Source organism: Aptenodytes patagonicus, chromosome 14 (assembly GCF_965638725.1).
Source record: "Aptenodytes patagonicus chromosome 14, bAptPat1.pri.cur, whole genome shotgun sequence".
In the NCBI taxonomy this organism is placed as follows: domain Eukaryota; kingdom Metazoa; phylum Chordata; class Aves; order Sphenisciformes; family Spheniscidae; genus Aptenodytes; species Aptenodytes patagonicus.
Genome location: NC_134962.1, coordinates 15,592,773 through 15,734,869, shown reverse-complemented (window position 1 = coordinate 15,734,869; position 142,097 = coordinate 15,592,773). Strand labels below are relative to the sequence as shown.

Genomic DNA, 142,097 nt, shown 5'->3' with positions numbered 1-142,097 from the left:
TCTCGTCCTATCGCTTGTTACTTGGGAGAAGAGACCGACCCCCACCTCGCTACAACCTCCTGTCAGGTAGTTGTAGAGAGCGATGAGGTCTCCCCTCAGCCTCCTTTTCTCCAGGCTAAACAACCCCAGTGCGCTCAGTTGCTCCTCAGAAGACTTGTTCTCCAGACCCTTCACAAGCTTTGTTGCCCACATCAGCCAGTGCAGTCCCTGGAGGAGGCATAACCCTACCCCAGCACGGTGTAAGTAACACGTACATGAGGACGTCGGCACAGGGAACACAAATTTGCAGCCCCTCAGCTCCTGAATGTCTTCTTGTCCTCCCATTTCCACAGAGAAGCTAATGAACTTCCAATTCATCCACTGCACACAAGCCTGTTCACCTGCTCATACCACCACTGCCTTTCATCCTGGAAAAGCTCTGTCAACACCTGTTGTACCTGTGTATTTTACTGTGTTTTCACCTGTGCTCGTCAGGTTGTACTGCTTGAACTACTCTGCCACAGACAAAACCTAAGAGATCCTCTGCTCCTTAACCCAGCTCTGCCTAGCACCAAGCTGAGCCATCCCTGGAGGATGACCAGGGAGTGCTGGCAACCAAGAGAGCTCAGAAATGCTCAGGACCACCTAAGATCTGATCTTCCCTGCTTTACAACCACTCCTCCAGTGGCTGAACCATCAGTGAAGCATAAAAGCTTTCATGTGGTCTGCAGCTGAGGCTCATTTGCCTTCCTTGGTGTCATGGTTCAGCCTTGCTAGGAGGTTGAGGGGATCCAGACCAGGACACACCAGTGGGGACCAACCAACCACAACATCACATAAACTGCGTGTCATGCCCTGATCTGCTGAGGATCAGCAGGAGGAGACAGAGCAAGACACATGCAACAGGGCACATTACAAGCAAAAAAATATTTCAAAGCCCTAAAATTGCTTTTCTGTGTTCCACAAAATGGCAGGTGTTTCCAATCAGTTTCTTACAGGGTAAACACTGCACTTGGTTTGTAATTTGTTTGGTAAACCTCGTATTTTCAGCTATAATTACCCCATCAAGGCAGCTAAATGAAGATGACATTTAAAGTGACCTTCAGCTTACAGCTGCAATAACCATCCCACAGGAGAGGTGGAGCAGGGAGGGGAGGCAGCGCAGCATTCCCCAGGCAAGAGGTACCTGTGAACATGCCAGCCAGATGTTCCTCCAAAATCAGCCAATGCAGGCAGAGTGGTGCCTTAGTGAAGACAGTGTGCACAAAACCGCAAAGTCCTGCCCCGACTGAACCCCTCTCTGTACAGCACTCCCCTGTTTTTCTGCTCCAATCTTCCAGATGCTCAGTTTACCCCTCCTCCCCATAATTCTCACCTTTAATCCCAATCCACTATAGAATCATAGAATCACTGAGGTTGGAAAAGACCTCTAAGATCATCGAGTCCAACCGTCAACCCAACACCACCATGCCCACTAAACCATGTCCCTAAGTGCCTCATCTACACGTCTTTTAAATACTTCCAGGGGTGGGGACTCAACCACTTCCCTGGGCAGCCTGTTCCAATGTTTCACCACTCTTTCAGTAAAGAAATTTTTCCTCACGTCCAATCTAAACCTCCCCTGGTGCAACTTGAGGCCATTTCCTCTCGTCCTGTCGCTTGTTACTTGGGAGAAGAGACCGACCCCACCTCGCTACAACCTCCTTTCAGGGGGTTGTAGAGAGCGATGAGGTCTCCCCTCAGCCTCCTTTTCTCCAGGCTAAACAACCCCAGTGCCCGCAGCCGCTCCTCATCAGACTTGTTCTCCAGACCCCTCACCAGCCTCGTTGCCCTTCTCTGGACACGCTCCAGCACCTCGACGTCCTTCTTGTAGTGAGGGGCCCAAAACTGAACATAGTATTCGAGGTGCAGCCTCACCAGGGCCGAGTACAGGGGCACGATCGCTTCCCTACTCAAGTATTTTTCCATCCAGCCTCTCACCTGCTCTCTACTTGTCCCAGCCCTCCTGATATCTCCTCCTACAGCTCTCTCCCACCCCTCTCATGCTTTCCCCTTCCACCTCTCCCCAGCCTCAGCCTCTAACTCCTCCACATCCTTCCCTTGCTTGCTGCTTCTTGCCCTCACTTAGCTTTCCCAGATAATTGCTTTTAACACCTCCCATGCCACCATGCCTTCCCCTCTAGGGAGGTAGGACAGGGCACGTGGCAGGGCACATGGGGAGAAATAGGCAGGAATCTGCCTGTCTACCAGCCTGCCTCCTGCACTAAGCTCCCATCAGAGTTTACAAAGCAAGCTTAGCACAAACAGACAAAAGGAAAGTATCAGTACTGAGGGTGGCATAAAATCCGACCATGTCAGCATTCAGCTTGTTAATTATCCTCTGGATTGCCTCCCCTCCAAATTCACTGCTGGACAACGTCAAGCCATTGCTGAATCTAAATAAATACGAGAATCAGAGGGAGACTGGGAAGTCAATACTGTAAACTAACTGCTTCTGCAAATGGATTTTCATTACCATAGGGGCAGACACCAGCATCCAGAAAGCACCACAACAAGGGTAATTATTTGCTGGCAGTGCTCTGTATTCACAGAAGGTACTTTGCCTTGTTTGCAGCAGTAAAGGGCAGCTGAGCTATCGATCAGGTCAGACGCCTGTCGCTCCTGGAGGCATCGGGGGTTTTAACAAGCCACACAAAGACCATATTGGAATTGTCACAAGTTCACGCTTGGTTTGTAAGGCAATTTGAAGCAGATTTATTGACCCCCTTCCCTCCTCTGCCATCTGCAGGGTACAGAGGGAAGAAAAGCTGTCCAGCAAAAAGTCTTGCCAGGACCTGCCAGAAGAGGCCCCGGGGCAGGAGTCTCTGAAAGAAGGGAGAGTTGAATACTGACACCAGCAAGGATTTTAGCTGGAAAAGCATCAGTGCGCTTCAACTGGGAGTACAGGTCACTGCAAAGTGCTGTTACTAAAAGCACTTATGTCCTTCTCCAGCAGACAAGTGTATATTCTCAGAGGCTCCTAAACCCACGCTGGTCTCACCTGACCATTTCAGGTTAGCATGATCCAACTAAGAGCACAGTGAAGTCCCTCCAGGTTCTTTCCCATGCACTGGAGCACTTGGTTTCCTCCTCTAATGCAAGGAAAGGAGGTGCAATAAGAAAGAGGTGGGGATGGGGAGAACTACAATAGGAAAGCACAGGGCCAAGTGCTAACCAGCAAAATAAGATTCCTGCCTGCCCACAGTAGACAGCAGCAGGAGGAAGACTTAGCAGAGTAGGTCCCACAATCTGATTCCGCTCCCACATTGGCCAGTCACAGCATCCTCATTTTTCAGCACTAAGGGCTGAAGTTTCATCCAGTTTCCACTGCAAGTTAATTCCAATAAGCTTTGAAGGCCTTAAAGTTCCCCAACCACAGGGACTTAAGGTCATACAAGAATTGGAACCCAGACAGCTCACACCTGAGCAGGGCCTCGGCTACCCAAGCAGCCCTTCAGGGAGGTCACAAACTGTTTTTTAAGCATAGTATTATTTTACAGCAGGCAACAGTGCAGCTTTTGCAAAAGGGATGAGAGCATCCAAGTGTGTCAAGAAACATGGAAGTGAAAAGGGGAAATTAAGCTCCTTGCAAGCAACTAGAGAGCTTTTGCCTTTCAGCACTTGCTGAGAACTTCAGTTTCCCAATCTATTGCCTTTGTGACAAAGCTGCTTGGGAAACCCTCCTTAAGCAGTTACCCTTGCCAGTTAAAGGTCTAGTAACACGTTGGCTAATGCCTCCTAACAACTCATGAAAAATGACAGCCTTTTGGAGTGATGCCCAAGGTAGCCGTCACCAATTGCCAGAACATTCCCTGACCTAGAAGTCAGATATTTGAACAATGAACAGCAGGGACTGAATAAAGAAAGGCAGAAGTACATGAACATGAGAATTAAATAATTAAAATATTAAACAAACTGGCAGAGGGAGATGAGGTGGCATCTACCAAGAAGGAAACAAGGAGCAAGTGCCCTTGTGATTACATTTAAAATTCAAATCAGCCTCTAACTGAGCTATCACATGTGACCACAGCATAAGCAGGGAGGAACAGCAATAGGGGAGGGTAAGATATAATCACTTGGGCTATAATTATCAGAATCAAGGAACATTACATCATTCCCAAAGGCTGCTGATAGCCAGAAGAGACACTTCAAAGCATGTCTTCCCTGCTGAGGTGTTTGTCTAGGGTTGTCACATTACCAATGCATTTCTTATTTCTGTCCAAAAATGACTCAAAAATAAGTGTTGATGTTCAGACAAACAGGCTTGAATAAAATGGAGAACAATCTGGATACTTTCCCAGAGCTCAGATGACTTTCCATCTTAAACATCGCAGAAAGCCAGTCCATTTGTCACTCCCAGTTTCTTTCCACTTTTATCCTGCTGTCTCTGCAGCATGGATGAGACCACAAGGGGGAGAGCAAATAAGAAGAAAGTCAAACTATTCCTAGCTATGGCTAGTCCTGGCAAGAGTTTTGACCTTCTTGCTTGGTCTAACACATCTCGATGGTTCCCTGAGTCTTTGGAGGTTAAGCAAGAGGTGAAACACATGCAGAGGTTTTCTTATCAAGTGGAGCTTTAGGAGCTGCCATGAGAAGGTCATTTTAGCCTGTTTGTAGGCCATGTGGACTGTAGCAGCAGAAGACCCACAAAAGCCTTACAGGTGCTGGGCCATCCGGCACGAGCTCCAGCACAGGGAACCAGGGAGACCCCAGCCACATGCAGCGTTTACGTTCCTGGCTGCAACTACAGAGGGCCCCATGGGTTGTGCCCCAGACCTCCAAGGTAAGAGCAGCCAGTAGTGTTTGCAGGAAATAGATTTAATCAACAAGCAAGATGAATGTGCCCAGTGATCCATAGGCAGAAGCAGCATGATTTGCTAGGATAAGCACTGTATTAATATAGATCAGATATACTTAATATTGATCTGTCAGTGCAGCACAGGAATGTCTGGCTATCTAAAAAGCATCTTTAATCAGACAAGTTTAAAAACAGGATTCAGGCACTCCTAGGTAGCGAGGTGCAGTTTTGCTATTGAGAAGGCAACATATAGCATATTTCCTACCAAGCAGCAGGACTAGCTCTAATGCCACTTGCAGTTACTGCCTCATTTCCCACCCAACAAGTTCAGCTATAATTACATTAGGCAGACTGGATCTGCCTCTCCTTAAGCTCTTTGCCAGAGAGATATTGCTTGGCAGTAATCAGAGAGCATGCAGTAGATAAATGACCCCTGCAATTTATCTCTCAGATCTCAACAATAGCTTGGCCTGGCAACTTAGATTGGCTTATTATTTTGCCTTCAACACAAGCTAGTTGCTACATGAGGAACACAGGTTGGACAGTTGTCTGATAGCCTCTGACATGCTGAGCTCAGTGAAGTTGGATCCAAAGCTTTACTACATCAATGGAATAACCGATGCCAAAACCCAAGGACCACATGGTCCTGCCACAGTACAGCACTAAGCCATTACACATAGTAATGTAGGATTGGGTGTTGTTGGAACAGCATTCACTTCGGGGGGGTGGGGTTCCACCTCTTCACATCTATACTTGCTCTCCTCAAGAAAACCCTCTCCCCTAGTCTCTGTTTCTGACATGCCAGAAACAACAATTTTAACAATCTTTTTAAAAAATTAAGTCTAGAAGAAGCAGTACTCACATTGGGAGCAGATTCCACTTCTTTCCTTGAAGGCAGAAAGACAAGAAGCAAAGAGCAGAGCTTTTCAGTTAGAAGTTCAATAGGCATTTGGTCTGTCAGCCTCAGCTACATCACTGTCTGGCAAGTCTGAAAGCACTGGGCTGTTCCAGTTCTTTGGAAGAGGGTCATACATGGCAGCTGAAGAGCTCTTAGCTCAACTGAAACATCTCCTGGCCAGGAGAGGTCAGTGCTGATAGTAAGTATCCATCACCTACACCCTAACAACTCTCCATCAAGGAGTCCACATCTCTCCCAGGCAGCCACTCCTGCAGCCTACTACCCCACCACAGACTGAAGCCTTCACCAGGTAGCAGCAGACAACTACAGGAGGAGAATTAGACCTAGGAGGACTAATGACAAGGGATGCCAGGACCCTGACAGCTCCCTACAGCTTCTCCAAGCATGAGAAAGTGCCAGGAGGGCACATACATGCCTCCAGGCTTGGGAGAGAGAAGGAATTACAATTTGGTGCTTCCCAGGACAGTACCAGGTCTTACCAGCTGCAATCCTTACTGCTCACCAGTTCATGCATTCCTGACTGCACTGTTCTACATCAAGGACTAGGTAATAGATAAGAGTACAGTTCACATGTTGAACAATACTCACTCTTGCAGTCTCTCTCCAAAAAAAGACTAGAGACAGTAAGTATTTTTGCATGCAGTAGTTTTATTTTAAACAGTTATGACGTAGTACAAGCAGCTTCTAGGAAGAGAATTCTTCACATTTAATACTAGCTGAGGGTTTAAGACCAACAGCAATCATTGTATTGAATATTGGCAGTGCCTGGATACACTGATGAAAAACGTACCATGGACAGCTTGCTAGGGAGGTGGGAGCATTGCAGAGCTTCAGCTCTGTTCTCCTTCTGGCCCAGACCTTAGCCACCATTCCTAAAGGCAGCTACAAGCACTTAAGAGTGGCCCTGCTACTTCCACCACCTTCCTTAGAAGCTCCTATGGATTTGTTTACCAGTGCCTAATAATCATCCAAGATGTGACAGCTCCACCCTCAGCTGGAGAGTGGAGTAACATAAGCTAAGACCAAGCTATCAGTCACACCAGGCAGGCCTGTGCTCATGGCCTTATCCCTTACATGAGGGTGGTGGAAGCTTCATGATCACCTACTCCTGCTGTCTCTGCTTCCTTCTCCTGCAAGGGTTCCTCCTCCAGTGAGGTTTCCACCTCCTCCTCCTTGGGGGAGAAGGGTCCCACCAGCCAGGACAGAGGTTTGTTGTTCTTCAGGTAGTCCAGCAGCTCCTCCATGTACTCCTGGATCACAGCCAGCTTCCTCTGGCTCTGGGTCAAGACACTGCTGGACAAGTCGTGGAAGGAGTTTGCTGCTGAGAAAGAAGCATGAAGCTCCTCTATGGTACTAAGAGATTGTTTCACCTTAACCTGAAGGCTTGAGGGAAGGCCTTGGATAGCAGACACTATTTTGCAGCAGGTGATTTGCAGTTGCTGTGTGATACTGCGTGCCATAAGCAGGGCCAGAGACTCCATCTCCTAGGAGGAGGCAGAAAAGACAAGATCAGACAAGTGAGTTACCTCCAAAAAAAAAGACTTGTAAAAAAAAAAAAAAGAGTCAGGGGGATACCCAGAGCCCTTTTCTTCTCTCCCCATGAAGTACCTCTGGCTCTGCAGAGCTTTCATCTCCACTCTCTTTGTAAGACTTCCTACTCAAGTCCAGCCACATCTGGTGTAGTTTCTCCTGCCCCTCCTGAAGCTTTTGATTAAAGCCTTGCTTAAACACTTCAATCTGTGGCAGGGGAAGATCAGAGTATCAAGACAGACAGATCTGCTGGTGAACAGCACAGCTCTTTATCATAGCAATGAAGTTGAGACCAAGCCAACAATTTGGTCTCCCTCCTGCCAGAAGACCAGCGCCTACCTACCAGTTCAATGATGCAGTGAAGCTGTGCAAGGGCCTCCTGCATGCCCTGCCAGACCTGCTTCATTTTGTCTGTTGAGTGCAGGTAGGCAAACAGGCGAAGTTCATCAGGGAGAGACCCCAACCGCACAAAGTACCTCCTCTTCTCCTGCTGCTGCTCCACAGACATTATGTCTGCACCCTCCTCAAATGCTGCCAGCTTGGCTGAGGAAAGAGACAGTATCTGCAAGTGGCTGACCAGAGATGTTTACCACTCAGAGTAAACAAGTATCAGGAGATCTTGGACTAGGAGCCAGGTAGCCTCCAGCATGGCACCCGTTAGCCCCATTCCAGAGTAGTGGGGTGAGGAGTGGGGCTGACCATCTCCAGTGTAACAGTTCCCATTACAAGTAGTCACATATACTGTTTCCTTACCTAGTTCCTCATTTCCAATGGGGAGAGAGTTGTCTTCTGTTCTCCCTAGCACAGCTTCTGCTCTGCTTATAGCTATCTGGTCCACTCTGGAGTCCATAACCATCCCCACACTGCTGGTCACTGCAGATCTGGCAGCCTCCACACTGCTCTGAAGAGTCTCCTTAGTTACATCTATCACCTCCATCACCTTGCTGCTCACAGCATCCTTTGCATCAGCCACTCTGGATGACACCAGCTCTTTTGTGTTAGAGATAATCTGTGGAAGAGGAGACTTATGTCAGATAAGGGATTGGGTCAGGTAGTGCAGTACAATTCTGAATTGCACCAAGAGGACAATTAGCAATGTCTGCTAAGTATTTGCTCCTGTAGGAGCTTGCACTATGCACCTAGGGGTAGTTTGTTCCTCATATGAAAGCCTACTTCACTCCCAAGGTTAGAAACCCTGCAAGGACCAGGTCCCTCTGCCAGCAAGGGACAGCACAGCCTTTGATTCTTACCTGGTCCACTGGCTTTTGAAGGAGTGGGAGTGTTTCTCCTAGTTTACCCAAACCCTTGGAGGCATACTCACTTGCTGCAGCAACTGGGGGGGGAAAAGAAAGCATCAAAACTTATTTTTCCTGCAATTCCATCTCACAAGTCCTACCTTCCTGAGCATGTTGCTCTGCAGGGAGCCTAGATGAAAGTCTCCATCCAGATCACCAGGCCAGGTGTGTTGTTGTAAGCTGAATTTGTAGAGCAGCTTGTCTTAGTCTCCTCATAGATCTGTTCAATTTGACAGCAACCAATTTCTACTTGTATGGATATAGCCACCTACATGGGACCCCCTCCTGCAGCTTCTTGAGCTCTTGACTAAAGAGATGCATAGCCCTCATTCCTGCCCAAGCCTCCATATCCTGAGGATCCAGGATCACATAGTAACTGACAGTAGGGGAATGCCTACTCTAGACTTAGAGTGAACACAGGCCTGCCACATGGACTGTTTTGTCAGACACTTGCCATTAGGAATAGCCCCTCTCCCTCCAGGAACTTAGAGCTTCTTCTCAGATGCCATGTTCTTTAAGGGCCATGGCAGACGGGACCTTTAGATGTAAGAGTCCTCCAAGAGGAGGCTTCTTCCCATCACCACCACAAGGTTGTAAGAATCCAACTATAAGCAACTGCCACCTAATACTTTGGACATTGCAAGATCAGCTTTAGGGTAGTCAACAGAATCAAGTCCTGGTCCTCCAGGGAGCAACACTATCACACTACTTGGACTAGGACTCAGCTTTTTAGCCTTACTTGTAAGCCAGGAGTCCTTTTAGTACAGTGATGGAGAGGCACATTTCCACATCCTAGCACTCCTTCCAGAACTAGAAGGAGCCAGAGGGTCCCTCACAGGCAGGTGCAAACCTGCTCTTCCACAGGGGATTACCATGAGGCTCCAGTGTAGTCAGAACTGGCTGCACACAGCTGGCTGTGGCTTCGGTCACACTCTTCACTCCTTTCTCTGCTGCATCACACACAGATCTAACATAGGGGTGGCTCTCCTTCGTGGAGGCATAAGCTGTAGAAACCATGTCACAGGCAGAGCTGACCAAGGTCAGGTTAGCCACCTGATTTACTGCATCCTAGAAGAGAAAAAAAAAAAGCTATGAAGCTTGCATACATGACACTGAACTTCCTATGCAGTGCTGCCCCAGAACTTCCTCTTATGTTTGCCTGTTCAGGTCACCTAGTCTGACTGAGGAAGCAAGGCTTGCCCTTCTTGAACAATTGCTTTAAAACCTGCAACTCAATTGAGAAACAAGCTGTGGGGCATTGACACTTATGGTTGGTCCATTGTAGCAAGGTCTTCCTCTAGTGCAATGCTACACAAGGAACAGCTGAATTTGTGGACAACCTCAGTGCTTCTGGACCCATATCCAGCTCCAATTCATTTGGCATAGCTATTTAACAATCCAGTCCTCCAGGAAAAGCTTCATCAGAATAGGACCAGGTTGGTTTTGAGTTGACAGATATTACACTAGTCTGCAAGAAGCATGCTGCTGCTCATGGGAGTAAAGCAAGTGCAGCAGGACCGCTGAAACATAGGAGCCTTTCCACAGAAGCATTGCATGCAGCAAGCCAGGATCTTGACATCAGAGTTAGAGAAACACATCTCCTAGCCAAGAACCAGGCTATTTTGCTTAGCCTAGGAGGTTACTGCTGGTTGTGCTGCCACCCACGTTTCCAGAGAAGCTGCAGGGTACAGCCTGAGCAGAGGAAACACTCCTCCTTTTGTGGAGGCTCAGCTCCCCCCAGCCACAGCAGGGCCACCTCCTCATACCTACACCCAGGAGCTGCCACTCGCTACATCTCACATGGAGGACCTACCTGCTGCTCCTCTTCTTTCACCTCCAGGGAGGTCTTGGCAGCTTCCTCTTTGTCAGGCATAGCAGAGGCCATTGCAGCTGAAATGCAAGTAGTACCATGGTTTAGGAAGAGGAAAAAGAGACAAAGCAGCTGGTGAGCCTTCCCTCCAACTTCATTAAAGGGAGAAGTTCCTTTAGTACCCATTAAGGGAAGACCCCAAAAATGAGCCTTTTCCCCTTACAGAAGGAAGGGAACTGTGATTCTTGTAAAGCCACCTAGTATTTAAGTTTCACACAGTTCATGGTATCAGAGGAACGAGGAGAAAGTCTTTTGTCACTCAAGAAAGCTCTTGTCAGACAGACCATAGTACTTATCATCAATATATTTAGAAGAGTTACCCCCTTTCTTCCCACCAAGGTTTAAACAAAGTCTTGCATTAGAAGAGCTAAAAACAGCAGAAGTATAAAAAGAAAAAGCAGCTCAAGAAGTTGCTCTACTGCTGTTAGCCCAGCCCAACCTGAACTAACTTTTCACTCAAAACCAGCACAGGCTGTATCTAACCTTTCAGGCAGGACTACAAGCAACTTTATGTTAATTAAGAGTAATTCCATTCTGTAATTAAGCCAAGTAATAAACATCTAAACATGAACCAGGAGTTCATAGAACAATTACAGCCTTAACACCTAAAAGTTTCCCCTGAAAATTTGATAACAGTACCTTTTTGTTCTGTTGGAGGTGCACAGAACACCAGCAAGGAAGAACCAGACACCACACCATACCCCATCACCCCTACTCTGCCTTTTTATACTGGCTGGGGAAGGGGTGTAAGGAGGGACCCTCAGTGATTGACAGCTTTGGGAAGCAGCAGAAAGGAGCCAGTCTCTGTTCTAGCCAATTAGAGGTGGAATGGGGCAGAGATGGGCTCTGCTGTGGCTCGTTAATTACTCTGTAATCAGGAAGGTACACCTTGCCCTGTGTAGAGGAGCTCCCTTCAGAGGCCAGCGCTCCTGCAAAATGAGACAGGCATTGCTGGCATGGACCATGCACCCTCTATGATCTTGCCTCAGATCACGTACCATCTGGAAATGGCAATTAGTTTTGTTTCTCTTTTTGGCGGGAAGCAATAATGAGAAAAGAAAAGCAAATATAGTAAAACAAATCCAGAGAAGGACTTCACACCTAATGTGGGATTCCTATGGCTTTTATCTGCTAGTGCTTAATGTTTAATGACAGAAGTAGCTGCTCAGCTGCTGCCTAATCTTAGAAGCACTGGAACTCAAGTTTCTCATCTTGAAGTCCCCAGAGAGCCTGGTCTCTCTGCATCTTCCCCAAAGACCTGCAGGGTGAGCATCCTGTGCATAAGACTGAGTAGTAGCCAGGTTAGACCTCTTCTGCTTGGGTTCAGTGTGTACTTTCAGGGCTGATCTGACTCGTGCCATCCACCTCAGACAATCCATTTTCCTTCAAACACAATTGCACAACAGCCCGCTGATCTTTGCATGCATTTTGGGAATTGCAGCTTCCATTCATCCCTGTGCTGGCGGTAGAATTTGGACACCCAGCAGCCTGGGGGAGGACCAGCCATGGTCCTAGAGCTTCACCTCATTGCAGAAAGACCCTTCCGATTCACCAGGTCTCAGACCATGCAGGGACCTGCCTCGTGGTGGTGGGCACCATTAGCAGGAAGAGGGAAGCCAGCAGTGTCTGGGTCCTGCCAGGACTCTCCCTGCATGCAATCTAGTGACTTTAAAATACAGAAGTCTTGGAAATGGCTTCTGTTTAATTTACAGAGGAGCAATTATACTGAACAATACATCCCAGGAGCAGGGGGTTTCCCACAGATCCATGTCTTGGGGCTGCCTTTCTCCGGCTTCTCTGATGATTAATGAAGAATGAGTCACACCGTGTCCTTCTCTTCAGAGGAGGCTTTGCCATAGACCCCTCTCCTCCTGGGCCACCTCTTCACCTGATTTTATTGGGATCTTGAGGCCCTTGATGTTCTGTTAAACCTGAAATCAACGAGCAGTTCATATATTATATGGGGGAAGGGAAAACCGATAGTCACACGAATGCACACAGAACATGGCTCTTTTTGACACATCAGGATAAAGAGAAATAAGGGCACAGTGATGGGGACACAACAGCTGATCAAGGACAAATCGCTGACATTCATTTGACAGCAGTGGAAAGGACTGTTGCAAAAGAGCAACACTATCTCTCCAAAACACAGCACATGGCCCAGTTTTCACATCATCACAATTTGGTGAGATCTTGCAAAAAAGAAAAAGTGAAATTCTCTGTACACTCCCAGGGCAGCCAGCCTGGGAAGGCAGCACTGTCTGTACGGTCGATGATTCAGGCAGTTGCATGCAGTCTCGTTGGAAAGCTTTGAGTGGGAGTGGGTTGTTTCAGGTATCCTCTTAGTACCCTGACCCCGCTAAGGGTCACTGCTTTACTTCTATGCATGCGTTGTCCAACATTTCAGCAAGCCTGTTGTTGAGTGGGAGTTCAACACTGAAGCTTTGCAGGATCACGGTTGATGTGATTTTGTTTTGCTTGCAGGAGAACACATGAAGTGTTTGTGTTATAGCCTCCATCCAAAGCCCCAGCTCCTCAAATACAGTGTCTGTCATTGCCTTCATTTAAAGAGAAAATCAGAAGAAAAAACTATGAGTAGGTGGCACCAGTGTAATGTCAGCTTGGATGTGCTCTGCTGTTACCTGCCAGAGGAATCTGGATCCCGGTGGCAGAGCAGACAGGACTGGCACCCACCCACACGATGTGAACTAAATTACCTTCCTCCCTTTCCAGTATTCATGAGCTTAGTCCCATCCAGCATCCATCAGGATACCACGGCAGCTACAGAGCTTTATCTTAACAGCCAGTTTCCCCGTGCAGGGAGCAGCCTGTTCCCTGCTCCTGCAGCAGAGCAGACACCCCAAGGCAGCCTGTGTCCCACACCATCCCGTGCAACCCCTGTCCCTCATGTGCACGGTGGGGGACAATGTGCAGAGCCCCAGGAGACCTTCCATATGAACAAACCAGCACAGCCCTCCAAAACCAAAGTTATGTATTGTGAAATAGCCACAGAGAATATGTTGGATGTCCTCCCTTCATACGCATCTGGCAAGGAAAACAAAGGAAACATGTTAGCCCTGGGCAACGTCCAGATATAACCCACATGCTGCCTCCCCAAACATCCCACCTCACATGATGGCATCTGGGCTGCAGAGACCTAGAGGCTGCCATTTTGCTGGGCTCATGCTCTGGGCAGAAGGTGCTGGGTTACATGTGCTGCCTCCACACTCCCTGCAAGCATGCCTGGGAGTGAAGAGCCCCAACAACCTGCCCCAGGCACTGCCCAAGAGGCAATCCACTGTTTGCACAGAGGAAGCCCTCACAAGCACTCAGCGTCGGTGCTGGGGTCCCAGGAGCAAAACAAGAAGTTGACCAGCTTGACGGTGAAGATGTACTTTCTACAAGAGATGGTTCAAAGCTTATGGATGGTTCAGGTGAAGCAGCTTAAGACAAGACAATGCTGTCTCTGAGCCATCTTCTTCCTCAGAGTGGCCTGCTGAGACCTTCACTTGATGAGGTGAGAAGTCTCATTCCAGCTCATGGGACTCTCCCAGGCTCACCCAGGACTTCTCTGGGCATGACCACAGGCATTTTTTGGCCCTGCTTAGTCACCTTGAGACCACATGCAGACAGAAGTGGCTCTGCACAGCTTACTATGGAAGATGTGGTGGTCACACCATGTTGTGCTATCTTGATGATGAGGAGGAGGCTGGTGGCTGTTGGAATAGAGGTGTCCAAAGGCAGGATGGTTGCACATCTCACCATTTTTGCAAAGCGTGAGTAAAAATGTCGCAAGTAAGGTATCAGGCCCTGGAACAGTGTACGGACAAGTGTCAAACTGCCTTCACCCCCCATAGCCATAGAAGGGAGGTCCACCAGGAGTGAGGCCAGAAATGGTAAATCACAAGAGTCTGGAAGTCCCTTATGACTGTGGTTGGTTTAACTATTTTCTAAGCAAGTCCCTCTCTATTGCTACAGAGCCTGAGTGTCTTTGTACTTATAGAAATGCAAATAGACAGGCTAAATTGGGCTTGTCCTGCACAATGTCTGATCTCTCGGAAGGCAGTGTTTACCAAGCTCTGGACACATCTGCACACCTGAGGGTCCTGCGTGCCCATGGCTCGCATCTCATCCCTGCTCTGGGGTAGCTGCAGATTTGGGCTTCTGGTCCCTCATCATGTGTCTAGAGGAGGGACCGGCCCAGTCGAAGCCCTGACAGCCCTGAGGAGCACACACCACCTTCGTCTTTGCACCTGACAGTACAGGTGGGACTAAGTATGTGACGTAGCAGACTTCAGAGTCAAACCACGCATTTGGGAGTGCCCAAAACTGCCATCTGAGGGAAGGGTTGGTGTCTCCAGCTGTGTGAATAGCTGTGCTGGAAGTGCAGCAAAGAGACAGGTCAGTGGGTGCCAGGGCTACAGGTCCCCACGTGGAGCACAGCCGCCTGCCATGGGTGTCGGGGGGGACCCATGCCAAGCAGCTGTGTGGCACACTGAGAAGGGCCTCAGATCTCAGCCGGGGCTTCATAGGCTTTAACCAGTGTCTAACATTTGCACTAGGTCCCTCCTAGAGCTAGTCCTGGCACTAGGAGCCAACCTCAATGATCCAACTGCTGTGGGAAAGGCCGCAGCAGCCGTGTTTGCCCACGGTGGCGGCAGTGTCTGCTGTCACACACCAAGTTGATGGAAACCAGACTAACGTGGTATGGAGCAGCAAGCGTTGCTGGAAACGATGCTCGCACAGCTGGTTACAAAACACGGTTCCTTTCAGCCCTGTCCTCAGCAGGACGCCGAGCAAGACTCCTGCTGCTGGAGCCAGATAAAGAAGAAGATGGCAGATCTTTACGTGGCAGAATAGTGGGGAGCAGGAAAAGCTAAACCAGGGAGGAAAACAGACTTTAGCAAGCCCTTCATAAACACAAAACAGCTACCCTGCTAAATCCAAACAACTCGAATAAAACAGAAATAAAAGCAAATCCTTCCTAATGAGATAAAACTGAATTTTTATATCTTTTCTCCTTTGGCTACAAAGGGAACCCAGGCAGTCCTGAGCTTGTCCTGAGGCCACCCGCATTCCTAATGCACAGCGTGGTGGCAGAGAGCGGGCAGGCGGTGCAGGGGTTGTGTATGGGTGCGGGATGTCTTAACCACAGGGGCACAGGGGGCAGCTCCGGGCAGACCGGGGGCAAGCGATGGCCCCCACCTCACTGTTTGCCTGGCAGGTGAAGACCCCCTTGGCCTGCAGAAGGCATTGAATTCAGCTCTCCTATAACCTGGATTAATTCTTTAACATCAGCACGTTATCACCGCTTGTATTTTGCCTGAGGATAGCATGGTTACTGGGTTTTGAGAGGAATAAATATGTGCTGAATATCTGCCAAACAAAACCTTAAAGATACCTAGAAAAAAATTGTTTGACTGGATGATCCCAAACAGACACTGATTTGGTTGCTTCCGTTTCATCAGCAATAGCTATGGGCATGTGTAAAAGCAGTTTCATGTTCCTAGATAACATTATTGATGAGCAATAAGATTTTGGGTTATTGTCCTGGTTTCAGCAGGGATAGAGTTAATTTCCTTCCTAGCAGCTGGTACAGTGCTGTGGTTTGGATTTAGGATGAGAACAATGTTGATAACACACCGATGTTTTAGTTGTTGCTGAGCAGTGCTTACACTAGTCAAGGACTTTCCAGCTTCCCATGCTCTACCGACTGAGCAGGCTGGAGGTGCACAAGAAGCTGGGAGGGGGCACAGCCAGGACAGCTGACCCCAACTGGCCAAAGGGACATTCCATACCGTGGGACGTCACGCTCAGTACAGAAACTGGGGGAAAGCTGGCCGGGGGGGCCGCTGCTCAGGGACTGGCTGGGCATCGGTCGGCAGGTGGTGAGCAATTGCATCGTGCATCACTTGCTTTGTATATTATTATTATCATTATTACATCATTATTATTATTGTTGTTGTTGTTATCATTATTTTATTTCAATTATTAAACTGTTTTTATCTCACCCGTGAGTTTTTCTCACTTCTACTCTTCCAATTCTCTCCCCCATCCCACCGGGGGGGTAGGGGGGGGGAGTGAGTGAGTGGCTGTGTGGTGCTCAGTTGCCAACTGAGGTTAAAGCACGACAGTTACTTAAGGGGCATTTCATTTCTAAGTTTGTCTGAGGTGCCACAGTCCTTCACAGACCAGGTTCTGTGTGTCTCTGTACCAGTTATCTACAGATCTCCTTATGTCCCCGTATTCTGAACATTACGAGTAATTCAGTTGCTCTGATGATGGACACTAAGTACCAAAGATCCTAATTTTTACACTAAATATTAGGCATTAGCTGTGGTTTCTCAGGCGCAGTTAATGGTAAACTCAGTGTTAGAAAAAGGAAAAAAACCCACTTTTGAATAGCCCTGGCTGCACAAAGATCACAGCGTCATGCAGTTTTCTGGATGATGAGCTTGGGTGATTGTGAGGCTGCAAAATAAGCCTGTTGTAATGGCCATGAAACTGCTGGCAAGCGTGATGCTGGAGGCTAATGCAGTAAATCCGGAGGTTCTGACATATCGTCTCTCGTCAGAGCTCGCTATCACCATAATAGAGAACATGGGAGCAATCAGAGTCTAAATCCCTCTGTATGCTCCCTTGTGTCTTTTCTGCAAAAGAGGAAAAAAATCCTTCAAGTACGAACTGTCCTCTCAGACAAGCCCTGAAGCAGGTAAATGTCATGTCAGAGGATCCATCATCCCAGAAGGCCTTGAGGAAGGAGCAGTGTTTGTGCTGTTTGCCTCAAGGGCTATCTTTCACGTTCTGTTTTGGACTGTGACAGCAGCATCCCTGAAATACATCATCCTCCTGCACAAGGAGCCATGCAGTGGCTCCCACCACTCGCCTCTCATTGCTCCTCACATCTTCAGCTATGAATGCTGCATGTGCAGCAGAGGCAGTATATCGGGGGTAGAGCCCATGCTGGGTCTCATGGTGTTGAGTAGAGGAGTTAGGGTGAGTAGGTCCTCCACTTGACAGAGCTCCTGATAAGGCTTTGGATGATCAGAGTCATAATGGTTTGTCACCTCGTACAGGCACAGAAAGGCCCTTGGTGTCTTGAGCTGTTCATGCAGTCTTCTCTGCCTGAAGTGAGTCTCCTGGGGATGTTTACATGAGAAATTGAATTTTGAATCTGTGGAAATGGGAGCTACCACTGCTTCCAACCATCTTCCAGAAGATGAGCTTCACCCGTCTCATCAGTATAGCACAAGCAGAGGACCCCAGACTCTCTCAGGAGGAGGGCTGCTCCTGCTGTCCCACACCCATCAGGTGCACCAAGGCAGTGAAGGATCAATTCCAAAACCCTGCAGGTTTCCCAGAAAATAAAGAGATATTAATGTGTCTGTTCCTGTGCTGAGCTTGAGCTGCCGTGCAGTAGAAAGTCAAGCAGTTAGATCTCCCTCTTAGCTCCCTTTAGCTACCATCAGAGGAAAGAAGTACCAGTTACAGAGACAGATGCATTGGACTGACAGCACCTGAACTCCTGCAGAAAACCTTTCAAAAACATACTGACTTCCAAGGAACTGCTCCTATCCTCTCTTGCACCCTCTCTTTACCACTGGTTTTTCACAGCTCTTTTTGAAAGCAGAATGTTTTGCTAAGCCCCCTTGGCAGAAAAAAGCTCACACAGAGGTAGAAAAGAGCAAGCAATTTCATGTTATGGGTCTGCTGCTGTTAGTCACCAAAAGGCACATCCTAGTGCTTTGTGTCATGGGGGGGGGGGGGGGGGGGGGGGGCGGAACAGAGACTTTCTACCTGGAAATTGCTGTTCAGATCCTTTGTAGTATTGACTGAGCCTTTCTGTCTCAGGAAGATGTAATGGGTGTGATAGCTGTCAGCCTGCTGCGGAGTTTAGCATAATTGCTCTACAGCCAGGTTTCAACAGCTGGGTAGTTACAGTGATAACTACCCCCATTGCCTTGGCTGAAGCTGCATAGCACCTGTGTTTGTAAGGAAGATGAAGACGAACAGTTAAAAACAAAGGGAGACACTGGGAAAATCAAAGGGGGGAGTTTCTGACGCCTGGGATTGCCCATGCCAAACTTATTGTGGTTTAACAGGTAACATTTTTATCCCCTCTTTTAGCAGGGGTGAAGGAGAGAGGAGGTAAAGGGGGACGGGAAGAGGTAGCCAGAATGGGCATTGGCTGTACCTTTTGCCCATAGTCAACACAATTAACACAGAGGCTAGGAAAGCTGATGGTGGTGAACTGAAGCAGACAATCCTTTGCTGCCTGATCACTGATGGTCAACGGGAAAACCTGTGCCAATCCCTCTGGCTGGAGTCAGTGCTACGGAGACTGCATCCAACTCAGTGGCAGGCTGCTAAAATAGTCAGCAGACTTAAGAATGGTTCCCCTGGAGGCAGACTGACTCTGAAGGACTGGACAACACCAGGCATGCTGCTCTCAGGAGGAGATTAGCATTTTTTTAATGACATCATGGGTGGTGTTGGCCAAATGCCAAAGTGGTTGAGCAATATTTGGTCTTCAGAACTGAGCATCATCCATCATCAATAGGTACTATGAACTGTCCCAATCTGGGGTAGGACAGGTCAACACGGCAACATTAATACAACAGAGATCCAAAAAATAGAGACCATCTTCCCTTCTGCTTTACCTTGGACCTGTTGAGTATGTTGCAAGGACTGGTAAATCCCTATAACTACAATTTCAAAGAGACTAGTTGGAGGACAGAGAGCTGAGCCTTGCTTGGGCAGGCTGCCTGGCCATTTCAACTTTTCCAAGGCATGAAAGATGATGCGTTTTTTTTCTTTTCCTGGTGAAACTCATCTAAACCACACTGGACAAGGAAGAAAGCCACACTGCATTACAACAGTTAAGCTAGAAATGAGCATCTTTCTAATGCTGCTGGATCAGTCTGGCCCTGTTCTTCCCACCTGGCCAAACTCTGCACCAGGTGGGCCTGTTCCTGGTAATGGTTCTTCTGATGGGTTAGAGGTCACAGTGGATAAGGAGGCCTCTGTGAAGCACTGCATAAGAACCCCTTCCTGCACAAGGTAAGAAAAATATGCCTGTCCTCAGGTGTGCTGTCAGGGTTATTCTGTCTATTGGCTCTGAAAGTGTGGCAGAGCCTCTTGTTGGGAAGAGAAGTGGGTTTGGAGGATCTGAGAGCTGTACTGAGCTCAGACAGGAAAGCCAGCACCTCTGAGAAGGAGATGGCATGGTGCTCCGGTGAGCTGAGTGTCCCTGCACAGGCAGAGATGGCAGGTCAGGTTTGTCTGGCAATGAACTGGCAGCCAAGTTCTCAGCACTGCAGGTGGGTGCTCATCTGTGCCTCTCTGCAGCTAAAACCTTCTTGGGGGATGCATGTTTGTGTATGGCTGGAGAGGGTCTTTCTTCCTATTCACTGCTGAGACCACCTATCGCAAAGGAAAGACACTACCCAAGGTGGGGACAGGGAGAATGCAGGTGCTGCTGTGCTGTGAAGGGCACAGGTTGAGTGCAAATCCTGTACAGAAGTTACGGGAGGTAACTGATCCAACAGGTCCTGACAGCCTGCTCCAGCTGGTGCTAGAGAAATCAGTGAATCAACCAGCTGAGTTAATCTAAGAGGGTCACAGCTAACAGTTTATCCTGTCTTTGTATTACATGGCAAGCATTTGCACCGGTTGCAAATGAATTGCTGTTTCTGTGCTCATTATTGCACTGATGTTTGAAGACCACAGAGCTATTGTGGAAGAGAAGGGCGCTCCAACCAAGGCAGAGGAGAGCCTGCAGATGCTGTATCCATGACAACAGCTCCTTCCACTTTCAATCATTCGACACCAATTAGAGGTAGTCTTCCCAGTGCTAATGATGGGAATAGGGAGGCCGGAGCACTGGGCTGGGCTTGGGGACTGTCCTCAGTTCTGCCAGCTGCCTGCAGGGTGACTTTCTCTGAGGCTGGTGGGCTCTGTGTCTCAGCTTCTCCATCTTTAAAATGGTGATCATGATTTTGACCTTTTTCCACAACACGCTTTGTGATCTGCTGATGAAAAGTGCCAGATGAGAGCTAGGGATTACAGATAATAAACTCCACACTTACCATTAGAAAGGCAGTTCCTGCTCAAGTCAAGCCACAGTCCCCTTAACCAGAGAAATAGTTTCTCTCTGCAGATCTGGCCAGCACCAGTTTCCAAGTCCTTGGATTTGCTTCCCTTCCAGAGGAGGAGGCGCTTCAGTCTCTGATGTGGGGATGTGCTTATGCAGGAGCTCGACTCGAGCATGTAAGCAGAGCTGTCAGGAGGACAAGCCTGGCTCCGCTGCCTGTCAAATCTTGTTCCTTCTCCTGAGACCTGGGTGAATTGAGACAGTGACTGTATGAAATAGGTGCCTGTCCCCTGAGAAAGTGTCACCAGCTGCCTTCTACCATCTGTTTTAGCTGGACCAGGACTTCCAGGCAGGCTGGACCACAGGTAAACTCCTAGCTGAAGCAGGCAATAGCGGGTTACCCATCCAAACCCCTCCAACAGCACCCGTAGCTCAGAGACTGACGCCTGGCTAATTGTGCTCGGTTTCAGTGTGGAAAATGGATCTGGAGGACTTGTACGATGCACGTGGACAGAGGGGGTTATTGCTCTTCAACAAAGTAAAATAGGAGGTCTGGATGCCCCTCTGCTCTACAGCACACTTGCTTAGCTTGTACTGGCCTCTTTCAATCATCTCTATATCATGCGATCAGCAGGTAACCTAGGTCCAATATTTGAAGAGGCTGCCCACTAAACTGTCAGAAACACCCTTCATAAATATCATTTGAAGTCCCTTCCATAAAAAGAAACTGGAGCTTGAAATATGTACAGAGCACAGAAGAACAGGCTCTAGCAGCACATTTTGAAAATCAGTGCTTTAGGCAATTTCCTTAGCAGCTTGTTAGTTGTTTTATAAGTGTCCTTCCCAGCTCCAGAAGAAATAATACTACTAATGATTGTGTCATATACAAAATAATTTCACAGCCTTTTTGTCTGCAAGCTTTCCAATTTCAATAAATCACATGCCCTTCTATGCAGCTGAAGGAATCCAAAACCTGTAGTACAGACAGCTTGGCTGGGAAAAAAAAAAAAAATGGAAAGGACACCAGGGCCATCTTTTTCTGCATTACTTCCAGCCAATGTTTTGTTTGCCTTAGCAAGTCAGGCACTTGCTGAGCTATGATACCTTCTCATTAGCACGGCTGAGTGCTCTCTGGGATCCCAGGAGGAGGTGTTAGTATTAAGCATGGAGAAGCGTAATAAGGGAATCGGCGCATACCTGCATGTTTCACTGGTCTGCAAAGTAGTCTGGTGTCCCTGAGAGAGGTAGTGAACATCCAAGCTCCCCCAGGGCTCTTGCAGAAAGTAGGCTAAGGCCAACAGCTCTCCAGCATCAAGGTTTGGGCCTCCATTGGTCTGTAGAGCACTTAAGTTGAGTGATGACCTCCTCTTCTGCTCCTCCTCCCTTGCAGGTGCTCCCTCCTGTTCAATCCAGCTCGTTGCTTATGCTGTTTCAGGCTGGGGTAGTTAGAGCTGCTCCATCTATGTTGGTGGATGAGGAAGACTCACCCAAGCCTGCATAAGGAGAAACACGAGCATGTGTGTCCCTTGACCACATGCGGTCCCCAAGCATTGGGGCTGATGAAGCAGGTTTACGTCTCATGACTAATCGCAGATCCTGGCTGAGCTTTATCTGGAATTTGTACGCTCTCCATCCGATTCTCTGGTGCCTGCTAGACTTTGAGCTCACACAATGATCTTTCCCTCAGTTAGGATACTTACACTACCTTTTTCTTATTCAGTTGCCTATTTTTTCACATTTTGTAAGAATTTAATTACCTTTGAAACCTCTCCTCTGCTCTGCAAGGTCTGATTGAAATTTAGCCAATGGATTCAGAAACTACAGTGTAGGGACAATTTAAAAACCCAAAGGAGATTGTTACACTGCAATGTGAAATAATATAGAATTCATCTGAGTTTAATTTATCCACAGCACTTACAATTCTTCCCTATATGTTAACTGATGTAATTTTGAGAAATTTGTTCTAATCTTGTATGTCCCCTCTTTTTTCTTTGAACTGCCTGAAGTACCTGGCACCACCTGGTAGATGTTCCCCTCAAGACCTGCCAGGGACCCCACACCGGGCAGAGCGACAGACTCAGCTCACAACTCAGCTCACAACCTTTTCAGTGTGTCTACAGAGTGAAAAATGAAATTCAAACAAGAACTAAAAGGTCAGAAACCAGAAAGCATGCAATTAAATAAATTTAAACTTTTGTGTGTGGATATTTAATCTCTTAATCATTAAAGCTGTACCTGAACTCCTGGGCTTTGCCATAGAGGTAAGTGGGCAACTCAAGTGTAATGATCTTCTTCAGGACACCTTCACCTTCCACCTGTGTTGCTTCCACTGCACTGCTCTGTGTCTAAGCTTTGGGTCTGATCTTGCTTATTCCCCTGGCACGAGTCGTGATAAACCCCCATAAGGTCCCTGTTCCCTTCACCCATGGCCACCATCTCAGGGGATGGTGGGGAATAACCTGTCCCTCACATCGATCCATCATAGGCCATGGACAGTGCGAGCTTTTTCTTTCTGGTAGAAAAGACGCCCAGTAACTGCCGGCTGAGATTGATCAGAATGACTGGTTGGGGCAATTTGGTGTTTGGAATCCTCCCATATATTGCACTTTTTGGAAAGCACCTGACCTTTAGTGTCCTTCTTCAAATTGTGTTCCTACTGTACCATTGACTGATCCCAAACGGATGTCTTTTTTCCACATAACATGGCTTGAGGCTGTCATGGGAAACTGATGATGCAATATCCAGTCCTCGAGGTCTGGAAACTTCATTTTATAGAGGAGAATCTGTGTCATACTTCTTGGCAGGGAGACTGCAGGGCGGATGTTAAGTGTGTAGATGGGTCTGAATGAAGGTTGTCCACGGTCAGTTGAATTCTAGCCGCCAAACACAAACGCTGAGGCTTTAGACTTTTGTATAGTATTTGCAAAGTGTTGCCACCGTTTAAGTGCAGTTGGTAGATTAATTCCACTGTGGTTCAATTTGCAGTTTAATGGCATCAAGATTAGAATGGATTATAGCCATTTCATCTGGCCTCCAGCTTTGACTACGGCGCAGGGTGTTATTCACTGAACTTCACAAACGTTTTAGGAATATCACTGGTATGCAGACAGCAGCCTATGGACTGTCCCAATTATTTTGCATTTGAATTTCAGAACTGGTGGCCTGAGGGGCAAAACAGTTTAAATGCTTGGTTTTGCAAATAAAGATCCAGTCTTATGTGGCTACATGACGCCAGGCAGTCAAGATCACTCATAAATGTAGAAATGTTATGGGATAACACTGATGCAATCAAAGGTAACTTGACTGTAACATTCACGTATTGTTTTCCCCATCTGCCAACAGCTTTTTTTTCTGGCTTTTTTTTTTGTTGTTTTTGACTGGGGAAGTGAATTTTAAAGATGTTACAAAAGAAACGTGTGTGTCTACACCACGGGGTTGCCCACCTTTAAACTGATGCCCTCAACTATTAACAACAGTGCGTTTTCCAGCAGCCCCATTTCAGAGCCAATGTCCATGCTGCCGCGACTTTGTGGCCATCCCTGCACCCAGCGACCTCGCAGACATCTGGCTCGGCTCTGCCTCTGGGAGGAGAAGGTGCATTTTCTTCCCCCTTTCTGAGCCATCTGTGGAGGTTTATCGCTCCAGTGATGGTCATGGTGAGCCATGGCCAGGAGCTCCTCTCCCTGCTTCTATGGGATTGCTGTTCCTTGTGGCAGACTTTTCCAGAAATCTCTGAATTTCAGGGAGACATGCTGCGGCTCAGTTCATAACTCACAACTTGCTGGTGTTTTATTCAACTGTGTGCTCTCAAGTAGCCTTTGTTTGCATTATTATCTGGAGCAGTGTGATATGACTGTCCTACTTTGCCTCTCGTAAAAATAGCACAGAAATAAGGTTTGATCTCTTTCCAACCGTAGAGATATTTGTGAGCTGTTTGCTTCCACGATCTTCCTAGTCAGTTGTTATAGCTATTTTAAAATTATTCTTTCAGAGCTGCTTTTTTTTTTTTTTTGATGGGGTCACTGAGATTGGTGGTAAATCTTGATACACCTGTCAAAATACTTTTTTTTTCACTGACAGAACATTTTGTATTAGATGTTGCAGCGTTAGTGTATTTTAATATGTATCCCTTTCTTTTGCCATTCTTTAAAGTAGTTTGGAGGATACAATTTTCAAATCTTTTATCGTACACCCTTTTATAAAAGTGTCTCCATAGCTGCTTCTTTCTTTCTTTTTTTTAAAATCAGATTTCCTTCTGATAGGATCGGATCTGAAATCATTTGTTATGGTCCTTGCATTTTTCATTTCTGAAGTCAGGCATTGCTTTTTCCACAGTTTCAGGGGGGGGTTGAGGCTTTTGTATTCCTTTTCTCCCGTTTTAATATCAATTGTAATGTTTGTCAGACAATTTTATTTCTGGCATCTTTGTTCTCTGCTTTATGTGATCTTTCCTGTTGATGTTTTCCTACAAGTTTTCTAACTAAATTTCTTTAATTTCCAATTGATGTACTTTCTCTTATTGTTGACATGGAAGAAAAGCAGAAGAAACACTATGGACCTTATGCTGGTTTGACAGTCTAATAAGAGACAGAAGCAAACAGTACGCACTGAAAGGGGGAAAGCAGCTCCCTATAAATCTTATAGGTTTCTTGTAATGGAAAAATAATGTATCTGGCAAATATAAGTGACTTCCAAAGGAGAACAGCACCAAGCTGTGGATCCAGCCAAGCCAGCATGGGAACATATATTAGTTGCTTCATAGAGTGGATCTCCTTCAGGAGAAGAAATGAAGCGACTTCCATCAGATTCTGGCTGTCGGTGGAAGGTGATATATGGTGTATTGAGGTCTGGGTAGAGATGGATCTCTTCACTGTATTTCCACAAGAATTCAGAAAGAGGGTCTTGTCATACACCAGGGTGAAAAATCCAAGTACAATAATAGAGTCACTGAACAGTGATGTGAAAAATTAACTAGCAGTTTAGAAAAACTTATCCAGCTACTGAGGAATGCTGGAATGAATCGTGCTCAGCTGCCACTGTTTACATTTCTCATGCTCTGCTTGTTTCTTCAATTTCTTACAACCCTTTTTGTTTTGGCTGTATCTTTTCTTGATGCCACTGCGCAGCCCAGCTGCGTTTCAGCTGTGCTGGGGGTGGAGAGAGCAGCCACAGATTCATGGAGTGGCTCTCATAAGCCATTTCTGTTATATTATTTAATTCATGAAATCTGTATTTATGGTATTGAAGTCTAACTAAGGGTTGGGGCCATGGTGTGCAGTGCTCATGCACAATCCAAAGCAAGAAGTGAGACTGCTGCAAAAATGTTCCAGCCAGGGCAGGGGGACCAGCGAAGGGCAGAATGTCAGAAAACCATGAGATATTGCTAATAAAACTAGTCAGAGTTGCCAGTGCATGGCAGGAGGCTTTGCAACATCCCAGCCAAGCTGAGTTGTCAAGCTGGGGACAGCATCACATCTCGTCAGTGAGCTGCGAGAGGTGCAGGGTGAGCTGACAGTGAAGGTGAAACGGTGACTGACAGCCTGGGAAATGCCCTGGAAGGACACGAGTTCAGGATGGTTTGCATATGTTGACTCTAGAGTAGCAAAGCAAATAAAGCTGCCCTCATTACAGTAATTATAGCCAGGAAAGGCATGCAACTTTTTTCTTTTTTACCAAAATACTGAACTTGCCCTCAAAAGGTGTTAGCAAAGCCATCCCTCACCACCACCTCCCCAGAGCCCCCCTGACTCAAGAGCTGCTCATTTAAATGATTCCCACCTCTGTCTTGTCCTGGTTTCGGCTGGGATAGAGTTAATTTTCTTCCTAGTAGCTGGTACAGTGCTGTGTTTTGGATTTAGCATGAGAATAATGTGATAACACACCGATGGTTTAGTTGTTGCTAAGCAGTGTTTATACTAAGTCAAGGACTTTTCAGGTCCCCATATTCTGCCAACGAAGAGGTGCACAAGAAGCTGGGAGGGGGCACAGCCAGGACAGCTGACCCCAACTGGCCAAAGGGACATTCCATACCATGGGACGTCATGCTCAGTATATAAGCTGGGGGAGTTGCCCAGGGGCAGCGATCGCTGCTGGGGAACTGGCTGGGCATCGGTCAGCGGGTGGTGAGGAATTGCATTGTGCATCACTTGCTTTGTACATTCTTCTATTATTATTATTATTACTATTTTACTTTATTTTATTTCAATTATTACTGTTCTTATCTTAACCCACGAGTTTTCTCACTTTTACCCTTCCGATTCTCTCCCCCATCCCACCGGGGCAGGGGAGCGAGCGAGCGGCTGGGTGGTGCTTAGTTGCCGGCTAAGGTTAAACCACAACATGTCTGTAGTAAGTGGAAAGCCCCATGGGCCCAACAGGAAAAACTGAGTAACAATACGACCTTTTAAAAGGAATGTGTTTTCTGTGTAAGAAAACCAAGCTAGCCACAGACAAATTGTTCCCCAAAGAGCAGGAACATCATGAGGCCTTTCCTCCAAGTTTCCAAGAATCACTGCCACCAGGTAATGCTTGCTATTGATCAGGCACAGCCTAGAGCCATTTCTTACTTTCTCATTTATGAGCCTGTTTTAAGAACCTTATAACTCAGCTGTTGGGGATGGAACAAAGGAGGAAATGATGGGAACGTGTAACGCTTGGGAATTCTGCTGAAAGATACCACTTGCAAATGGTCTCTTCCTCTCTCAGACCAGGTACCTTGGTAAGCCTGGCCTGGCCCTCCCTGAGGTCGTATCTAAAAGCAAGAATAAATGTTGCACTCAACAAGTCCAGGGGAGTAGATGTTTCCACCACCTCCTCCTGCGACCTTCTCGTTCTCTTTAGATGCGCCAGGGATAGAAGGGTCCATCTGACTGTATGTGCTGAAACGACTGCTAGAGCTGCGCAGCTCTTAACACACATGAAGCCCCACGTAATTTATTCTCCCTCCTGTACAGAGCTAAATTAGCATAGAAGTGATTATATTGGCACAAGCATATCCACCAGCATGCTCCCAAACCTGCCATATTTAAGCTTCACGTGTATTGTTAAGGCTTGCTGGCCCCACCCATCCAAACTTGCTGGAAATCAAATCCCTGCTGCCCCTCAGCTCCTGGTTGGCCCCCTGCAAGCACCATCTCCCTCATCCTCCCTAAAGTGTTCCACCCGCCCCAGTGCAAATGTCTGCCTGCCCTGCCTGATGTCCCAGGTCAGGGCATCCCACTCGGGGGCTGCTCTGTCACGTGCAGCCGCTGCTGGCAGTGCTGGGAGCATCTCTCCTCTTCCCAGGCCACCTGTGAGCACCCCAGAGGACGGACAGGCTCCAGCTCTTCTAGGTTAATAGATGGGCAGAAGTCGGGTGACTTCTTCTGAAAACAACCCCTAACACTTGCTCAAGAAAGTTACCGGCTGTGTAAAAATCCAGCATGCAGCAGCAAGGGTCCTCAGGAGCATGACCTACAAGGGGAGCTTGGAAGATTGCTTAGTTTAGAGGAGAGAAGATCAACAACCTGTTGATCTGTGAGACCCTGAAGCACAAGATAGAAATTATCTGTTAGATACCTTGTACAGATGCTCGTGCTCCGGAGCAGGGGGCTGGACACCTTCCAGCTTCATTCTCAACAATGCCTCAAAATACAGAGAAATTTTGCCATCAGCCTCAATGAGCAAAACATAATGCACGGCGCTGCAGAAAACACCACGGAAAAGCAAACTTGCCTTCAGCTCATTTTGCAAACCAGCATCCCAAACTTCAAGAAAAAATGGTTCCTGAAATGCCCATCCTGTTGCTGCACGTAGAGACCTTGTTTAAAAGCTAAGGAAGCAGGAGAGGCAGTCTCCTCGTTTGCAGAAGGCCAGGTTCGGCCTCTGGCTGTGCCATGAACAGCCAGGGTGGGACAGAGAGGGAGGGAGGTGAATAGGTAACTAGCCAGAGGGGAGTCTGGTGAGATTTAAAAAAAAAAAGAGGATTTTATAAAGTCATAAGATGATGTAACTTGTTTGCTTAGAGAATTTTAGATTTGGGTTCTTCTTTAGCACATCTGCTGCCTCATTTCATTAATTATAAGTAACAAAATGTGGGGTGGGTTTATGAAGCCCGGAGGTGTGGCACATGCCCCAGCCATGCCAAACATCCCTACAATTTATTTTTTACCAGATGTTCCAGTGTCCAAACTAATGGGCAGTGAAACACACCCTAAGTCCTGCTAAGCACTCACCCTCAGGTGAGCCTCTTCATCTGCCAGGAGTCCAAGATTTCAACTGAACTGATTTTAATGGTTTAGATTCAGTTGAGAGGCTTCTGAGATCAACAGCCCAAAGCCACAATTGTCCATGGTCTCTTTGTCCTAACTCTTTGCTGCATCGTGCTCAAACTAATGATTTACTGAAGCGCAGCTGGCATGAGGCCCTAACCATGCTCCGAGCTTCGGCAGTGCGCAGAAAAACAAATACTGGCAGAAAATATATTTCCTGGAGGAGAAAGAAGCTGGCCCATAAGTTTCAAAGCCAAGAGCTGCTCTGCAAGGCTGGAGCCATGGAGATAGTGGGCTTGGGGAAAATATTGCAGGAGGGAGTGCAGTTGTTCAGAGGGGTTTTGGAGGCGGGGGGAGTTGTTTGGTTTTTTCTACAAACCCTCCACTGCGTAGTATATGCTTGCAAACCCTTGCATTGGTAGGGTGGCTTGTGGCACAGTTCAAGTGCTTGTAGCCACCTGCAGAGAGTGGGATGGCTCTGCCCCATGACCACTGTCCATCTCCCATGAGAGGAAGCGTGGGGGAAAGAGGTGTCTGTATGGCAAATCTCGGCATTTCCTGCACAGCAATGGATTGCCTGGGCTGTATTATTAAAATAATAATAGTAACAATGCCGTGCGTTGGCTGTGAGCTAGCACAGCCGCTTGGCAGGCCACACCTGGACGTGCATCACTTCATTTACAAGAGCACTCTCCTGGCAAGAAGCAGCTTGAAAATGGGGGGAAAACAGTGTAAATTTTTAACAGAAAACTTCATTAATCTAAAACAACTTTGCAGGCAGGAAAACAAGCCAATTAACAATAAACCCAACCAAGTGCTGTGGCTGCCAGCTGCTCCTCTCCCTGCATTTCAGGTGGGACAATACAGGCTACAAGCAGCTCGGAGACCTGTGAACAACCTGCAAACCCCTCAGCTTCCTGGCACTCCTGTGCTGAAACACCTTTGAGGCCCTGTTTATGATTTCCAAGTCCAGCCTCTGAGGTGCAGCTAATCCCACGGGAACACTCCTCACCTACCACCAGCAGCGAGCAAGGACACATTTCCCACCTGTAAAGCTCTCCATGGCTCCCTGCGTACGTGACTGCTGTGGCAACAGCCTCCAGAATTGATGGTGCAATGCAGGAAAACTGAGTTACGTTTCAGGTTGCATCTCGTTGCAGAGTGGAGAGCGCGGGCTGTGCTATTGGGACACGCACGTTCGCAGCCCCACTCCATCACCACCAAACAGAAGATCCTCATGGCCAACACATCTCTTGGCTCCCAGCTACAGGCTGGTCATCGCTACCAGGTTCAGTAGGTTGTTTGTGCATTAGGCTCTTTGTAAATAGACAGGAAGCCCAAATGCATGACACTCTACCCTTAACTCATTGACACTGACTTGAGAGCACTGTGCTCTATCGTTAGCTTTGTCTTCATTGGTAAAAGGAAGAAAATTCCAGGCTGCTTCGGACAAAGCTGTGCAAAGTATCAGTGATGTGCAACATGGCCTGGGCAGGATGATCTGTGGCTGGTGTAAGTCAGTGGGACAGCAGGCAGGAGGGCAGGGTGGAGGCAAGGGTTCCCTGCTTCTGCAGAAATGGGAGCACAGGTCCCCAAAACCTGGGTTGCCTGGGGCTTGCTTGAACTTGGGGAACTGCTATGGACTCTGAAAAGCACCACCACCCCGGTGCTCACAGACCCCTACAGACACATGCAGTGTTTGGACCCTTGGTGTTGCAGCTCCTTGTGTTTTTCCCTTTGGCCGCAGTAAATATTTTTATTCAAAATAGTAAAATTTAACAATAACAAGAAAAAACGTACACACCTCTTCCCCAGAAGTGTTCCCAGAAACTCCCTTAGAAAGGCAATCAAGACATACACACAGCTGGTCTTTCTCCCTCTAGACTTGGGTCTCCAAAGCTCCATCTAGACCAACGATGAAAGCAAAGGAGGAGTAAAACACCAGTGTTCACAAAGGCGTCCAGACCCTGCACTCAGATGGACACCCAACAGATTTCACCTTTCAGAAATAAATCTTGTAAATTTTAAGCCACTTTTAGGCTTCTGGCCTCTACACTGCCATGTGGCAAGTGTTGAGTTGATGAAAATGATCTTTGCAGAGCTGCAAACTTAACTGCCTTTGTGCTTCACAGGGAAGGTGCCCCTGGCTTTTGGGCAGCACCATTGCCCACCACGGCAATACGTGGGCTGAAGTTGAGCAGCTACTGAGCCCTTCCTCACCTCCTGCAGCACAGACACATGAGAACTCTCCCATCCTTTTCTCCAAGCAAAGACTCCAGCCAGCTCAGACCTGCTCTGCTCATGGTAACTCAAGCACCCTTGGGTCTTCCAAGGCTACAGCAATCTCTCCCCTCTCCCCCAGCCTCCTTCCCCAGAGGTCCCTCAGGAGTCACTTGACTTATTCCCCCCAGCCATCTCCTCAAAGCTAAACATCCACTTAGCTCTTATCAATGCTGAACAGCACGCATCTGCTCGCACACCCCTAAGACACCGTTAAGCAGCAGGCGGCTGCATCCCCCCCACGCAAAACAAGCCAGTTGGCCCCTTCAGGTCTGATGCCCCTCCAACAAGTCCCCAGATTTGGTGAGTTGTTCAGGAGCATCTGTGCCAGGAAAGGCACCATCGTAACTGGCGTACGGAGAGCAGTTAGCACCACACTCAGCTTTTTGTTTGACTCTGACAGGTAAGTAAGATGTTTAGTGCTTTCTCTGTGGTCTGGTTTACAGCTGAGAGAGAAATGGCTTTATCTGAGCTGCTCCACTTCATTAGTTATTTAGAGAAGAAAGGAGGAAAAAAGAAAACTGCCTCAAGGCTGGGAATGAAATGCTCTTTCCTGTCTGTTCCCCCTTGAGAAAAAAAGCAGTCGCATTTTGGCTTTTGGGAGATCCCTCTTCCTTACAGCTCAGGGGGAAAGGTGGGACTCCCACAGCAGGACAGCAGAGAAGCCACCAGGAAACCCTGAACCTCTGGCTAAGGCTGCCAGAGCCCCTGTCAAAGCTGTTGAGGGACAAACCCTCTATGGATGGATGATTTTCTTCTTTCACAGGGAAAGGGAGAGTAAGGAAACCCAGTTGAGCTGCTGCACGTGGGGATGGGTGAACACTGCAAAGCCACGATTCACTAGAGCACAAATCTCAGCTTCTCCATGGTAGCTGGACCTCACCACAGCTTCACGGCACTTGCTGTGTCCCAGCTCCCCTGGAATTCATTAAAAGGAAGTAAATAAATTTTCTAGTCCTCAGGAGTGCAAAAAACATCTCTATTTCAGGTCATTTGGCACTTTAGGTCCTTTTTTAACCCTTTTCCATTTTTCATTTCCCTTTCACTTATTTCTTTTTTGAGTTGGACCCGATTTTAAAGCCAAAAATGTCTTTGAAAGAACAAGCCAGAAAAACTTCCTTTGAAAAGCTCAAAGGGAAAAACCTCACTTAAAAATACTCAAAAGTATTTTATGGTATTTTTCTTTTAATTCTTTTTTCTCATTCAAAACCTATTCACTGAACCTCACCCTGAGTCGTTTCAGACCCCCAGAAACATGATTTTGGGGCAAACACCCTGTTCATGAGAACATTTCATCCAGCTCTCGTTTTATAGTCAACCAAGCATCAGGCTTTGCCGATGCAGGAGCCACAAATGTGCCTTACCCTGGTGCCAGAAGCTTGGGGCAGGAGCCCTGGGCTCTGCAGTTGCTCCTGTGAGCACTCCTGCAACTAGTGCAATTAGTCCAGATTTTCAAGAAAAGGTTGGCAGGTGACACCCCCACAAACGGGAGCGGGGATACTCTACAAATCTGGCCATGCATGATGCTGTTTTCTGAAACTCCAGCCCTGAAACACACATCCCCTGGAGGTTTTGTTATCCTCGTCTTTGGCTTTTTGACACTGAAGATCTCAAGGAGATGCTGCCGCTGATATCAGACACCAGCACCATCTGGCCCTTGTCCTTATTCACTCTAGATTAAAGACTACAAAGCTTTTATGAAGCCAAAAGAAGGAAAAAAAAAGTGATATGTCATCTGGATTTCCTATTGTTTGCTGGTAATTAAGTTTGTCACAATCTTCACAGAGCTGGGAACAATGGAGGGAATCAGAAAGAAAAGACAGAGGGAGGGAAAATATAACAAGAGTCTCTCTGGAGCTTTTTCCTTCTGATTCTGTTACCAAAGAAAATGATTAAAAGAAATAATAATATTTCCCTGGTGTTTGCTCCCCAGTTCTACTACAGATATAAATTAAGCCTAACAATTTGTCAAATTTTTTTTTACGCTCAGGTAATGTCATTCCAATATTTACTGAGCTGCATGCCAGTTCCTGGGTTTTATATCAATTCAAATCTAGTCTCTCCCTCTTTGTCGCTCCCTCTTTGTTGTTTCATCTGAGTTTATATCCTTTCTTTTACTTGGAGAGAGAAAATAAAAATCATCCCAGCTCAGCGGCGGTGTCTCAGGCACCAGGCTGAAGGGCATCTCAACAGAAGGACCTGCCCATCTGTATCTTCCTGCAGGAAAAAGTGATCATTAGAGTTCATTTTCTTCTTTTCCTCTGCTCACTGCAAATCAGGCTGCAGGGTAAAACCAAAACCGCTTGGGGCTGATTGCTGCTGTGGGAACTAACCTCACTGCTTAGCCTCCTGCTGAAAGCCCCAGCGCATCACCAGGGCATTATTTGTGCTTCACTATTGCCACGACCCCCTCTGCCAAACATCCCACCTACGCCAAGCCAATGGAGATGAAGTTGTCTGCAGATGGCCCTTGTCAGGAGCAGGGTTTCATGCTCCTCTGGGATCATAGAATCATTTAGGTTGGAAAAGACCCTTAAGATCATCAGACACAGTGTGCAAGGATGCAGGCAGAGCAGGAGATGTTGGCAGAGCTTCTCTTGGATGGTGACTGAGCCACAGAAACCCAAACCAAGGGGCCATGGGCTTCATCCGTGCCACATCCATGATGTGCAAGAAAGGCACTACTGATGGCAAAGGGATGGTCTGCACGATGGGACTGTCTTCAGCAGAGAGGCAGTTTCAGGACTGGAAAGACTCATTTCCAGACAAAAGAACAGTCTTTGTACTGGAAATATTTTTAAAAGGAAAACATGAATGTGGGGAAGTCATTGCAAACAATTACCTCAAGCAGTTGTGGATTTGGCCTCATCTCTGCTCTACCAGTGCTCAGCTTTGGAGCTGCTGCTGGCCTCTGCATGTCCATGGGGCCCCTGACAAGCAGGACTTCTGCCTAGTTTCCTTTAGTTTCCTGGGCTGAATGGTAATTATTTGCCCCTTAGGGGAAAATACAGTCCCTACAGAAATAACTGCAGCGTTAAGGGACACCACGGGACAGCTGCTCTGATGTAAATCTTATGCTTTCCCACCTCGCCCTGAATTGTTAAATCTGCAGAGGGTTCTCGGAGTGGACTTTGCAGAGGGCCCTGAGAACAGATTTATTTTGGAATATTTCCACTTGTCATTACAATTAATCACCAGAAACCAAGGAAAAGGAGCGCAGTTTATGAAAACTTCAAACAGGGAATGTGACTGCAGGAACCTGACAAATGGGACAGCAAGACAGAGAGATGGTTTAGAATAATCCATTTTCATGCCAGCTCCAGTAAAAGAAAAGAGAAAGACTGAGGAGCATCCTTCCCCATGACAACCTCCAGAGCATAATCGTGGCCCTCATCTGAAACCATGCAATAGCTCCTCAGAACATTTTCGAAAGACAAGGCACCATATTTTTCAAACACTGTCTCAAGCATGATACTCAAGAGAGTCCCTCTGCCGTGAAAAATAAACACCCCTCTATAAAAGAACTAAATACACATTTTTCAAAACCAGGCTCAACTCTGGACATGAACTTCAGAATACACGGAATAATGTTGTCTAAAGTTTTGCTCTGAGGACACCAGCAAGGCGGACTCAGTTTCTCCTCCTCTTTCCTTGCAAGGGCTTCCACCCTCCTCCACCATCTGCCATGAAGCAACAGGCTCCTCTGGGTTGCATCTCTCCGCAATGTTAGCATCACTGATACTGTCTCCCACAGCATTCTCCTAGAGAAGCTGGCGGCTCACGGCTTAGACAGGTGTACTCTGCGCTGGGTCAAAAACTGGCTGGACGGCCGGGCCCAGAGAGTTGTGGTGAATGGAGTTACATCCAGTTGGCGGCCGGTCACGAGCGGTGTTCCCCAGGGCTCAGTACTGGGGCCGGTCTCGTTCAATATCTTTATCAATGATCTGGATGAGGGGATCGAGTGCTCCCTCAGTGAGTTTGCAGATGACACCATGTTGGGCGGGAGTGTTGATCTGCTCGAGGGTAGGAAGGCTCTGCAGAGGGACCTGGACAGGCTGGATTGATGGGCCCAGACCAATTGTATGAGGTTCAACAAGACCAAGTGCCAGGTCCTGCACTTCGGCCACAACAACCCCATGCAGCGCTACAGGCTTGGGGAAGAGTGGCTGGAAAGCTGCCTGTCGGAAAAGGACCTGGGGGTGTTGGTCGACAGCCGGCTGAACATGAGCCGGCAGTGTGCCCAGGCGGCCAAGAAGGCCAAGGGCATCCTGGCCTGTATCAGAACTAGTGTGGCCAGCAGGAGTAGGGAAGTGATCGTGCCCCTGTACTCGGCCCTGGTGAGGCCGCACCTCGAATACTGTGTTCAGTTTTGGGTCCCTCACTACAAGAAGGACGTCGAGGTGCTGGAGCGTGTCCAGAGAAGGGCAACGAGGCTGGTGAGGGGTCTGGAGAACAAGTCTTCTGAGGAGCGGCTGAGGGAACTGGGGTTGTTTAGCCTGGAGAAAAGGAGGCTGAGGGGAGACCTCATCGCTCTCTACAACTCCCTGAAAGGAGGTTGTAGTGAGGTGGGGGTCGGTCTCTTCTCCCAAGTAACAAGCGATAGGATGAGAGGAAACGGCCTCAAGTTGCGGCAGGGGAGGTTTAGATTGGACGTGAGGAAAAATTTCTTTACTGAAAGAGTGGTTAAACATTGGAACAGGCTGCCCAGGGAAGTGGTGGAGTCCCCATCCCTGGACGTGTTTAAAAGACGTGTAGATGAGGTGCTTAGGGACATGGTTTAGTGGGTGGTGGTGTTGGGTTGACGGTTGGACTCGATGATCTTAGAGGTCTTTTCCAACCTTAATGATTCTATGATTCTATGATTTAAGAGAAGTGGGGAGTGGTCTGTTTTCTAACTCAGTAGCTGAGACATAGACTTGAAAGTGAGACACGATGAGAGTGTAACAGCTGCACCCATGAAGCATTTACAAAAATGACAGCCTGCCACAAGAGGATAATGCCCAGCCCCAGCATTTGGCTGCAAAAGCAGGCAGAAGCAAGTCTAGGTTTCACCCACTTAGTGAAGTGCCCTACCCTCCAAGTTACCTGGGAGGACAATGATGAAGAGGACAAGGAGGAAGAGGAGAGCCCCTTCCTGGCAGCCTTGTGATTCTCACCTTTGGCTCCATTTAGCATCACACACTTGCAGAAGAACACAACAGATGGTTGAGTCAAATGGGAATTTGTTCAGAGTTTCACTGCAGTGAGAAGAAATGTATTTTGTGTTGATCCAAACCAATTTACTTTTTGCATCTTGGCAGATGAGCTGCAAAGACAAAACAACCAAATCCCAAACTGCAGCCCTGCCTTGGTCTTTGTTGGGAGATAAGCTCCTAAGAGCCCTGAATACAGGCATTTGGGGAAAGCTATGAGGATTCTGGTTTTTGCCTCTCTGTAGGACAGAGCCATGGAGTTCCCAACCCCAGGCAGTCCAGGGAAAGGTGCCTGAGAGCCTCATGGCTCTCAGCCAGCCTCCATGAGAGGCAGGAGGAGATCAGGCAGCTTTCCTTTGAAGACCTTCACACAACAGGCCTTCCAGGAAGCAGATGGTTGGTTTCTCCTACTCTGCTTCCCAAAACCTTTGGTCTCCCTTCATGTGCTCCACCCACTAAGTGCACGCATAGCCAGACCCAAATTCCTCAAAGTGTTTTGTGGCTGTTAATTTAAGAACTATGAAAGCACACAAGCATATTTTGTGGGGCTGGGTTTGGTTAGAAAGATAGAGTGAGTTTTGGAAGGGTCTTTGTTCTCACAAGCCTTTCTTCATCTACCTGCTGGTGGCCAACCTGGACGAGTCTTCTCCGCACAGCAACACCACCATTGCCTATTACGAGTCACAGCCAGCCAGAGCTCCTGCCAGCGGAAGGAGAATCATCACAACCATGAAGTGGAGCATTTCTTTACTTCCAGCCCACAACCAGCTACTCATTGACCAGGAAACTTCACAGGCTTCTTGACCAGCAGTAACCATGAGAAAGTTAATAGCCAGCTTTCACCATGAGTTTTGTTAGTAATTCATAGCCAGAAAAATATACACCTGGGATTCCCGAGATGAATTATGCCTCATGAATAGTTCATTATCTCTATCCAAGACACAGTGCTTTCTGAATATACTCCTAGCCATGAGGCTCCCATGGGACATGCATCTCTGTGGCTGTTATTTTAAGTGGACATACCAAAATCCTCTTCTGTATTCCCCAGCAAGGAAGTCCTCAGCTGGAATCTGCAGAGGGAGGGAGCTCTTTGCTCCAAAAGCTGAAATTCAATTTGTGCTTAATAATTAAAACCCCAAATAACAGCTTTCATGTGTGAGCTGAACCATTAAATTACAGAGGTGGATCTAAGCCTTTTTACACTGGGTGGAATTTACTCATGTGGAAATTTCCTTGTGCATCCTCCAGTGGACTCATTAATGATGTAAAAAAAGGTGAGCGGGCATCAGTTTTATGGCATTGATTAAAAATGTTTCTCTTCCCTTCCAGACTACAAAAGAATTTGTGGGTTGTTTGGCTGTTTTTTTTAATTCACTTGGCATAAACACATTCCTCGTTGTTTGAGCTGTATATCAGTGCTGACGCACATGACTTTTCTCAGAGACACCTTATTGGAACTGGAGTGACTTCAAAGCAGCGTCGAGCGAGGTCTGTGGGGCTGGTAGAAGGAGTCAGTGATGGCCCCAGGACCCCTCTGACAGTCTTCTCCGGGGCCTTGTCCTGGGCCTCAGCCACCAGGCATGCATGAGCCAAGTAAACGCAATGGGACCGCCATGCCAATTGCACTCCCCTATAGTCCCCTCCACTATAGGAAACTAAAGCAGAGGGTCTTAAGTATTGGATTTTCTCTTATTCGTTGCTCTAGCTGAAATGTCAGTGATTGTACAACGTAGCCAAACACCCGTATCTTACTGTGGCTCAGGAATCGCAGCAGCTTTTGATAAAACATCTTTCCCATTGTTTGCGTAGGCTGGCAGAAAGGCTGCCCACAAGCGTCTCAATCACAGAGCTCCTTGTTAAATTTAAATAATTTAAGAGACACAAGCAAAACCTTTCAATTGTTCACACACCCAAATCTAAGTATCTTTAGTATTGAAAAAGTGTAGTAGGACTAATGAAATTGTAATGTACATGTTAATTAATGTACATATTTTCTCAGTAAATTTTGCACAGCTATAAATGATCAAATAAATAATGAATGCCATGGAATAATTTATGTGAGCTCTGTTTCTTACTTTACATGTTCTAATTACTGGTATGAAAACATCCCAATGAATTATTGAAAGTCACAGAATAAATAATATTAAAATCAATTTGTCACCCATAAGTACATGAGAAGCTAAGTTCAAATAGATATTTAATTCTACTAACATGTTGCATTGTAATACTTCCCCAATAATTGGCAGCAGGAGAGGAAGCGTTCCTCCTGGCCAGCTTGATTAGGAGCTGCATTTCTTCTGGGTTTTGTTTGTGGCTTCCAGTGTTGAAATTCAACAGCCAGAGCTACGGAGATGCTTTTCATTATTGGACCTTCAGAGGGAACTACATGAGACCAGACTCCTTTATGAAGCACCATGTATAAAACCAGCACCCATCTTAAAGCGTTATAAGCAGCACTTCACTTGCATAGCACATTGCAGCTGAGAATTTCACAGTCACTTGTAGATTAATTAGTTAAGCTTTACAATTTCCCTGTGGAGCTACATATTATCGTCCCACTTCTACACAGTAAACAAAAGGATGGGGATGTTCTGGGCCTCTAAATGCAGTTGCTGCACAATGTGAACTGGTTTTGCAGCTGTGACCAGAGGTTAGAAGCAACTGAAGGAAATGGCCAGTAATTAATGTTGCTGGTTGTTAGCATGCTCGACTGCTTGTTTCTCATATACATGCAGAGTAATCGTGTGCATCTTGTTAAAAACTATGCTCTGCGGGGTGGATTTCTAAAAGGTGCTGATGTGGTCTTTTGAAAAACTGTCCTGGATGATTTGCACAGCAAGCTATTTGCAAACAGTTGCAAACATTTAGCAGCAGCGTGTGCCTAAAGGCGTCCATCATGAGATGCTGAGCGCGTTTCCTGAATGGATGGATGCAGCTGCTCCCCTCCTCCCAGCAGGCACTCTCCAGCCAAAACTGCGCCACTTACCTATTAGTTATCCACTTAGTGTACCATGATGTGCAACTCATCATTCAAATCCACTCCCTTTCCCTCTCTCAGCATACGGTTAACATGATTGATGAACTGCAGTACCCTGAATGCTAGATTAATCAGCAAGAAGATTCGTCCTAGGTCGGGATGTTCATGGTGACATCGCCTTCACCACGATTCAGCCAGGAGACGTCCCATCAGACAGTGCAGCCAAGGGTCATTTCACTACGAGGAGCCGCACCACCAGCGTAAGAGCCTGCAACCCTCCCTGCTCCAAGCAAAGCGTCCGGGCTAGGCATGGACTGCTTCCAGGTGGCCACTGGCAAGAGCACGGCTCTCGAGAGCATTGTTTTTCTTATCAGGGGCTGAATAGTGATTAAATCATTTATTAAATTATTAAATTAATAGCACATGTGGAAAATAGTTTAAGGGTTCAGACCCTCGGCTTAGAAAACCCAAGTTCAAGTCCTTGCTCTGCACTTGTGTGTGCAACCGCATGGGGGTCAGGAACTGCTCGCCCAGAAAGAGCCCGGGCATCTAGACCAGCCTCCGAAGAGGGGTAACTAAATTCCTCCTCCCGCCTGTTCACAGGGTGATCCCACCCAGACACACGATGGGTGACCCAGAAGACAAACACCGGGTGAATGAAACAGACTGGAAATGATATTCTTAAATTATGTCACTTCACATTAGTCTCTGTGCCTGCAAAATGAGAATAACTATTTTTTAAGTTATGTTGGAAATTTGTTTTCAAGTTTTTCTGGGGTATAAGAAGCATTTTCATTTGAGAGATGTCATAGCTCATGCTTTTGATCCTTTTTATGACTTTTCTTTGTATTTCTTCATTTTTTCGTTCTCCTGTCATATCCCAAACATTCCTCAATTTTCCCCACAAATACAGTACCCACTTGTGATTTTTTTAAAAGGTTTTTCTATGGAACTTCTCAGTGAACAATTCTTTGACCAGCTCTACAAGTGGAAAATACTAAATACTTGATAGAAGAGTAGCAATGAGTGGACAACTCCAACATAGACACACAAAATATCATCCTTAAAACAGCTTAGTTTGCAAACAAAGCTGCAAAAATAAGTTGCAATTTGCAAACACACTGAAGGTAAAATTCACCCACTACCCCACTTCTCAAAAAAAAAGAAGTTAGGAACAAATGCAAAACAACTACAATAAGAAAAATCTTTCCTGTATCCAGCCATGCCACAAAGCAAAGTTATTAAACCTAGCTTGTGAGACAGAGGCCAGGTCCCAGGGTAACAACCACCCTCCTCAAGTTATTCGTGGAGTACATATACAGTCAGAGCTTGAGCTCTGTTTTTGTTATTGCTGAGCAGTGCTGACACAGAGTCAAGGCCTTTTCTGCTCCTCACCCCACCCCACCCGCGAGCAGGCTGGGGGGGCACAAGAAGCTGGGAGGGGACACGGCTGGGACAGCTGACCCCAACTGACCCAAGGGATATCCCACACCATATGGCGTCGTGCTCAGCATATAAAGCTGGGGGAAGAAGGGGCAAGGGGGATGATGTTCGGAGTGATGGCGTTTGTCTTCCCAAGTCACCGTTAGGCGTGATGGAGCCCTGCTTTCCTGGGGATGGCTGAACACCTGCCTGCTGATGGGAAGGAGTGAAGGAATTCCTTGGTTTGCTTTGCTTGCATGCGCGGCGTTTGCTTTCCCTATTAAACTGTCTTTATCTCAACCCATGAGTTCCTTTCTCACTTTTACCCTTCTGATTCTCTCCCCCATCCCACTGGGGGACAGTGAGCGAGCGGCTGTGGGGGGCTGAGTTGCCGACTGGGGTTAAACCACAACAGCAGGGCTGGGCAAAATGCTTCCCTCCTGGCTGCACACTGACATTTGCTCTTGCTTCCCCAGGTGTAAGTGAGAGCAGAGGGGAAGAAGGATGAAGATCAAAGCCCTGGAGAAGAGGGCGGTAGGAGGCCATCCCCTTTCACCACCTGGAAGCAACACAAAATTCTGCTATTTCCAGCAACATCAAGGGCTACTGCTGCTAACAGAGTGGAGGTGAACTCAGGGAGAGGCACTTCATTCAGTTCCAGACCAAAAATAGAGTCAAACAAGAAAAGGCACCATTCTTGCCAGGCTTTACTCCTGCACCCTGGCCAGTCAACTGACTTACTATTCACTGAATATTTAACTAGTACATCTAATATGAACTTTGCTTTATAAATGATAAATCAAGCTGGTTTTTTTAAAGCTATACCTTGTCATAGTCTCTCCTCCAGCACTTTCATGGGCAGGAATAATTATTTAGTGCACACTGCATGTATAATGAATTTTCAGGCGTACTTGTTTGATCTATAGCCTTGGAAATAAAAATCCCATTAGTCTAACAAGCTCACCAATTATTTCCTGAGATCATTGAGATTATTCCAATGAAGAAAGTTGCATAAAATTGAAAGTGAATAGAGAACAGTGCAATATGTTGTTTTACAGAGTAAAACATTTTAAAATAGTGTTTCACATCACATTGGGGGGGTGGGGGGGAAGAGAGGTAGAAAGAGCAGAGAACTTGGGTCTGCTTTAGCTAGGTGGGTATAGCTCACTTACTGCTGGAGGGTGGAAGTTGAGTTAAAATTAGGGAAGAAACACATTTGTCCAAATTTAGATATTAACCACTCATATGTCTCCATCCAAACTAGCCACTCAGACTCCTTAAGAAGGTTTCATTTAAATAAAAAAATTCTCGAGGACACATATTTTCACTCATTTCAGATATCTAAATCCAGGGAGGTGAATGGCACTCCAGAAAAATTTACTTCTCTCTCTCAGCTCCAAGGGAAGCCTGTATAACTTGCTCAGACACAGCTGTTTGCACTGGAAACGTATAATGTTGGATGAGGCAGATCTCCCGTCTGTGTCCAATCTCACCTAGTCACCATGAGCTTCTAGGGGCTGTGGAGACAATGTCCCCCAAGAGCTACCCAGCCTAGCTATCTTTAGCTACCAAGCTCCAAATCAGATCAGCTGCCCTCTAGGGTGACCACCTCTCTCCACTGCCTTGGCCAAAAGTAAAAAAAAAAATAATAATTGCTCTAATGAGATGCCTCAACTTCAGATGGTTGATAGTGGTGAGCTGAATCCAGCACACATCAGAGGGATTCGTTAGCTGAGGGCAACGAGGGCCCAAGTCCAAGGCAAAGATTCCCAGTTAAGTATGCAGCTTGGAACAAGCTGGTAGTGGGCATGGACAGGATGCAACCTCAGTTTGATGGCCAAAGTCAAAGATGCTAGCATCAGTAAAACCCTCAACAAATAGTTTACTGTTAGCATTGGTGGGGGTTTATCCCCACCTTACTGGATTCCATCCTTATGTAATCCTTACTGGATTCCATCCAAACCCTGCTCCTACATACACTTTGTAGCTCATGGATCAATACATTGAGGAAGGCATTAGAAAAGAGACTCAACACTGCTGCTTCTCCAATGGCAGAGATGGCTCCAGGGCTTTCATCAGACCTTTCTCTGCCACTCACAGTGGTTGAAAGGAGGAGGGAGCACCAGGCTCTGTCTGCAAATAAGGAAAGTCAAAGCACAACTTAATTCTTGTTTGCTCTTCAAGGCTGTTGGAAGATGCTTTTTATGTGATTATAGAGGGACAGGAGTGTGCAGCAGCAGTAAAGGAAGGCAGCGATTAGAGAAAATGCCTTAACATATACAACACCGGCATTTCTGACTTTCGAGCACTCCACTGCACCAAAAAACATGGTCTTTTACTGCTGAAACATCCATGAAAAATACAAATTAAACAGACCCTGAAAACAGAAATATTTTGTCCTATGGGATGGGGTCAGCAGCAAAAGTAGACCTTCATAGACAGAAAGGATGATGTGAATTGGTCTAACAGGATAACTGTAGCTCTGATGAGTTATGGTCTTGTGCATGGAGTGGAGATGTGTTTTGAAGGTTACTTCCACACCTCCTTGCTGTCAGCACAACAACCCCAGTGCTCACCTCCCAGATGCCTGTCCAGCCTTGAGGAGGAACAGGAGTAGAGGGTGCAGGTCACTGCCCCAGCTCACCCAGCCTGCTTACTTCTGCTTTTAACCCCAACATATCCCTGTGCTTTGCTGCCATGGAGCATTCATTCTTGTTCTTGCTTCTCACCCTGTGCCTCCAAGCAGGTCACAGCTGGTTTTCCGTTCTTCTTTGCAACCTTGCCCTCTTTGCAAGCCTGAGGGAGACCATCTGCCTTCTTGTAGTCCTGACACGTGGCACCCAGCAGGAGCCGGTGTGATTGCAGGCTAGGTGTCCCCCCAGGACCTTAGGTGGAATATGTTGAATTGCTCTGAACAGACCACACTCAAGTTCAGCCCGTGCATGGGAAATGTGTGGGTGCAAAGCAAGGTCAACACAAATGGGCTCTTTGGAGACTGATGCAGTCCCTGCTCCCATTTTCCCAGTTAACTGACCCTTCGGTTGGATTGATGCAAATGACCATAGTGCCATGTACTCAGTCAGACAAGGTTATTTCAATTAAACCTAAAAAAAAAAAAAAAAACACGCACCACATACCAAAAAAAACCCACATTTTTTCCCCTATATCCCTGGAACAAGATCCACAATTGAAAGTAGAACATAGGAGTATTAAGAACAACTGGGAACAAGAAAAAGGATATGAATGGGATAATTGAGCCATGAAAATGGAATCTTAGCTTGTCACATTCAGTACTGTCTAGAGGACTCTGAAAATACTTTGCTCACTGAATCCCTTAATACATATCTAACGGTGCCTAAGCTTTAGAGACCCATCCAAACAGGGCCATGAGCCACTTCTGGTTTGTCTTCTAAGGTTTGTCAAGTACTCATGAGACACACAGTGGGATATTAATTAAGGGTTTGAACAGATGGGCATCTGCAGATCACATCTGATCAGGTTCAGGAATGAGTGCCCCAACTCTTCCCAGGAGCTGCTAATTACCACCCATCAGCAGGAGATCACAGCTCCAGCACTGAAACATGCTGCATGGTGCAGGAAGGCTCCCAGCGCAGTTTAACACAGGCAAGCAGGGTTCGCTGCACAGCTGCAGCAGGGTTGGAGCCCGGCTGCTCACCTGGGGAGGTGCTTCCCAGCTGCAGGCAAGATGTAGCAGCAGGAGGCACCAACCTCAGTCTGCCCAAACCCACCTGAGCAGCCTGCCTGTCTTTCCCGAGACCAACCAGCCACGTGTGAAGTGTTTTATCTGGGGGAGCAGTGAAGTTTGCTTTTCTACCCAGACTCCTGGGCTGCCTCTTACCAATCCCTTCAGCTGAAGGGCTCTTTCTGGAGTACATCCTGTCCAGCAGCATTACATCCCCCCACATCTCAGACACTTCGGGGAAAGCCTAATGCCATGTGACAAAGCACAGAGCAAAACACCCCCTGCATCAGCTTGGAAATTCATACAAGAATTCAGCTGTTTAAGTTGCCCAACATTTCCCAAAATGTAGGCACTTGCACTTACCTATCTGCTTTTCTCCAGAGTGACTCCTAGGTACCCACAGCCGGAGAAAACCCACAGCAAAGCTGAGCTGCACTCTCGCAGGGGAGCAGGCTCAGCTCTGTGCAAGTGGGCCCTGGGGCTGTCTCCTGCCCACTCTGTGCAGCTTGAGGGAGCCTCAGAGCCTGGCTGAGACATGACCCTGGCCAACACAGCTCAAAGACCTACTGTCTAACAGCTCTCCTGCCCTGCAGAAGACAAGCTGGCAGGAGACTCCTTTCCTGGTGTTGGGAACACTGTCAACCAAGGACAGGATGCAGCTTTACCAGCTCACATGGGATGGTCCAAACATTACCTGTTCTGGACCCAAATCAGCCCATGACTTTGCCCGCGTGGAAGTCGCAACTCATCTCTTCCTGCCCAAAATAGAAGCACTCTCCAACATTGCAAAGAAATGGTTGGCAGCCAACCCCATTTTCACCAGAAATTGGCATTAGAAGACCCTCCCTGTGGGTATGGAGACCTCCCTACATCCCAGGTCTTCAGGTCAAGGCTGTCCAGTGTCCGGAAGGTCATGCAAAGACAAAACACTGAACTGGAGGTAGTGGAAGGATATCCTGAGCATGGGGAGGTCTGCTCAGGACACTGCAACAGCCCTTCCTGGCCTTGAAGTCATGGTGGTGCTGGCTCAATAAAGAAAAATGATTTTGAAAACGTCTGCCATTGCTTCTGGAGCTGGGACAACTGGCAGGGCCAGGAGCAGAGCAGGGTCACCCCAGCGAGGGGGTAGCTGGAAGCACCAAGACAGGAAACGCAGCGGTGTGCAGGGAAGCTGGGACACAGCGCAGCCCAGCCACACAGCTCCTCGGCTTCCCGACACCAACCATAGGCTAAAGCAGTGGATTTGGTAATTGCATGCTGTGTAGTCTGGCTGTGATACTTGCAGGAGGCTTAGCTTGGGCTCTTCAGTAAAATTGCCCCTCATAGGTAGCTCTTCAGGGATACTCGGTGGATGCTCAGAAAGTAGAGAGCGACTGAGAAGCAGGGCCAGGGCTGAGGCTCACCTCATGACCTCAGAGCCAAGGGAGACAGGATCTCCTCTTGGAGCTAAGGGCCACTGGAGCCTCCAAGGCAACACTTCTTAGGGACACCACCTCAAAGAGCAGAAAGGGAGAGAGCCTGGGGAATCCATCCACCTGGTCTTCACTTAAAAAGCAATGCTGACAATAACTGGCTGAAGGTGAAAGATTATCTGCTAGGCCAACCACTTGCCCTGCTCACAGGAACTGCAAGTTCCTGCTCGGTTTCCAAGAAATACGTTTTTTGTCTGTCTTTCCCCTTTATGAGGCTGCTTATCATCTCATCTCTGTCAGGCTATCTTCCAACAGCCAACTTTATATCTACCTGTGACTCCAGCTGGGCATCTCCTTATTTACTATTGCCCACCCAAGATCAGAATTGGCCCCACAAAAAAAACAGAGAGCACAGCCCAAGCCCTTTCGACTCTGTGGCAGGCTTGGCCTAAATGCCAAGACGAGACTACTAAGTTCTGCTGCCGTTTCAGATATATTATCACAAACCAAAGGGTTTATTGAATAAATTATGAAAATCCAGAATACCATCCATGCAGTATCATTGGACTACTTAAGTTGAAATTAAATACAGGCTTGGGGAAGAGTGGCTGGAAAGCTGCCCAGTGGAAGAGGACCTGGGGGTGCTGGTCGACAGCCAGCTGAACATGAGCCGGCTGTGTGCCCAGGCGGCCAAGAAGGCCAATGGCATCCTGGCCTGTATCAGAAACAGTGTGGCCAGCAGGAGTAGGGAAGTGATCGTGCCCCTGTACTCGGCACTGGTGAGGCCGCACCTCGAATACTGTGTTCAGTTTTGGGCCCCTCACTACAAGAAGGACGTCGAGGTGCTGGAGCATGTCCAGAGAAGGGCAACGAGGCTGGTGAGGGGTCTGGAGAACAAGTCTTCTGAGGAGTGGCTGAGGGAACTGGGGTTGTTCAGCCTGGAGAAAAGGAGGCTGAGGGGAGACCTCATCGCTCTCTACAACTCCCTGAAAGGAGGTTGTAGAGAGGTGGGTGTTGGTCTCTTCTCCCAAGTAACAAGCGACAGGACGAGAGGCAATGGCCTCAAGTTGCGGCAGGGGAGGTTTAGATTGGACGTGAGGAAAAGTTTCTTTACTGAAAGAGTGGTTAAACACTGGAACAGGCTGCCCAGGGAAGTGGTGGAGTCCCCATCCCTGGAGGTATTTAAAAGACGTGTAGATGAGGCACTTAGGGACATGGTTTAGTGGGCATGGTGGTGTTGGGTTGATGGTTGGATTCGATGATCTTAGAGGTCTCTTCCAACCTTAATGATTCTATGATTCTACAATTTATTTTACCCAGCTCTAACATTTTTAATTTTAAGTGAGCTACAGAATATTCTGGGTAAAATAAAAGTGTTTGTTAGAAAAACTGTTACTGGTAAGCTGGAAGCTCCAGCAGCTGAGCCAGAGACACCTGGGCTGCACATGAGGTGGGAAGTCTCAGCAGAAGCCTCCTGGAGTTCCTGTTACCAGAAGAAAAGTTAAAAAGCATCTCTGGTAAAACTGCCCCCGCACCCATGGTGGCCCTGTGTGGAAAGGTTTCTTCATAGCTGAAAGGAAATTATGTTTTTTCATGAGCAGCCCTGGGGTCTGCCTGCGGGAAAGCTGCCCCTTAACATCCCCAAGTGCAATAGCATGTCCAGCCCGTGCCACTTGCCCAGCAGGAGCTGGAGGGGGCGTGTGTGTGTGTGTGTGTGTGTCTAAAAATCTTCTAATCCACTCCAGAGGCAGAGCAAGCAGCCCTCAAGGTGTCTGGGGCAGGTTAGCTCCAGCAACCCCTGCAGAGAGGCCACTGCCCTGTGCCGTGCAAAGCTTCGTGAGAAGCATCTCCATGGGCTGCCCACCCACCCTCTGGCTCGATAGCAGAAAGGTGCCAATCACAACCCCTCACAGCAGCGCTGCCCCAGCCACCCAAAACCTCTCTAACCAGGAGGGTGGGGAATTCCTCCCCAGGAGGGCACCAATGAACAGGTAGGAGCTGGTAAAACAGAGGGGACAGGACTGATGGAGCAACCTGGTTTTCTAATCTCTTCCCAATGTCAGAACCACGGTTGAGTGAAGCTGTGGGTCTGCATCATCAGTGAGGTGATAGTGGGTCTTCCCTGAGAGCTCTCCTCAGAGACCAGAGTCAAGCCCAGGGCTTCGAGTAAACCTCCATAAAATTGAACCGTGAAAAACTGTTGAACCAAGGACCTCCACATATACACACACAGAGTCGTGCAAAGGCAATTCATGAAGTATGGGCTGGCAGTTGTAGCTGAGGGTCTGGGTGCCCTCCTTCAGCAGTTTGCCAGGTCACCTTTACAAAGCCATATAGTCCATCCAGACACCAGTTGCCCTCTCAGCTGTGGAGAATATATGAATAATCCCCTTTATTCTGACAGTGGGGAGGTGACACTTCTACAAAGCACTCACAGGTGAAAGGACTCTGGAAACAATAAGCGTCTACCTCTGTCCACTACTGCTTTTCCATAGACGCCATCTTGTTGAACACCAGCCCCAACATGATTGTGGGCACATCTCTCGGGAACTTTTCTGCACCTCTCACAGCTCTCTGGTAGAGAGAGGTCTGCAAATCTTCATCAGAAGGGACATACACACGAGTTGACCCACCAGTCTTCATCTTCCCCAGCCAGCCACCTCCCAGCCTGCATTTGCGGTACTTATTTCCAACATTTACAGGAGACACAGCAGCTAATAATAGAGCAATGTAACTGTCTGCTGGTTAATTTGAGGTGACTAATAGGATCTTCATCAAAATATATCCCAGCAAATTCCAGTAATAAACTGAGATTGCAGGGAGCCTTGAGCAGGATAAGCAGATGGTAGGTTTCTTGGCCCAAAACTTTTCAATCACCTCTATGTCCCAAGAGGCCGAGTAACCCAATGAACATGCTCAGTGCAGGGAACATCTTGAAGAGGCTGTTCCCAACGTTGGCCGCAGAGACAACCTCAGGCTAACATTCAGGACAGCTGACATGACAGCCGTATTGTGGAAGTCAGATGAGTGCTGCCCTCTCACAGCACTTCCATGTTTTCTGACAGACTAACAGCTCTTACCAAAGAACAGCAACCTTGAGAACTCCATATCCCCCAAAAAACAGCTCTGCAGAACAAGTTTGGTTTGTTACACAGATGGCAGCTATTTGCATATGTTCCTGTGCACAAGTGGGTCCCAACCATCGTCAGCTTATGGTCTCCTGAGATGCTGGTAGCCTGGCCTGAAGGAAAAGACTCCTTGGTTACACAGGTCTGAGAGATGTCTCATCATCTTTTCTTTGTCCCATTGATTTAATAGGACTCAGGCTCGCAGCTGCCTCTGCAGCTCCTGGTCTGTGTGCTGACCCCATTCCCCCCAGCTCAACAGCTACATCTCACAGGAGCCAACCGAGACATGATGAAACCCAGCGCTCAGGGAGTGCAAAGCCATGAGGCAACACAACCTTTGCAGCTCAGCAGATACTGACAGCTCTGCTCCCCTGCACATGTTTGCATCCTTTGCCCAATGCAAATGCTGAAGGGAAACTAATCAGGACAGATTAAGCCAACACACATACGCGTTCATTTATGTCTGCCTGAGTTTGTCAGGGCAGACTCACCAGTGACAGTGTACAGAGAAGGACAGCAGGAAAGGGTGCACCGCAGTCCTGCCCAGAAGCTCCCTTGGCAGAGATGCTCCCAAGGAGGCTACAGCCCTTTACCAAGCTGCAGTCAGCCTCCTCTTGCATTGGGTACCTGAAACCTGACCCAGCGTTGGTTTCATCTGCACTCTCCATCCCTCCCAACACACCTCTCTGTAGACCTCAGGGAAGATCAGGGATGTGTCTAAACTTCAGCAAAACATGGGTGCTAAATCGATCTTGGGCACCACAGAGGCAGCCTGAACAGACCCCAAAATCCAGCCACTTGCACCCAGGTCTGTCTTGGCTCCAGCTGGTGGGATGGTCTCTCCTTGGCACATGCCAGCCTGATGCCTCTCACCCATCAGTCCTACACAGAACATCAAGTTGCTGATGTCGAAGATCTTTCCTTGCTGTTGCTAGAGGGAGAAAAAGCTAAAAAAAAACCAAACCAAAACAACAACAAAACAAACACACACACACACCAAAAAACCACACACACCACAAAAAAAACCCCAACCAAACACTTTCCTCATCCACATCAGAAAAGCCAACCTGAGGGGGTGGCAAGCAAGAGGTAAGCTCCCTGGCTGAGGCTCAGGACACCCTTGTCCCCCATGATTGCTCCCAAGACCTGTTGAGCTTTGAAAAGGAGACTGAAATAGGCTTAATTTTGTGCAAAAGGCTCTCACAGCCTCTAAAGTACCAGCTTTTAATGGATCAGCTCTTGGGCTGGGTGAGGGCTGCTGCACACCCAAGAGAGCAGGAGGTACCCTGGGTGCCAGACCAGAGGCAAACAGAAAAACAAGCAGAAGATACCTCCCTCCAGCACTGCTCTGCAGAGCAAACCCCTGCTCCTTTCCCTTCCCACACCCCCCCGTCCCACACAGGCAGGCAAGACAAACAATTCCTGCCGAAATACATTTCTGAGTTTGAAAGGGCTCAAAGATTGATGTGTTCCCTGGGCCAGACATCCGGCAAGAGGGGAAAAAAATTATAAAAATAAAACATATCAATCACTCCACAAATTATACTCCAATACGTCCTTCAGGCATGAAGGTCCCCTGCTTGCTGCCGTATTCGCTTTCTTTAGGGTATGTGTGGATTACAGCAGCTGAGAGTGCGTTTAAGAGGACCCTGCCCGTGACAGCCACAAAGCCCGTGCAGGGCATTGCTGTGGGGTACCCTGGCAGGGACAGTAGCCGCGGGCTCACGCAGCCGGCATCACAGAGCAGGTCTCTGCAGCCCCTCCAACAGGGTCCAGCTGAGCAGCACGGCTCGGGAGCAAAGCCAGCACCAGACCGAGGTGGGCTGGAAAGTGCTAAACAAATCACTGCCCGTGCCACCTGCCTCCTCCCTGCCTGCAGAGGATGCATCTCCTTTCATCTGCTCAGTCACGGGGTTTTTCCTTCAGTTGTCATTTCTGCTCTCCAGCTGAATCTTGACGCTTATGTCTGTATTTGATCACTCAGCTGAGAGTGTCATGTTAGATGCTGTGAATGAAAAAAATCAAAGTGTTTCTTGTGTCCCAGGGCTGTCTGCAAACACCTCACGTAGATCAGCCTGTTATTACAAGCAGGTGCCTGGCACAGCATATTCAAGCTTAGATTACAAAACAAGCTCCATTATTACCTCCGCTTTTTGCGTACAGGTAACTTTCCCAGCTATTCACTGTTTAAAGGTAAAACTTTCTGTATGTTCTGTCTGCCTGAACTTTTTGAGAGGGAAAAGTGTTTGAATAACATTTTGTCATTTTTTTTGAGTCCTTGGAGAGCAATTGAAAGATGCTTTTCCCAGTGCTTTAAAGAGAAAATTACCATAGACACACTTTTCAGAACTGGTATAAAGCAAAAAAGCAAAACTTTGAAACTTGAAACTGGTTCAGTCACCAGGCTGTGGAACAACATAATGCTTGTAAATCAGATGAACAAATGAAAGGTTACTTCTGAGCAGGAGCAGCAGATATCTGCTGTGTCTGTCCCTTCAGTCAGCTGTGTGTGATGGTTTTCTTTGCTTCTTTTTCTAGAGGAGCCAAATGAAGTCTTCTCTCTCTCCCTCCCTCCGCTGGCATCACTGGAAAGTCTTTCCATATCCCTGTTGCTGGAGTGTTTTGAAGAGGAGGCTGCTAGGAAGCAGCAAAGTCATAGAATCATAGAATCATAGAATCATTGAGGTTGGAAGAGACCTCTAAGATCATCGAGTCCAACCGTCAACCCAACACCACCAGGCCCACTAAACCATGTCCCTAAGCGCCTCATCTACACGTCTTTTAAATACCTCCAGGGATGGGGACTCCACCACTTCCCTGGGCAGCCTGTTCCAATGTTTCACCACTCTTTCAGTAAAGAAATTTTTCCTTACATCCAATCTAAACCTCCCCTGCCGCAACTTGAGGCCATTTCCTCTCGTCCTATCGCTTGTTACTTCGGAGAAAAGACCAACACCCACCTCGCTACAACCTCCTTTCAGGTAGTTGTAGAGGGCGATGAGGTCTCCCCTCAGCCTCCTTTTCTCCAGGCTGAAGTCTGGAGAAGTCTGACAGTCCCAAGCCTGTCAAGCACCAGCCCTTCAATCAGAAAGTTGAAGGAAAAACAAAACCATCTGCCTTCCCTCTACTACTCACTGGCCTGTTTTAAAAGGTGATGGGGCTAAAAGGGAAGATACTGAAGGTCTACCCCTATAGAGTTTGCCACACTTGACCCCTACAGGCCTGACGCCCCGGTCTTGGTGGCCCATTGCTCATGGCATCCCACCAACACCACACCAAAAAGCGTGCTGGCACAGCTTTGTCAGGGGCAAAAACAGCCTGAGGAAGCTGCAAAGTGGGAACCTGGGAAGGGAAGGACTACAGCCTCAGACCTGCGTTATGTAAAACACTGCAAAAGCTGCTATAAAGACCAATAGTCCCCCTCTTCACTGTCCCTGTGTCGTGGTTTAATCTCAGTCGGCAACTAAGCACCATGCAGCCGCTCGCTCACTCCCCCCCACCCGGTGGGATGGGGGAGAGAATTGGAAGAGCACAAGTGAGAAAAAGTCGTGGGTTGAGATAAAAACAGTTTAATAATTGAAATAAAATTATAATAATAGTATGATAATAATAATAATAATAATACACAAAGCAAGTGATGCACAGTGCAATTGCTCACCACCCGCCGACCGATGCCCAGCCAGTCCCCGAGCAGCGGCCCCCCCCGGCCAGCTTTCCCCAGTTTATGTACCGAGCATGACGTCCCATGGTATGGAATGTCCCTTTGGCCAGTTTGGCTGTGCCCCCTCCCAGCTTCTTGTGCACCTCCAGCCTTCTCAGTCAGTAGAGCATGGGAAACTAAAAAGTCCTTGGCTAGTGTAAGCATTACCTAGCAACAACTAAAACATCGGTGCGTTATCAACTTTGTTCTCATCCTAAATCCAAAACACTGTACCAGCTACTAGAAAGGAAATTAACTCTATCCCTGCCGAAACCAGGACACCCTGGACTCCAATACCAGATTTTTTTGAGGAATTGCACTCTCCAAAACCACACGTGTCTATTTTCTGTAGCCATGACCTGGCCAAAGGACACAACTCATCAGCCATCCAGGGTGGCATCTCTAACCCATGGTTTCTGGCAAGAAGTAGCCCAAGGCAGCCCCAACATGTCAGAAGAAGTTAAGAAGTTGGGGATCAGGTATCAGAGCAGGAGAACGTGGCTCTGCCCACATCACTTGGAGACTCTTGCTACCCATGGAGCTGCTCTAAGCATCACTGCTCAGAGGGCACTTGAACTACACGGGATGAGATTTGTGTTGGTACAGCCTCCAATATCAGCCAGAACTTTGTCATTGGTTTCAATAAAGCAGATTTAGCCCTTAACCCATCTCTAATACGTCTGTTTCTCGTAGCCAGATGAATAATGAACAAATATAAATCACAAAGAATTTATCTGATGATGGCAAGGAGAGAAAGAGATGAATAATTTATTTGATGGATATTATTCATCCATCCATAGAGCCAGCCAGGTAATGAAAACATTTATTCACAAATCACTCTGTTGACAGTTTAAACCTTTGTACAAAAAGTTATTCGTAAATATGATTTGACTCCCTAAAACCCCAAAATAGATAGCTGACCTTGGAGAGGGGGAAGAAGCGTTAGTGCTGCACTTATCTTAGGCCTGCCTTGTACCTACCATCCCTGGGGTAGCTCTGGACTATGGAAAACAGGACCTTCACTCACAAGACAACCCCAGAATTGGACAGTCACATACCATATGGCCATGCTTGGAGGCCTAGCCTGAGCCTGTGGTCCCCAAATGTCCTTGCTGAGACCATGCACCAGGCACTTTGTCAGTTAGCAGCACAGCTGAGGTTCTCCAGATCTGCACTCCCGCTTAGAGACCTCCCAAGCACCACAGTTACTCTCCTGTCTGTGGAGACCATTGCTCCCTGATGCTTCAGACGGGCTTCCAGCTCATCCCAGCTAAAAGCCAATAAAATGTGGCATGCTGCTTTCTGATGAAGGCAAGAAGATGGCTCTTCCCACCAGCCCTGTTCTGTTCCAAAGAGTGCAGGAGCACACATTCCTCCATAAATAAACCTCTAGAAAGGCCTAAATATAACATTTTTGCTGTCAGAGGACATTCAGCTGCCTTTCCAAATCTTGTGTACAGCTTATTCCATTATCAGAACTACTGCCTCCATCCTGTCTTGCAACTTTCAGATTGATTAAATAAGCCAAATGTGTCCATATTCCCTCTAAATAAAACGAACAATATTCAAGCAAGGTTATGGCTGCCACAGATGAAAATATGGTATTTATGTCCCCCTGAATTCCAGTCACTATTTTATGACCTCAGTTCCTCTAAAGAGGGTCACAAATCTACATGAAGTCCCCAAGTGCAGGGTTGTGCATTTGGATCCTCTAAGATATTTAAAATTACGTGAAGATGGACTGCTCCCTATTGACCATCCATATACAGAGGCACAGAAACACACATTATTCCAACATGACTACAGAATAAATTGCCATCTGCTTGCAAGTAGCAGAAGAGGAAGAATTTCTATGGCCAGACCTCTGGAGCTGGTGAACCAGAAAACTTGTCACGGTTCAATTAATCTCACAAAAACTATCAAAATCACCGCTGCTTCTCTGAAATAGATGCAAACTATCCATTCCCCTCTGGTCAATGAAACTGAGCTGGTAATCATGTTAAACCAGGTTGCTTATGAGATTTTAGTGCTTCTGGGGAACCACGATGAGAACAACTCTGGGCATATGGCATTTGCAAGGTACTCTCTCTTCCCAACTGAGATCATTATTGCAGAGGACGTGGAAATGAGAATGAAAATAAAAGTTCATGCAGGCTGAACAGATGGCTGCCATTTCTTTGCAACAAAGACCCTGAAGTAGACCTGTGTTTGGGGGGAGAAAGGTGGAAGGGAGTAGAGCAGCCTGGGATGACTTAGGACACAGGGCTGGACTTGACCTCACAGACCTTCACATCCACTTCCCTGCAAAAGCTCAATAGTCACTAAAAGCAGAAGCGTCCACAGGTGAGAAACTGCTCTTCACCCTTCTCTCCACCTGCAGCAGGGCAGATCTGAGCAGCAGGACCTCAGCCAAACTCTCAACCCAGCCACAAGCAACCAGCTGTTTGCCCAAACTAAAAAACCCTGCTGCCTTCTACCCCCCAGCACCCAAAGGGAGATCACACAGTGGGACTGTCCCCAACCCTGCTCAGATCTAGGCACTAGACAGCAGCCAGCCTTCACGCTAAGAAGCAGCTCCCTCCTCCCCCATTCTTGGCCAGGGCATGTCCCCCATTAAAGGTTTCACCAGCTGACACATTTCCATGAAACTTTTTAGTGGCCCACAACAATGGCCACAAAATTAGCAATGTTTCATGCAAAAAAATAACAAAACAGCTGGAAAGTTCTGACACTGAGCCTTACCTGGAAGCAGAGCCTGGGCTGAGACACAAGTGAAGGCCACACAAACACAGCTCCACAATTAAGCTTAGTACATCAACACACAGGCTCGACCACACAAGCACAGAGATCCAGCCAGAGCCTCACCAACAGAGTCATTTTCCCCATTCGGGAAGAAGCAGTCTCTTTTTTGAAGTCTTTCTAGAGGCTCTAGTACCATTTATAAATGGATCTTTAAGTAAAACCCTTCCCACAGACATGCCTGCCTGGAAAGCAGGATCTCACTGAGTACCAAAGAACTTCAGAACTGTTGAAAATCTCCACCGTGACCACTCACCTGATGCATTTTCATTCCTTTCCCCTTAATTAACAGGCCCGGTATTTCCTATTAGCTACCATTAAACCTTCACAGATGTCTACCAAGCCAGAGATTTAAGGAGAATTTTAACTACCTGAACCTGCTACCAAGTTTTATTTAAAGAAACAGTGAAATCTCTACCCTCAAGTAAATTCCTCCAGATTAATTTTTTACTGCTTTTTCCCCACTACTTCTAGGTATTTCCATATTTTTATATCTGAAGTGAGCTCCCCTTCATTCAATTTTAATTTACGATCTGCAAAACCTCTTCAGCAGCCGTGACCGCTCCCACACCCATTTTGCTAGGACAGACAGACGTCCCCTTTGCAAAGACACAGCTGATGCCAGCAGCAGGTGAGCTGAGGGCAAGATCTACCAGCACTTCACTGTCCCGAGACCGAGGAGGACGGCACGCTCCTGCCTCTGACATGGGGCTGACCAAAGAGATGGTCATTGGTGGAAGAGGGAAGGAGGACCTGGTATTTTAGATAGCATTTCTGGCCCAGAAAATGGTCCTTGACTCATCCAGCAATATTTCACCGAGACAGTAGGATAAGATAAGAGCGGTTAATGGAGCAGGTGGGCAGCGAGTGCTCTTGCAGCAAAGGCACTGTCCCAGCCTCACCCGCTGCGAGTGCAAAGAGCGAACACCGACCTTGCTGAGTCCCAGCTGGCCAAGCAAGAATGGTTGTACTTTCCCAGAAAAGAAGGCTCAGAGGCCAGATAAATCCAGATGAGTTAAACGTCTTCACATCCTCCACTGATTCTTGCTAAAGTGAAAAAAAAGGTAGTTGCCTTAGAGTACCTGCAAAATTATTTCCACATTTTTGAAATTTTTCTTTGCAGGGAGCAAAACCAGCAAGAAGGCTTCAAATGAGAACAGCCAAAGGCATCCTGGGGGCTTTGCTGGGGTGAACAAGGTGGCCACCGATGTCCCCATGCAGGTCACCCACGTCAGCTTCCTGTGTCCAGCCACCTTCCTCCGTTGGGTTGCAAGCGGGTGGGTGGGCAGCCAGGGGCAGACAGCTATCCTGTGGCTCCATTTAGTGCACTGCGCCCGTGGCATGGCCAGCACCCAGGTTGTATCTCTGTCTCCGCATTTTGGGAGGCCCTGGCTCCTGGAGTCCGGGATTCCCAGAGACTCGTGCTTTACAATTCTCAAATTTGGTATATTTTCAGCTGTTGATGCTGCAAAGGACACCATAAAAACACAATTCAGGTGCATTCACAACCAGAGAGAAAGTAAAAAGGCAGTGAGTCTCTATTTTTTTAAATCCTCTGGTTACTTTTCCACTTGAAAGCACTTGTGGGTGGCCGCACTGCGAAAGCCTGTGCTGCTCGCTGGCCCTGCAACCTCCGCCTCTGTAAGTGCAGAGCAGAGCCAGGCGTCAGGGCATGGCTGCCTGAAACACAGCCCTGATTTTTCAAAAGGATTCAGATTTTCAAGGTCTCGGCACCTGCCTGATTGTCTTCAAAAGCATCCACCACGCCGGAGGTGCTGGGGACTCTAGAAAAAGATGGTTTCCCCTTAAACAACTTCTTGCTGTGAGCTGTCAGCAAACAGGGAGCCTACACCATCAGCACAACAGAGCTGGGAGTTCCTGGTTTTGCTTTAACCATCAGTATCAAAAGGGGGGGGAAAAAGAAAAAAGAAGCTTTTTTGGAAAAAGAGCAGCATTCATTTCAGAAGGAATGAAGGAAAAAGCAGGATGAGATCCTTCTCGCTGCTTTTTCCTAAAATGCACTCCACTTGGCATAGAGTCTCTCTCTCCCCAGTGCTCCATGCACACCCATTTTCAAAAGACCCTCTGCTGTCCATTGCCCACCACACCAGCCATGGACCCCAGCATCTCCCCCTCCTCCCGCACGGCTGCTCCTCGGGGAAGCTAAGTAAGACTTTGTGCGTGATATTACATTTTTAACCATACCCAATATTCAAAGAGTTTTGACAGCAAATACATCTTTGTCTCTTCAGCCATTTCCTCCAGCCACAGAAGCGAGAGCCTAATTGCCTCGCTGGGCTGATGAACAACTTGATTATTTGTCACCTGCCTTAGTGCCGGTCACAGCCCGGCTGCAGCGCTCCCCGGCTCAGCGGCACCGGTGGGCTTGGGCTCTCCCCTCTGCTGAGAGGGAGGGGAACTTTAAACGAAGGGAGATGTATAAATACTTAAATAAAGACATGAATGATTAACAGAAATAATTGGGTTTATTTTTTCCACTACAATTGCTGAGATGCATTATAGAAGGCTACAAATGATTTCCAGCTATTAACAGATGAGGCGTCAGCGTTAAATGAAGGTCACAGAGTGATTTATACAACATGATACAATGCATTTTATCAATCTTTTATTAAAGATCTCTGCAGTGTTTTTGACTGCTAACACCTCATCAAACACGTGCTTCACGGAACTTACAACCGCTCGACTTTTCCAAGCTGTCTGCTTCAGTCTCTCAGCCTGAACCCCTGTGTAGAGAAAGGGAAAAGGCTGTAAAGAAATCGGTTATAAATTCCTAAGGCAAATGCTTCAGAGCATTAGAGCAGCCCCAGGGCTGTTCTACACTCCCTGGCTGGATGCAGCCTAGATCCCTGGTGCTGCTGCAGCCCGATAGTCCCACCCCACAGGAGCCGCTGCCTGCTCTGCTGCCTGCCTGCTCTCCTGCCACGCCAGGACCACGCACCAGAAATGCAGGCAAACACCGTGGTTTAACTGAGGAGACAAAACCTGTGGCCAAAATGTGGGGGTTTTGCTGTGACTTACGGCAAGCAGTAGCACCTCCCGCGATGCACAGCTCCTGCAGGAGAAATACCAGGGAAACTCCGCGCTGCCAGGCTTGAGAGTTCAAAAACTCTCAAAAAGACATCAAAGAGCAACCATGCCTCTTCCTTGGAATAAAACAACTGTGATTTTGCACGCTGGCTCTGGGGCCGGGTGCTGCCCTGCGGGGATGTGCTCCAGCTGGCCACAGCCCCCAATCACAGGGGCAAAGGATGAGCACATCTTTGTGTAGGCCCATGAGCTGCTGTTTTAATTTGGCTTTGAGTCCCATATGTCTTACAGAACCCTCTTAAAACAACTTCCATAAATGCTTTTATTCTAAGGATGTTCTGACTCGAATGCATCTGATTCATCACCTTGCTATAAATGACCCTTTTACAACACAGACTGAGCAGTCAAAGGAAAGCAGGGTTGTTTTCTCCCTGCTATCACAATCAAGTCATTTGGTATAAAATGTGGCTTAAAAGTGAATCCATAATGTTCCCGGCAGTGCAAGGAAACTGCTATTACCAGAAGTAAAATGCAGGTAGTAACTCTGTGGGTTTTTCTCCTCTGAAACTGTAATTAATGTGGATCCTGTGTACTAAGTGCAGGGGGAAATACAGTCTTCACAGCAGTTAAAATGCATCTCATTAGCACTGAAACTACTGTATCGTCAAAATGCATTATGTTCAGTGAGGAAAAATTGTGTAATTGAATTCCCACCAAAGCACAGTTCATCTGCATCAAATGGCATTGTGCTCATCGTGGAGCTCATTTCAGCTGCTGCTGGAAATGAGGATTAATTAGGATACCTGTTCGTTATTTGAGGGAGCGTGTAGACACGCTGTGGTCAAGCAGGGGGCTGCAGTGAGAGGCTGCATGCCCAAACCTCAGCCAGGCAGAGACGGGCTGCAAAGATCTGGCCACTCCTGCAGTCAGCTCATCCTGTTAGCAGGATGCATTAGACACTCAAAAATTTTTTGTCAATGCAGCAAAGGCTGGTAAAAAACGGCCGACAGTTCAAATGAAGGCACCCCTTCGCTGCATAAATACTTCAGTAATAATTAATAAATGATTTATGCAATTGCTTTTGAATTATTCTAGGCTGGATTGGTACAAGTGGCAGTGATCTGTATAAATCATTTCATGTACAGCATCTAACAGGTATGCTGCAAGAGGTGCAAATACACGAGCTAATAAATTCTCCGAAGCCATACATGCGGGGCTCTTCACCTCGTTCAAGAATAACTCATTGATCTGCTGCATTTTAATGGGTAAATGCTAGGGAAAGACTGGGAGCAGATAGGAGACGCACAGACAGAGCAGCAGGGACATTTCAGAGATTCAGAACATCTATGCTTTCACTCAACAGTCTTTCAGTCAGCTTAGAGTGGATCTAATCTGTGTCTTTCCTACAGCACCTCCCATCTACGAGTCCAGGCACTGGGGTGTGTATGGGCAGCAAGAGCTGATTAAATGCATTTATATCATCGTCATATATTTTCCCTTTTTTTTCACAGCCACATGTACACCAGAGTCCTGATACACGGGTCTCCTGCATCTCACCAGCACAATAGCCAAGCTGAGAAAACCAGCCAGCAAACCAGAAAAACAGAGTTATTTTGGGGCAGAGGCATTTCAGGGCGGACTGGCACACAGGGAGGGAGCTCACCCCATCTGTCATCAGGCTGCAGCGGTTCAGTCCAGCAATGATCTTACTCCACATTCGCCCACGACTCAGCACCCCAGGCCCAGCTCCCGTGGTCCCCCACAGTGCAAGTGGGAGCGGATCAGCCCCCTTAGTGGCTCCAACCCCCCAGCAGCCCCTTTGGACCTTGCTTTGGGCTGTAGGGGAGGCCGTGGGAGCAATCCATCACCTTTAAACTGCAAAAGCAGGGGCTGCTGTGATATCATTTTAAGCTGCCCCTTCAGTGAGTTTTACGTACTGGAAGTGTGAGGGATGCTGAGCTCCAGCTTGCTCTGGCTCCCCAAACACGTGGGGCATGGTCCCACCGCTCCTGGGCTCTCGCTCTGCTTGCCTGCGCCTTGGTCCCCTCCGACACAGCCAGTCACGTCCCATTACTTCTATTCTTCAAATCCCATTATTCAGATCTAACGAGGAAATAATTTTAATTAAGGAAATTAAAAATTTATTTGCATTTGAATTTTAAGTAGGTGTTAATTTGAAGGCACTGAAAGGAGCCCTCCAGCGGCGTCAGGATCCGTTTGTGTCAGGAGTAGCAGGGGATGGAGATGGGGGATGGAGGAGGGGAAGAGCCCGCTCCATCACCTGGGGACAGCAATGCTTGTGCAGAGGAGGGACCTGGTCCCTGGGGAGCAGGGGCAGTGCTGGCAGGGGCAGTACGTGGCCAGCCCACCTCCAGGCCATTACGCAGCAATTGCCAAGAAGTTACCTGATGATGCTGAGCAGGACACGACCGTTGATGTGACAGTGGCATGGACTGGGTGAGACCCTCCCAGCTATGGCAGGTGACTACCTCACCCCCCCCCCCCCCCAGTCTTTGCTCTGATTTGAAATGGGATGTGCTGAATAACTACCAAGGCTGCCCACAGCTCCCAGGTCTACCTGACAACAGGACATGGCTTTCCTAAGGTGAGAAAAGGGTCCCCAGGATCCTGTGGCTTTCCTAAGGTGAGATGAGGGTCCCCAACATCCTGGTGACCTGTGCAGCTTCAATGTTTTGAGCACTTTCAACCCACCTGTCTCCTTCCAGCTCCTGTTCAAACCCAGTTTGTCCACTAAGCAGGTACCACGCTCTTGGTGAAGCTCGATACGCAGCCAGTTATCAGGATTTCCCAGTGTGGAAGTGCCAACAAGCAACGGGCACAGCAAACCCCAGATAAGGAGGTCTCCTGCTAATGGCATTTCTGCAGCAGGTGGGGAAAGCAACAAAAAAGGTGTTGGAAAATCCTTCAGAGGAGCTCTGAAGCCATGAGGCTGCAAGGAGGAGTGAGAACACTCCCAAGCTGGCCCAGGTCCCCATGGGCTGCGGTGGCCTCTCGGGTCCCCTGCATGGGCAGCCCTGGAGGGCTGAGGACCAGCTGGAGATGCCAGGTCCTGGTTCCACTTCCTCCTTCGGTTGCTGCTGGTCTCTGACACCACAAGACTCTCCACCACCAGCTTCCTGGGGCTTCCCGGGAATGTCGTCTATCTGGACTTCTGTGAGGCCACAACATCCTTCTCTCTAAATTGGAGAGGTATGGATTTGATGGGTCGACTGTCCGGTGGATGAGAAATTGGTTGGATGGTCGCATCCAGAGGGTAGTGGTCAATGGCTCAATATCCAGATGGAGATCTGTGGTGTCCCTCAGCAGTCCATATTGGGACCGGTACTGTTTAATATCTTCATCAATGACATAGACAGTGGGATCGAGTGCACCCTCAGCAAGTTTGCAGATGACACCAAGCTGAGTGGTGCGGTCGACACGCCAGAGGGACGGGATGCCATCCAGAGGGACCTGGACAAGCTGGAGAAGTGGGCCCGTGTGAACCTCATGAGGTTCAACAAGGCCAAGTGCAAGGTCCTGCACCTGGGTCGGGGCAACCCCGGTATCAATCCAGGCTGGGGGATGAAGGGATTGAGAGCAGCCCTGCTGAGAAGGACTTGGGGGTACTGGTGGATGAAAAGCTGGACATGAGCCAGCAATGTGTGCTCGCAGCCCAGAAGGCCGATCGTATCCTGCACTGCATCCAAAGCAGCGTGGCCAGCAGGTCGAGGGAGGGGATTCTGCCCCTCTACTCTGCTCTGGTGAGACCCCACCTGGAGCACTGCGTCCAGCTCTGGAGCCCTCGGCATAAGAAAGACATGGACCTGTTGGAGCGGGTCCAGAAGAGGGCCACGAAAATGATCAGGGGGACGGAACACCTCTCCTGTGAAGAAAGGCTGAGAGAGTTGGGGTTGTTCAGCCTGGAGAAGAGAAGGCTCCGGGGAGACCTTATTGCAGCCTGTCAGTACTTAAAGGGGGCTTATAAGAAAGATGGGGACAGACTTTTTAGCAGGGCCCGTTGGGACAGGACAAGGGGGAATGGTTTTAAACTAAAAGAGGGGAGATTTAGACTAGGATAAGGAAGAAATTTTTTACATTGAGGGTGGTGGAACACTGGCCCAGGTTGCCCAGAGAGGTGGTGGATGCCCCATCCCTGGAAACATTCCAGGTCAGGTTGGCCGGGGCTCTGAGCAACCTGATCTAGTTGAAGATGTCCCTGCCCACGGCAGGGGGGTTGGACTAGATGACCTTTAGAGGTCCCTTCCAACCCAAACTATTCTATGATTCCACAGGTGCCACCAACCAGTGGGCAGCTCAGCTGAATGACGGCGCCACAGGGAGATGGCTTTTGGCCAAAAAGAAGGAGATGCTTCTCGTTTCATCTCCTTGCAGCAAAGACAGTCCAGAGGACAACGCAATGTAAGGCTCAGTTTAATGCATCTGGATAACAGTCCTATTGAAAACAGTAGCTAATTAGTTAAGTAATACCCAGTGTTATTAATTCTGCAGCTCTGCCATCATCAATGTGTTTGTAATAATAGTGTTTCCTCTGTAATAGCATTAATCATAATGGATTTACTAAGAAATTAAGGGGGAAGGGGTATTATCTCCCTCGGGAACACCATTTGACAGCAGCTCTACTTACCGTGCAGATTTTTATTAGTTTAAGTCTTAATGTCTTGCTCATTAATCTGCTTTCTAACATCCCCTCGCAATCACCCCGCTGTAAGTGGAAACCACAAGACGGTGAATGCAGCCCCCCTCCTGCCAAGCGCAGCCGGGTGAGGGGGGCTCCAAGCAGAGCTGCCCCAGAGAACCCCATCGAGCCCTTATGGAGGGTCAGCACAGCCACTGGCGTTTTCTCCCAGCGTGCGAGGGCAGGAGTGCACGGTTCTGCCCTGCCCCGAGGGGCAATGTCCACTTCTGGGCAACATCCGATTCTCGGCCGGTTTGCTCATTCTCAGCTCCATGCTCGAAAGCCTCTTTTGACATTTCCAGGGGAGCAAGAAATATTCAGCAGCTCTTCCCGACATTTATACCAAGGAAAGGTTTCATTGAAACTTGTTTTCCCATAACCCCTTCTCCTCCCAGCAGGCTTCTGGTTCAGGACACTTGCACCAGACCAGGCTGTAGACCAACAGCAGCTTGTCTGAGCCAGGGAATCAAATGAGAGACCCGCCAGGGACCCGCTCTCAGCTCACAGATGCCCAGGCAAGGCACCGAGCTCAGCCATGTGGGTGCAGGAGCACCCACGCATCCCCACACACCACGTCGACCACGGTCATGTCCCCACGGGAAACCTCGGCAGCTCCGTCCCACCATCCTCACTAGCACCCACCCGTGATCAGTGCATTAAGCTTTCACCAGCAGCTCCTTTCTGATAAACGTTAAAGCCTGATTCATCTGCTAAAAATCAGATGATCTGATAAAAATTAAAGCCTGAAGTCTAAAGCAATCCAGCTCAGGATTTTTACCAAGCGCTCAGCTTTCCTTGATTAGTTTATGGCTGTGCATAAAGACGATGGGGATTTTTAATGCAGCCTGCATTAAACCTCTTCGATGACTTGCCCAGGAGTGCAGCGATGCCATGGAGGCCGTCCACATGCCGGCAAGAAAACAAGCAGGAGGCAAGAAGTGCAGCACGTAACAGAAAGCCCCGCGATGCTGCAGCAGCCGGGGCAGCACTCCTCCAATCTGCCCTTCCGAACCAGCACGGCCGCCTCTGGGAGCGCTCGGTGCTGGTGTCCCCAGCACAGGCAGCTGGCTGTCCCCAGCGGTGGCCTCTGAGGAAACACAGGGGTTTCACAGCTAGTAAGAACATGGATTTGTTGTCCCTGTCCTTCGCTCCTTGCAAAGGACCCGGGGATGGCTGGTTCATTTCTTCTCCCCAAGTTCTTGATACACAAACACACACATTTTTTTCTTTTTCTTTGCCCCTTTAATATTTTCTTTTTATTTTTGCCCCTTTAATTTGCAGCAGCAATTTTCTGACTGTGGAGGAAGCTGAAAAGTCATGCCCTGTGCCCTGGATGAACTCTAGGAGAGCCACTGACTTGAGACGATGCCCGAGCTCCCGCCTGGGCTTTGCGCTTTTCAAAGCCGTGAGACTGTTTTTCCTCTCTCTTCATGTTTGCCATGTTTTGGTTCTAATTTGTTAAGCATGAGTTGCAGCCTGGGTAATTACATTTGTTTTAATTAGTATGTATTACCACACACCGCTGCGCTGAAGAGACTTTTCTTCTGCGGCCAGCTCCTCGCCACGGCTGTAACCCCATGTTCCCATAACCGTGAGCCCAAGCTGCTGAAATAACGCAGCCCATCGCCGCCGGGCTGCTGGCAGTGAGTTGATTAAATACAGCAATGCTTTTTGCACATGTGCCCATAAATAAGTTATAAAGTTAGTGCAATGCAGGATGCCCTTATTACTGTTTTATCCTGGTTTTTTGGACCTCGCCAGGAATCAGCCTCACCTGCGGGAGAAGCTGCGATGCTTTGTGGGGTGCGGGAGCGGGGTGGTGTCACAGGGAGGGACACCTGGAAAGGTGGGGAGCAGGTCATGGGCAGGTTGAAGGGAGCCTTTAAAGGTATTTAAGGTGAAGATTTCAAACAAGACCTCAAAGTCAGAGTGTACAGCTGGAGATGAAGCCCCAGCTGCAGGCTCAGCTTTTCTGCCCATGCTGAGGAGCCACCATAGATTGTGGATCGGGAGCTGGAGAGCCAGGGGTGGGAGATGGCGGGGGTGAAGTGTGGAGCAAGATAATTAAATGAGCAGAGACCAGGAAGATTAGCGGTAATACCCAGCATTTCGCCAAGCAACACCGTGGGACTTGAAAAAGATCAAACTATATTGCAAGTGTTTCAAGACATGCACCGTAGATAAGCAATGAGAGAAACGACCCATCTTAATCCAGGGGACAGGACGTGAGGCTGGGGAGGGAATAACCGAGGGTGAGACGGCGCCTGCCGCTGCCTCCTGCTGAGGGGCCCGATCTGCTCCACGCCGCGGGTGAGCGGGGTGTAAAAACTCACGAATTCAGAAAGAAACTGAATGCTGTGCCCAGGTCAAACCACAGATGCCATTTGGATCTTTTGGATCTTGAACAGGTTAATCTAGGTCCCGGGTTATGATTAATACCGCATGGAAGAGCACGATTCCTCCATCAGGACTGGGGGATGGCAAGGATGCAGCACGCAGAGCACAGACGGGGTGCAGGGAAGAGCGCAATTTGATTCAAACTGAGCTTATTTTCAGCTCCAGAGCTGCTTATTGAGTTTTGAATTTCCGAGGCAGCTGGCTTTGGGGCTGAGCACTGGAGTTCTGCTGTTAAAAATGAACTGCCAGGCGCTGCCAACAAGTCACTGACTTTATGAAGTCATTAACCAGTCAATTGAAATCAGCTTTCTCTTCCACTGCCACCCTCCTGCCAGGCGCCCTTCCATCCATCACTCCTGGCTTTGCACATCCATCTCAGTGCCCCGGCGCTGTTCCCTTGGGTCCATGCTGCAGCAGGATTTGGGTAGGGTGAAGATGCTGTGGATGATGTAGGTGAGAAATTCAGTTGCCTGGTTGCATAAAAAGCACATTTTTTGATGGGGATGGGCCATTTTAGCACTCATGATGCTGACAAATTAAATGCACTGGCTAGGGTCTGGTGGGGTTCAGGCTGGGGCAGTGTGGTCCCCCAAATCTCACCGCTCCCCCCATGGCTCATCCTGCAATGGGCTCATCCTGCTCTGACACTGCTTCACTTCTGTGATGGCACCAGCAGCACTCCCCCTCCATGTGCTAGCCTGGCATCGGCCACAAAGCCCATCCAGTCCAGGGACAGAGTAGCTCCTGCGCTGGGCAGGGTACAATGAGCTGATCAGAGAATTAACAGCCGAGGGGACAAAATCACAGCCGAGGTCCCAAAGCAGGGACAGGGACGTTTGGACGCAGGTCCTGCCCTGTTGCAGCCCCTGTGGATCCGTGCAGCTGCGAAGGCAGCTCCACCCGCGGTGCAGTTGCCTTCAGCTGCGGTGGGACGTGCTGGCCCAGAGCGACAGCGGCGTGGGATGGGAGATCACACCCAGAATAGGGGGATTGCAAATACTCACCTGCACCGGGAAGTGAGGCAGTGGGTGACACCACAGCAGCCATCCTGGGAAAGAAGGTCCCTTTTCTTGCAGCTTTTGCTGTGGCGCCCTGGGGACCAGCTTTGCCATGGGACCCAGGGGACTCCAGCTTTGCCGCAGCACCCCAGGGACCCCAGCTTTGCCACAGCACCCAGCAGACTCCAGATTTCCTATGAGCAGAGCTGGGGCAGGTCTTTCCCATTCAAGTGCTGGGATTTTACCTCCAGGATTCAAGCGCTGGCCCAGCTCTGCCCATCGGGTGCAGCCTGTTGGGGTGCAGAGTGTTCCCCAAAAAGGACTCAGCCATTCATGACACCCCTTGTGCCCCAGGGAGAAGCAGTGCTGTCTGAACGCTGTTTTGCTATGAGCTTTGCTGAACCAGACATCAGCTCAGCATGGACGCTGAGCACCCATTGCCACCTCCATGGGGATAAGCAGAAGAAAGAGAAGACCTTTCCCCTGCCTCAGCCAAAACCTTTGGCTCAAGTTCAAGGCAACAGACTTGAGCCAGTTCAATGCCACGATGTCGCTCTGCTTACTAAGCCCCAGAGCTGCAGCAAGGACCGTCCCCAGCTCCTTGCCGGCCACCGCAGGAGTGATGGGGACCCCGACAGCACGTGTCCAGGAGAAGAAACTGCAGCGCTCGCTGGGTCTTCATCCCGATGCACCCATCACTCTTCCTGACCCGGAATTGGTTTTTGATGGATTGGTAAAACAAAAGCGCCCCAAACCTTCAAAGCGATAACATGAGCTGTGGTGCTGAGAAGGAGCTGATTTAGCACCTCCGGCCTCTCTGAGAGATGGTTTGGTGGGGAAGAATAAACCGCAGGTGAGTGATGAAAGCGGTGGGTGCGGGAAGATTTGTCATGCTCTCCGAAAGCAAACACTAGAAACTGTCCCGGCAGGAATATCAAAGCAAAACTCTCCCCGCTTGCCCGCCTGAGCGATGCTTCCTCCCGTTGTGCTTTGCCGCAGCACCGCTCAGCCCCAGACAGGCTCCAGCGGTGGGACACACCGCCCAGCCCGGGGTGTCCCTTCTGGCCTGGGGTCTGTGAGCTGTGGCTCGTCCCCACGTGCCGGGTCTCCACCGGTCCCCTGCAGACAGTCAGCACCATACCTGTGTCCCTGGAAATGTTACAGAGAGAAGTTTTGCTTTTGGATGTGCCTGGAGGGTTTTGCAGAAGGACCGGAGCCCCTGGGCGCAGGGGGATGCCCACGAGGGGATGCACCCACGGCCACCAGGCCCCAACAGCCCCAGGCCGGGCAGACACATGGGAAGGAGCAGCCCTGGTCCCCAAAAAACGCTCCCAGCAAACTGTGTGCACACACAGCCTCTTTGCTGTCCGATCCTTTTGCTATTCCTATTTAACGTTGTGCTTGTGTCCCTCGGCTCCTGTCCAGGGGATATAGATGGTACCAAGCGCACTGCAAACAAAATAAAGTTCTCCGGTACTGTACTGGCAGGATTATATGAGATTTGTCAATATTTGCTCAGGATTGAGGTGAAACTGAAGTGAGTGAGGCTAAGAAATAATGTCAGATATTGGATTGTGAAGTGCCATTGATAGCCCATGGTGGCGGCTATTGAGGCATCACCAGCTGTTAAACTGAAAAGGCTCTTTTTTTTCTTTTTCTCCCCCTTCTTTGTATTTTAACTTTAGGTAAATTGATTGTGAATTACACATTATAGAGCCACAGAGCCGGCCAGTGCAGAAAACCAGCAACCTATAATATGCTCAGCAGGGTGAGCTAATCCGCACGCGCGCTTCATACTAACGAAGGGAAAAGCAACAGCCAGAACTGAGGGTGCCGCAGGCTGCAGCTCGTGCACCCCGTCCTGCACCCTGGCAGGCGGGCACAGGGCCCCGTTCACCCCCGGGCAGCTCCCCGCTACCCCTTGCCTGTCCCCCAGCACCGACCTCTGCAGCTCAGTCCCACGCAGCTCCATAATCTGCCTCTCAAGCAGCATGGAAAGAGTCAGATGAGCCACGAAAGCAGCAAGCGAGAACCACAGATTTAAAATTTAAACATTTCTTACGCAGAATTTGCCCTGGGTGGAGGAAAGCTCACTTAAAACTTCTGCCACAGCTGCTCCGCACAGCTTTTAACCGCGGGTTTTGAGATGCTCCTGCTCCCCTCGTGCAAGGGACGAGAGCTGGCAGCAGCTGAGGCTCACTGAGGCACCGGCAGCGTTGGCTGGCCCTGCACAGATCCGGCACAGTCGCCACTCCTCGCTCGCCAAAACCTTACCGGGGAGAGCAAAGTCAGACCCTTCGTACCATGCAAGGGCTGGTGGAGCCGATGAAATGCATGAGGGCGGGAAGTGCTGGGAAGGCACCGATGCTTCAGCAGGGCTGGGAGACCATGGTGCCCACCCCAGTCTTACATGCAATGCAGAGCTGCTCCCTGTTGAGACCATCTGACAAATTTCAATGCAGATGCCTGTAAAAATAAAATATGTGGTACACATCCTTCCACGGAGCTGCCGGGCGGCCGGCGGCCTCCTGCTGTGCTTCCCTCCACAGCGGGAGGAGGCTGAAGAAGTTCAGGTCCTTCCTGGGGAAAGACATCCCCAACACAGTGCTCTCGGGCTGATGCGGTGGGACTGGGCTTTGCTGACATTGTCCCCTGTGGTGCCAGCACCTGAGAGGATGGTGTTTAGGGACGCGGTGAGCAGGAATGGCAGAGCACAGCTGGAGGGGATCCACAAAATCCAGTTTCCATGAAAAAGGGGAAAACGGAGGCTCTGCACAGAGGCTGGCTGCTATTTACAGCCCCCAGAGACCCTAGCCCCCTTGGCTGCTGGCGGTGGCAGAAGGGAGTCCTGGGGTTGAACCTTCACCAAGCAGCTTGGGTGTAACGCCAAGAAGTTTGCAGAGACCCCAACTGCGCTGTCGGTCCCTGACGGTCCCTGACGGTCCCTCTCTACTGCACTGGAGCATCCGTCCGCATCCCTCCGCCGCCCCCTCGGTCCCGCTGGCTCCCCAGCCTCCCCACGGCTCTCCTGCTGACACCAGCTCTCGTTCTTGCAAGCTTGTTCAAATGCCAGTGCTTTGAAATGCCAGGAAGCTCCTTTGCAGCTGACATTTCGGCAGCGCCTAGCACAGCTGCTCCAGGGTGCCCCGAGGATGAGGCAAACGCTGCCTCACCTCAAGGGGAAGGTGGGCTGCAAAGTCCAGGGTACCCAGAGCACAGCTCCTCTGGGGTGGCTGGCATTGCATGAAAACCCTGATAACCAGCACTGTTCTCCTCCTGACCCGCAAGGCTGCTGCCGTGGGGTTGGCTTTTCTCTCCAGGTCCGGGACCCGCTATGAGCGGAGCATCCCCGAGCCCCCACGGCATAAGCCGGTGAGCGAGGACATCCGTGCAGCCGTCAGAGCCGCCTGCATGGGCAACCTGGCCGCAGCACCCGGTGGCGGTGCCAAACACGGTCACAGGTTTGACTTTACAAGGGGACGAGCCTCCGGAGCTCCAAATGATGAGGTCAGAGCTGTGAAATGTCAGTGGGACCAGCCCTTTGTGTTCATCAAGAGATGCTCAAAATCGGGTCGTTCATTAGACCCCAGCGGAGCGGCAGCCATGCTGCTGCCCCCCACCTCGCCTCCAGCCCTTGCACTGCCTGGGGCAGCCCCAGGATGCACCCCCGGACCCCTCCCGCACCCTCACTGAAAGCTTGGATGGCCCCATGGGGGGCACCCACGGGTCCTCCTTCCCCCAACCCTGCACGTGCCAGCACATGGCACCAGGACAGCTGGGGCGAAGGAGAGCCGCTGCCAACCCCCAGCACTGGCCCCGACCCCCATCCCAGCTCTGCGGGATGTGGAGCTTCCCAAAAAGTCCCCACTGATGTGGTGGCCCTGGGGACCTGGGGCCACCTGCTCCCCGGCAGTTTCGGCCCCACGGCCAAGCGCGCTGATGAGCCCGTCATCACACTCAGACCCAGCGCCCACCAGCTGGCTGCTGGATGTCACTTTTGCACAACATGATGACAGTTATCCAAAACACTTTTGTAAATAATTAGCAAAAAATTAATGCAGAAGTCAGATTTAATTATCATATCAAACCCAGCATTAATTAGAAAGCAGTGACAGATGGCTCTGCACCCCCTCCCCACGCCACACATCCTCTCACAAGCACCTCCTCGGTCTGCGGGACACGTGTCGGCATTTTCTGCTGGGAACATGTGTCCCAGCACACAGCTTTAGCACTTGCTCCCCGACTCGTGCCTGCGGGCAGGAGGCTGTTAACACAAAGGCTGAAAAAACACATCCTGGATGCTCCTGCTCTCCTTGCACGCAGGGTTATGGGCATGAAACCCTGGCTCCATGCACATCTGACCCGGGGCTGTGAGGTTTCTGTTTCCTCCCCATGCCCAAAAATGCCAGCAGGCCCCTGTGAAAGGGGCAAGGACAAGGATGGACACGTGCTGTTGCCGCTCGTGGGACTCTCAGACCCAGCAGAAGAGCCGTTTGGGACAACAGACAGAAAAAAATGGTTACGTGTCTCGCAGGGCTGCAGAAAGCCCCAGCACAGCCACAACCATCAGCCCAGCAATCCCTCCTTCTCCCCTGTTGCACACGGGAGCCCCAGAGCTGAGACACCTTGAAGATGCCCAGAGGGAATGGCTCCATCACTGCAAACGGATCCTCAGGGACATGCAGCAGAGATGCTCCCCTCGCAGGAGCTGGGCCCCTATTTTTGGGGATGCTCAGCACAGCACTTACTGCCTCCAGTAGTCCACCCGAGCCAGCACAAGGTGATTTATCCCTCCGCACGCAATGCAAAGTCTTCCTCTTCCAGCGATGCCTCCAGGCCCAGCATCCCGACACCGCCGAGAGCTCAGTCCCGACGTGCCAGACCCATAACCTGGGACACGCGGCTGCACAAGCCTCTGCCAAAGTAAAAGTGTCACAGAGGCGAAGAGCGTCCCATTGCCATTGGGGTTCACATTCACTGCTTAAAGTTGTTCATTTGCATCTGTAATAGCTCCACTTACAGCAACATGCCATCAAGAAACCATATGGCAAATTTCCCCTTTCTCATCTTCCAGCAGAGGTGAAGGAGAGAAAGGTCTGGGAGTATTAATTGAGTAACGGCAATGCCACGGACACGAGAGGGACGCGCTGCCGGTCAGGATGCCGACACGGCACAAGACAGCCCTGTCCAAAGATGGTGGCTGTGCTTCCCGAGAGCCTGTCTCACGGAGCAGCGCTGCCGCTCTGCGCCTCAGTTTCCCCACCTATAAACCAGTTTAATCACTTGTGCTGACAAGCCCGATCCCGCCTTGTGCCATCAAACATCAGCTGATGGTTTTCTTACTAGAGGTGTGAGAGCCACAACCCAGCCCCGAGCCCCTGGGAGGTGAAAGCTGGGCAGATATGTAAGGCACGCTGGGGCAGAGCACAGCCCGGCTTCATGAAGCCTCCGACTCACAAGGGCAAGGAGGGATGGGAGAGGCTCCCTGCGTCTCCAAATCGCAGCTGGATCCACCCAGCTTGTAATGAACCTGCCCAGGATTTATTCCACGGACCAGAGTTTGCACCACGGGACTGCTTGCACCACAGTCTCTTTATAGCCCTCCTGCCTTCAGGGGGGCATAAACTGTATTGCCATTGCCAGCGTGGGAGAGAAAAGCCTTGGACTGTGTCTTCCCTGCAATAAATAAGCACATTTTACATTTTATCTCCATGTCATTGCTGGTAGGGCAGAGCTGAGACCCGACCCTCCCTGACAGGGGCGAGCACAAGAGCCAGGAGAGGCTGTGCCAAACCCCAGAGACCCCAGCATCGCCCCGGGGCGATACCCCGACAGGCTGGGGAGGGAAAGAAGAGCTGCTCAGACTGGGGTTCAGACACAGTGGCCCGAGGACGGCTCTGCAAAGGAGGGATTTCATTGCTCAGAGCTTCACAAATGGCTCTTGCACCTTGGAGGTGATGAAGCCGACGGGGGAAGGACAGGAGAAGGAATGTGGACACCCTTGGCCAAGTGCCCCGAAAGCCACCGGCCCTGGCCGGGAAAGGTCCCAGATGAGACCGCAGAGACTTCAGACCAGTGGCCATGTGGCCATCAGCCAAGTTCATTCTAACACCCCTATTCAAAACAGGAGTCATTAACAGGCGGTGACATCTCCCACCTGCAGCTGATCTTGCTTGTCCATTCAGCATCGCAGGGGCTGAGCACGGCGGTGGGGACCTGCCCTGAGCTTTGCTCCCAAACGCCCAAGGAGGAGCGCTGAGGACGGTTTACCCCAGCTATTTTCTTATCAGCAAGCAGTCTTCTGACTCCAGCCCCAAACGTCAGGGCCAGTAACATTCTTTCTCCATAACTGATGCCGGAGTGGGTGTACACTGTAATGAAGATGGGGTATATTTTATTTGTGACAAAACTGGCCTCCTTGTTCTGATCTTTTTTGGAAGAATGAGGCAAACTTCTTCCCTGGAAGTCAAACAAGTGCGATCTTGGAAAATGCAGAGCGGGAGCCCAGCCAGGGTCTCCTGGTTTTGGGAACGGGGCTGTGCTTATGGCAGCCTTAGAAGCAGCAGCTTTCCTGGAGGGTGAAATAAAAGATGTAAGTGTAGAGAGCTGATCCGCTGAGCTGATCCCTCTTTCTGCAGGGAACGGCCATGGAATGACGAGTACCTCCGCAGTGTCCGGAGCAGCATCGCTCTCTAGCTGCAGGCGTGGATCACCTCCTCCTCCGCTCAGCCCTTCAGCTGGCTACAAATTTTCCCCGGCTCTTGTTCTGTTAATAGAGACTAAAGAGACCATCGTGTGCTGCTGCTTCATGAAACAACAGAGCAAGGCAAAGCAAGGACGCCGAAGCGTCAGCGGCCCCTGGGAAGGTGCTGGTCCTCTGGCTGGGTGCCCACGTGCTGCAGGGCAGGAGAACACAGCCCAGCACCCAGGAGCTGTGGCCGGCCCCACACAGGGATGCCGGCGGTTGTGCTGCCAAAAAGTTACCAGTCCAGTAGAGGAAGGCATTCGTGCTCCCCGAACCCGACACTGCTGTCACTGGATGTGACCTCTGCCACCTCCGGAGGTGGCCAGAGCAGGAAAATGCAAGTTGGTTTTCCAGCACACCTTGGTGGGAGAGACAGGGATCACTGGCGCTGCAGAGGACACTGCGATCCAAGCAGAGCAAGGGACAGTCGGCGAGCTGTGGGCGCAGAGTTACTTGAAAAAGAGCATTGAACTTTTTTGCAGGATCCAATGCATCCCTGCGTGGCCAAGCTGCCACGTCAGCTGAGCCACGAGAATGCGCCACGCAACCATCCGGGCGCCCTGAGATTCCTCTGGTTATTGTAATGATTTTCTAGTCTCCAAGGCCCTACTTTCAGCCTATTCCATGCAGCTGCTGCTTTTTAGGGTCTTTTGTGCAAGAGTGCGTGCTTTTCTGTGCTCCACGCCACGTGTATTTGGTGTAACCCCACTGCATTTTGCCACTTGTAATCAGATTTTCCCCTTCCTCTACCACGTTCACAAGAGACCAAGCCCCCCCAGCCCCACGCGCATCCCGCCTGCGCGAGCACGAGTGCTCCTCGCCTCCCCGGATGGCACGGGCATGCCGAGGGGAGCAGCAGCATTTGTCGCTGCCTGCTGGAAGGATGCTCTTGTCTCTACTGATGATACAGGTGCACAAACCCAATGGGGATGCTTGCAGCCTTGCAAAGCCAAAGGCAACGTTCCTCCCTGTTCTGCTGAGGGTTTGAAGAGCGGTGTGAACGCTTCTCCTTTTGCCTCCCGAATGCTCTGCCTCGCCCTCAGGGGAACGGGCCAGCAGCAAAGCCCAAGACTTGGTCTTTGAGAGCAGTCAAAACACTCAGCATCATCCAGGATTTGGCCCACCCTGATCTGGGTACCCTGATCCCACGGCCGCTTCCCCAGAGCTGCCCACAATGGCACCGCGCGGGCAGGGAGGCAGCTCCCAGCCGTCACCTCCACCCCTCACCGGTGGGATGGGGAGGTGCTGGGCAGTCGTGAGCCACCTGCCCCAGCAAGAAGGTGCCCTCCTGCCTGCTGAGGGAAACGTCACCAGGGCTGAGGCAGTTTGAAAGGGCCAGGGGGACTGCGGTACCAGCATCTGTCTCCTTCCCCCTCCCACGCTGGACCAGCTCTGGTTTAACACCTACTGAACTGCACAGAGATGGAAATCCATCACGGCATTGCCCTCTGCTGGTAATCCCTCACGGATAAGCCTTTCCCCCACTGCGTCTCCCCAAAATACCCTGGGGAGCAACTCCGTTGCCTCTGGCTGCTCATCTGGGCACCCACAGCATCCCCAGGCCCAAATCCCAGTGGCACCACTGGCCTCAGCTGGAGGGACTGGGCGAGGAAGACCTTCCTCCGAGGCTTGGCTGCAGGCTCCAGCAGGCTGCTGTGTGCCCAGGAAAGCAGCCGAGCGACTGGAAAAGGGGACTGGAGCCTTCCAGGGGCCATGCTTCACCCTTGGAGAAACAGGGAGCTGAAAATTAAAGTGGGGAAAAAATGGTTTTCATTAACAGTTGGCAGCCAGTGACCCTGTCACAGCATTAAAATATTGGTCTCTAATTTACAGAAGTTTAACGCCGTTCAGGAGAGAGACACAGAAATTATTTTATGGTTGCAAACCTCATTGGGAGATGCTTTCCAGAGCAGGGGGATGCCTGGCCGATGGGCCACCGCTGCTTTTGAGCCTGGGGTGAGCCCGGCAAGGTGCCCTCGGCAGCATCACCAGCACCCCATCACCTCCCGCCCCCCAGCAGCGGGGAGCCGGGCGAAGGTCGGCCGCTGGCAGAGCACCAGGCAGCCGGGCCCCACTGCTCGGGGCAAGCAGCTTCGTGCCCGCATCGTGACCTGTCGCAGAGGGACGGAGCCCGCGGCAGCACCCAGCAACTGGGGTTAGTGCCTCCCCCGAATCTCAAGGGAAGAGCCAGGAAGGGTCGGCAGGAGCCCCTGCCGTGCCCGCCAGCCGTGCCAGCAGCCCCGGCCCTGGGCAGGGAGGCAGGAGACAGCGGCCGCACAGCGCATCGCGGTGTCAGCACGTCTGTCCAGAAATGCAGTTTTGCCTCCAAGCGTTCAAGCAGGATATTGCACGGACGGCGTTAGCCGGTCTCATCCTCCTGCACGCCACAGTACAGCGTGCAAATTGTGCTTGCGTGGTCTCTGCAGCAGGCTGAATCGACATGGAGAAGGGGGATGAGTGTGCACACATGTGTGGGTGCACGTGCACGTGCAAGCACAGCAGAGAGAATGGGACTTTCCAGGGCAGCAGGACAAGCTTTTTGGTTGTGCCTCTGTGCTTGATAGCCCAGTCTAAACCCCACTGGTGCCTGGGACATTTGGGATCCTCAAGCCACGGTGCTGCCTGCTCGGGACCCCAAAAAGCCCTAGAAGTCTCAGTTCCACCTAACTGCAAAGCCATCTTCTCCCTCGTGCCCACAGGTGAGTCCCTGGGACCGGGTGCCCCCAGCCAGGGACAGGAGCTGCGAAGGCGGCTGATTTTAGAGAACTCACCATGGACGGGGAAGATCTGTCTGAGCCGTTTGGCCTTGCGTGTCGTGTCCCTCCTCCCTGCTGACCACTCTCTGGATCCCTCTGCAAAACCTCCTCACATCGCATGGATGGAGCCGGTCCCGGAGGAGGATGGGGAACTTCCCCTCGTTAGCACAGCAGGTAACGAGAGCAGGAGCAAAAGTGCAGGTGAATAGCTAAGCAAATAGCAAAGGGCAGGAGAAACCCAAGAAGAGCAGAAGGGTGACATGAGCTGGCCAGAAGGGTAGCACAAGCTGGCCCCAGACCCCGCTGGATCCAGCCAACCATCCCTCCTTCGCACCCATGGGACAGCCAACAAGGGATGCTCTCGGTCACAGCTCCGAGATGACATGTAGGAGGACATCACTGGGTTCCCACAGCGCAGGCAAGACAGGGGGAAACCTCCAATAATGCCCTAAAACATGGCCTCAAAATCCTGCCAGCTGACCAGTTCAGAAGACATCCAGCAGAGCTGAAACGCCTGGAGCCCTGAGAGGGAGGGATGGGGACAGGGATGGGCTGCTGAGAGCCACAAGATCTGGAAAGCATCACTTTGATTTAATGGACCTTGATGTTTGAAAATTAAGTCAAGAGAACTCTTTTATTTGCCACAGGGCTGAGCATAAGCCGAACGCGAGCAGGATTTAGAGGGGGAAGAGCTTTCCAGATGAGCAGAGTGCAATTTTGTCATAAGAACCAAAATAATGATAAAAATAACTAGCAGGGGAGAAAGGGAGCATTGAGCATGGCATACAAATGTCAAACTCCAGATCCTCTCAGCAGAGCCGTAATAAAAGGGTTTAACCTATTATATCGATTAGCGGTATTACACCTCTTGAGTGAGAAGAAACTCGTTCTCACAGGCAGGCTAATTTCATAAATACGCTGCATTCAGAGGCTTCAATAAGCTGATCGGTTTTAATGAAAGGGTTGAGATTTAAATATATGTCTGCAAAGGGATTAGAGAGAGTTGCAACTGGTGATGGCATCTCTGGGGATGAAGCCACATTGCCATAGTAACCCAACAGGCTGTCACACGCTGGGGGTACCCACAGAGGTGCAGAGAAGCCCATGGTGTTTCCCGGGGCACCAGCATCCCAGGGGAGCCATGGAGGGATGGGCTGCCTGGGGAGAGACCCCACGGCCAGGCAGCACTGCAGCCCTGGTGCAGCCGGGGGGCTCTCCAGCCCACTCCGCTTTTCGGATGCCCCGTGCTGTTAAACACTCACCCGGCACCAGCGATGCGCAGGATGACAGAGGTGGCCGCGGGACCCTGGAAGGTGATGTGCCACAGGCGTTGTGCCTGGGGATGAAGGAGCTGCAGCATCACAGGAGCATCCGATGGGTTTCTGTGGTGGGGTTTAACAGGGAATGCAGGCAGGGTAGGTCCAAGGTAGAGAAGAAGAAGAAAGGACAAGCACAAGCAGCTTAGCCCAGGCTGTGACCTCCAGGGCCAGGCTGGCCAGAGGACAGCGGTTCTTCAGTGCCAAAACACACGATCATGGCCCCAACCTCCCCTGACAGCAAGGGAGGCAGGGGCTCCCAGCTCTAGCGGAGGCACAGCCCAGCGCACGCCCCGTAGCACCCGCATCGGCGGCTCCCGAGGGGCCCAGCCTGGTGGCACCCATCCGCCCTGCAAGGAAGCCCAGCAGTGAGACAGATGCAGGAGTCCAGAGCCTGAGAGTCAATTTAGGGTTGGGAAAACTGGGGGGCAGAAGCAACCGGACAGTAACTTGCATCAGACAACGTGGGGGCAAAGACAGAGCCAGGGAGCTGTAACGTGTTGCTGTGAGAGTGGGAAGCAGGGTTTATTTGGCAGTGAAATAAGGTCAGCTGTCCCCCAGATCAGGACTAGGTCCCGAGAGGGGATGCAGAAGCTCTACGGGCATAGGTAAGATGCCATGGGAAGGGGGAGAGTGACAGAGGTGGGGTGGCAGCCAGCATTTCAGACAGGGAAAAGGAAGTCCCCAGGGCAAGTGTGGCAGCTGATTTATGCCACTAAGTGACAGCCACGAGCTCTCACTCCTAAATGAAACGTCATGCCCTGTGTGCGCACAGGGTGCAGCAGCTCCTGAAGAGCTGGGAAAGCATTCCTGCTCCCTCCCATCACAGCACCGACAAACAGCACCTTTGAAAAAGGCCTCCTGCCTCCCACCACTTCCATATTCACCTTCCTGAGCTGAGGACGCAGGTTCTCCGTGCCTGTAGGGAGAAGTCACATCTCCATCCATCCCTGAAGCAACCACGCTAACGAACTGCCACCCCAAGGGCACTCAGAGCAGGTTCAGCTTTGCCCACGCTGTGAAAGTGAACTACAGCCACACGCAGGCACTTGACTGCTGACCTCCACTTGCTGCTGAGCGCGGGCAGAGCCAGGCTCTGGCACAACTGCAGGAACCAGCTCCCAAACTTTCTCTCCCCAGAGCCGTAAGCCCCTTTTCTGCCACTGCGGCTGGTGTTGAAGCCGCGTCTGACCCCACCAGTATGGACAGTGGCCACACACAGCAGGGGACTTCCCCAGACACAGCTTTGCTAGTCAACGCGCGGTGCTTCATGCATGCTGGATGTGAAACGCTCAAATTGAAGCAGGCGGAGAAGACAAATAGCTCTTCCTTCTCTCAGCACGGGAGCTATTCTCCTCGCTGACACCAAGTAGGCCATTTAGCCGCATACAATTAGCCACAAGCAGTAAGGGCAGACCTATGAATGCAAGAACAGTGGTAGCACATCTGGCAGCAAAGCCTTTGGCCCACAGGAGGTCAGGGACAGGCAGCCAGGGTACAGCGCTGGCTCCTGGGGAGGTGGGCAGCACTTCCCTGCAGGCAAAGCAAAGACAAAGGTCCGATGACTTTTTCTGGAGAAGTCACGCTTTCCCTCAAACGCTTTAAGTACCAAAAAGTAGATTACACATTTTAGTGAGCATATTGCCCCCCACCGCAGCCCGAGATGGTTCCTGGTGGGCTACGTACCCAAATGCCCCCCACACAACGCATTGCTTTGCTCCTACTGCACCAGGACCCGTGTGCGAGGCCAACCGCTCTCCAGTTAGATCTCCTATCGCTCGCACCAGGGAAGTGCCACGAAGCACCTCCCGAGAGCCCATTACTAACATGCATTAACTAACAAGCAAACTTGCTTACAACTCATCAGTTAAGCAACTGGAGAGTGATTTGCCACCGGTGGCTAATGGAGCCCCTCTTATTTCCTCCCTATTTAACATTACACTGAAGATTCTTGCAGTTAAATGTCTTAAAACAGTCCCAGAAAGAGCATCTGTTGGAGAGAAGACCAGGGAAGGCACACAGAAAAGCCATTCATACATCTGGAAAGGTAAAGATCCAACAACACTGAAGATTGATTTCATATAAAGCAGTATTGGGCAGAGCTATGGATTGCTGTTATTCCTGGGAGGGAACAGCCCCCCCGCCTGCTGTACAACTCAAGTGCTCTCCAGCCCCGGGGGAGGACGTGTGCTGAGGTTTATAATCAGCAGTGCTGAAAGCAAAACCACCTCAGCCACTCCCTGGCCCACCTTTTGCAAGTGCCCTCTTTGCACGTTCACCCTGTTCTAAAGGTAGAAAAGCAGATAATTGCCTGAGCCTTTGAGCAGCCACCACACAGCGATCTTTTTCCTGACTCCCCCAACCCAAACGAGCAGCATAAATACAAAACACTTCCCTGCCACTCCTGGCGAAAGCGCTGTGCTTCCCTAGGGTCAAAGTACAAATGCAGTGTCCCGGCTTCTCCACCTGCATAGCAGAGGTAACAGCCATTCCCTCTGCAAAAGGTTGAAAGCGTTATAGAGGAAAAGCAGTAATGAGGTCCATCAGCCCGGACTGTATTTTTGCCCTGCTTTAAATGTGTCAGTATCACACACACACGCAACAGTGACAATGCTTTTCACCTTTCCTATTAGAAAAAACAAGGGTTAATCACAAACTGAAAATACCTGGATCCCAGTTTTCTGCTTGCCTCCGTTAACATGTAACAGCAGCTCTACAAGAAAACACCGATGCAGCTGCAAATCGTGTGATGAGGACAAGTTAATTGGGAACAGTTTCCTCGCAGGAACTAGACTGCCTTTCCTAGGAAGGGGAAACCCTGGGCACTGGAGTGCACAGCTGCAGACAGCCTGCTGGCAGTTGGCAGCTGCTTCCTTTTACATTGCATCTTGGTGCTCTTTACGGGTAAGTTTTGCCCACAGAATGAGTCTGAGCAAGGCAGAAAAATGTTTTACTCTAAGCGTTTTAGCTGTTCACTGATATTATGCAATGTGTCAAGGAATTCAGTGATATTCAAAGCAGAAAGGTGAGCTGTCCTCAGACATACTAATAAATTGTAGGATTAAGAAACCACCCCATCATTTATTAAAATAATCAAGAAACAATAGGTTATAAGAAACAAAGTTGTCCTAGCTGTCTGGCTAAAAGTAAACAGGAATCGTGACATACGCTCATTATTGCATTTTCTTCTTGCTGTGCAGACGAGGTTCTTCCTTTAGTTAAAGCAATTAGCTAAATGAACAGGAAAGAAAACACAGCCCAGGAAACAGCTGGTTGCTGGGTTGTCACTTACAGTTTCTGAGCTTCTACATCAGTAACCTTCAGAGCATTAACAGTGCTACAGGATTTCTTTTTCCTCTCCCAGCTACACCTGAACACTTCTATTAAGACACTTCACTGCACTTAAGATGCTCACCCATAACTCCTATAAGACTAGTGCTTTAAAATACAACATTTTGTTAGCACAGTGCACAACAGATCATTTCTATGACAAAAAAATAGAAAGCCAAGGCTCCCAGCTCTGTCCTTAAACCTGTTGCTTCTAGTATTAACTCAGCTTTGACTTCTCCTTAGTGTGGAGGTTTTGACATGGTGGACCAGAATATTATTACAATAAGAAAACAGCTACAGCAGCCCTCCGGCAATTTTGCTCAGCTAAGACCGTAGTTTTATGCAACTACGCTACAGTCATACAACCAAAGTTCAGCTAGCTTTAAAGAGTGTATATCACTCATGTAGAAAGAGGCCAAACTGCACGTAAGTTATAGTCATATTACTTAAACATCACAAAGAACTGACAACAGTAGCCACAGATGAAAATTAATCAAGATATTTAATAGAGTGCAATCCATAGTAGTTTCTTAATTCAAATAATTGTGTGCACATTGTGAATGGGTTATCAATTATCACAAAAAGCAATAAACATTGTAGTGCTATGTAGAAAAATGTACAACTGAAATTTAAATCATCCCTACTTCCAAGATAGCATTTGTCAATTGCAAATCATTATCACCAATTAAAACGGGAATAGTGACTACATTGTTGCAGTGACAAACACAAGGCTGGCCACACATCAGTCAAGGGATATAAATATAACTTGCAAAGAACTAAAAACCTAAAGCACTCTTGCACCTAAACACAGTAAGAAGTCGATGGTGACTTACGACTTTCCCGGGTTTTTGAATGTCTTACAAGACTTCCAGACACACTAAAACTGACTTAAAATTACAGAGTGTTTTTCAGCTTATTTCACTTCAATATGGCCCAAACTTTTGAAGATGAAGATCCAGCAGTGGCAGTAGCACAGTCCAAAAGCTGAATGTTTGATTTTGCAAGTACCTTTTTACAGAAATTCAACCGTATGAACTGCAGGGAATTCCCCCTGCTCCCCTTTCTTTCCTTGTGCAGACCATGCCATGCAGAAAACAGCAATGCAGTTCCCACTGCTTTGGGTTAAAATTAAAGATAAAGATATTTTGCGTATGCTTTCTCCTCAACACAACACATTTGCATCCAGAATAGGTAATCAAAGTCTTTTTCCAGCCAGTTACTGCTGTGGTTATATGGTTCCTGCCCAAGCTTCCAGCTCTTTCATGTCATCATCCTCTTCTTCCTCTTTCTTCTTGGCTGCAGAATATTAAAAGAAAATAAATGAGTGGGAATCTTGACAGAACCCTGTCTCGATTCTTTGCAGGAGAGAAGCCTCTGTGCCACTGACCTAACCGATAAGTGAAGCACCAAGTGCCAGTAGAGGAATAAAAGACCTTTTCGAATTGAAGTAAAAGGTGCCTTCTGAAAAAGCCAGCATGGGCTAAACTTCCTGAGATTACCACTTTACGTGGAGAAAGACAATACCTCTCATGGGAAGACTGCAAACATGCATGAAGGTTAAGGTGTGTACACCAGCAGTGTCTATCGTTTTCCATAATCACTAAGCCTCCAAGCAGAAGACCCCGAGCCTTCAGCTTCTGAGCCCCTCTCAGAGGGATATAGCTTCTTACAGAAATTCGTCTGACGTCTCCAGTATTACAGTCTCTCCCCCATAAAAAATAAATCCCTTATTCTCCAATTAAGTCCTCAAAGTGCAACAAATGAGGCTACTGTGTTTTGGTCTAGCTAGCTACAGAATTTGGAGACCTCCAACTCCTGTGTCAGTTCAAGCTCTTCAAGGGGCTGGAGAGCTAACTAGCACTGGCTACACGCTACTAGTAGCCTCTTGCCACGCTCACTAGTAGCTGGCTGGATGTGATTGTTAAGCAGCAGGCTACATGCTGCCTTGTTGTCATTTTTGGTCCTTCCAGGGGAGCAAACGCTGCTATTTGTCGTAACGTGACAAGTCCAGTTTCTGGAGATGAAAACGATTAACTCGGCAAAAAGGTATTAACCCAGAAATAGCTGAAGTAATTTTGGAAAATACCAAAAAAAGATGTCATTTCCTGAGTCGGTGTTTTCGCTTCAGAAGGCGAAAAAAAGAGTCAAATAATTCATACTCAAAATGGTTTGTGTCATTCCAAATGAAACATTTACGTAAGAGAGAACTGAGTCAGCTTTAAGTCAAACCCAAGACCTATCATTTGTACAAGTTTGGAATTTGTTTTTCTATATTAAGCTCTTCCGGTTTCCATTAAACAAAAACAGCTTTTGCCTGAATTTCTTCTGACATCCACTTAGCTGACAGGCAACAGCAAAAAAATTCTCATTCAGACTGATTAAGTCAAAATCCAGACAGCTCCTGAGAACTGGAAAAGCAGGAAAGCTCACGATCATTTTCCATTCAATGAATAAGAAGGAGGTAATAAGAGTCAGCTCTACCACAGAAGACACATTACTTTTCCAAAAGACACGTTAAGCATGTACCTGCGTTATTAGGTAAAGTAGTCCCTTTGAAAGTCCGACCCATGATGACCAGAAGTAAACTTTTAATCCCAGTGTGTATTAAGTCAATTTTAAGTGAAAAACAATTTAGGTTAAAAAAGAAACCCACAGAAAATCCCCACCCGCCACCACCCCAGAATCCCAAGGTTTCCCATATGCCGGTGTTGGAGGCAGTTTTATTTAAGTAAAAAGTGGCACGCCATTTAAATACATTAATGGAATTCTAATTTCCATCCAAAAGCAGCTTAACATAAATCCTATAAAACACTGAGTTCTATACTCACAGTTTTTACTGCAGAAAACATTCATAATTTTTATTATTTTAGGAAGTGCTATGTCTACGTAAGTTTTATGCTGTATAGTTATTTAAATATGTGCACAATGACAATGCCTCTTACTAGTGTGCAGTCACTACTACCTAATATAATGCAAAAATTGTATTTGGGTTCAAGTCAGTATGTTTTAAGGTCCATACCCAAAGAATATTTAGAGAAGAAACATCATTAAACCAGCTAGGATATAAGAAGGTAATGCACACGTTTATTTAAACTATTTCTCCCGCTGTTGGATCTGAATCCAGATAAAGTCTCAGATTTAAGATATTTTGATATAACTCACTCCCCTCTCATCAACACTTGTCAGTGATTCTGCCTAGCAAAACAGAACTAGAAAAACACAAAATCAATTATGTCAAAATAAAAGAACTGTAACGCAGAAGGAGCAAACTTCATAGCATGCCACCTAAAGCAGAACCTTGTTGTTTGGCAGTGTGCGCTGCTTCCCAGGTCCTTTTAAGCCTGGAAAGGCAGCGAAATAACTATAGATACACCAGCCAATTGGGACTACTTTCATCCACCAGTTTTTTGGACCTTTTTTTCCTAAGTAAGCACATGAAACAGAGCCGCAAAGTCTACAACTTATTCATAATACATTAAAGCAGATTCAGCAAAATAGGCTAATAAAGCTTCATATCCCATTAATGCATGCCAGAGGTATTCCGACTCAACTGTATTTCATGAGGTATCACTTCTAGTTCATAGAAGAGTGATCAGTTCAAATTTAACAGCAGCTTTGAACTGTCTGTGTAAATACAAACATTTCTTGCCCGTTCTCCACGTAAAATCATCACACTAACTAAAATTTCCTAGATATACGTGCTGGAATCACCCTAAGTTTGGTACTGTCTGGCTTGGGTACGTGCAAACCTCAGAGGAGGTAACAGCTGTCGCCAAAGAGGGGACTCTCAGGTTAGTTTCTCCCAAAAGCCAGAAAAGCAGGGATCAAATTAAAAAAACAAAGCAGCAGCAAGGAAGCACGGTTCAGTGTGGGAATCTGAACCAGCCTGGGACTAATTCCAAGAGCTAATTTACTGTACATTCCCTTTTACAGCCTTGGTATGTTTGTCAAGATTACTTCCCTGTTGGGCCAGCAGCTAATGGTAGACAGCTTCCTTTCTCTGCATCTCCACTCTACTCTGAGCATCATCCACGCTGTAGATAAACTGGTAGCGCTAGAATAGATGATAACTGTTCCTGTGATAACTATTAATTTTTGCAGTTCTTAAGAAAGGCAGGTTACCCCCACGGAGAAACGGCACTAGATGTAATCTGCGATTTATGAAGCAATTTCAAGCAAAACGTCTGTGTTGCCTGCAGCTAGATCTCTCAAATTTGAGGAGCTGGCAGTTAAATAAGCATACTTTTTAACAATCCAAAATGTTTCTGGTAAAGGTCCATACATACCTGGCTTTGATGGTATTGATATTGAGGGTACATTTGGTAGTGGTACTGTCTCAGGACCACTTATTTCCAGCAAGTTTTTGTCTAGTTCTTCTTGTTCTAGTTCCTCTAGTTCTGCCATGAGTTCATCCTAGTTTTTAAAAGGAGGGAAAAAAAAAAAAAGGAAGAAACTTTAACTCATATTTATTAGCAAGTAGATCTAGCTAGTCATACTATTAAAGAAAATAGCTTAAATGCACAGGATCAGAGCAAACTGAGGAGACGAGGAGTCTGATTCTTCATCTGAATTCCTGTACATGATCTCTTGGAGGGTGAGGAGGGTGGGGAAAGCAGTGAAGAGAAGAAGAAATCTAAGTCCAAGGCCATCTCAGCCAATCTCAGATCAGGCCATGCAGTCCATTCTCAGCATAAAGTCAGGGTGATAGCTGCTGTATGCACTGGTACGAACAGCTAGTAACAAGTTCTAGGAGAGATTTTATATCCTAGTACTACACCTAGACACATGCAATATGTAGATCTTAAAAGAAAGATCTCATAAGAGTCAGCATCCCTGGAGATATTTAAAAGATGTACAGACGTGGCACTTAGGGACACGGTTTAGTTGTGGACTTTGTAGTCTTGGGTTAACAGTTGGACTCGACCATCTTAAGGATCTTTTCCAACCTAAATGATTCTATGATTCTATGATATAATCAGAGGCAAATTTAAAAGCATACCTCATCAAATTCTTCCCCAAATCCTACTGGCTTTGAGATGGCTGTTGAAATCTCATCCGCCAGCTCTTGCTGTTCTGCAATGTCCTGCATTAATTCATCTACTTTATCAATATCCCTGTAAAAGAAAGGAAAGAGTTCAATGTAATCAGGCACTTTCCCCATCAACACTTAAGACTGTATTTCTGGGGTTTTGTAGAAATGCCACGCCATGGTGACATCTACAAGGTCCTTTCCCAAAATATACTTTGCATGCAAGTCTGAATTTTATCCCCCCGGTCTCAACAAAATTATGCATGTATTTTTTACTTTTCCTTAAAAGCTTAGCTCAGAGCAGTTATATACAGAGACTTCATATGAAGAAGTTTTGTTCTGCATTACTGGTATTAATAATAATTTGCTGTTCCCTGATCCAGCATTACTACATTACATCTACAATATTTGCTTTTGGAGCAAGTACAACATTCCCGTAATGCAGTTTACCTTTAATTATTGCTACATACACAAACTCCACTGCACAGAAAGAAGTTTAAGTCTCCCCTTGAGCCTTAAAATTCTTGCTGCTACTAGGTGGATCTGTAACCGGTGCACCCTCCCATTTGCTTTAGACTACACTGGTGCTAGCCTTCTGTGGGACAAAGGCAGCGGCTTTGTGCCATATAAAACTGAGAAAGCATCGATACTTGCATATTTTGTTCAATATGAAATATTGAACATCTAATTCAACATATTGAAGTATCTAGTATTTTAGTTTAATTTAAGTTACAGCCTTTTAAAAGAAGATTTCGCTACTCCAGCTCTACCTTTGGTTATGAAACACCTGGCATTTAGCAGTTCAAACAAATGACAAACTAAAGGTCCTACAGAAAGATGCAGAAGGGAATAACTTACATGTTGTCATGAGCAGCTTTCATAGCTTTAGCAGCAAAACCCATATTCTTAAGCACTTCAGTGTTAGTGTTGGCATTCTCAAGGGCTTCCCTCTGAAATTCAATTGTTGATAACGTGCCATCTATCTGTGCAAGCTGCTTCTCGTATCTCTTCTTACGCTTTAGGGCCTGAAGAGCAGCTGAACAACCAAGAAGAGGGTAGGATTTGTGAGATTTATGCCCAAAACAGCCATTCACATTTTGTACCAAATGCCACTCGGTACAGAGCAATGTTTAACACCTTCTATTGTTTGTCACCTACTTTTCTTCCCAGATAAACTAAGTTGCCTAATCCTTGTGTTTCCCTCCTTCAACAAAATTGTTTAAAGGTGGCCAGATGCCTGCTGTCCATCCCCTGCCACACGCAGGATGCAAGCCAAGAAGCAACTCAAGGACCGGTCATCCAGTCGCTCGTAACACACCACAAACCAGAGACTACGCTACAACAAACAGCAGGCTTCAATAGGCAAGCTGATCCACTTAAAAACATCTTTGTTCACCATCACCCCCAATACATCAAGGCACAGTTGTTGTTGTAGCTCCTGTCAGATGAGGTTATGATGCTGCTGCAGGGTCCCTACCAGCCAGCTGAACTCCTGGGCAGCTGCCGGGAGAAGAAACTCATTCAAATACAAAGCAAGACAAATGTTTCTTCAGCTTTGCTACTTAATGCTGTGAAATACGCATATTTGTACATATACAGAAATATTTATACATAAACAAACTTTGTGCATGTTTCATATTACTCCTACTACAAGGTGCTGTCTACATAACAGTCTCTACTGATAGACATGAGAAGAAAGATGCCATCACTTAAATTGTTTTGAGCAATTTGCTGCTTGTAAGCACTTGTACAATGCCTGCTCTTGCAAGAGGAGCCCACCCATGACAGCACCAACACAGGGGTCCGCACCCACGGGGATCACCCCGTGTGGGAGGACTGGTCCAAGTCGCTGCACAGCTAGGCTTCTCCAGCTCCTTTTGCAAGGCTCAGCTCCACCCCACCCAGACAGGTACGCATCCAACGGGTAAAAACAGTCAACAGCTAGCTCTTCCCCGAGACACCCGGACAGACAATAGACAGGTGCACATCCGTTCCCGAAACACTGACAGTGAACACAAACTAGATTTACATATAATCTTGCCTGTATGTGGCTAAAAGTTTTGGTAGGAGATGGAGTGGGGCAAGACTACCAAGCACTGAGCGCTGCCGGCTGACGAACAAACACCAAGTATCACACCGAGTAAGACATGAGTACAGCTTCCCTTCATGGCATTTCTACTTCCCCTCCGGATACGAACATACTTGTCCACTGTGTGACAGTCTTGGTCATATAATACACCTGTGTACTTTAAAACTCATCTTGGACACAAGCTGCTGTCCTAACAGCCTTACTCTCAGTTTCTGAACTCAGCAACACGCACACTTCATTTCTTCAATGCCCTAATCTCTGTGAAACTCATGGCAGAAAACAGTTAGCATAATATAGGATCGGCTCTGCTAAAAATCAGCATCCTGGACCTCCCAACAGATCAGTCATGCACCAGGAATGGTGGCAAATAAAAGCTTTAAATCTCTAAAAGATGTTATTTCAAACCTTTGCAGATTTTTTGGAGGGGAGCAGAAAACAAGGAGTAGGAAATCCCGAGAGCAGACAGCTTCCCTTATCTCCCCTACTAGAGGGATGATAACTCTGTGACATGATGAGTATGTTCCTGCAACACAGGCAAAATAGCTCCTCTCCTAAAAGCGGATTAAGCCTGCAGCCAGCCCGCGTATTTTGTCAGATGCTGTCTTGAGAAGCTTGACAGTCCTTCAAGATAACGTCCTGGCATCCAGAAGCCCTACATATACCTTCAGTTCTACAACTGGTTATGAATATGCTATATTTGATTACTTTCAAATTACACTAACGTATTAGAGAATTAAAAAAGTACTTTGTGAAGGTACAGCTAAGGTTGCCAAGCACGCACGGTAGCACAGGTTGATTTAGTCGAAGTGATCAAAACCAGAAAAGCACAGGTCACCTCGACTGTTCCAACAGAAGCCAAAGACCCAAAACAAGCCCCTTCACTGCCTTTCACTCCAACAACCCGTAAATCTCCCCACTATTTTGGGGCCAGTCCAACATCCATTCTCGTTTGACAAGAGTGGGAACAGGACTGGGTTTTCCTGTAACACAAAGGACAATGTTTGCTCTGCAGAATCAAGCACAACACAAATACCATCTGAAACATTCCAGCTTTATGCCAGATCATCAAGTGATGAGCAACACATTACTGGTATATTTAGTCTGGTTAATTTTGCGCTAATGGTTTAATTAAGGATATATAAATTTTTCTTACTCAGAAAGATAAAACTGTTAATAGGCTGTGTTTATATAGTGACAGATGCTGGGAAAGTGTCAGACAGTGATAGGACATTCTTTACTGAGGATTTTGTGCATCATGGAGAACTATTGGCAAAACCAGAGATTTTATAACCATTATACAAACCCAAGTACTATAATTTACATACAGTTCCCCGCTACAGCTTTCCCTGAGAATAGCTACAGTTTATCTACATTTTGTGCATATGTACTTTTAAAACAAGCTGCTCGGACACCAAACATTGCAAGCATCATTGTAAAAAATCTTGTGATCAGGAGTGTTTATCGGGACTGTTGGGTCCTGTCCCCTCGCTCACCAGTTCAGTGTACCAGAACTACACTCCCCAGCCTTCACTCTGTTTTATAAATCCTTTCCTTGATTAATTTCTCACTTGTATACAGATCAAGGCTCCCGCTTTAAAAAAGCATGGTACGTAATCTTCTAGCTTTCAGAACTGAGCAGGGATCCCCCCATGAGACCTGGAAGATGGCACATGTCTCCCACCCAGGTTCAGGCTGCAGCACTGCTCCCTGCCCAGTTACTGCTGGTCTCCCGGCCAAGCACCGACCTCACTCAGATCTGCCTCAGTCGGAAGCCCGGCACACCGACCCCTGCCTAGGAACAGGAACATAAACATCCTCATTTTAAAACTTGCCTTGTTTAAAGTGAAAACTTAAAATGGATTTGTGGTATTTTCTAGAAATGTTTCCAACTCCTTTGGACCAAGAGCAGCCAAGGAAGATATTTATATTTTCCCCTCTCCTCTGTAAGGCCAATGCAGGGACAAAGCTTCCCAAGGCCACGGCGCCCACCTGTACCTACTTGAAGACTGACTGGTAGAAATGCCTGTTTCAGTAGCCTAAAAGGAGCACGGACCAATACACAGCCCCAGCAACAAACGCAGGGCCGTGCATAAAGCTTCTGTGTCTGGACAGTTCAGCATAAATATTTAGCACAGGCCAATTAACATCAAAGTGATAAATGAGTTTCCGCAATGAAGAAAATCTTACACAAGAGATCACAATTTCTGGTGGCTAGAAGCACTAAGAAATGTAAAACAAGGTGTTCGGTGCCTCAAATTAGATGATCACAACTTCCTGCAATTTATTTTCAGCTGTGTTTCCTTGCTTAACTATCTTTTAATGTAAAGTCCTTGTTTATGATGAGAAGATTTTATTAAGCTGAAAAGATAAGAAAATACCAATTTAATTTAGGTCACTCACATTCATTTCATCCTGCAAGTTTTGGCAATTCATTTCCCATATTCCTCCCCCCTCAGAAGAGGACTTGCACTTTACGTTCAGGATTCTCCTTGTCGCAATTAGCAGCACAGCCGTTTCATGGTGCCCCTTTCACGGATGCTCCCAGGCACCCACATCCGGACACAAACGCAACTCGGCAAACGATGCTCGGTGCCACGTTCCCGCGTGCCTGCCCTCTACACAGGGTGGTGGAGACTGCCAGGATCCGGTGCAGACCTTTCTAATCGGTATTTGTCTCGACTAGAAAAACAGATCACTACACGCTCATTTCTCTGCATCTAATTTCATAAAAAGGTTAGTAAAAACGCATTTTCTTTCAGAGAAATACTTAAAATCATGTTTAAGACCATTACAGTTAAGTTGGTTTTCTATCTCTCAGGACTGATTTCCCAATTTTCAGATATTTGTGGATGAGCATCAATACCCACAGCTCAGAGGTCACAAGGAATTTCTAGAATAAGGGTCCATCTGGAGGCAAAAATGAGAGCCACGCCGACCTCTGCACAGGGGCCAAGGGGCTTACCCAGCCGGGCACATGCAAGGGGGAAGAGCCCCTAACTCCTGCTTGAAATGCAGGACCAGCAACAGTCTTTGCTAGCACAAATAACGGGGCTGCAGATTTTTCATATGTTGCTATCATACTTGACATACTTTACAGAGCGGTGGTATCTGATGGCGGTATAGATCCGAGGGGGTGATTCTGTTCTGATCTACAGCTACTTTATCTCTACTCTCCTATTTAGGTGTCAATTTCTGAAAACTGATGAGCAGTTGTGCCGCTTTTTTCCTGCAAAACAGTCTTTACCGTCTGCATAAATACCTACTGAAATCTTACGCACTGCCAGAGTAATACATTTTTATTAAGTTTTCATTGAAATCAAAGCTATAAATACCTATTCTGAAGGGAATGACATTGGCTCTTTTTCTCAAAAAAAAAAAAAAAAATCCGTTCCCAGAATTTGAAGTAAATATGAAAAAGAGACAGTAGGCTACAAATATGTCCTCTAGCATTATACACGTGCAAGAAACGGATGTGCGTTTGAAGTCAAAGTGTAACACGGCCCATCTTAGCTCTTCATGAAGACTGCTATCACATTAGGCAGCCGCGGAAGAGGCAGTCCTCAGGACCCACACCCCTAATTATACCTTCACTGCTTCCAAGATAGTAATTACAGAGGCAGGCAATGTAATTTAATACCCAACTTTAATTGCTGTGGAACTGCTTCAGCAGGACCTGTAACCATATATTAAGTTTAAAGCATTTATTCTCTAACGTAGCCAGACAGGCTTCGTTCACAACCCAGAACCTGTTGCTAGAGAGATCACCAGCACATTTTTCTAGAAACGGCTGATCTAAGTTTTCCAACAGTGTGACAATTTCCTTATCACAGAGTAAAAAGCTATACGAGATTACAAGACCACTGGACCAGACTCTCACAGCAGCTTCTGCAAAGTGCCTGATGTTCAGAGGCTCAAAACAAATAAGGACTGATGCTTTTTCTCACCATGTTGTGGCTGCGTATTTCTTACGGAAATATCTGCCTTTATACAGAATAAAGCACAGAAAGATCCCGTACGACCTCTACACATTCCTAATCACTTAAGCACAGCTGGTAAGTCCGGTGCATTGCAGGTGGTGAGTACAGGGCAAGGCGCAGCTCCTGAAGGATCACTCGGCACGGCATCCCTCTTGCACAGAGCTGAAGGAAATCGCTCCGTATGCAAACCTCCCCAGCTCCTGGGCATCGGACTTGCAATAAAGGATGCCAGGAACAGGTACAGAAAAACGACAGGCGGTGTCCCTGATCAGCACTCGCTGTCCCATGAGCAGCCTTCCCTCGGTGAGAAGTGACATTCCACTGAAGTCGCTCAGTAACACCACAAGTTTCTCCTCCCGGAGCATCCTGCCTTTGGGTGGGGGTTAACTTACTCCTGAAATATCCCTATTACATATAAAAACAGTAGTACAAGTTCAAATCACTGGCTGGTTTAAGAGGGGATCTTTTTCTTGGGCCCCCCCTCCTTCCTTCCCCCCCCCCCCCTTTTTTTTAAGCTCAAATCTCCCATAGGTCGCACACGAGGAAAAGACAGTAGTTGCTGAACCATTTTACAAGAACAAACTGACAGATTACTCTCCCGACCTGCTAAACAGCCACAGATTATTAGATAAACTGATGCAAGAAGAGAAAGCTGTTGGTAGACTTAGAATTTACTATTAAGAAAAAAAAAAGTTTAACATTTAAGATAACCTTCACTTAATGAATCAATGCAGACCCAATGATAGCAAAAATATTTGATCATTACATGGGAAGTTAGTTTTCACAAGATGACAGCAAGAACCTGCCAATAAACACTCGGTATGTTAGACAGCCTTTACAACCCGTACCTTATTATTAACAGGCACAGTGTGTTTTAGCTTGTAAGTCCAATGTGCATGATGAATTCCATGCACTTAAAATAGCCTCTAAAAAAATAACAGCAGATAACAAAACTTAGTTGTACTTTATTTGAATTTTAGTAAAGTTTTCAGCATATTACATAAAGAAGTATGCACTGGGGAAAAAGCAGTTATATGTATTATTACAATTAAATTAAAGGTAATACATTTAAAACTAACTGGGTGACTCCTGCCATCCATTAGGAGATGGTGAGCAGGCTCAAAATTTTCTTCTCCATATGACATTGTGATATATTCATTGCCTTTATTATCAGCTATGACTGGGACGTTGGAGCCAATTTTTATTCATAAAGATTTCACCACTGAGCTCTGACCAGTTAAAACTGATATAAATAGTTTATGACCTCTTTTCCATTGGCAAAGTAAAATAAAATGTCTCAGTGTTAATAAGCATCAGCCTCTAATCTCTGCAGTTCCTTTTTACACAGAAATTTTCACAAAGAACACATCAGCTTCCAGAGAGAAGGGCAAGTCCAGTAAAACAGCAGCTGAGTCAAAAGCAGTTATATCTGGACTGACTGCTTCAATTACTTGAATGTAAAAACATGTATGAAAGTACATTTGAAGAACATTTTACAGATTTTTAAAAACTCAAACTTTTTAATACATAAAAAGCCATTCCTTCCTCTGGGGTTTTGTTTTTTGTTTGGTTTTTTTTGGGGGGTGGGTTGGTTATTTATTTATTTACAGTCTTCAATTGATGAACTGCAAAATACTATTTTTAATTTCATATTTATTTGAATTTCTGTGATACTCCCCCCTAGAAATTCCAGCAGAAGTTTTACACTTACCGTTCGACCACGGCGAATAACAAGAAGCCAAGGGTTTCATTGTTATGCCTACCATGGCAGCGCCCAGCCCTCCAACACAACTGATAAGCAGGAACTCATGTTATGGTTTTCAGTCACTGCTCCTTCTGACTAATGAATGCTCACAAGTGAAAAGAGTAGAGTCATTGAGCCAGACTATCCTCCTCCGTCAGCACTCTCAGTCTGAAAAGCATGACTGCTCACCCAAATAATTTCACTTTGTTCTCAAGAAATGCTATCTGGAAGAATTTAATTTTATGTATTTGTAAAGTATTTCAACCTGTATATAAGCAAATTATTATTAACAGAGCTGTTGTAAGTCTTAAGATTTTCCTTGCAATATTTACAGCAGTTTGTTAGTGAAATAAGAAAAACGTTCACTGTGATAAGAAGTTAGCAGGATAATAAAAATACAATTTTACTACACAGTACTGCATTCAGAGAGGAAAAACTGACTATGAATGTGTCAGTGATTTCGTTAAAAATCAACAGCCCTCCTGCAAATAAGTACTGCTTATACACTAGTAGGACAAGTAGCGTTAATGGGATATTTATGCATACAGCAATTCTATTGAATTAATGCTTTTAAACATCATTAGTAGAAAAGTATAGATCAGTAGATAGAAAACAAGGAAGAACTTAAGACTTCTTTTTCTATATACTTGCAACTCCAAATTTTACTAGCAAAACCACGTCTCAACTTGAGAAGAGCACGAGGACCGGTTACTTCAAAGAGCATTGGAACAACTGGGAATATAATGCAAGAGTTTCACTCAATTCAGAAACACACTTGTACCAAGGTCCACGCATTCGTGAACCCAGGGAAATCACCCTGCCAGGTGGCTCACAACGTGTGCGTTTCCTGCCCATCCAACTCCTGCCTCTGCAAAAATCTGCTAAAAATCACACTGATACCTAAAATAGAAAGGCTTCTCATCCAGAGGAAGACACATGGGTTAATAACTCTGATTACTCCAATTGAGGGGAAAAAATAACTTAAATCTCACATCTAAGTCTTACATTCTCTCTGGCAAACGAGAGAAGAAATGGCAGCAGCAGAGATACCACTGCAAAAGGACACCAGCTGTATTAATATGGGATGGAAAAGTTCCACGGCAGCCTCAAAAATAATGTACACCAAATGTCAGCCATGCCAGAATAAATAGTGCAAGATAGCTGCAAAGAAGCTCCCAAATGGGGGTCTCTTGGCCCCTCTAACAGAAAGCTGAGACATTAGAGATGGTTGAGATAATCAACTTAATACCGGGTGACTGTCTTGCACATTATATTGTGTATCCATCTATACAGATGAGCAAATATAATTTTCTCAACAAAAAGAAGTGTCATTATTTTTGCTGCTTCTGAAAATACCATTCCATCTTCCTGGCACTTGCCTTGCCAGCAAATTTAATCACAGACAACATCCTCACTGTCCTTGAAATGGGATAAACAAGAGGCACCAGTAGGTGTAAGAAGTAATTGGCTGCCTTGCCTGCGGTAGAATCATATAGTAGAGTAGCTTCATCTTAGGCAGCAACTGCTCATCTCTCATTGTAAGCAGTTTGCTAATTTTGAATATCTCAAAAAAATTCCTAAGAAGCAAAAAGGTAATTTAAAACAATTCACAAGATATCCGCCAATGCTACAAGCAGATAAAAAGGTAGATATAAATCCCACCACAGTCTTGCCAAACTTCTTTCACACCATTGAGTTTAGCCTTGAATAAATATCTTTCTGCAGGGATTTGCTAGCTCAAGGAACTGTTAACCAGCTGAAGAATGTTTGTGTTGGTTTAAACCAAACCCAGTATAAAAGCATCTGGGCAGTACCTTGCCACAACAGATCTGCAGTACATACCAAGGAATGCTCGTCCCAGACCACGTGAGTCTGACAAGATGCAGAAGCTGATGACTCGTAAGTCTCTATTCAGGGTCCTAGAAGTCAGACCTTTTCAGGGTGTTTCCAAAACCTTTCAGGCTATTTCCAAAACCATGTAACTACTGTAGATGTAACAGCTAGAGAGCACCCTCATCCTGCAAGCTTCTGCCTGACCATTTTTGTTTTGGTGCTGTTTTCAGTTCTGGAAATACTTCCTACTCTTCCTTTGCTCCAGCAGAGCCTTGCCCACATCCTGCATGTTAGTGAGATTTCTCTACATGAGAAGAAACGTAAAGCCTTTCAGAGACAGTAACATACAGGCCTCGTACAAGGGACTGAAGAGGAAGAAAGCAAGCATGGCCACTAAGCTGATACATAAGCATATTCCTAACTGGTTGCCCATTAAATACCCAGCTACATTGAGCCAAGTTGATGGCACAGCACGCAATGTCAAAGGTCCAAGAAGTCAGGTTTGATTTTTAAGCATCATGGTGTGAAAGGGGTTGCGAGACAGAAGACATGGTTAAACATAAATTCACATCAACTCCAAGGCTAATACAGTGCAAAGCAGCATCATTTCCTTTCCCGTGAGGATATACACAGGCCCAGAAGTCACTTTATGCTGAATGTCTGAAGCCATTATCACACGTTTCCCCCCAATGCCAAGGCCTAATGTCTCCAAGCATGGTTCCCAGAGAGCAGCTCGCAAGAGCTGTCAGCAGCCTCCTGTGCCTTTCTTTCGGGAGATGCTGCGCTTTTAGCAGGGAATCGTGAGCAGGTTCAGTCTTCATCCTCCACTTATCTTTCTGTGTCTGTCTACTAAACACCTAATAAAGTTCCCAAATCCTCTCCTCAAAGGAAGGCAACTATTCCCAGCTCAGAGATGAAGTGACTGATTAAAACTACTCCAATAAAGCATCCAAACCAGGGCAGAGAATACAAGAAGGTTTCTGTCCTATCTGTATTTAAAACAACAAGATTACAACTTCCTCTTAGGCAAAGTAGTGCCAGAACATTTAGTCTATTGTGCAAGAGATTAAACTAAACAATAAGCATTCCTTAAGCTCTAAAGATCTATAAATGCACAAAGGCGAAAAAAAAAAGATAAAGAAAAAAGCATCCTGTACAACAGCAATCAAAGCTTTGATACATGCATCACCGAAACAATACAGTAACCACCACCTTCATGCCGTTACCGACTGCAGTGCTGCTCAGTGCTCTGATCAGCATCGACTCGACCTTTGCACCCGCAATTGTTAGTGTTGTTCCACATCCCATAGCCGAGACGTAAGGCAGCTATACGAAGCGTAACGCACTTCCTTGTCACGCTTCCTTATTGCAAATTAGTCACAAGCAGTCATTTTCATATGGAGTGCAGAAAGTGTGTTTCCGAAAGTCAGAATCCACCATTACAATGCTATTTATTCCTGAAACAGCGAGTAATTCACTCAGGTTATAACTTACAGATGGAAATGTATTGCACTTGCGGATGCAGGACCGGCAAACTGAGTAACCTCCTCCCGGCCTGGCCTTCTTCAGGCAACAGAGGTGGACAGTCCAGAAAGCAAGCAAGCCTTCAGCCTTGGAAGTTGATCCCTCTGCCCCTTGAACATCAAGGCAACGATCCTCTGGTCAATAATCCTCTGTAAAATAATCTCTAGGTGAGCCTGGGACAGTTTTGTTCAAAAAAAGGAAAAAATGTCAACTACAGTGAGATTTGAAGCCCAAATGAGAAAACCAGGAAAGACAGATCCCAATTACAGAGAATAGCCAACGGGTTTGTTCCACCCAGGAGCTGGAATGAGCCTAAGAAACGCCCGACCAGCCAAGATCATGGAGGCCTAATGCTTCCAACTATTACATTAAACCTGATCCACCCTCTGGAAGCAAAGCATATACCATATTTCCCAATTTCCAGTGTTTCACTTCTTGCAGTCCTGCACATCATTGGATGATGGCAGGGGATTGCAAGGCATCTCCAAAACTTATTTACCCAAAACACACTTCTTTCCAAATAAAACTAGACATATTCTAAGGCTGCTGGGGTAAATTATCCTCCCTTACCCTTTTAAACTTTTTAACAGCTTTGCTGTTGAAAATCTGCACCTTATTTCACAACAGAATTTTATATGTATATAAAAGGAGATAATTATTCAGAATTCAACAAAGGTTTAAACTTTTAGATGAGAAAAGTATGTTCCTTAAGGACTCCTTGGGATTCTCGCAGCCTGCAAATACTCTTTATGGGTTTTCTTCTTTATTTTGAGATTGCTGAAGATACCTTGTTAGAGAGAATTCCAGTGAAAAACTATGATCTTCCCCTGAATCCCTGCCAGAAATGCATCAGGTTCAGCTTTACAAGAACAGAAGTAGCTCTTCCTAAGTATCTCAAAATGTTCTTTTCTCACAGGGAAAAAACCCAAACAATCAAATTCCCTATGCTTAACAATATTTTTTGTGATTAAGTCACAATACTCAGAAGAGCCTACCCTTAAGTGGCCCATTTCGAGACCTTCTCTTCCTGGGGAATAAAACAAGGGGCTGCCTGGGTAATCTATCGTGCATTTTCCAGCTTTGAGCAATTATTATTAGAGTGTTGCCAAGTCTAAGAATTTTGTTGAGGCTGTCATAATATTTAGCATTTCTCTTAACATCTCATCTGGTGAAGTTACGCTATTTTGAGATGTGAAAAATACTTTTTTCATGAATGCTCAGATTCCAACACTAACGATGAAGGGGAAAAAGTTGAAAATGCAGGCCTTTAGACACCCAAAAGTTATAAAACAAATAAAACAAACCGTTTATTTTCAAAAGAAAAAGGTTGTACTTCTTGAATCAACCCCTAAACACTTAACTGGCAACGCTGCAGTACATCTCTCGAGGCCAGAACTGAATTTCATTTTTTTAATGGCAATCCCATACTCTTAGGCAGTGATGAGCTCCAGGAGCCAGGTTTAGCAATAAGCATTGCTACTGCAGCCCTCACATCACAAGTTGACAGCGCTGCCAGGGAAGCACTTACCAGAAGAGGCTTTCTACCACTCAGTTTCCTCCCAGGACATTGCACATGCTGAACCCACCATGGGGATGCTGTCAAGACATTTTATTAAGGTGCCACCTTCAGGGGAGATGCATTGACTATGCACAGTTCCTAGTTAGCCCATTATGAAGTTTGCTTTACATCAACTTGTTTTATTTCGTAACTAACAAAAATCGCCTGTAAGTTTCTGAATATCATCAGTTGATGTTCCTTCACCCTGGCACTTATGTTTCTTTTCAGTTCCACTACATCCAAGGAACCTCTGTGCAGTCACCTAGAAGTAAACATGACATCCTTAAACCTGAATAAGCTCCTGCCAAGCCATGAAGAGCACGTACAGTATGGATGTTTGGTAACACTTAACACACCACCACTTTAGTGAAACAGCCAGCATGGCTGATCACAGCCTTATCAGAAAGGGGGACTCCAAAAAGACAGGTTTTACAGTGAAAGACATTGCAAGTCTTTGCATGCATGGAGTAACCTGGCAGCAGGTATCCAAACGAGCTCAAGATGCAGCTACATGACCAGATTCACAAACGGTCACTATCAGGTTAACCTCAAGGGGTTTGTGCCAGCAGGATGGTGACCACGTTACCAAGTCTCTTGGTTTACCTTGTGCCTAAACCAACCCTTGACTTCAACACGTCAGACCTACTGGATGAGAGAGACCTGTTAATCTTGTATTCTGTTTTGAAGCAACTGCCGTCTGGAAAGCAGTTGCAGTGGAAGGTGGTACTACCTGGTTATCACTCCAGATATGGTCCTGCAAGCTGCAACAGCACAGTCCAGAATGGACTATCAGTTGATACACTTGCTGACTTGGCTGCCCTTATCTGGGGGAGGGTAAGGAGCTGGGGAAACAGCTGACTGCTGGAGCACAGGCTGGTGCAGAAGCTCAGAAATGGGAAGGGAGCAGTCATGAAAGTCTGTACTGAGCTCAGCCCTCGCTCGCTGCACACAAGGATAAACATGCACATCCCAGTGTGTGCAAGAGAGATGGCTATACTGGTTATTTGGACAACACCAACCCCAAACTTCCATGGTTCGCTGCCAATCAGTTGAGAGTTACAAGACAACAGCTCTCTGTATAATTACCCTATACTTGTATTAGTCCCTATAAAAATGGTTATTGGCAAGGCTTCATTTAAACAGTGAAACCGGAGGAAGCCATGGAACACCCTTCCCAACTGGGCTTCCAACTGCAAGAACATTACAGTTCTTTGCTGCAGCCAGGCACTGAGCTTCACCAAGGGGAAACTTCTGCTCTACCGTGGCCACAGTGACCTTTTGCTGGTGGGAACATTTCACTGCCCTCAGTACTGGCGACTGGGAAGGTCCACAGTGCCCCCAGGTTCCTCACCTGCAATCTGGCCACATCCATGCAAGCAGACTTGCCTGCATCTGCCAACATCTTCAGCAACTGTAACACCACTTCTGCTCAAAGACTCAACCAGGATGATTACAAGCAGAACTAACCTCCTTATCATCAGCTATGTGCTGTGGCCTTGGCTTGTCTGAGGGAAAGGCAAAGGTCTATCAACATCTGATGTGTGGCCTATTTACGATTCTCTAACTGCATCCTTTTTGTTTCAGGCACTTCATGCCAGGATTTCCAGTTTGCCGGATGCATGGCTGCAAACTTCATGGAAAGCATGTTAAAGCACATGAGCTGCCCCAACTTTTAGTTTTGCAAAAATCATCCATTTTTAAGTGGTGTGAGTAAATGGCAAGATTTTTCTTTACACCCCACTGCCCTCACACACACACTCTTTCAGAGCCTTGCTGGCTGCAGAAGGTCAGGCCACATCCTCCCCACTCATACCACATCCCGTGCAAAGTCTCTGGATCAAGCAGCATGTACTACCCCAAAAAAACAGAAAGGGCAATGTTAAAAACCTTGTTTTTTTCCAAAACAGATGGGGACTTCACAGGGGAGAGCAAAAAGCTGCCAAAATCATCACAGTGGTCTTTTCCCAGCTAGACTCAGCGAGTGCCAGCAGTGCATCCCCCAGCAAATACAAGAGCCCAGGAGCAACGCAGAGCATCGCATGCAGGCAAGAGGTCCACCACGTACACGCAGGGGAGGCTGGGCTACCAGAAAAGGAGACACAGAGGCACATGGACACGCACAGCTGTGGCAGACCTTTTGCAAAGACGTCCACTCAGTCCAGCAGTACAGGCAACACAGTCTGCGTGAGCCCTACAAGAGCTTAGAGGTGGTGGTACCACCACCTAGGGGTAGGTCATTCATGAATGCCAAAGAGCAACTGCAAAACAGTTTGGACAACAACAACAAAAAAAATCCTTTTCCTGGACAGCACTGGCTGCAGACTCCTTTTGATGTGACACCATCCCTCCCTTCTCTGTGTTACATTAATTGCCGGCTCAGCAATGAAGCATGGCCATGTCCTTCACCATCACTTCAGGCCTGGAAGCGTCAAGATTTACCAGGTAAGGAGTAGTGACTGCTTTTAATTCCAAGCCCCAATACAGCACCTTTCCTACACTGACCTGTCCATCGAGCAGCATTGTAGATTGCACCACGGAACGTACCTGAGCACACAACGCCTGGCCATCCCCAGGAGAAGAGAGTGTCTGGAGACGGCCAAAGGGCAAGAAGGGACTAACAGAGAGGCCTGAAGGATACAATGCGAAGCCCCACAACATCCCGGTCCAGACGAACATTACACAACTCAGCACAAATTCTGCCAGCGAGAAACAACCTGGCAGTTTTCTGAAAGTCTGAGAAAGTAGAAGAGGGTTAAACCAAATCAGCAATTTGCATCACCTGCAAATCACAGTTGTGAACCAGCACTAGGAGCCCTTAAGCAGGATGCAGTAACTAGGGCTGGAGCTTAACGAGATACTAGAATCCAACATCTAATACATTTGGAGAGAAAAAGTAATAAAAACAAAGGCAGTGGCTGCAAACATGCCAGGTTTCCCTTCTGACAGGGCTTGACAGAGAACAGGAACAGAGGAAGGATGTATTGCATCAAATACAGTTACCAAAACACATCTGGCAGAACAACAGGTTTTTGTTTTTATTTATGCCACTTTTTAAAATTTTTTAAAAGGTGTTTGTGAATCCCCCCATCCCTCCCAAGCTGTTCTGTACCACAGCAATCTGCCTCAAAAAGCCTCTGTTAAACATAGATAGGGTAGAATTTCAAACTGAAAGTTTCCTCATTTTCAAACATCTATTTAAAAAGAGTAATTATCACACTTTTCCCAAGCCAGGTGGTTAATGCTCAACTCATTAATCTCAGGGGAGAAGAAGGACTCGGGCCAGCACTATCAGTACTCTTGCACTGAAGCTGTGGTTTATGGTTAAGCACCTAGAACTCAAAGATGCATTTTTACATTAGATTATGACTTAAAACACAGAAAAGGCAGACTGAAGTACCACAAGAAGGGCTGGATAGTGTTTGCTGCAGGACTTCTGCTTCCCCTACATCAGCATCTTATGAGTCACGGAAACAAAACCAGGTTCACATATTTGATTCTTGGAGCAGAGACCACTTCTCTCGCCAAATGTCAGGCAGCACCTTAAAAACATGTTCGCAAGCAATGCATTAATGTCTAAGACCTTACATACACGGTCACAGGTCATTTGAGTCTCTGCCCGTACCCAGACCTGAGGTTGCAGCTTTCTCTTCCTTGAATTCCAGATCGTTGCAACATTTTGAACCATTCAAACTTCTAAATAAAAACGTCTGTGCCATCATGCAGGCATGCTTCCATTTTTTAATTAATGATCAGCTGGCCCCCTTGCTGGGAGATCGCATGCCACCCTCAGATTTTCCCACAATTAATACCTCTAAGATGACAAAGCAGGGGGACTGTTGCCAGGAGAGGCAGAATTGCCCTCCTCCTTCCAGTCACATTCCTGACTCCCTCTCCTGCCAGCTCTAGCACTTGTGCAGTTAAGTGTGGAAAACATTCTTTTTTTTTTTTTTTCTCCCTTAAGAGTTAGGTTTTGGCTGGATCAGCAAACTAATCCAACTCATGCACTGCCCGCACAAATGCTAACACCAGCACAAGAGAAACAGGCGGGACACTTCTGGCAGCCACGTCACTCGAGACCAGCCGGTGACAGTTCCACAGCCGCACCAGCACGCACCAGTTGTACGTTTCAGCCAGGTTAACTGAGCTGCTACTGACAGGGGCAGTTCTGCCTCCTCTCCTGTGCCAGATACAGTAACCCTCCAGCAACAGGCAAATCAGTTCATCAGACCGATGCGAGAGGCTGAAAAGGCAGGGGGATGGTAAACAGTTAATTTTCCATCCGATCAGCCAGCTGAACTGACTTCCCTGTGGCAGCACTGTGATCTGTTGTGAGCCGGAGGTGGGCATAAAATTATGACTTTTGGCTCCAGCCCACACCCAACTTTCTTGTTTGTTGCGGTTTTTTTATGTGTGGGGTGGAGCACAGGAGTGCTCTCTTTCCAGGAAAAGCCTGAATTATACAGCAGGAATCTAGCAGCGGTTTTGCATCCATTTTGCACTCAGTCACCAGTGCTGAAAAAAAACAGCATTGTATTTATTTACAGTGAAAGAGAAACTTTGACATCAGAGAAGAAAAAACACTAACTAGCAGAAGTCAGAGTTGATAGAAAAATCCATGAAATGTCAGTCTCCCACTAAAGCCTGAATATTTTTACTGCATATTAGCACGATCTTAGCTTTTCACCCATTCCAGTGTTTGTGGACCTAGTGTTCATTAACAAAAATGTAAAATCTAGTGGCAGGCAGGAACATAACTGTATTGATCCACCCTGGATCGAAACTCTAGAGTGGACTACGTGTAAAAGTAGCACCCTAGCAGAGCGTCAGGTTTCTCTCCCTACTGTAATCTTCACATTGAGACATAACTTGAGCTTTGGGTTTCCATCAGAAAAGATAATGCAGAAACAGATTCTGGAATTGTTATACCCGAAGTAATCAGAGATCAAGGAATTAACCTGTTGCTTTTTTTTGTGTGTATGCTATTTCTCTGGCAGCTTGGCTTTGTGAGCTAGCTCTTGCAGGATCAGGAGATAGCCACAAAGAAAGGAGTAAAACTGGAGCAGCAGTGATTAAGATCAGCTTGAGCTATCCTGAAACTGAATACTGAGCACCAGAACTTCCTAACTGCAAGATCTAGCAGTTTGGCTTGTTTCATGAAGTTTGAGTGCCTAATAAAATATCCCAGATTGGATGCAACCACGCCATATTGACAAACTGGAGCGGAATAAAAGGATGCAGCAGCAGCACAGTACTTCCAAACCGTCAAGCTCACAGCTGCGCACTTCTTTCGTTAAAGCAAAAGTTATTTTCAGGACAGATTTAAAATCCAGTAAGATACTGGCTGACTGGTGTTCTCAAACGATGCTCTACTACTGCTACTTCCATTAACTTCACCGAGAGGAGTAAGTCCACTACTCATGAGCTACAGCAAAAGTGTTGGAAGAGCCTCTTGAGAAAAAAGAAAAGGGAAAAAAAGGAAAAAAAAAAAGATAAACACCAGAACACATGCTGTTTTCAAAAGAATAGGCTGAACATTTCCATGAGATAACACAAAACAAAACACAAGCATAACCCAACTTCTTCGCAGAAGAGGGAATATTAACTTGCACCTTTTCAAGAAACCCTTCTAAAGATGATCAGTCTTCTCCTCGGCAGTTTCTCATCCCATGGACAAAAAAATGACATGCACATTAAAGCCATAACTGCTGGTCTCCCCGACATGCTCTAGAAGCTGAATAGGTGCCTTCGCACCAACCTAACACTTGGAGACTGTTGCCCTCTCCCTCCCCCAGGAGCTATTTTGATATTGTGGACTAACGAGAAGGAATTGGTAGAATGAAGGAAAAAAAAAATTTACTACTTATTAAAATGACTTGAGTTCCTTCCGAAGGCATGGTGATCATAAAATTGCCACGTCTGCGCAGCCAGAAAAGAACAGAAAGACCCTGAAAAAAGGAGCTTTTTATGAAAAGTTGAAAGCCTCCCATGTCAAGAAAGAACACAGATTAAGGAAATTTATACTAGTTACTTACTCATTTTAACTTCAGAATTTCATGAGGAGTGCCTGGATATCCTAAATGCAGATTATGAAAAATATACACGTAAAGTTAAGTTCATAAATTAATAAAAACCTGCACGTGCTTGGGGCAGGCACGAGAACCAGAAGGCCTGTAAGTTTCTGTGCTTTCGTTAGACTCCAGAAGTGCTGTAGGAATTAGTCAATGAGCCTTTAGAAACCCCGCTCACTTGGCACCCGAACAATCGCACAGTGTGCTGGAGAGCAGAGAACGTTTCCTTTTGTTACCCTGAGTGTGCCAGACACCCATCTTTCCTCTGAGAAAAGAAAAATATCATTCCAGGTTTTCCAAGGTGGCTTTAAGCTTTCAGGTAAGCTCCCTGCCCCACCGCTGCAGACACGTATATTCTTCTGCTGGCTTTACCACAGCGGCTTCCATTAATGTCAGCGCGACTGTCCAGCTGAGCATTACACATACGCACCATCCACAGTACGCTTCTCTCTAAATAGCAGGATATACAGAAATCCCCAGAGTAAAATGCCTACGTCTTGGAGAACTAAGAAAGCTTAAGAATTCTTAAAGTTGTATTTTTTAAAAGTTGATCAAACACTTAAAAAAACCCCCACCAAACCGTAGTTAATTAGCTTTTGTTCAGTTTTACTTAAAACATTCAACTATGTCAAAGTATTTCCATTAAAAAGACAGACTTTCACATATAAAACCAACATATTTTGATGCAAAGTCACTTAAATCCATAATTTGTGACTTTGCATCAAAATTACAGGATTTCTGGATTATAAAACAGCCTGAAGTCAGAGAGGGAAAAATCCAAACAAGTGCATATAAAAAACATGCAATTTGTTGGAGATGACTGACATCTTGAACCCAGAATAAATGAGCAGTCCCTTAGTCTGTCCTGAGGGGAACTCACTTCCCAGCAAGCTAGCAGATAACCACCTGTCTTTCCTAGCAGCCCGATAATAAAAGTTGGCCTCTTAGTTTCAGAAGTCCTCTGGAAAAAAGAGGTTTTGTTTTCCACCAGAAAACCATCCCTAGCCCTTCTCCTTTTCACAGCTCCTTAATTACTTTTCAGGATCCTATCCTTCTGCGAGACCTCAATTAGTCTGACCCAGAATCCCGCTAGTGAATGGGCAGGTTTTTCTCCTTCCTCCACTACCCAAAGTGCTCCGGAGCACACTGATGGGCAGCATGCACAGAAAGGCACGGAGAGAGATAGCATTTCAGTAGAGCAAGACAAAGACCTGAACAACCAGCAGCAGAAAGAGCAGTTTAGGAGAAGTTAAACAGGATCAGCGTAAGACAGAGGATGCAGAATCTGCAGAAGAAGAGGAAGGTGAGAGAGAGATGTATTTTAGTTCTCCTTTTAAGCTCATTACCAAACTGGGCCAAAAATTGCACAAGAAATTCAGACTTATTAAAACTGTTGCAATAAATTTGATTTTGAAACTAACTTAGTTAAGCCTGAAGTCAGGCTCTGTTGAGGTCCTTCAGAAGACACCTGGGGCAGCAAGTGAGGCCTCTGCCACACTGCCGCTGCCCACAAACCCAGCAAGCGCCCGTGAGCTTGCTCCATTCGCACTATCACTCAAACACAGTGCAAGTGAGAAACCCTGATGTAGCACTGTTCTGAAGTTTGAAAGGAGGCTTAAAATACTGACTAAAGTAGTGATACGAAGCATAAACTGTAATTGGTAATTAGTATAAATTAACCCTTGCTACTTGGCCAACAGTTGTATGTGTTAGTCGCACCTCCTGCTTCCAAGTCTTCCGTCCTGCTGTAACCCAGCACAAAAAGGGCAATGTCAACACAAAAATCTAAACATGCTTTCCCAAAAACGCCGCTTTTAATGACTGTTGTAAAACAAGCAAGAAGCCCATCAGAGCACCGAAATACATAAGCTGGCAACCCACTTCTCACCTTCTGGCTGACAGACCATTAATGCATATCAAGCACTGCTTGCAAAGACATCGCTAGACCTCCCCAGGAAGGCCGAGTTCCACCTGGTGAACACCGATTTCTAATATCCATTTATAAGCCCCCTACAGCTTTAGGACACCCTGACGACAATAAAAATATATTTAACCAAATCCTCAAATTAAGGAGGGTTTTGGTAAAGAGTTTTGTCTGTTAGAAGAAAAAACAACAACATAGTAAAGCAAGGCCTTACTCCACGTTGATGCACTGCTTTTCCAGCTGCTCCTGCAGGCAACCAGCGACAGCCCAGCTTCTGCTGTGCAGTATTTTCCAAACCTCCCCCTAAGCCGACGCGCACACGGAACAGAAAGCAAACCTCGCACCGAGGAGCCGAGCGACACCGCGACATCGTTATCACGCGGGAGTGACGCGGCACCCACGTTAGACAGCTCCACGGAATAAAGGCTGCCCTTCCCCAGCCGGGGGAAGCCCGCTCCGGCGTAAAACCTCGCTGGGGAAGGGCGGCAGGCCCTGGGGAGAGGGCTGCCGCAGCTCCCAGGCGGCGCGCTACAAAAGGCGGTAAGCTGTAACACACAGCTCACACGTACGTCTGTGCCACACACAGACCACAGCCAGCGACCCAACAGGCCGCCCCGGCCCTCCCCGCTCCCGGGCAGCCGGGCCCGGCCGACCCGTTGCCAGGGGAAGGAGGGGGAGGGGGGCCCGGCCCGGCCTCCCCCGGCCCGGCCTCCCCCGGCCCGGCCCGGCCCGGCCGCTCACCGCGCTTGTTCTTGGTGCCGTGCTTGCGGGCGGCCGCCAGCTCCTGCTCGATCTTCTTCTCCAGGAACTCCTGCTTCTTGCTGAGCATCTCCTCCGTGTCGCGGAGCCGCTGGATCGCCTCCTGCGGGGACGGGCCCTTCCCGGCGCCCTTCCCGCCGGCGCCCGTCCCGAACAGCTTCCCCAGGAGCCCCGACATGGCTGCGCCGGGCCGGGCCGGGCCGCCGAGGCCGCGGTGTGAGGCGGTGGCGGCGAGGACGGCCGTGGAGCACCGGTACCCGCTCCTCTCACTCCGTGCTCCCCTCACAGACAGACAGACAGACAGACAGACCGACCGACCGACCGTCCACCCGCACAGCCCAGGCCGCCGCCGCCGCTCGTCGGCTCGCAGGACTCCCCGCACCCCGCCCGCCTCAGCCCGCCGCCCCGCCCCCGCCCCGCCACTCGCCGCCCCCTCGCCGCATACGGCTCCCGGCGTGCCCCGCGCCGCCGCGCCGCGCCGGCAGGCAGCGGCCGCCCGCGAGGGCTGCTGGGAGATGTAGTCGCGGCCGGAGCCAGGCGCTGGGCGCGACGGGAAGCGCGGGGAGGTGCGGTCTCCCGAGCGGAACCTGGGAGCGGCGTCACGGCGCGTGCTGACGTCAGGGGCCCAGTGACGTCGGCGGGGCGGCTGCTCGGGGGAGAGGAGGAGCCGGCGCCATGGCGGGGCCGGCCCGGCCCTCAGCGCCGCGGCTGAGCTCCCTCCGGCCCGAGCGGCGCGGAGGCGGGCGCGGGGGAGGACGGGGCCGGGGCCGGGGCCGGGCGCGGCGGCTCGGGCAGCAGCCCCGCGGCAGGGCCGCCCCCGGCCGCGCCTCAGCGGCCTCTTCGGGGCGGGAGGAGGCGCCGCCCTGGGCCGCGGCTCGCCGGGCCCCGGGAAGGGCCGGGAGGAGCCAGGCGGGGGAGGCCGCCAGCTCTGCCTTCCCCACGGGCCTGCCCGGGGCGGGATCCCGGCCCACGGGGGCTTCGCGCCGCGTGTGCTGGGTCTGGCGGGGAAGGGCGGAAGGAGCGTGAACGGCCGGGGAGGGCGGGGCTGGAACCGCACGCCGGGCCGCGGCTGAAGAACGTAACGCGGGAGCCGGTGACGGCCCCTCCAGCCGTCGCGCCGCCAGAGCTGGGAACGGAGCCTCCTGTCCCCGCCGTGAGCGGGTCTGGGTGCCAGTCCCGGGAAGTCGCCGCCTCCTCTGGTGCTAGTCCACGCGGCACGTAACGGCACACGTAATTACGACCCTTAATGTATCCCTCAAATTCTGCCGCTCGTGCGCAGCCCGCTAAGGTGCCGAGGTAACGTGTGGTGAAATTTGGGGTTGTTAAACTTCCCTTTCTCAACTTGCCAGCTTCCCGAAGTCGAGTATTTAAATCCGGAGCCACGGTTGCTCAGTCGGTGGTGACTAGCGGTGAGCTCCTTCTTTCCTGGACGCTTGAGTCACGCATTCTGCTTTGTGGCGGCGGTATGGGCAGAGTTCCATGCTGTATGACCACAGTACCTACGTACAGAGTCGAAAGTCCAATGAAAAAATAAAGCCTTAATTGCCTCAGCCTGGTAACAACCTTTACTGGATACTTTTGACTTTCGTTTCTTTGTGCTTGGCCTCTTACATCTGCAAAAGTAATAAAACACCCCCCTCTCCACTCACAGTGGTGGTGTGAAAACAAGTTAATTAATAACAGACTAGGGCAATAGTAGTGTTTACCACTGGAAATCACCCAAGAAAATTAATCATTGCTTTTGAGCAGGGTTGGACTAGTTAGTGCTCTGTAAAACAGGCCGGGATATACACACCAAATGGCAAAGAGGAAAAATGACCCAAACAACTGCCTGTTGGGCAAGAGAGCCTTTTCACGCCCTCAGCAAGTGGGAAAAGGCACGGCACCGGCTAGTACAATTAAAGACGGCCTCCTTACGTACAAGGTGGGAGTTCAGCAGCGAAGCTGTGTAATGGATCCTGCCTCACTCCACCTTGTTAACGTTGTAATGGCAGATACGGAAGAAAGACAAAAAAAATACACAAGAAAAATCCACGGAGGCTTATAGAAACCACTCCCAGGGCAGGAAAGCCCCCCCCAGCTGACAACATCTGAGGCTGGAAGAGTACCAGGGGAAGCAGAGCTTCTACCTGCCCTTGTCTTACTCTCACGTAAGCCCCTGCTGTCAGAAGTGGAGGCCGAGCACCACGGACCTTGGTTCTGATCCGGTATCGGCTGCGGTTCTCCCAGGGGATGGCTCCGGCCCTGGGGTACTCCAGGGAACTTCCAAAAATGCCAAGATGCTTCTGACTGGTTTTGTAAAGAAAACGATTGTACCCAGGACGTGGGATGGAACCGGTGCTGGGACAAAATCGGTGCCCTGAGCATCTTAGATCCGCCTCGGCCCACGCTGCAGCTAAACAGTGGGCAGGCGCTCGCTAGAGAAACAGAAATGGGGTAAAATTCTGGGTAGGATTCTTCCCTTTTGGCCAGCAGGAAATAGAAAAGTTTCTGAAGTTTGTGGCCTGCTGTGATGAGGCACCTTCCCTGCACAACTGGTCCCCGTGTACTGAATGGTACCGAGGACCGCACGTAACTCGCGACGTCTCAGTGGTAGCATTTAGTCTTCTAATTCAATTCTCTTTCCCATGCCATTGCCTTCCATGGCAAAATGTCATCTGCAGGCAGTATGGCTACAGAGGGGGGGGGGGGGTTTGTTGTTTTAAATAACTGCTTTTTTTTTTTTTTCCTTTCCACAAAAAGGGCAGTGAGGCTCCGGGAGCACCTACCCAGCTCTGCAGGGGCTGCCAGGACCTGCTGTGGCTCCTCCGCAGCCGGCCCAGCTGGGAAGCGGGGGACAGGGGCCACCACACTTGCAGGCAGTCGCCCATCCTTTCCTCTGCCAGTCCCCCTGGGGCTGCAGCATCCATCAGACACGCGTAGGACTCGCATCCACAGAGCTTCCAAAGGCAAGAGCTGCACAACCAGCCAGGCCGGCCTCTCTCCTGATCAGGGACCTCTGCTACGTTATCTTGCACGTAATGGCTCTGAGGTTTACTCTAAGATGACAATCGTTATGCTCGAGATAAAACTTGATAAAACTTGTTTCGGTTCACCACCACCACGCGTGCAAACGCATATCAAGCAAACAGCGCGGCACCTTTCAGCCCCCCCAGTCACATACGAGGCTGTTTTGTGGCTCTGCTTCCGCTCCTTGAATTACGCTCAGCCTAGTCAGTGGAAACCAGCCTCCAGCATCTCATTTAGACCGGCTGGCCTGTGCGCGGGGCTGGTGGAAAGCAGGGGCCCGAAAGGAAGGGCCAGGCCTCCAGATGGTGCCTCCGAGCTGAAGGAGTGCTGCACCCACATACCATCGTCTCAAAATAGACACGACTGCAGCGCCGCAGCAAGCGCCAGAGACCACATAATGACACCGTACGGTGTGGGTACAGAGGGGAGGAAAATACGAAAAGTATATTTAGCAAACTATTTCCTGATACTGTCCCCGTCCTGGGAGAGCTAAGTATTTAAAACAAAAATTGTGGGCAAATAAACTCTCCTTCAAAGCAGACAAGGACAGAGTCCTTTCTGTCCTTCCGTGCAGGGAAGCACAGAAACACGTAAGTAGGAAGGGCCGTCTGGAGGTCTCCAGCCCAGCCACCGCCTCCCAAGCACGTCCACTCAGAACAGGACGCTCTGTCGAATTTGGAGTATCAGCGGGTACTGAGATCTCACGGCCTGTCAACCTCCCTCCTTTGGTAGAAATTTCTTTTCTTTGTATCGAGTCAGAAGTCGCCGTGTTCCAACATGTCCCTGTTGCCTCTGGTCCCATCCCTGCGCACCTCTGAAGAGTCTGGCTCCACCTTCTCCACCCCCGCCTGTGAGGCAGCTGTAGGCGGCAGCAAGACCTCTCCCTAACCTCTTCTAAAGCCTGAACAACCCCCCTTCTCCCAGCCTCCCCTTGTAAGCCCTGTGCTCCATTTCCTAACGCCCACCAACAGCAGCAGGTACAGAAGCATCACAAAAAAGTCAAATGGGCAAAAAGTGAGTTAGGAAAGTGAGCGAGCAAAGCGAACGGCTGGCGGGACCTAACCTGACAGGAACTGTGTGACAGTCTTCCAGGGGCGACAGTGTAACCCATCATTAGATGGGGTGCACTCTGGGAGCACATGCCGCCAGGAGGAGATGCCCGTCACAGCACCAGCATGTTCTCTCTGCAAGCTGCTATTTTTAAGATTTGAGCAAAATACACTGCAAGGAGACAGAAGAGCACCTTGAGGTCAAACGACGGGCTGGAGCTCAGGCAGGTTGCAGGCAGGCATCAGGCTCAGGCCGGTCAGACCAGTAACGCTGGGCTGACTGCTCCAGCAGCCAGGAACACCCTCCGTTTCCCGGATGGCAAGGCTGCAGAGGGACTCCGCAGCCAGAGTTTCGGCACCCAGGACTGACTGAACCCGTGCTCTGCTCTGCACCACCCCCGGAGAAACAGGCTGGAAATGCAGCATTTTGCATCTACAGACAACTTAGCAGCTCACCACACAAATTTACTAGGGAAAGCTCAGTTTGGCTGGCCTACACAGGGAGCGGGAAGAGAGCACAGGAGAGACGAGCAACCTCCTTTACCAACATTGCACAATGGTAATGTTCAGTTCCTGGGTTTGGTGCTCCTGTGCTGGCTTTGGGACTCCTACTTGGGAAATCAGAGAGGAGAAGCCAAGCGGACAAGAGAAATTGTCCCAGTCACACCGGACTTTCTTGTTACCCAACCACACGGACTCCCCACCTGCCAGTGACCCCGCTGAAACGACTAACAGCTGGCCCACAGAACTGAGCTAAGGGAACGCGCAGGCTGGGAAGCAGCTGACGGAGAAGTGCACAGAAGTATCCCGCAGCACCTAGTCCAGAGCCGATGCCAGAAAACCGGCTCGTGGATGCATCACAGGTTTCCTGCGTGACCCTGGACAGGTCACTTCACCCAGGCCTTAGTCTCCCCTGCTGTACACTGAAGGTGTCATGTTTAACTGCCACAAGGATTGACTCATTGATGTCTAAGGCACTTGGAGATCCTTGGATACGGAGAAAAACCACGAGAAGAACAAACACTGTGGAGAGAATACCAGCCAGAGAGAAGAGCCAACACACGCGCGTGCTCCCACCCATCGACTCCACACAGCACATGAGGTCCATGGTGTTTATAACACATGTAGTACAGACAAGGTGATCTTTCTACTGATAGAGACAGAGAGGAGAAAGATACCAGAGATAAGTCTATCAGGGTATTTCTGAACAGTGTTCCCAAAGGATCTCAGGATGAACTTGCTTCCACTAGGAAGGATCAATTGTTTGCTCTCGGAAAGGCCACCCAAATACTGGGCAATACAGCTTTTAGGCCAGAAAAACCACAGATGGGACAGGCTGTGATTTGCAAAGCCACCTGATTTCAGCAGCTCTGTTTGTTGCAAGTTTGCATGCTCCTTCTTCTTACCCTGATTCAGGGATCTTAGTCGTTCTTGCCCTAGGCTGGCCAGGGATGCAGACGGACAAGAAATAATGGAGCCATTCTCTTCAGTGCCTTGTAGCCGTCGGTGGCTTCCAAGCAGTCCTCTGCCCAAGGATGGGAAGAACAAGTGGAGATGAAAGCCATTCTCTCCCATATCCACCTACCTCCCCACAAGAGCTTTGGTCTCTTTCACTGGGATAAAATTTAGCACCGAGTCTGACAGCCCCAGCAGCAGCCCTCAGCCACACAGTGGCTCTTACACATTATCACTCTGTCGTCTGGATGTAAACAGGGACAGCCAGCATGGTGCAGGGGCCGTCCGAGGCAGTCTGCAGTTCTGCCAAGGCCAAATTGGATGCGATGCTGTTGGGCTGCCCAGGAACGACAAGGTCCGAGTCAGCAGCTCCTGACCCACCAACCACGATGGACAGGACTGCGTCCGACTCCTGGAACGGTTCTTTGTTAGGGCCACCTTCGGGGGGGCTTTCCCCAGCAGCACCATCCTTCAGCTCTGCCAGACCCAGCTGGTTGGGGAGGGAAAGGCCCGCCTTGCGCCCCCGTGCCACCCGCTTCTTCTGGGGCTTCCTGAGCTGCAGGTCTTTGTCCTTGGGTGAGCCCAGCCGGCACTTGTGGTCCTTCATGTACTTGTGGCGTGTGAAGCCTTTGCTGCAGGTGGGGCAGCGGTATTTGTAGTTACCGGTGTGCGAGCGCTGATGCTCTATCATGTGGGCTCGTCGGCTGAAGGACTTGTTACAGTACTGGCACTTGTGTATCTTCATCCCTGCACAGAGCATTGGAGGAGAGAGAGCTCAGTTAGAGACCCTGCATCCGAATGCAGGTCTTCAGGAAAATCTGCACCGCACCGAGGGAGCGCATCACAGCTTCATCCCCTCTTCCGAGGAGATGTTCCCTGATAAAAGCTTGAAACAGCCACCTCCTCACCCAGGAAGCCCTACTCTTTTTCAGCTTGCTAATTAAAACAAACACGTATGCAGTAAATGGAAAAAAATTGCCAGAGAGCTTTCCTGGTGAGCTATGGATGAAAGCAAAGATGTGCCAAAAGATTTTATCAAGCTCAAGTCTGAAAAGCTCTCTGTAGATGAAGTGTCAGAGCTGGTCATTTCACCATACTGTGGGGCAGTGTCTCTGTTCATTGGTACTACAAGAAATAATTTTGAAGGGAAAAAAGTGATTCACTTAGAATACGAAGCATATACTTCAATGGCAGAGACTGAAATAAAGAAAATCTGCAGAGATGTTAGACAGAAATGGCCATCAGTCAAACATATTGCAGTGCACCATAGACTTGGTGTGGTTCCAATAACTGAAGCAAGTGTAAAAAATTTTAAATTTTTTATATATAATTTAATACTGTGTTCAGTTTTGGGCCCCTCACTACAAGAAGGACGTTGAGGTGCTGGAGCGTGTCCAGAGAAGGGCAACAAGGCTGGTGAGGGGTCTGGAGAACAAGTCTTATGAGGAGCGGCTGAGGGAACTGGGACTGTTCAGCCTGGAGAAAAGGAGGCTGAGGGGAGACCTCATCGCTCTCTACAACTACCTGAAAGGAGGTTGTAGCGAGGTGGGTGTTGGTCTTTTCTCCGAAGTAACAAGCGATAGGACGAGAGGAAATGGCCTCAAGTTGCGGCAGGGGAGGTTTAGATTGGATGTAAGGAAAAATTTCTTTACTGAAAGAGTGGTGAAACATTGGAACAGGCTGCCCAGGGAAGTGGTGGAGTCCCCATCCCTGGAGGTATTTAAAAGACGTGTAGATGAGGCGCTTAGGGACATGGTTTAGTGGGCCTGGTGGTGTTGGGTTGACGGTTGGACTCGATGATCTTAGAGGTCTTTTCCAACCTCAATGATTCTATGATTCTATGATTCTAAAAACGCCATGGCCTGAGGAGACATTGTGCCAGGCAAATTTGCAGTCAGAAAAGGGTGAGTGGTTACACCTCGAATGTCTGTGTTTAGGAAGGGCTAAAACAATAGTTCTTGCCTCAAATAAGAGGATTAAAATATCATTAGAAAAAAATGTCAGGTAATTGTGCTAAAAATGCAAAACAGTCTTAAACTTTGATTTTTTTCAAGTGTATTTGGTAAGTAAAAAATTTTTCACTTTTTTTTTTCCTCCCAAGTATGGGAATGTAAAGTCTGAAACAAACCATGCATTGCACTGTCAGCACAGTCCCATCTGATCGCACTCTTTGGAGTGGAGGGCTTTGGACACGACAGGCACAAGACACTCAGTTTTACCCCAAAAGACAAAAGTCAGAACGCTCCCTAGGGCATGGGAATAAATTATTTGTCTTTATTAGGAATGGGAGCATCATTTTTGGAACACAGAGAGAAGGGAATCAAACCCCAAGAGTTTTGAATGTGAGATGGTATTGGGGAGGAGTGGACAGAGCACTCTGGATATTCATTTGATAGCAAACACACCGAGTAATCCAGCTCTGCTTCTGAGCCTCGCCAGCAGGCCCTGCCTACAGATTTATATTGCCTTAGAAAACAGCCCAAAGCTTAGACACAGCTCTAAAATGCAAGCTCACTTAAACAGGCCTACAGCAACAGAGGTTAAAAAAAAATCTAAAGCTAATAAATTATATTAAGAATTTAGGCCTATATCTGGGAAACACTGTACTACACGCAGTGGAAAATTCTCCCACAGAGAAGTACAGAGTAGCTGTGTTAGCTGAGCGGTGGGCGGAGGGACACTGCAGGGAAAGCACCTGTAAGGACCATCCTGCGCTTCTGGGGGTATAAAGCAGAAGCACTTTCACGGTTTGCTATCTCGTTTCTCAAGCTTACTCCTTCTGTAACATCCTCCTGCAGCACCACAGTGAATCCCAGCAGCTTCGTTCCCAACCGCTGGCAGCACGGGCAGAGCTGCACTTACCTGAATGGGACAGTATGTGAGCCTTCAGCTTGTCAGGCCTGTTGAACTCTTTATTGCAGCCCGTGTGGCTTCTGTAACAACAACAAATGCTGGTGAGCAGCGTGACTCAACTGAGGACCGACGTATAAACAGATCCTGGATCATAAAGAGATCCACAACCCTTCTCCTTAGCAGCACCCAGATGGGTTCCTGGGTGCACTCCCAGTAGGAGCGCCACTATTTCAGCCCTTCTGGAGAGGGGCGAGAAATAGAACAGGCTGCTACGGGGACACGTGGCTTCTGCTAGACTACACGTGGCCTGTGTCTCACTATGAATGCTCCTAAAAGCAGCAGGTTCAAGATCTCGCCTATAGACGGAAGTATTTCGGAAGGAGCTACAAGGTGGTTGGAGCAGGGAGAAGTCAGTCAGTATTGGTTATCTCAGAAGGCCCACGGCTGTGCCATGGATTTGGGGATGCACCTTCTAAACCTGGGGTTCTTTGGCTTGTACATTAACTCCTATGTTAACACGCACTTTTCAAGACATGGCAGTTGGGGAGAGCCCATCATTCAGGCAACCTTGTGCTTTGTGCTCAAATAATACTCCTTTTCTTCCCCAGTGCTCCTCAGGTGTAATCCCCCAAGCATCCCATGAAGGCAGGCATTATTTTACAGGCGTGATGAACTGGGATGAAATTATGTGGCCTCACGTGACAGGAACTGGGACTTCTGGGTTCCCAGTTCAACAGCAGACAGCATTCCTGCCTTCCCAAGAAGTAGTGGACTGGCAGATGCCACACATGCACCCTAGGATACCTACAAGAGAAACTCCTTCCTTCCCAAACCCCATCCCAACCCCATTAAGACATGCCCCCATGATGGGGACATGCTACGTACGAGAAGGGACATTTATATTTCTTAAAAGGCTCATGGATCAGCATATGTCGCTTGAGTTTGTCTTTCCGATTGAAGGCCGCATCACACACTGAGCATTTAAAGGGCTTTTCACCTGGATAAAAAAAAGAGACCAAGAGTCAGGGAGAGTCCAGTCACACAGGGCTGCTCTAGTCACGTACAGGATTCGCTCTGGCAGCAGTGCCACTCTCTGCTTCTCTATAAACTTTCCCAAGCTTCCCTACCCTGCCTGATGGATACAATCCACACTGCTCCTGATCTCCAGGGCCAGCTTCCTTAGCTTCTGCAACCGCGGGCAGGGGGGAAGCCACCTCTGTGTCCCACTTCTAACTGGTGCAGTACTGGGCATGAGGCTGAACCAAAACCATACATTTCTTGAACCCAGCGTTACTACAAATGACTCATACACTCAACCCTCTTACTCTGGTTATCAGGAAAATAGCCAGGGCATTACAGCGTGCAGCAAGGACTGTGATACAGAGAGTGAGCACTGTGGTGCCGGGGGAGCCCGTACCCGAGTGGATGTGGGCGTGCAGCTTGAGGTAGTGCTCCCGGCGAAAGAACTTCTTGCAGATCTGGCACTTGAACTTGCTGCCCCCACCATGCGTGGGGATGTGGCGGCGCAGGTACCTCTCGCAGGGGAACACCTGTTAACACATAAAACCAAGGCTAAGAGCCAGCAGCACACAAGGGACATCACTGAGCCTGCACGGGTTTTGGAGGTGTGGCCTGTGTAGAAAGCATAAGAAGCTCATGGTGACTGCTTTCTTGGAAAGGATGCACTGAGGAAACCTTTTGTTTCCATAAGGAAAATACAGATAGAGCTTTAAAAAAAAAATAAATAAATATACCACCACCTTCTTATCCTTAAGAAACACGTAAGCTGAAACCTTGCTGCTAAGTTTTGCAACACCATACTGCTGAGGATCAGCACCCCAGATGGACACCCAGTCTCCCACCAGAACCAGCAGCAGGACGGGCTGGGCAAGGACCCCCAGTAGTTACTGCCTTCCGCAGTGTTAACTCCAGTTTGTGCTTCCCAATCACCTGTTCCAAAGGCTCTCATTCATGGTCTTTATAAAGCCAGTATGAATGGTTCCTTTGGCTAACGGGGATACTGGAAATACCCAAGCTAAGTGAATTCCCAATGAGGATGCTGCAAGCACACACCTGAGGAGAGCACAGGAGAGCCAGGAGTTCTGGTACCCAAGACTATGCTCTCGCATCTCCAGAAAACAGCAATATTCGTAAGAATATAAACAGAAGTAAAAAATACTGCTGCAGATAATGGGCTTTCCAACCCCTATGCTGCATGCTGAAAGTCCCACCCAGGCTCAGAAGGGCATCTGTCACCTGGCGGGGGAAGTGGAGGGAAGACAGGTAAAGAAAGACGGGTTACTAACCATGGCAGGAGTGCGTTTCCCCTTCCTGAGCTACCTCAGTACAGAGTGGTCACTCCTTTGAGATTGTCCCTGCCCCCACTGCAGGATTTTCATTTCCTTTGCTATAAACAGAGGAGCAAGGGTCCAAATTTTAGTCTGGATTTCAAAAAATAATTTATTAGAATTCAAATCCCACAAAATTCTGCCCCTCAAACCCCCTCAGGGGCTATGCTGAAGAGAGAATTTCCAGCCAAAACCTACCCGGGCATCGTTCCAGTCCCAGTCACATCACTCAGACAGGTTTCTCTTTGCCAAGGACACAGAGCATAAAAGAGGGGAACGAGGGGGAACCCAGAGACTTCTGTTGCGACAGGAGATGAGGACAGCAATGGAGGTGTACGAGCTCCCCCAGGACCTAGGGCTTTTCATGCCCAACCATAGGTAGCCAGGCACGGCGGGTCAAAGGCACTACCGCCACTCTAAGACTTCCCAAAACCAGCCTCGCTCCTCCTGGCACACTTGCTTTTAAGAAATAAGGACAGCAGCCCAGAGTGTGCAGTCCTGTGCTGTCGTGGGAATAAGGGAGTTCCCCTGACAAATTCTGTTCAGCAGATGGGACCCAGGAGAAAAGCCAGCACTGCGGGGAGGAACGTGCTCTGCGTGAGAGGCCAGAGAGCTGCAGGCCAGGGGTGCAATCACCTCTGTCTCTCTGAAAAGCACTTTGCGAGCCTGCCAGTCCGTACTGAGGTAGGAAGGGAGAGGAAAGGGAGCCGAGGGTTCCCGTCCCCCTCAGAGCCCTAGCTACATGTCCAGGACCGGCTCAGGCAGCGGTCACCCACCCACCTTCTGGCAGTGAGGGCAGGGAAAGTTGTGCGTTGCTGTCTGCAGATGGTGCTCCAGGGCTTCCGGGGTGGAGTACTTATTTACACACTTCACACATCTGAATGCGGAGAGAAAGGACAGAGCCTGTGAACGAGGCTGCCGCCAGCAAACCCCACACCGCAGGCAGACCCCAGGCAGGGCTGCCCAGCCCATTCACCAGCCACCTTCCAGGCTGATTTTTGGTAGGGTCGGTTTGGTACAGACAATAACACCATCACCCAGGTGCTCTGAAACCTCAGCAACCCACATGGCCAGATCACACTCACACTTAGCATCCTTCACGAGGGGGAGATGCTCGGAAACTGGGTGGAGAAGCTTTTAAATTGCTAGTGCTCTTCCACACAGACACCCATGGGAGCACCCAGGGACCCATGCTCATATTCCACATTGCTTCCTCATGGAGACAAGCCTTAAGTAAAGGCTTCACCTTACTTAAAACACCTCCTTCCATCTTCATTGCATGAAGACAGCAGCTCCCAGTGAAGGAGCTGAGAGTAGGGTCACAGCACAGCAGCATTACCCATGGCTGGGGCAGCCACAAGGCGACATGCTCCCACGTGGGGTCTCTGGCATCTAACAAAGCTTCAGCTCATGCTGCCACCTCTGCGAAACCACCTGGGCCCTCTCCACCTAAACTCCCCTGTTCTCACACATCCTGGCAGCATTTCTGTCAGAGACCTCTGCCAAAGCTGACTGATAATGGGCAATGGGGACATGCATCATCCACAATGAATACAGAGGCACTCACACCCTCTATCTGCTGTGAAACCCCTTTTCCTTAGATCAGACTAGACCCTCCTCAAACATAAGCAGGGCTCTGATCTCAAAGATCCCCACTGGCAAGCTGTAGGATACAGCTGTAGGATATCCCCACAGCACAAGGATAACGAGAAATTATGGTCTATGCAGGACGTAGCAGATATTTATTCCATGAAGCTCCTAGGTGACTTCAGTATCCTCTGGGCTTCCTACTCTTCCTGTATGTCTCTACAGGCATTTCAAAAGCTCCAGAGAGCTCTTTGTGGAACTCCTCACCCTCTCCCTCTACGCTAGTAGAAAGGCTTTCCCAGGTAATAGACCCCTTCGCAGCAAAGGGATAGGAGAAATAACTCATTTTTTCTGGGCACAGCTTCTACAACCTGCACTCCCTTTGCTGCAGGTGTTTAGAGAATCACAGAAAACAGGCTGGGAAGCGGCTTCCCTGGGTCTCTGATCCAGCCCAGTGCAGGTTCAGCTGTGCCCATCTCACTCGACTGGTGGTAAGAGGACTTGCGGTGATGGGATCTTCCCATGTAACTGATCCCAGCCTTCCACTGTCCTTCTGAAAGGTTCCTTGCATTCAAAGTGCTTCGCCCTAGCAGCCCAGTGGAGGGGCCCCCCATTTGCAACTTGGGTGCCCAAGAGAACCGCAGCCGCTGAACACACAGCCCCCTCTTCCCTCTAATGTCCCCACCGCTCTCAGCCAAACACGCTCTGCACCCACTCACTCCTACAAGCCTTGTGAGCACCGATTGCTACTGTACTTGTACACGGCCACGTCCTTCTTGGGGCTGTGCTGGGGCAGCAGGCTGTGGGAGTACTGGTGGACGCCCAGCTCATACAGGGAGGGGAAGTCCTTGCTGCAGAGGTGGCAGCGATAACTCAGCTCCTCTTGGTGGCTCTTGATGTGCTCAAGGAAGGACTCCAGCTTCTGGAAGGTCTGAGCACAGGTCTTCACCACACACTTGTACACCTGGGAGAAGAAGGGAGAGCAACTGGAATGGCACACCATGGAAACAAACAGGGAAAATCCTCCGCCAACAGAATGGCCTTCCTTTTTGGAAATCGTTGCCACTGGGTCATTTACAGAAAGGGACCACTGCCCCTTGACCCCCTGTGCTGGAGAACAGCTGAGCTGATGTTATGAACAAAGCAGCACTGTGGCTCCCAGAGCATCCCACCATGCCCACAGCCACATTAGAATCACAGAATCATAGAATCATTGAGGTTAGAAAAGACCTCTAAGATCATCGAGTCCAACCGTCAACCCAACACCACCACCCACTAAACCATGTCCCTAAGCGCCTCATCTACACGTCTTTTAAATACCTCCAGGGATGGGGACTCCACCACTTCCCTGGGCAGCCTGTTCCAATGTTTCACCACTCTTTCAGTAAAGACATTTTTCCTTACATCCAATCTAAACCTCCCCTGCCGCAACTTGAGGCCATTTCCTCTTGTCCTATCGCTTGTTACTTGGGAGAAGAGACCGACCCCCACCTCACTACAACCTCCTTTCAGGTGGTTGTAGAGAGCGATGAGGTCTCCCCTCAGCCTCCTTTTCTCCAGGCTGAACAGTCCCAGTTCCCTCAGCCGCTCCTCATAAGACTTGTTCTCCAGACCCCTCACCAGCCTCGTTGCCCTTCTCTGGACACGCTCCAGCACCTCAACGTCCTTCTTGTAGTGAGGGGCCCAAAACTGAACACAGTATTCGAGGTGCGGCCTCACCAGGGCCGAGTACAGGGGCACGATCACTTCCCTGCTCCTGCTGGCCACACTATTTCTGATACAGGCCAGGATGCCATTGGCCTTCTTGGCCGCCTGGGCACACTGCCGGCTCATGTTCAGCTGGCTGTCGACCAGCACCCCCAGGTCCTTTTCCGACAGGCAGCTTTCCAGCCACTCTTCCCCAAGCCTGTAGCGCTGCATGGGGTTGTTGTGGCCGAAGTGCAGGACCCGGCACTTGGCCTTGTTGAACCTCATACAGTTGGTCTGGGCCCATCGATCCAGCCTGTCCAGGTCCCTCTGCAGAGCCTTCCTACCCTCGAGCAGATCAACACTCCCACCCAACTTGGTGTCGTCTGCAAACTTACTGAGGGTGCACTCAATCCCCTCATCCAGATCATCAATAAAGATATTAAACAAGACCGGCCCCAAAGCCCCACCGGCCCCATTAGCGCTCAGCCAGGGCACAGCAGTGAAACCCTGCCCTGCACTGCAGCAGGACACAATGTAGTGGTAAAACATCCCCTTCCTCTGCTGCATTACTCAGAGGAAGGGTCTTTAAAGAACAGTGCAGAGCAGCTCAGCATCAAAATGTGGCTGACAGCTCCAGGTGAAGACAACGGCAGAACCTGCTGGAAGTTGAACGTTCTGCAAACGCAGATTGTCAGGGCACTCCCCTAAGGAAGCAAGGTGGGAGAAAGGGGTGTTGGTGTGAGCGCCTGAAACCACTCGAGTGGGTGAGACCACAACACCCCAGCAGTGACTGTCCCACAACCTGAGAGCTGCCACCTACACTGAAAACTTTGGACTTCGGTTCTTTGCTTCTTCTCTAGCCACCCAAACCTAGTCGGCTGACTTCTCAGCAGCAGGGTGGAGGCAGTGGAGCTTTTCAATGCCACCCAGACCACACAGCTGCAACCCAGACATGCAGAGAGCCGAGCTGCATGCGAAGCGCTGGCAGCTTTACAGAGCAAGAGGCTCAGGACAGACCCTGGGAGCCGGTGCACTACATGAAGCCCGTCCCAATCTCGCCACCGACACAGGACACCTTCTGTCCCTACCTGCTCATTCTTGTGCTGTGTCATGTGCGATTTGAGCTGGAAATAGGTGTTGAATTTGCTGGGGCAGAACTGGCACTGGTAAGAGCTATCGATCAAGACAACCTGCTTGGCTTCCAGTTTGCCCGCCTCGTTCTCGTCCAAGGGGCTCATGTCTTGGGGCGGTTGTGCGGGGTTCCTCGAGGGCTGAGTCAAACCTGGAGAAAGGGAGAGAGAAAGTCACAGCCTGCCATGAGACGCCTCTGAAAGCTGGTATGCTGTGCCACGCTGCCAAGACACACCAGGCCTGGCTCTGGGGCCAGGCTCTTCCTTCCTTTCAAAGACAGATTCTTTAGATCAGACAAATCTCACCCTCTAACAGGGTAGTTTTGTCTGCGGATTATAAAAGGCTCTGACTACTCCATCTTCCTCTCCTTGACCCATTCTCTTTTTCCAGGGACCTAATTGTGCCCTGCGGAGCAGTCAGCAGGGCAGGCCCCCGCCAGGGAACCAGAGCCAGATTTACTCCCATCTCTGGCAGATGGGAGGTAAAATCCAGCCAGTAGCTCACAGTCCATGATGTCTGCATGGAGGAGCTCCAGTGGGGCCTTGTCCTAGACATGACATTGTCACACTGTTCCCTCCCCTCTCACTGGGACTGAGGCCACCAGCTGAAAGAGTATCCAGACACATTCTGCCAGCAAGGAGCTCTTCTCTGCCTCAAGTATTTTCAGTTGGCCACCGGGGCCAGACCAAGCCCAGGCATGACTTGCACATTGCAAACGAGACAGAGCACTGGGCTATGCTAAACCACTGGCTTGTCCGGCCAGTAGACCAGAGCTGCCAAGCGTGGCTCATGCATTACCAAAGCTGCACCTGCCAGGGAGGGAGAAGGGGGAAGACACCTCATCCTCTCCCCATGCAGATACTGTCACAGCGTTTGGAGCCACTGTCTCCACCAGCACCTGAATCCACCATGGCTGGGGGTACCCAAGGATGCACCTGCCAGCAGGAATCTAGCAAATGTGACTCACTTCTCTACAGTGTGCTGCTAAACCCCACGGGAGGAATGCAAACAGCACACACAGCTCCTGTCTCCCCTCCCTCCCTGTGTGGAGGTGCAGGGACGTGCAGACTCCTCACGTCACTGCTCTGCCCCTAGCACGTGCTATCACCAAGGCAGCAAACCTGTGTTCTCCTCATCCTCTGGCTGGTTTGGGTTCAAGGCCATGACCTGCACTGTGATGGAATTGCGGGAGATGGTGCACCCCAGCCCTGGCGGCCACACTTTATGGGTTTGCATGTGCTTCTTCACGTTGGACTTCTGGGCAAAGGCTCGGCCACACACGATGCACTGGAAGGGCTTCTCACCTGTGTGACTGAAGGCAGAAGGCACCGTATCAGCAGCCGGCAGTGAAAGGAGGCAGCCCCCAGGCATGGACTGCAGTGGGGTGGCTGCTGCAGGACTGCACTAAGCACTCTGCCTGGCAGATCAGCACCTGGACCAGCCAAACAAGGGCTTTGAGACCTGATTAACTAGAGAAAATGGATTGTGAGAGGCCTGGGGAAACAAGCCTGGCACACAGACAAAACACTCGCAACCTGGGATGACAAGGGATCAAAGGAAGAAGTGGGAGAGGAAAAGACCTCTGCAACATCAGGGCATTCGCTGTCAGGGTTTCCGCACGGACCTCGGGGACCCCACCACTTTCTCAGGTGTACAACCATTTTCTTCCCTGTCACCCCTCCCTCCCCTCCCCATGTCTCTTCTAGCTTGCAGCCCCCTGATCTCCCTGAATTTGCTTTCCCCTGCCCACAGCAGAAAGGTCTTTCTACTCTGCCCTTCTGCTGCAGGAGAAAGAGTGGACTTTAACACATGGAGTACGTCATGTGAAGAGTCCAGGCCGGGAAGGGGAGCGAAACCACCACTTGTTCCTTCTTATCTGTCCTGAGTCCAGCAGACTCTGCTGGAGGAAACTGAAGATTTCAACTGCCTCCTGCCAGAGAAGAGCTCTCTTACAAGAGCTCCCTATATAGACACGGAGCTTGGCTTACGGTTTGCTAACACCAGCAAACACAAAGGCTGCAGCTTGCTAAGGAGGAAGAGGAAAGGGCAGAGGCAAGCAGTGGAGATGCTGCTGCTCCAGTGACCAGGTGACAACAGGTTTGGCTTTCAAGGTCTCATCAGTGAGGAAAACAAGTCTCCAGTCCCAGCCCATAATCAGCAAGAAGATTACATTCATGATGCAACCTTCACCCCAGCCGCTGAGGAGAAGCTGTCCTGGAGGAAGGGGGATGAAGAATCACCTCCCAGTGCAGCACAGATTCTGGTACATGACAAACGCAAGGTCTACCGGACTGCGCAGACTCCCTCAGTGGGGCTGTGCCCACCTCCACCCCAGCCACTCTGCTGTGTCCGGGCTAGTGGCACCATTACCTTCTGATGTGCTGCTGCAGGTCGAAGTTCTTGGTAAAGGCCTTGTCGCAGTAAGTGCATTTCAGCTTGGGGGACTTGGGTTTGCCTGAAAGAGCAAGAGCATGCACAGGAATGAGATCACGTGGCACAGCCCTGTCCCCCCCTGCGCCACAGGACCCTCGCCCCAAGACATGTCTGTCTATTCAGGACCAAGAATAAAGGGCTTATGAAAGGACAAGATCTGCCTGGCCAGACTGGGGAGAGGTTATGGGCACAAACATATATTTAATGTAGCCTGAGCTAACTCTAGAAGTACTGAGGAGACTAGTAGTGGAGGGGGCAGGGCATCCCCTTCAGGCATTAACCACTCCAGGGACCCTTCCAGCACCTACTTTAAAGGCATTTTGAGCATTGGGAAAAGACACAGGATTAGTGAGAGGAAGGGCCCCAGTTCTGTCTCTCTCCTATGAACTCACCAAGGTCAGCCATCAGCCAGAGTACACGCACATTTCTCCCATGCAGATCAGTCAGTCTCATTTTCTATCTACTATGATGAGGTATAAACCAATGGAAAACAGCAGAACTGTAGGCTGCTCTAGGGAATTCTGGACTGAGAGCTGCAGCCCACATGATCATTCACACCTCTGCAAATAACATTAAACCCTAGCATCTGTATGGGTGTATCTCCAGAGGCCAAACCTTTCTGGGGAGGAAGGCCACGTGGCTTTCCTCCACCTCACGCCTGGGACCTCCCTTGTTACTCAGCTAGGTGTGCTTGCATCACACCAGCAATGGGCAGGCTGGGCCAGCGGAGGATCTGACGCTCCTCCATCCTGTAATGGGGCATTCCCCTGTCCTGCCTCACCTGGGGACAGGCGTGTTTTCTTCATAGGCATTGAAACACACGGCAGGGACGGGTCAGCTGGGCCCTTGAAAAGAGAGTCTTCAGGGCCAGGCCACATCTAGCCCCCTGGCCTTGCAGCTGGGCAGCCTTCCTTGGGTTAAAACGGACCAAGCTCTAAAACCTTACTTTGCAGGATCTCCCCATTTCAGGTGTGATCCAATAAGCATGTAGCTGCAGAGATTTAGCACAAGCTTGCCCATGCAGTAGCACAGTGACTGTCCCTTCACATGCGCTCAGAGGTGACAGACAAGAAGCACGTCCACACTTTCACCTGCTCTTGATAGCTTTGTGCAGGGCATCATGTTCCTCCGCCGGAGCTGCATGCACAGCCAGTGCCACCCCACTGCACCCAGAGAGCCCGTGGCTCGACAGTCCACTACGGGATAAGCACACTGGCCTACAGGTCAGTGCAGGGCAAATGCTACAAGAACACTTACCTTCCTGCAGCCCACTCTCGTTTTTGCAGCGCCGACTTTTGGCAGCGGAGGTGGAATCAAAACCAACCACACCGCCTCCTCCTGCACTGGTCAAAGGTGTGGGAGTGCTGGTGCTCTTGGACTTGAACCCCTGCTTCCCAGGGCTGTACACAGGAGGAGAAGGGTACACAGGACTTTCCACACACTGGCTCGGTACCTGCAAGAGTGCAATTTATCAGAGGAAACAGGGTTGTTACACAGAGTCATACTGTGCCGTAACCTCCATCTCCAGCAACACTTGCCATACCAGGCTATTAGTCTGGCTGAGTTTTCTGCCTCCTGCCAAACCGGATTGAATTTCTGGTTCACCAGTCCAACAACGCGTCTCTAACTAAAACTAACACCCTGCACAGTGTGAAACTCTCCCGCTGAACATCACAAAGTATCCAGGAGTTATTACACCAGGAACAGGACAGCAAAGAAACACTATGAAGGAGCCATCTAATCCCTCATCTGTCTTACGCCTAGAAGAGTTTCTCATCCCTCTGGAGCAGGTTACCAGAACGATCACCGCTGACCCTGTGGGTTCACACCACCCCTGAAGGCGGGGCTCTCCAGGCCCTGCTGCCTGCCCCAGCAGGACTGCAGAAGGGAAGGAAAGCACAAGAAAACTCCAGGTGGCAAAGCACAGTTGTTTACGTCAGCACCAATATTAGAAAAGGACGCCTAGAGAAAAGTATCAGGTAGGGGTAGGTATCAGTCTGGGGTGACATGGTTTGAGGGCATTTCTGTTGCCCACCCTGATAAATTAACACAGAGCACTAAGTATCCAACATCCCCGTCCATTCCTGACCACTGACACTTCCAGATCAGATACCAGCTACAAAGATAAGGCTGACGAACCTCTGTTACACCCAGTAGTTTCCGTTGTGAATGGCAATGCTAACACGGAGGCTGCGAAAAGCTGACCCACCGGTAAATCCACCCCTGCCTGTGCCTCTCTTTAAGAGAAGCTGCCTTGTCAAGCTTGCTTATAGATACTTACATTAAATTTTTCTCTCCACTTAAGCCTGCAGCGCACAGGGTGCTGCTCTGCACCCCTCTGGGAGGTAAGCCCCCTCACCTCAGCTCCCTCTCACTCCCAACATCTGCAGGTATCCCTCAACCACAGCAGACATTCAGGTCTCCTAAGCCCGTGCCAGCCAAGCCCTCCAATCCTCTTAACCGTTTTTCTTGTCATCTTGCCGACATCCTTCTGTTCAGTACCTTCTCCCAGAGGAAATAATCATTGTCAAATAACCTAACGTATCTTCCCAGACTCTAATTCTGCATTTCCAGTCCAGGCGACTCCCAAGCAGCCTTGCTTGTTAGAAGAGGCCCAGGAGGACAGAGCCCCTGCGGACAGCCCCTGGCCTTACCTCCATGGGCGGATAGGGCTGCATCCCCAGCGTCTGGATCTCCACCGTGCTGTTTGCTGCCATAGGAGCAGGCGCACTGTACACTTCGACCACCCCACTGCCGCCGGCGCTGGGCTGCCCCGGAGCCCCCATGCTCGGGGGGGGAGGCGGCGGAGGCTGAGGAGGGGGTGGCGGTGGGGGAGGCGGAGGCGGGGGGGGCTGGGAGAGGTAGCCAGCCCCAGCGTGCATACTCAAGCTGCTCTAAAACCGGAACAGGGAGAGACAGACAGACAAGATGTTGAAAATGCAGCAGCGATGAGTTGGAGGGGCGGCTCCCTCACACGTTCCCAATCCCAATTCAAACCAGCACCTGCAGAAACAGCGATTATGTCTTGACACAACGCAGCACTGTCTAACTGCCAGGTTGAACCAGACCGTGCTGGCTTGCAGAGGGCTGGCATGACCTGCTGGTAGACATTGTCTCCTCCAAAACCCAAGCGCTCAAGCCCCACTGCCTTTTTTGCTTTGTTTTTACAGCTTTTAATCTTTCTGGTTACAAAGAACATTTTCAGAGCATGGAGAGTGTATTCAGCCTGGCCAGACCTGGGGAGAGCCCAAAACAACCATCCCAGGGGGAGAGGGATCCATGGAGCAAACTGACAAGAGCTCTGGAAGCCAACCATTATATGGGGGCTCAACAAAAAGCTGGAGAGACCACATTACAAAGATTTGGGCATCCAGCAACAAGGACACCAGGAGAGAGCAGGCCCTGGAGCTATCCTGTCATTTATCCATCACTCCTTCCCAAGCCTGGCTGTCACGTTAGGAAGGTGCCCAGGATTCAGCATCGAAGCAGATCTCTAGAGTCTGATCGACCAACAGGACTCTCCTGCTGTGCAAGCACGGCCCCATGCAGCGGGACTCCCTGAGCCCACACGTGCCCCTTACCTGCACCGGGGGCTGCACTGTTGGCATGGGCTGGTCCAAGGATGTAAAAGCAGACATGGCCGACATCAGCACCTCATCGCTGACTAAGATGTTCCCCTGCACCAGGGTCTGGATCAAAGGTGATGGAGGAACGGTGATGTACGTAGAAATTTGCTGAAAGAAAAAAAAGATGCATTGTTGAGCAGCAACAGGACAAAACAATAAACAAAAACCGACAACACTGCTTTTTACTGAACCTCGGAGTCTCTGCTTTCACAGCCTCTGGTGAGCCACAGTAATTATCTACAGCTTCCTGCTGAGTCCATGGTAGTTTCTAGCCATAACAATAAGGCAGCTCCAGAAATGTTCTTCAGAAAAGGAGGTAAAAAACATCACATGGCTCAGGAAAGTGGCCACTGGCTACAATTCAAATCAGAGGTTATTAAACAAGATCTGCAGGACAAACTGGTCACAGACAAGTTCAGGCCTCTCCTGGGTGCTTCCCCCAGCTAGGGAAGGCGGAGAACTGAGGGAGGCTGCTCTGGCTGCAGATGATGAACGTCAGGCTCATCTCTTCAGACTGGAATTGGATTATAGGAGGGGAGGGAGGCTGTCCCATTTTCCGTGTGGAAACAACTTGTGTTTGCAGCCCTGGGCAGCACCATCCACTGGCACTAAGTTAACTTGAAAAAAGCAGTTGGTTTGAAAGCACTTCGGAAACCATCATGATTGCAGGCACAGTACATGTCATGCACAAGGGATTCACTCCCGAGAAGTCTGTTGGGAAGGAGAGTTACTCCAGAGAGGATATCCCCTTAACGCTTGTCACACCACATTATGTGGGCTTATCTGCAGGAGACTGAGAAGAGGGATGCAGGAATGAGGCTGCAAGACATTGCCCTCCTCTTCTGCCCACGAGCCAGACCACGGCCCAGGGGACAGCGGGAGCCATTCCACCCTGAGCACCGCACAGCATGCACCCAGGCACGTGGCCAGCCTGCCAGCCTGTGACACTGGGGCTCTCCAGTAGAACCAGTCTGGCTGTAGCACAGACACAATATGAAACCCCTCCTGTCCTGAAAAAAGGGCTATCAGACACTTGTGCCGAAGGACACCTCACTGCAGAGGACCAGGCAGCTTCAACCATGAGATCAAAAGCCAAGAGGACCACAACTGAGCTGACCTTTAGAGGTCCCTTCCAACCCAAACTATTCTATGATTCCCAGAAGAGAGGTCAGTCATGAGGCGTCACTGGATCTAAAAGCGTGACCCAGAGGTCCCCCCCACCCCCAAAACCACGGCGACAGAGCAGCAGAGCCTCTGTCCACAGCACGGTACCTGCCGGCTGGCGCTCGGAGCCTGCTGCACCGATGTGATAGAGGGGGTGTACACACTGTTGGTGGCCAGCGAGACCGTGGAGAGAGAAGGGGCATTTCCCTGGCACTGCTCTCTCTTGTGGGTCATGAAGGCAGGCAGCGAGTTGAACTGCTTCTTACACTTCCCACAGAGGAACACATCTTCGTCATCTGCAATTAAGAGGACCAGATCACTGCTGCAGGCTTTCTTCTGCATTCCCCAGCGCTACACCTAACAACCACAGCCATAGGAAAACAGACACCTTTTGGATCTTAGCACCTCAAGGACATCATCATCAGGAGAGATCAGCTACAAGGGCCAAACAGTCCCTCCTCCCCAGTCCCAAGCTCTCCCTTAAAGCCAGCTGATGTGATTGAGCCCATCTCAGCCCTGCTCCCATATACGAAACCTGCCATCTCCCTGTGACAAACTGGATCCCCCGTCTGCCTTCTCATCCCAAAGACATGAACAACCAACTCAGCCTTGCCCCTGTAGCACCCTCTGCTTTTAGTCAAAACAGCTTCTTCCAAAACACCTGCGTTATGCCGGCTGAGGCAGATTTTTATTACTCAGGTTGCACAAAGGAAGAGAAGTAACTTGGATCAGGGCACAGTCAATGGCAGCTTGTGTCCGAAAGCCACCCCCCACAAGACCGCTGGTCTTTGGCGCCTCTGCTTGACGTTAGAAGCAGAAAGAAGACAACCCAGTTACCACGTCCTAGATTAAATTTGCAGCGTTAGCAAACCATACAAGCACACACCATTTTGCACTTGATCCAGCTGGACTCACAAGGCTGTACCTTCTCTCTGATTCACAGCCTGAAGCAGAACGTTTCTGGGGACACAGACTATAACTCCTCCAGGGGATAACTCGGTATCCACCCAGCGAGTCCTGGTCGAGCACCAGTTTCCATATTCATTCACACAGATAAGATACTCAATGACTGGAGTAGTTGTACATCCCCAGAGGATAAGGAATGGCTCATTAAATAAAAAATGTGAACAGTAACAAGCACTAGTGGCAGGGAGAAGCGGCTGCTCCCTCCTTTCATGCCTTTATTGTAAATGCGTGGTCCAGTCTATTGCCATGACCAACTCGCTTGGGCACTTGCCCCTTCCTCCCACTCTGCTTAGTCCTGCCAAGGGCTCACAATACTCGTAGCAGCACCCTACACCTACAGCTGTTCTGACAGTCACGAGAGTATGCTGTAGGAAGAGACCTGCAGCCCCTGCCCCTCTCTCCCGGTGCTACCAGGACTCACCCATCGACTGGATGGCAGTGGAGGAGTTGACATTTTGAGCAGATGGATCCGTCACACCTCCTTGACCATCCAGTAAGGACTGCACAGCCAGCACTGTCTGATTATCCATTCCTGAAAGGAGACACAAGCACGGATGGTAAATCGAGCACGGCCCGAACACAGAGCACTCAGGCGCTGGGAGCTCGCTCACGAGTCGTCGAGGGAAGCCGCTTGCCGGCTGCTGCCATCTTCTCCTGCAGAGCCACTCTCACCTTCTCATCCCCCTCTACTCCACAGCATTAACTATCATACTAAAGCAACACTCCCACCTGTCTCCGCACACTCCTTCGATACAAGGAGAAGAAAGGGAAGAAGGGCAAGGAGAGCCGAATGCGGACGTGGTTTCAGGCATTTGCTGCAGAGAGGAAGGATGCTTACAAACACTGCGTATGAAAAGAGCTAAGAAGTAGATATTTGGGATGTCATGGGCCAGACGGGGTAGCAGCCTGGGTGGATCTCCGTGGGGACCCAGTGTGATACAGCACAGACAAGCCGCTGAGCTCACTGAAGACAAAATCTTTGGTGTGCAATTCTGCCTCAGCAGCAGTGTTAGAAATGCCTCCCTGTTTTCAAGATCAGCGTTCCCAGATCTGATCAGACACAGGGCTATGAACTGCAGGAGGATTTAGATACAGCTTTAAGAAGGAATATTAAACGTGGGCTCCTGGGAGAGATGCTCTGGGGGGGGGACCCGCTCGGCCACCGGCTGCCACCCTGGTTCTGGGATATGCAGGAGAGCTGGACTGTGGCTCCTTCCACTCCCAGTGCTGTGCTCCTCTGTGGGCACCTCTCACGTTCTCACACAAGAGCTGCCGGTTGCTCTCTCCCATTTCCATTTCCCTCGGGACTCCACGAGAGCACACACCCCCAGACAGATTTGCTGTCAGAGTCGGCTCACTTGCTTTGGCACAAATATTTTTCACTACAGCTAAAATGTTCTAAAATATTCCAGATAAATACAGGGGATGGGGACTGCTCATCTAGGGGGACAACCTGGCCAGCAGCATGCGACCAGTGGATTAAGCCCAACACACTCCTTTTTAGAAATCAGATGTAAAGACACGTAGAACAATCTGATTATGGAAAAAAAAACAATAGCGAAAAGGGGCGATTTTTATGCACCACTCCTCCCTACCATTCCTTTATGACAAGGAACCCACGAATAAAACAAATGGCAGGCCAGGGTTGTATGTTATACCTTGCGGATTAAGGCAGAAAAGAAAGGTGGGGGGTTCTTACGTTACTTTTCACTTTTCTTCAAGATCTTTGCAAAACAAAACTGTGAAGCTCTGAACTCAGAATTATGTGCTGCAGTAAAATCTTATTGGTCTGATCATTTCCAAGCAGTGAGGTGAGGACAGTTCCTGACGAGACCTCGCTCAGCAAACAGCACCAGGAAGGACAGTGAAACGCCGTTAACAGATCACAGCATAAAGGAACAGCACAGCAGAAGCAACCACCTCACCTTCCCATTGCAAGCTCCTCTTGTCATTTTAGAATTTCTCCTGGACAACTGGGACGTTACCTTCCCAATGGGGAGCACCCATATAATCCACAGCATTTTAAAGACACTCTAAATACACATTTTTCCTGCATCTCCAGTGTGAAGCAAGTAACACAAAGACTTCATGAACACCTTGTTCATCAAACACCTTTCACCAAGAAAAGGTCGCAAACGCTGCACGTGCCCTTGGGAGAGAGGAGAGCACCATTCTCCAGCTGCTGGGGAGTGGAGGGCACAAGCAGCTACTGGAAAGCAGCAGATCACACTACTTCACACACTACCATAAAATTACCACCGTGCCTATGGGAATCCTTTCACATAAATCACACGGAGGCACAGCAAAGCTGCAGGTCCAGTTCTGCAAGCCTTCGCTCGCGTGGAGAGCTGCAACCAGCCCTGTAAGACAGCCCCGCCAGCAGAACGCCACTGGAGCACTCCTGGGTGGACCTTCTTATACTGACCGAAGCCCTGCTTTAAAATATACCTGCTCTTCTACAAATAACTTCCTGGTCAACTGCAAAGGCAGCACTGCAGGCTCTCACTGGCACATCCGAACCAGAGCATGAAACAGAGCGGCCATTCTTCAGCAGAAGTAAGCTAGCAGGACGCAAAAGAAAAAGGGGGATCAAAAACTCAGGTTTTGTATATTATGGGGATAATTAAGAACAGCTTGCATCAAGAATGCCACTCTTGATGTGCCCGGCACTGGACAACTGGGTTTCCTTCTGGCACGTAGCCAGATCTTCCAAGTTAAAAAAGCCAGATGATTGCCTTGATCCCGCTAGCAGGAAGAAGCTTGAGGAGAGGCCAAGACCTGAAGACAGGCATCAACGATGCAGCAGCATTATCAGTGTTGCATTCAGCCTTCTGCCGGAGAAAAGTGGCCCAGGACAACAGAAATACGTTGCTCATCATTCATCTGGCAATTCACACATATGCCCCCAGAGTCCTTGCAGTTTCACGGGGTACATGCACAACGCCACACTTAACCCAGAAGGAAATCGCCAAGTTCAAGGTTTAGTAACCCATGAAGACAAGCAGGTCACTTGGTTACACGGATGCCATTCACGGCCATCCACAGACCCCAGGAGAAAGCTTTGGATCGATCCTGCACTGATTACAGCCAGCACCAGTCTGCAGGATGTTCTTCACAGCCATGAAACCTAAAAAAAAAAGCCATCTCTTCTCTCCTGGCAGCAGCAGGCTTTCCCCAGAGCCTGACAAAAACAAGGCGATTTGGGGAAGCCAGGATAAAAGTACAAGACTACTGATCTGTGCTTTTTTTTCCCCCCTTTCAAATTTCTCTCAGTTTAGAGAGGGAAACAAGACTGTCTGTTTCACCCAGGTGCTACTTTTCTCTCACGACTTGAATTTCACGCATTGAGTCTTTTTTTCTGCCGACATGAGCACCAGGTGCTTTGGTGACGGGTGAAGATGCACCTCTGCCCCACGGCACCCGCTGAGGACACGGCTGCTCTCAGCACCGCACACAAATGCCAAGTCACCATCAACTTGTAATCGAATCAACAAGACAAAACAAACAAGCTCAGCTACTAAAAGCTGCCAATTATTGTGGGCTTAAAAAAAAAAAAAACACGCTTTTTTCCTGATTTGCTAAAATGTTTTGCTCTCCTGAATTCTGCGAGGAAACCCACACAATGAGGAGCTGACTGCAAAGAGGAAATAGAGGACCTGATTATACAGAGAGCGCTGTCAAATGCACCAAGTAACCTGACAAAATAGAGAGAAACATTTCTTCTTTGCTCTTCTTTCTGCTGCTGCGATCGCAGGGGCTGTTTGCAAAGTGTAGGGTGACGATCCTGATGCAAGGCCTTTCAGTTAGTGGTGTCCCCCCATGTAAAGGAAAATATGTGTGTAATCCAATTTAGGGAATAAATGCCTTGGGAAATAGTTTTTCTCCAAATGGGCTGACCCTGAGTTCGGTGTCAGACTGCCACAGCTTAGCACGTCCCAGAGTCCCCCTCGGATGGCACCTGCCCGTAACACACAGTATCCCAGCGCTAAATTGAGACAAACGCGAGCGCGACCAGTTCGCCTGCACAGCAGACAGGATCCGGGCACTGCCCTGGCTGTGCCGGAGAGCACGGACCCCCCGCACTAACACACACATGCAGGGGCCAGCACCCACCCGGGGACCATCCCCAGGGCAGGCGAGGAGCTTGGCACATCGGTGGGGCTGGCAGTGTGAGCCCTGGGGTGCAGGGAGGATGGGGGGGACCCCAGCACGCAGGGCATGAGGGTGTCCCACTGTATGGTGGTGTCCCAGCATGCTGGGCACAGGGACGGAGAGCGATGGGAGGGCGAGGGGCACATGAGCGATGGGGGTGCCCAGGGGATTGGTGATCCCGTTTACTGGGCGCGGAGACGGAGGTGATGGGAGAGCCCCAATGTGCAGGGCACAGGGGCAGGGAGGCGGTGGGGCACCCCGTGGCACAGGGGCAGGGAGGTGGTGGGGTGCCCCCGGGGTGGGGTCACAGGGGCAGGGAGGCGATGGGGTGCCCCGGGCCGCCGGGCACCGGGCTAACGGGAGCTGCCCGGTGCACAGGGCACTGGGATGGGAGGTGCGGCGGTGCCTCGGCGCACGGGGAAGGGGTGGCAGGGGTGCCGCGGGGCACAGGGCCGGGAGGTGACGGGGGTGCCCCAGGGAACCGGGGGCGGCGAGGCGAGCCCCGGGCTGCCGGCGGGGGATGCCCGCTGCGGCCCCGCCCCGCCCCCGCCGCCGCGCGGGGCCGCTCGCGCCGCCCGCCTGCCCCGGGGCCGCGCCGGTGCGCGCCGCCGCCGCGGGGGGAGTGAAGGGGGAGCGGGGCGCGGCCCCGCGCTGCCGGGAGCCCCCCCGCGCCGCGCCGGGCCAGGCCTCGCGGGGCGGCCCCGCCGCGGCCCCTCGTCCCGCGCGGCGGCGGCGCGGCGGCGACGGCGGGCGCGGGGAGCGAGGAGAGGCGCATCCCCGCTGTCGGCCCGGCGCGGCCCGGCTGGGCCCGGCGCGGCGGTCCCGTTACCTTCCAGCGCCTCGAAGATCGCCTGCGCCATCTTGGAGCCGGGGCGGCCGCGACCCGCCAGCCGGAGCGGGCACCGGGAGCAGCGCCGCCGTCCGCCGCCAGGGGGCGCCCTCCGCCCGCGACGGGGCCCGGGGAGGGCGGGGGGGGGGGGCGAAGCGGGGGGGGGGGAGGGCGAAGCGGGGGCCGGCCCGGCGCTCCGGGCAGCGGCACCCCGGCGTGTGCGGCAGGGCCTGGCGGGGGTCTCGCGTTTAACTTGGGCCGCGGCGGAGCGGCGCCTCCGGCAGCGCCCCGGGCGTCCGCGGAGGCCGGGCCCCGCCGAGAAGGGCGGGAACCGCTCGGCGGCCGCACCTGCCCCGCTCGGGCTCCCGACGCGGCGGCTGCGAGGGCCCGCGGAGCCCCTGCCCCGCGCCTCTGCCGCCGGAGGGCCGCGCCCCCGGCCCCATGACCCGCGCCGGGCCGGGCCGCCCCGCGGGGCCGACAGCGGCGAGCGCTGCCCCTCCGCCGCCCTCAGCGGGAGGGGAGGGGCGGGACGCTCCGCGCGCCCCCCATTGGCTGCAGGACAGACGCTCCCCACCAATGAGCGGTTAAGGTGGCGCCGCCTATTGGCCAAGAGCGCCGATGGGCAGCCGGGAGACCCTATGCGCGCGGCGGGCGGGGCCCCGCCCCCGGAAGCGTGCGCCCTGCCGGCAGCCGACACCGGCCCCGGCGAGAGGTGCACCATGGCGGGCGGCGGGGACGCGCTCCGCGCCCTGCTCCGCGCCGCCAACGCCCTCCTGCAGCAGCGCCGCTACCGCGCCGCGCTCGCCGTCCTCAAGGGCTTCCGCAACGGGGCCGTGTGAGTGCGGCGGGGGCGGCTGAGGGGCGGGAGGGCGGTGTGGGGAGCGCCTCGGCCGCGGGAGGGCCGCCGTGTGCCCGCCGTTCGTGTGAGGAGGCCGGGGCTGTTGCGGTAGAGGTTCGGGAGGGGCGTTTCCGTCTCCCTCACCGATCAGCGGGGTTTTAACCGCTTTTGGGGTCCCCTTTGGGCCTGGCTTATTGGGGTGCGCGTTCTCAGCCTGTGGCCTGGGCTCCTTCTGGTTTGGTGTGCTGCTGCTCCTGGGCTGACTTAAAAGTAAGATGTAATTGCTGAAGTAGCATGTTTTGCCTGTCAATAGAATAGAAATACAATCATTTGATAACATAATACAAGAAGTCTGAAATACCTATTCACTTTTGCAGTTACGGAGCAAAAATTCGTGCCCCGCATGCCCTGGTGATGACTTTCCTGTTCAAGAGTGGAAGGTACGAACCCTAGTTCTGTATTTCTGTGTTACTGCTTAGAATGCTTTCATTCAAGCATTCAATCGTTCGTGTTTCCAGAGGGCTTAAAAAGCAGAAAGACCCAGGAGCCGTGGTCAGAGCCCGTTGTTCTGATAGCTACCAGGACAACTCGTACGCACACACATACGCGTACACAAATACACATTCTCACGGGGGTCAGCCGCTTGTGCAATGGTTGATGAGAACCAGTGGGCAGAGGAGAAATTAGCAGATGCAAACAGCAGCACTCCGCTCTCCATTCAAATCAGGGAAGCCAAGCTCCAGCACTGCATGTTGTGGCTTTCCCCGCTTATGCCAGAGGTTTGCACTTAGGCAAAAAAAAAAAAAAAGCAATGAAGAAAAAAAAAAAGGCTCCTTGACTATTCATGGAATTAGACAAAAGCGCAGTCCACAGTCTAAGTAGAGCTGTTGAAGGTATTCTGATGAGTGAGCCAGAGGTGAAGGGGTTTGTCCTCCCTCACAAAGTAGCTGTTCTGTGGGGTGCCCGAGCTGTCGGTCTAGACGGGCGGGCCAGAGGGGCATAGTGTCCAGGCTGAGTGACTGCAGGGCTACTGCCTTTTTGCTCTTCTAATTGTCTGTTTCTTTTCTTCAGTTTAAGAGAGAAATTGAAATCGATTGCTCAGGCTACGTACACTCATTCCCGGAACTTGGCGTATTTTGTGTCCACCTACAAGGGGCTGATGGCGTTGCAGTCCCGACTACAGGGGAAAAAAATTCCATTTCATTCTTTCTTTGCAGCCTGCATTGGAGGTTGGCTAGTGTTCGGTGAGAACAATCCCATCAACAGCCAGGTAAATGCGTTTGTTGAAAGTTTCCTTGACAAAAAACCCAACAGATGGATGATCGTGTGCCAGGAAGTGGTTAGTATAGCCTGGCATGTTTCTGGCGGTTCTTACCGTGTAGCGTTATTCTTTTATCGTATTTCTCTTTGCACAAGTTCTGGTTTTGGCTGCGCTGCGCTCAAATCCTCGCGGTGGTTGCGTGCCTCCGGGAACGGTGTGTGCAGTTTGAGAGCTAAAAGACCAGGTTTACCTCCAAAGCTGCACTTGTATACCTAGGAAGGCAGTCAGGCAGTCGCGCAATCCAAAGCCGTTGGGTTACCCCACCTGTCATCTGAGCTGTGGTAACAGGCTGCCTGCGCTCCTCGTCTCCCCGCTTGCAGGGCTAAACCCTGTAGCTTGAACGTTGTGAGTGTAGAGCACGGTCAGTTACTGAGCTACACTTAACTAAAGTGGTTAAACTGACAAAAGCTGCTCAGGGGAAGTTTGGTTGTTAATACTCAGTCACGGATTAATCAGTCAGTAAAACGCACAGATGCAGATTAATCAAAAGTGTTTTACTTATGCAATCACCTGCAAGAGCATACCTTCAGCCTGGTTTTAGGACGTGTCCGGTCTACCGAGTTTGTATCTGCTTGGCAGGTTGGCAGGGCTGCTCCGTGACTATTCTATCAGCAAGCAGCATCTGAGGTAGCATTAACTGAGCAAAGATAAAAGTTGTGCAACTGCAAAGATATGTTGCATCAAGTGTGACTTGTTGATTACTAAATTAGAGCGCCAGCAGAGGAGTAGGACTTTGAGGACATAGGGAAGACACAAACATCTGCAGTTATAAAGACTGCTTGATACATGAACCTACCGCCTGTTTGCGGTTAAGTTGGGTAAATTGTTTCCACTCCTCTTGCCTGGCTTACGGCTTCTAAATCACTTAACCTGGCTAGTATATGTGGTCAGGTTATTTACCTAATGTTCTTTGGGTTTTCTCTTCATGCAGATCATTATGTACCTGCTGTCTCGTATCCTGTTTGGCTTGTCTCGGCTGGCAGTGGAAAAGGGCTATGTCCCACAGCCAAAGCAGGATCCCTTTCCACTTGTCGCTGCTCTGATATGGGGGACAGTTCTCTGGCTCTTTGAATACCACCGGCAAACTCTGCAGCCTTCTCTGCAGTCCTCCATGACCTACCTGTATGATGATAGTAATGTATGGCATGACATTTCTGACTTTCTGGTTTATAACAAAAGGACAGACAGCAAGTAGGTGGTTCATTGTAAAACACCTTTAAATGGGACGGTGCCTTCCAGCAGCTAAGGGAAAAGGTTATTCTGTTGCTCTTGACTGGTGATTTTTTTTAAATTAACATCTATCAAGCACAGTTGCTTCTTGTGTCCTGGCCAAAATGTTCTGATTAGTCTTCTCTTGGCTCTGTTTAGAGCGAGTAAATACCACACAGAAACTTGTTGCAGTCCTCAATGAGAGTAAAATGCCTTGGGAATCTTGAGTTAAAACCAGTCTTTTTTAGAAGAGGCCTTATTTTCCCTACAAGTATGTGGTTTTATTTTTTAAAGAAGCTAAATATACTTACAAAATGACAGCCTGACAGTAAGTGGGGAGTATGTCTAGTCATGAAAAAAATGTTCTAGGGATTGTCTGAATGCTCACAAGACAGAAGCGTTTTTCTGTGCTGCCGTGCTCACCGTAGTGTGATGGGAGTGGGGGACCTGCTCAGGTCTGAAAGCAGGGACGTAATTGCTTGATTTCTGTGGACGACTGGAAACCTTGTTTAAACTATTACAAGGACAGTTGTGTGCTCCTTAAGAGAGTTTCTCTGCAGTTTTCCCTCAGGAGGACAATAAGGTGTTTGAGAATAAAACTGTTAAAGATTGTCTGGTACAAGCCTCGTACATCAGGCTCAGAAGGACTATTTTTGCTCGGTTTCTTTCATGCACTTGGGCTGAATCTGTCCCTCTGCGGAGTGCCCTAATTAATACACTGTAATTATTTTAAACTCAATTTGTAAAGTTTTTAAAAGCTGCTTGAACTAAATACCAAAAACAGTTACGCAACTTAGACTGCTTTGAAAACAGGCTGAGGCGCATCGCACGCCCTCAGCTATCACACTGGGTACTTTACACGTAGAAGCAAGCAACACTTTTAACAAGCACTTTTATTTTGGTGGAGGATAAGCGCATGGGTTTCTCTTAGGTCCAGAATCTACCCTCCTCAGCAGTGGCATGTGTTAGCTGTAATCAAACTTGAATGTACCTGTAGTTTGTGCAGGCTTGTTGCTGAGCCAGGTTGAGGCCACGGATGAATGTACAAGTGAATCTTCCTCTTAAAAATACACAGCTGAGCCCCAGGAATAGTGCAGCACCCACCGGGCTTTAGCAGAAGATTGACTAGATAGCTGAGAAAAAGCAGGTTTTGTTCTAAAATTAATAAAATGGAACTGTTAATAGTACAAAGCACTTACACTGCCGTATAACACTATACCATTCACTTAATGATGTTCGTGAAAATAATTCCTGACACACTGGTTTTATGTGGTGATATTGCAAGAGAGTCATTAAGTTCCCTTTTGTCTCAATCAGGACTATTTTATTTGCCCCTTTTATACCTCTCGTTTGAAAAAGATTAGTTCTCCCTGTACCCATCCGCTTTTCCATCCTGACCTGACCTTGCCATTTCATAGTCCCGCTGATGCTGTTCTTCATCGTCTTTTGCAGTCTCTTTACACTCCAGGCTCTAGCAGTTTGTCATATTTAATGGTATGACCAAAACAGTACATTTAAGTTCAGGTAGCTTCTGAGTAGAAAAAAATTCTCGATTTCTTCTTAAGTCATTTTTCCTTGTCCTCCTAAGCTCTTCTGTTACTATTATGCATCTTCTGAGTGCTGCTTTGCGCTTGGTTTTTCCACTCTGTCAGCAAGATGGAGAGTTAAATGTTCCCCTCCCCATAGTCTGGTGCTGTGATGTTTGGGATTGAATCATGTCCTGAGTGTCTCAGGTCGAGTAGGACTAGAGTCTTCTGGCTCGAACTGAATCTAATGCTGAATCTAACTACATTCACTGTGAGATCTTACAGTGTAGAGGCGGAAGCTTCTTTGTGCTCATCCCATGCAAACCCATGACGTACTCACCTTTGGTGCCCAAAAGACAAGATACTGCTTTGCCGTAATAACTGTCCGATGTACCTTCAGCTTTTAACATCACCTCCTAGTATGGTCTGTACTGGATACTTGAATTTGAACACCAATAAGTATTCAATCAGATAGACCCCAGGAAAGCTATAGAAGTTAGGAATTGGTTTTGTTTCTTTGTAGTTAAATATTTTGTTTGTTGTAGATAAGCTTAAAGATTCAAGTACAGAAAAAATACTGAAGCTACAGGTGAGGTCTGATTTCTTCATAAACATCGTGTCTTTATTTGCACCACTGCTGGATATTTGAAGCAGCACGAGTGCAGCTCTCTATTTTGATGTCAGAAGCCTCAATATTGTTCCAAATAAGACTGTTAATTTTCTGCTAATATTGCTGAATTCCTACAAGCTTTGATGGGATTTCAGAAAGCCCTTCCAGAATCTGGCAGCCATGGCTTGAAAATTTCTCCCTAGAACTATTAGACTTGCAAATCCTTGACGGTGTATAATTATTGTAGCAAAAGGTGGTGCAGGCTGGTTATGTGAGCCGTGTGTCTGTAAGAAGTTTTTAAGCTTTTTAATTTATAGCTGGCATTCCTTTCTCTGAGAAAGGCTTGTGTTTCCCTTAGAGGTGAAATCATTTTCTTCCACTAGTAGTTCTGCCACTGCAACCATATGGCTGCTTGTGAAGCACCTCTCTGGCCATGTGAAGGACAAGTGACCTGTCCTGTCCTTTTCACGCTACCGTAGTATCTCTGTCCTCTCTGGATGGCAAAAACAAGCCAATAGCAAGTTTCTAGTATCAACCTGGCAGCAGCGGCCATCAGTCGTCCTTGGTTCAAAACGCCCTTTTTCTCTTGGGAATCTATCACCAACCTCACTTGCAAAGCAAATTGTGCCCGAGCCTCAAACCATCTGTACTTCTGATCCAGGAACCAGCTGCCGTCTCTGGAAGACAAACTGCAGCTCATCCCAGGAGCGGGTCCCGTAGAGCAGCAGCCATTAGCCGGGCGTTTGCGGACGGTTGGTTTTCCTGCTGCGCTGGGGCAGGACGTTAAGCTGCAAGTCACTTCTTTCCCCAGGGAAGTAATTGGAGCAGTTCTTTAACGGCATTAGTCTGCATTGCTGTTTCTGTGACCAGATAGCTGGGGATGAACCCCTTATGCTACCGAGGTGTTGGAACAATGCGGGCGTGTAGTAAGGAAGTGAACTAGAAGTAATTTGTCTGAGTCAGACTTTTCGGATACATAAGTTACACTCCCTGCCCTCCCCCAGTGCATTGTGTGGGGAATTGAGTCCCTGTTTGTGTTCCTTTTTTATTAGCATTAATACCAAAAGAAATAAAGAGACAGTTGGGAAGCCACCTGCGAGTCGGCCAAATGCTTAAGAATCACAAA

General features: G+C 49.0%; 4 protein-coding genes across 5 annotated transcripts; 1 reads left to right on the top strand and 3 right to left on the bottom strand.

Moving 5' to 3' along the window:
* Positions 1 to 6,805: 6,805 nt before the first annotated feature.
* LOC143167220 (perilipin-3-like) lies at positions 6,806 to 10,556 on the bottom strand. Its single transcript, XM_076352412.1, has 7 exons — positions 10,374 to 10,556; positions 9,433 to 9,628; positions 8,516 to 8,598; positions 8,019 to 8,274; positions 7,609 to 7,808; positions 7,344 to 7,472; positions 6,806 to 7,219 (listed from the first exon to the last, which is right to left on the bottom strand). Exons 1-7 carry the CDS (start codon positions 10,554 to 10,556, stop codon positions 6,806 to 6,808), a joined length of 1,461 nt encoding a protein of 486 aa, XP_076208527.1.
* A 70,598-nt stretch (positions 10,557 to 81,154) lies between these two features.
* CHMP4B (charged multivesicular body protein 4B) lies at positions 81,155 to 107,554 on the bottom strand. The gene is made up of 5 exons (XM_076351833.1): positions 107,159 to 107,554; positions 86,559 to 86,736; positions 85,671 to 85,785; positions 84,958 to 85,084; positions 81,155 to 81,967 (listed from the first exon to the last, which is right to left on the bottom strand). Exons 1-5 carry the CDS (start codon positions 107,352 to 107,354, stop codon positions 81,900 to 81,902), a joined length of 684 nt encoding a protein of 227 aa, XP_076207948.1. The 5' UTR covers positions 107,355 to 107,554; the 3' UTR covers positions 81,155 to 81,899.
* A 4,778-nt stretch (positions 107,555 to 112,332) lies between these two features.
* Positions 112,333 to 135,517, bottom strand: ZNF341 (zinc finger protein 341). Of its 2 annotated transcripts, none has more exons than XM_076352168.1 (15): positions 135,468 to 135,517; positions 130,908 to 131,018; positions 129,629 to 129,816; positions 128,312 to 128,464; positions 127,385 to 127,624; positions 125,988 to 126,183; positions 124,668 to 124,752; positions 123,419 to 123,609; positions 122,255 to 122,448; positions 120,233 to 120,441; positions 118,671 to 118,767; positions 116,960 to 117,092; positions 116,428 to 116,539; positions 115,552 to 115,622; positions 112,333 to 113,436 (listed from the first exon to the last, which is right to left on the bottom strand). In XM_076352168.1, the coding sequence occupies exons 1-15, from the start codon at positions 135,496 to 135,498 to the stop codon at positions 112,922 to 112,924; spliced, it is 2,526 nt and encodes an 841-aa protein (XP_076208283.1). In that variant the 5' UTR covers positions 135,499 to 135,517; the 3' UTR covers positions 112,333 to 112,921. The 2 variants fall into 2 exon arrangements, with proteins under 2 accessions (XP_076208283.1, XP_076208285.1); XM_076352170.1 differs by lacking the exon at positions 135,468 to 135,517 and adding an exon at positions 132,935 to 132,971.
* A 588-nt stretch (positions 135,518 to 136,105) lies between these two features.
* PXMP4 (peroxisomal membrane protein 4) lies at positions 136,106 to 141,718 on the top strand. The gene is made up of 4 exons (XM_076351596.1): positions 136,106 to 136,302; positions 136,683 to 136,745; positions 137,377 to 137,575; positions 138,558 to 141,718. Exons 1-4 carry the CDS (start codon positions 136,106 to 136,108, stop codon positions 138,819 to 138,821), a joined length of 723 nt encoding a protein of 240 aa, XP_076207711.1. The 3' UTR covers positions 138,822 to 141,718.
* The last annotated feature ends 379 nt before the right edge of the window (positions 141,719 to 142,097 follow it).

Coding starts and splice junctions, on each gene's coding strand:
- LOC143167220 (XM_076352412.1), bottom strand. CDS start 10,556: ATGGGTACTAAAGGAACTTCTCCCTTTAATGAAGTTGGAGGGAAGGCT. Junction 9,629..10,373: donor TGAAAGAAGAGGAGCAGCAG/GTAGGTCCTCCA, acceptor TTTCTCTTCTAG/GATGCAGTAAATCAGGTGGC. Junction 7,809..8,018: donor CATTGGAAATGAGGAACTAG/GTAAGGAAACAG, acceptor CTCTTTCCTCAG/CCAAGCTGGCAGCATTTGAG.
- CHMP4B (XM_076351833.1), bottom strand. CDS start 107,354: ATGTCGGGGCTCCTGGGGAAGCTGTTCGGGACGGGCGCCGGCGGGAAG. Junction 85,786..86,558: donor AAAGCTGCTCATGACAACAT/GTAAGTTATTCC, acceptor TTTCTTTTACAG/GGATATTGATAAAGTAGATG. Junction 85,085..85,670: donor TTGGGGAAGAATTTGATGAG/GTATGCTTTTAA, acceptor TTTAAAAACTAG/GATGAACTCATGGCAGAACT.
- ZNF341 (XM_076352168.1), bottom strand. CDS start 135,498: ATGGCGCAGGCGATCTTCGAGGCGCTGGAAG. Junction 131,019..135,467: donor GATCTTCGAGGCGCTGGAAG/GTAACGGGACCG, acceptor GTCTCCTTTCAG/GAATGGATAATCAGACAGTG. Junction 128,465..129,628: donor CTCCGAGCGCCAGCCGGCAG/GTACCGTGCTGT, acceptor TTTTTCTTTCAG/CAAATTTCTACGTACATCAC.
- PXMP4 (XM_076351596.1), top strand. CDS start 136,106: ATGCGCGCGGCGGGCGGGGCCCCGCCCCCGGAAGCGTGCGCCCTGCCG. Junction 136,303..136,682: donor GGCTTCCGCAACGGGGCCGT/GTGAGTGCGGCG, acceptor TCACTTTTGCAG/TTACGGAGCAAAAATTCGTG. Junction 137,576..138,557: donor ACAATCCCATCAACAGCCAG/GTAAATGCGTTT, acceptor CTCTTCATGCAG/ATCATTATGTACCTGCTGTC.